The sequence below is a fragment of the Anser cygnoides genome, chromosome 1, assembly GCF_040182565.1.
Source record: "Anser cygnoides isolate HZ-2024a breed goose chromosome 1, Taihu_goose_T2T_genome, whole genome shotgun sequence".
NCBI classification, from domain to species: Eukaryota; Metazoa; Chordata; class Aves; order Anseriformes; family Anatidae; genus Anser; species Anser cygnoides.
Genome location: NC_089873.1, coordinates 166,762,501 through 166,864,022, shown reverse-complemented (window position 1 = coordinate 166,864,022; position 101,522 = coordinate 166,762,501). Strand labels below are relative to the sequence as shown.

Here is a 101,522-nt window from a genome sequence, read left to right as displayed (position 1 = left end):
ACACTCTCAGTATATTCACGTCATCATGAAGTAAAGCGTTTTTCCTCTGTTAACAGCCACTTTTCCCTGAAGACAAATCAAGCTGAAGTCAGGCAAAATGTGAGCTGTGGATTTTAGCAATTTGGAGTGTTATGGTTTTGTATGGGATAGGGTTAATTTTCTTCACAGGGGCTTCGTATGATGCTTTGTTTTGGATTTAGGGTAAGAACTATGCTGATAACACACTGATGGTTTAGTTGTTGCAGAGCAGTGCTTTCACAGAGCCAAGGGCTTTCCAGCTTCTCACACTGCCCAGCTAGCAGGGAGGCTGGGGGTGCACCAGGAGCTGGGAGAGGACACAGCCAGGACAGCTGGCCCAGGCTGGCCAAAGGGATGTCTCATGCCATACAACATCAGGGATGTAGGGTAGAGGAAGAAGGAGGGGACATGATGGCGTTTATCTTCCCAAGAAACCATTACGCATGCTGAGCCCTGCTCTCCTGGAATTGGCCTGCTGATGGAAAGTAGCTAATGAATTCCGTGTTCTGCTTTGCTTGCGTGCACAGCTTTTGCTTTACCCAGTAAACTGTCTTTATCTCAACTGATGAGTTCTCACACTTTCACCTTTCTGACTCTCTCCCTCATCCCATCTGGGGAGAGTGAGACAGTGGCTGTGTGGCGCTCAGCTGCCTGCTGGGGCTAATCTACAAGCTGTGAGCTGTATTTCTGTCATTCTTGGTGAAAACTCATAAGAGAGAAACACGCTATCCTGATTCAGGCTGATGCTTTATGAAGGGAAGGGAAGGGAAGGGAAGGGAAGGGAAGGGAAGGGAAGGGAAGGGAAGGGAAGGGAAGGGAAGGGAAGGGAAGGGAAGGGAAGGGAAGGGGGAAGGGAAGGGAAGGGAAGGGAAGGGGGAAGGGGGAAGGGAAGGGAAGGGAAGGGAAGGGAAGGGAAGGGAAGGGAAGGGAAGGGAAGGGAAGGGAAGGGAAGGGAAGGGAAGGGAAGGGAAGGGAAGGGAAGTTTATTGCACAGGCAATATTTTAGGTATAATAAATACTGGTTTCCTGGAGAAACTGGGGCTCACAGAAAATGATGCAACTTTGAACTTTATTCTATAGAAAATTCATGCTAATAGTGACTGCAATGTACTTTAAATTTAATATTAATTTAATAAGGAAAAGGCCAGAAAGAATTATAGTAGTTTAAAAAAGGAAATTCTATAAAAATAATAAAGTCAATTAGCAGGAGATGGAAAGTAAGAACTAAGAAGGCAAAATGTTCTCAAGAGACATTGAAAAAGAAGGTTCCACACTGTAACTCCAGGAAAATGTTTATCTACTCAAGTACTTTAGAACAAATCTGTAAGTCTAGCTATAACAAATACCTAGGACCAGACAGTACCCATGCAAAAATTCTCCAGCGGCTCAGATGTCCCATTGTTGAACTTCTCACGGGCATTTAACCTATCACTCAAAGCATGCCTGGTGTCAAATGAATTGGAAGCATCAGCTGTGACATCAGACATGAATAAATATGAAAGCTGCTCTGGGGAGCTACATTGCAGTTAATCTGACTTTTCTATCAAGCCAATTTGTACAAGTTTTAATAAATAATGGAATACACAGGCATCTGGATATGTATAGTACATAGGAGGAGATTCTGTGTAGCTTTTTCAAGGCAAGGTATGCTTATGAATACATGAATGTATCTGAAGGCATCAATATGTTTTCGGTTAAGCCAGGTTCTTTAAGTGAATATATTGGGATTTACAAGCAAATTTTCATAGTTGTTCCCTAAGCTGTCATGATATAAGAAAACAAGGAATGTTAATCAAAAAGAAATAATGGGCTGGAAAATTCAGTTTTTTTATTATGGGGGGAGACAGGAAACAATAGAAAGTTCAGCCTAGCTTCTGTGGGGGCAAGGCGATATAAATTAGGGCTTGTCAGCTTGGAAGAGAAGTAACTGAGTTTTATAAGTCATGAATGACAAAAGAGAAGCTGAATAGAGAATGATTAATCATTCCATCTTAGAAAAACAGAACTAAGGGACACCCAATTAAATTAAAAGGCAGCAGATTTAAAGCAGATAATAGGAAGTGGCTTTTCTTACAATGCATAATTAAATTGCAGTGCTAATTGCCACAGGGTGTTGTGGAGTCCTAATGCATAAATTGTTTGAAAATGGGGTTCAACAAATGTAATATTATTACACATTGGTGGCTATAAAAAAATAAACGATCCAGATGTCCCAGTCCACTAACTACTAAAAGCTGGAGAGAATCCCTCACTATTTTTCTTGTTTCTGATACGTTTTTCCCTAAGGAGTTGTTATCAGTCTTTGTTACTGGGTTAGACTTCTGCTGGTACTTTAGTGGCTCTGTTTTTATAAAGCTACTTTCATAATCGTTTTTTCGGACTGGAACTGCACTTTAAAAATCTCACCAGACTTGGAGGTTACCATCCGTGCTCTGACCTTATTGTAACACGTCTTTTGTATAGCCCAGACTGGATTACTGCAATTAATTCTTTACTGGCTTGCCTGAAAGGCAGGTCCAGCCTGCAGCTATTATAGAATAAAGCAACAGGCTTATTATCAGAGAAGAGCAGATGGGATTTGTAGACTTCCTGCTTCTTTGTTCTCTACATTGGGAGTCTATCAGCAACTACACCAATTCAGAAATTTCTGCTATAGCAGGCCATGTAAGTAGTCAAAATCAGCCCCTTCTCTGCCACCCCAGTTTCTCAGGTTCAGGAATGACAGGTTTCATGGGCATGCTCAGATGTTTGGGCGTGGTGTTAAAACACATTTTATCGATAACTTTATAAAAAGGGATGGAACCATAAAGGCTTTATTATGCTTTGTAAAGAGCTTATGGGTTCACTAACTCGTCAGCTAGTGTTGGGACACTGAATGGAGCTCGTTAACATTTTTTTTAGTAATGACAAATACTGTCAATATATATGTATTTTTTTAAACAGTTAGGTAAAAATATTTTAATGATGTTCAAACCATCTTTGCAGAAGACTAGTAAGCCAACATGAAGACCGTGAGACAGTGTGTTTTTGAGCACCCTTGGGTGAAGATGTGCTAGTGAAATTCTACATACGTTTGAAATACAGCAACAAAAGCAGCACAGTGAAATAGATTTTTACTCTTTAGTAAATCCAGCCATCCATGAAATACATGGAAAACAAAACAAAACAAGACAAAACACAGAGTGTCTCATGTAGATTATTAGCACAGCAATTGAAGAGTGCACAAGTTTAAGCTCTTTTGCCAGATGGAGATTAGGTTCAAAGCAGTCCTACTCAAAGAAGAGCCAGCCTCCTGGCCTGTTTTCTGGGGGACGAGATGTAGTGAACCTAATCCCACCTGTGATCAATTTGGCTGAACTCCCTGAAAAAGTTCTTGTACCCATGCTAAGGCGCTATGCTCGGTCCTAAGCTCTTTCTCCTCTGGAAGTCTGCCTGAAGAAGCATCTGCATGCGACATTTGTGTAGGCAGCACAAACAGAAGAAGGTAGCTGAAGATCTGCAACTACTTTTACTCATAACTGAGGACAAGCATTTCCATGGTGACTCTTAAAGTCCTGTGCCGTGGTGCTACATACTGTAGCTCGTCTCCAGATTTGTGTCCTGATTTGCCTCCAAACTGGTGCGTGCATTAGACTTGTTGTCAATGAAGGGCCCTGACCACACCGCCATGTTCCTGCTCTGGCAGTTAAGAGGACAATGTGACTGCTAGTATGCCTGGGACATTGGTTTTATGCTCTTCAGTGCAAACCTAGCTGGCAAAGTGATCAAAATACTGTTTCCAGATCCATAATTAATATTCTCCTTGAGGCTAAGCCTGTGCTAACAACATGAAAAAACACCATATAGGTAAAAGGATACCTGTTTCCTGGGTTTTGTTGGTCTAACTTTGTCCAGCTAAAAGAGAAAAAAAACCTCCTCCATTTTGAATTTCTTTTGAGTATTTCCTCTGCCTGATTGTATCACAGGCACTGACATTACCAGAAACTTGGCTTTTTTCTTGTTGTATATTACCGATGTCCAATAAACTCTATATGGTATACGCTGCTAATTATCACTTTACAATCTTAATGGATTAGCATATGTATTTCCAAGAACTAGCACTAGTACCATTATTAGCGATAACGACCTGAGAGATATGCCTGTTGCCTGGGGCTAAACATGTAGAAGCTCAATTCTTCTTTTCCTTAGGGGAATAAAGATTATGGCTATCTGTAGTAGTGGAAACTGGATTAGGTTACTCACTCTGATGATGCGTGGCAGAATTGGGGCCAGGAGTTTTTTACATTCTCAACATTTTTCTACTTCTCTCTTCCAAATGGACAGACGAGACCAAATGAAAATTTTGGATTAAGCGCTGTCTGATTGCAGTCTGTTTCACTGGGGGCTATATGTATTCTCTTCAGTGTTAAAAGTTGTATTATCTTGAAGTCAGTGCTTTGTTCCCTGCTCTGGCTTCCTTTCCAGCCATTCTCGTAGTACTAGCTGTTATTACTTACATTGTAAGAGTGCTTAAGAGATTACCGAATAATAGTGGCATTTTCCCATCCATGTGTAGAAAAAGGATGCTTTTTCAAAGAGCATAAACAAAAGAGGGGAAACTTGGACAGGCTGGATGATTTCCAAGTTTACTTATGACTTGGACAGAGAATCAAAGCAAAGCCTGTCCCTCCTTATACACCAAACCTGAGATAGGGTAGGGACACTGACAGCAGTGCTGGCTGCTGTTGCTGCTACTCTGTCCAAGGCTGGTGCTGAGCAGTTGGGTGGCAATGAACTGATCCAGACATCTGTCAGTGGTGGCTGGCCTGGCAATCCACGTGTTTCCTGGAGTTTTGGTCTGTATTTCGTGTCGGAGCTGTAAGAAACCCAGGAGGCTGTCCCCTGTAAGTGTAAATCAACCCAACGAGGGCCAGACCTGGGTGTGTAATGGCTGAGCTGCGTGACACTGAATCAGACGGGATGCAAAGGGAGGTTTCTTTCAGCTGAAGTACAATAAAAGATAGCAGATTGAGCTGCTTATGCGGACTATGTTAAAGGGAATCCTTTCAACATGTTTTTTTGTTTGTTTGTTTGTTTTTCATCCCAGGGGTTCTCCTACCCATCACCAATTTCCCCATATAGTTTTTTAGTATGCATTGTCCGGTCTTCTTGTTTCATCAGCAGTGCATCTCCCGAACCCATAACCCGCATTCAGCACGTCTCGAAGCCACCAGCTGGCATTTTTGGCTGCATCGGGGGCCCGACACGACCCCTGGCTGTGACCCCCATTCCCGCCCCGCTTCAGGCCGCACAGTGACAGCCCCGCCACCACCGGATTCACGGGGAGGGGGCAGCACCCTTGGGCCGGACCCGAGCCGGGGAGGAGAGCGGGGTTCCGGGCTCCTCTTTGTTCCATCGCCGGGCGGCTGCCGGGGTGGGAGGGGACCCCACTCGGGGGAGGGGACCCCACCCGTGGGAGGGGAGGGGAAGAAGGGAGGGGAGGAGAAGGAGGGGAGGGGAGAAGGAGGGGAGGAGAAAGAAGGGAGGGGAGGGGACCCCACCCGCATCCCGCTCGCCGCGCACAGCGCAGCGCAGGGCCCCGGGCGCGGTGCTCCCGGTGCTCCCGGAGCCCCCCCGGAGCCCCCCCGGAGCCCCGACCCCAGCCGCGGTGCCGGGCGCTGCCCCCCGGCGGCTTGGCGGAGCAGGTAGGGAGGATGGAGGCCGCCTTGCTGAAGCCGGCGATGATGGCGGAGGTGAAGGGGAGCGGCTCCGGCCCGGCCGTCAGCGCCGAGCTGGAGGTGAAGAAGCTGCAGGAGCTGGTGAGGAAGCTGGAGAAGCAAAACGAGCAGCTCCGCAGCCGAGCCGCCGCCGCCGCCGCCGCCACCCCCGGCCCGCACCTGCTGCTGGCCCCCGGGGGGCTGCGCCCCTCCAGCCCCCCCGTGCCGCCCTGCGTGCCCAGCCCGGCGCCCCCCGCTGCTGTGCAGGAGCCCCTCGCCTATTTCAAGCCCTCTCCCGGCGGCGGGGGGCAAGAAGTAGGCGCCCCGGGGGCTGCCACGGTGCTGGACGAGGTGGCGGTGCTGGAGCTGGAGGATGGATGCTGCGGGCAGGACGAGGATACGTGGTACGTGCGGCTCGCCCCGCGGCACGGCACGGCTCGGCACGGCTCGGCACGGCTCTGTGCCCACCCTCCGGGCACGGCCGGTGGTGCTCCCGGCACGGGTGGGGGGCAGCGGGTGCGGGGCGGCACGGAGGGGTCGCTGCCACCCGGGTCTGCGCATCTTTAACCCCTGCGGATGCGGGGATCGCCTGGTTTTGGGTCTCAGCCCGGTTTCGGGCTCCGGTTTACATAAGGAATGAAAATCGGGAGGTCCGTTATCAGGGCAGCGCTGCCTCCCCGTCCTACAGCCCCGGCCCGATTGTCGCGGATCTTCAGGGAGCCGGGAGGGCTTTTGTCTTTTAGGCATTGATCTAAGGGCTTGTTTGTGCGTCTCGTGTTGCTGCAGGACACATGGCGGTGTGCTAGTGCGTTAGTGCCTAGAACGATGCAGAAACGAACGGCAAATAACAAAGCCGAAAATAAAATTTCATAGATTTCATAAATTCATACAATATCCGGGTTGGAAGGGACTCGCAGGGATCATCGAGTCCAACTCCTGCGTCCCTAAAGGACCACCCAAAAAATCAGACCATGTGTCTGATTGTCCAGACGCTCTCAGACACTCCGACCTAGAGGAATGATTCATTGAAAACAAGCGGAAGGGGTCATTACAGACTAAAGATATCAATGCGTTTAAAAGTCTGGCGCCTCAAAACTCGCCTCAGCAAAGCATGCAGACATCTTAGTAGCTATCCACATCCTGCAGAATTACTATGGAAATCATGCTACGTAACCATGTTAAGCATAATTGATACCCGATTGTGTTAAAGTGTCAGTAATAAAATGTGTATTATCCATATTTAAATACCTGTTTTAAGTGTCTATCAACGCTTCAAGATAGCTTTTAGAATGGTTACAGTATTTAAATAGAGCAGAAGTTTATGTCAGCTTAGAATAAAATACAGTGTAATGCATCTGAGATGCATATAAACATCCTTATTTTGGTAGCAGAGAAAGGATTTAATAATTAGTCCAAACACCATAAATATTTCTTGAATGTTGGTTATGTGTACTTCACAGTATGAAATAATGCTGTGCCTCAGTTTTTGAAAATTACTTTTTCCAATTAAGAGTCATCCAAAAATTGAATAGCAATCTCTCAGTGCTGCTTCATTGTGTGCACTATCGGTTGTGCAGGGCTGTTTGGGATTTTTGGACCTGCCTTGAATCTGAGTATCTGAATGCTCACCTCAGTCCTGTAACCCATCGCTTATGACAAATGAGCAGGAATGATTAAACTTTCCTTCACACTGAGTGCTGTAGAATGTCAAATTTGTGTGACCCAGTCCTGTTAAACAAAATGTTGTTCCCACTTATTTATGTTTCAGGGCTGTACAAAGTCAGCATTATTTTATGTGCCTCAACATAGTGATGATCTTGATCAAGGTCCTATTTGATTTGCACCCTGGAAGCAATCCTAAATGCTTCCTTGAGGTCGAAAGTTATCAACATGTCATGGTTGTATGTGTCTGTGGGAAGAATTAGATAACTTACTTATTCTGCTAAGAGTGAGTTGTTTTAGCTGCTCAGCATTTTTTTGTTCAAGGCTGAATCTCCATCATTGTCCATTAATGGTCAGCTGTGTGATGTCAGCTGTTTGGGGTTTTTTGTAATATGTCTTCAAAGCAAACTGATATCTGGAAAGCCAGAGACCACTGTGTATCCTAGTTGTTGATTTACTAATTTTAGACCTCTGTGTTTTTTTAACTGCAGTTACAAAAACTAGGACTAGCATCATTGCAGACAAGTCAAAACTTCTTTTTGATTTTCAGCTTTTTACATGTCTGATCATTGAGAATTCATCAGTCAGATGTTTAGCTTTTGAAACACTTCCTCAAGTTAGGAGGAGAGCTCAAAGCTTTTTTTTTGGTCTTTTTTTTTTTTTTTTCTTTTTTCAGGATAATTTTTTTAAATGTGTAGCCAAGCACTGCAAGGAAGCAAGGGGAAATGAGTCCTCTCCTCAGAGAAATTCAGCAGTTGAACTCTGCTGAGATTGCCAAGGGAGATACTGATTGCAGAGAGATTTATTCATTGTGAGCTGGACAGGGAGTGCTGATTCACTTCACAGAAAAAAGACACTGAGCAGACGTGGGAGAAGAGTTACGCTCAGGGTTGGATAGCTGTTGAACCAAAACCCTAAAGGTGAAAGCCTGAAAGTGGGCACTGAACGAGCCCAATCCCTTTGTTGTTGTTGTTGTTGTCTTGCCTTTTTCACCCCTATTTGGATGCCAAATTCCTTTGCAGTCTGTGGAGTGTTTTGGTGCCAAAAATCTAAGACTGTCTGCAGTCACATTGATCAGAAGTGGTAAGGCCAAGGAGTTGAAAGCCGTCTTTGGTGGCTAATAATAGTTTACATCCTGGGAGATTTGTGTTCTCCCAGGTGAGCTGACGCACTAATCTATGAAGACAGCAGCAGCAGCACAGATCCCAGCTTCAAGAATTTACCCATGCAATCTGCTTTGATACCTGGCTTCCTAATGTGCTTGACCATCTGATTAGTTGCCTGTTGTAGTCTGAGAATAACACATATGTACTAGTTCTTGCATAGTTTTTTTTGTTGTTGTTTGTTTGTTTGTTTGTTTGTTTTTTCCCTACAGGAATTGAATATCAAAATGAGGTTTTCATTGTTTCTCAATGGATGTTTTCTAATTTTAAAAAAATTGACTGCTGTACAAGTAGGAGAAGATAGTGTGTATAAAAATTACATTATAATCAGCATCCTGACAAGTTGATTAAATTGTAGGTAAAAGTGTGAAGTGGATAACAATGAAATTGTGATTCGAATGTAAAATCAAATGCTGAAATGATCTAATCTCCAGTAAAGATAAATATAGAAGGAAAAAATGGTAGCTTCTTTGGTGTGTAAGAGCACCTAATGCATTTGAACTTTGGGCTGTGCTGAAATTCTGACGGTGGTAATAATGTGTTGCAAGATTTTTAGAAGAAGTCTAATAGAACCTAGATTTGAAGTTCTGGACCTGTATAGTTTTTATTTTGTCACCTAGTTTTCTGAGGATGCAAGAAAACGAGTTTAAAGTTTTATTTTGAAATGTGTTTTGTTATTAGTGCATTACAGATTTGCAGTGTTATAAATTATTAGAGAGCAGGAAACTGAGAATACAAAAGTAAACTTTCAAGTATTGCATATCTTGCTGACATTTGTGTGTATTTTGGTTAAGGTTGTATGTCTTGCCTACCAAGACTCTTACCCTTCAAGAGAAATCACTGAGTCCTCTGCAGTGGTGCAGACGTGTTCTGGATCATCCAAGTCCTGAGATAGAGGCTGCAAAACGTTCCCTATGCTTTAGATTGGAACAAGGTAATCTTATTCTTTGAATTTCTCTGCTAGTAAGTTGACATTTTTGGCCTAGCATTTGACTAGTGTTCAGTGTTCGGCAAGCTCCAGAAGTGGCCGACATGCAGTTTTTCCTGTGTACACAAGTATTCCTCCACTCCATGGATGCTAACAATTGTTAATTTATTATTATTTTTTTTCTGGTGATGTAGGTTTAAAAGTATTCTCTTTCTTATTCTTTTCTTCTGCTGCATAACTCCCACTTTTTATATTTGATATTTTTCATATATTTCTTAAAATGGGAATTGTTGGACCTCTTTGCAAGAAAAATTTGATGCTAACTTTACTATTGGTCTGGCATTGGGATTTGAAAAACAGTGCTTTTGGTTTTATGCAAAACCAAAATTATCAAGATGTAATAAATTTTTAAGTGCATTTTTATCCACATCTAATAAAATTATCAGGACTTTGTTAAATATAGGACAGACAAAGGGAATCTATAACTTGATTGCTTGCACTGCTTTGTTGAGCTCTTGGTAGACTTGAGTATTGGGATAAATCAGATTGCTGTTCAGTGCCAGTGAACTTAGTTGTATCTCAGTGTACTGAATTTTGTTCTAAATAAGTATCAGCCACCATTATTTTTACTCTTTTATCATCTAGAGTTCTCTTAACCTTGTAATAAGTGTTGTTGAAGAAAGTGATTAAGATAGGAATTATCTTAAGGTTTATAAGTCACTAGAAAAGAAAATACAAATGAAAATATAGGAAGATGACAGGAGAAGGAAATAAAGCCAATGGCAATATGAGTACATGGTTGTATAAGTCAGCTACAGCCCGTGTTAAAAGAGGTTGAGCAGGTACCTTTATGCTTTGGAGGATAAAGGAAGTTGTGGTTAGTCTTATCCAAAAACAGGCATTTAACTGAATCAGTCTCTGAAGGTATCTGCCTCTTTGCTTTGACTATGAAAGACCCCACAACGCTTACTGTCCTAGCAATATGCAGTTGAGCTCATTTGCCTATAGTTAGGTAGGTGAAACTGAGGTCCACATGTTGGTAATCATCCCACCTAACTTTAGGGTGGAATTTGGCTCCTGATTCAGACCACTGAGATCATGTGTTTGCAGTGTGAACTGGATGCCCGTGCTTGCAATCAGTGCAAGTCTTGTCCAGAGTCAGAAGAAGCTGGGGAGCTGCTCAAGGGATAAGGTGTAGGTGTTGGCCTGAGGATGAAAGCAGTGGCTCTCATGAGTCCATTGATGATAACGGGTGCTTGGCACCCACTTGAAGATACATTTTTGTTGTGTGGGGTGTCCCAGTCTGGAGCTGAATCCCAGTGTAGAGTCTACTTTCAGATTGCCTCCTGTAGGCATTTAGCACCATTCAAGATGCCCTCAGTTGCCTCTGGATGACTCAGGAAGGATACAGACTTTCCATAGGTTCTGTGCCTTTTCTGCTGCTCCTTTGGCCTCCCAAGGGCATCTTGATACAGGCCTGTGCATCTAAGTACAGACAACTGAATCAAATCCATACTGTGAAGGTAGAAACAATACAGAGGAATGCATAACCTGTTTTTCCCTTTCAAGGTATTTAAATTTAATAGACAATAAAGGCATTAGAAAGGCAATTTTATTGTTTGGAATTTAAATCACTCTATGGTTATCAGTATAATTTCTATGTAGAAGTCACAGTGAGTGACATTTGTCCCATAGACATATTGACCATGGGTCACTTGGATCTGTTATGTTTTAGTCATTGTTGTGGCATCATGAATTTCCTGGACTTTGCAGAAAGTTTCTCAGAAATTATATGCCTTGTGTAAAACCCATTATGGGAGCAGTATGTTCAAGGAGGGAATGGACTCATGTTTCTACTGCAGCAATTCGATGGTAAAATTGTTTTAACTAGTATTGAATTAATATTAAACTGAGAGCAGGAGAGGGACTCTTTGTCAGGTAGTGTAGTGATAGGACAAGGAGTAATGGTTTTAAACTAAAAAAGGACAGATTTAAGTTAGATATTAAGAAGACATTTTTTAGTATGAGAGTGGTGAGGCACTGGAACAGGTTGCCCAGAGAAGCTGTGGATACCGCATCCCTGGAAGTGTTCAAGGCCAGGCTGGATGGGGCTTTGGGCAACCTGGTCTGGTGGAAGGTGACCCTGCCCATGGCAGGGGGTTGTAGCCAGGTGAGCTTTAAGGTCCCTTCTAACCCAAGCCATTTTGTGATTCTATGATTCTAATAGTTCAGTTATTATTGCTTGTACCTTTATAAATAGTGTGGGTTAAGAAAACATCATCTTTCTTACTGTAACATTGTAGAAGTTGGTTTCACATTATTTATTTCTTTTCCGGTTTTGAAACCAAATATGAGATTGTTATAAGAATCTATTAATTCAATTTTAAAGTACAACAAACCTTCTGCAATCTGACCTTCCTGTTCTTTTATTTTGCTGTCCACTCAGTCAGTAAGCATACATGTATAAATATGTACATGTAATTTTATTCTATTTTTAACAAGTGACTCAATAAGAATGGCATTTTTATTTTCTGGTACTAAAGTTTCAAACTTTATACTTGTGAGTTGAACAGTGTTTTCTCCCTTTAGCTATATGCCCTGAAAGGGTATTTTAGAGGGATTTTGAAATCTAGTCATGCTTCTTCTGTTTGGCACAGTCAATAGTAACACTGATGTATGTGAGAAATATCAAACATGTAGTGAAAAAACATTTATAATGTACTAGTCTGTGCTTCCCGAGATGTTTTATAGGTAGAATTCGATTAGTAATTTTGTCCATGATGCATCAGCAAAAAATTAATTCAGTTTAGATTCTCATAGCTCTTTAAGCACTATAGTGCACATAGAAATAAAAAGCAGTGAAAATTGATTTTTGTCTGCAAGGTCAGCATATCTGAATGGCTACACGCAGAGAGCTGTGAACCAAAAAAGTAAAATTTTATGAGGCTGTTTTTCTGGGTTTTAACTAATTCATGTTCTCTACTTGCAACTTGTAAATCTGTGCTCATTTATTCCTGCTCATGTAAGTTTTCCTTATTGCATTACATTCTGATCTTCATATAAATATTAATTTGCTTTGTGAACTATCCCAAATTAGGATATCTCATAACAAGCCTAAAGGTCTTGTGAGAGACTTATGTCAAAGCAATCCTAGGTGATAAAATAATAACTACTTGATTTTTCAGGCTCAAGACTCACTTGAATCATGCTAGTTTACTTTTCACCTTGCTGTGCTTACCAGCCTGTTTCTTTTCTAGTGGAAAAAAAAGTGTTTTATGTGTTTCATGGTGGAAATAAGATTTCATCTTGGAATAAATCTTTAGGGGCATGAGCACAGTGGTAGTATCCTGCAGGTGGTTCTTCTGTGAAGCACTGTGACAAGCTTCTCATCATTCCTCCGGTCTACCAATAAGTAATTAAAGCTTATATCTGGTTTATAATGAACTAGGCTTATTACAAGCCCTACTTCTGTGGACTGAGTGTGCTAGCTCTAAGGAGGATGAAAGTTAAATGTAACCTCATATGTTAAGATCTTTGCTTGGAATTTTTCCTGTTTTCCATGAGCAATTTGTGATGAGGTATTGTTATTTTATTTTATTTTTTTCTTTACGGCCTGACCTGGATCACTTCTTTCTTTTTAGCCTTCTTCATTCATCTTTTCTTTGAAACTTTTCTGGTTTGTTTTGTTTACTGCAGCTCTCTGTGCAAAATCAATTCCCTGTCCCTTAGTTTTTAGTATTGCTTTTTATCTTATTTCCTGAGATTCATTCACATCAACAGGATCACATAATAGTCTTAAAGCTGTGGTGGAGCTTCTGTATTTTCTTTGTAATACTTGGAGATGTTAGGAGATGTCAGTGTTAAGTCCAGTGAGAAGAGAGATGTGGTATGTAAACTTCGTAGATGCTGCAGGTTGGTATAACTCCTCTGAAATCAATGAAATGATGTTGATTTACACCCTGGCTGAAACTACACTATGTAGCTTTGCTTCTATAAACTGCTGTGGAGCAGCCAGACGGATAAACTGAGGAGTTAAGAGGCTTAGCAAGGAGTCAGTCAGTAGGAGCTCAGCTTTTATGCAGAGCTTCAAACCATATCTCATCCAGTTCAGCCTGCCAGACAGAAAACTGTTCTTCCTTGGAGAATATGAAATACTGGTTAGATTCAGAGTTTGTCTTAGATGAATTTTCATTCAGAAATGCTTCTTCAGATGTTTCAAAAGAGTAGGCAACAGAAGTCTGTAGGTTTTGCAATTGGCTGCATTAATTTATAGCCTTAAGGTTAAGCTATTCTTCGTTTAATAAAGTAAATAACATACTTCAAGATGGATGCCATAATGTTGTCCATGGATATGGTATGCTGTAAAACAGATCCACTGTCAGTTCTCCCATTGTTTATGATTTCACAAAACCCAAGAATCTCATCAGTGAAATTTTAGCCTTTATTGTGCTGGATCCCAATGTCACGTCAATTAAGTTTGATGTCCAAACAAATAACAAACATGAAAGAAAAATGGGGTGGAGTGGAGGTGGGGGAATATGTAATTCAGCAGAACTATATTCTCTTTACCTGTAAAAAAAATCTTAGCTGATAGGGCCCCAGAGAGAATGTTTCACCTGGATGAGAAACTTTGTGCTTACACAGAACTGGTCCATGTTCTGTCCTGTTCACCTAATTCTCTTTCCCCTTCCCAAGGGCTCATCTTGAAGTCATTTAATTTGACATCTTTAAGATATAAAATACATTTCATAGCTACTGAAAATTGCAGTCATAAGGAACTTTTACACTGTGGTCTGTTAACAGCAGAAGCAAACAGGAGATACTATAAATGGAAGAAAGCTTATATTGTGTATCCTTGAGCTGAATCCAGTGGTGGTTTTGAACTGCAAGGTTTTATTGTTTATTTGGTGTGCGTTGATGCATCACACATGTATGTTATGGCATTCAGGACTGGATTAAGAAGATCTAATACAGCTTTCTTGTCCTTATTTTTCACATGTAATGGAGATTAAAATTTTACATAAAATGGTTTTGGGGTAGCAAATGATAATGTCCTGAAGCTTGCAAACGATAGGATTGTTGTTTCCATCATAAATAATACAATTTCTAATGCTCTAGAAGGAATGAAAGAACTGGCAAGACTGATTCAGTTTCTCTCTGTATGCGATTCTTATAACAAAAGGTGCTGGGTATCTGTAATTCCTGTCAGCATCTGAGTACTTTTTGGGAGATACGACATTGACCAGGAAAAGATGTATAGCTGTCTTTCCCCACAATAAAAGTTTAGTGCTCAGAGCACACATATACATTTGTAAGAATTATTTGCTGTTAGATTTCATTTATTTGAAATAACCCCTTGTAACACCTGCATAATTCCAAGCAGTTCTTAGAGATTTTGCAAGTGCTGCTGTCACTGGATTTTCTAACACAGCTCCTGAAGATGGTTTGTATATTTCAATTGCAAAAAATTCATTTTTGATATTCTACTTGGAAGCGTGTGCTTGCATTTCAAATAGAATATTTCTCTTTTGCACTGGAACATTTCTACTCTGCACTTGAAGATAGAAGTGTTTGGTTAAAAGTTTTTATGACAACAAATTCATAGAAGACACTTCACTTCATTCACTGCACAGATATCCCTTGTCTTTTTAATATGGCTCTTAGATATGACATCTACTTTTTATTAAATTATAATAAGCATGCTACTTAAGAATTTATTTTCATATTTGGGAATTGACTGTTATGTGACTCATAATTAAATACTTTCTTAGAACTGAGTTCTAGTTGTCATTATAATTATGAGAAAGTGCAGAATTTGCAATCTGAAGTCCATAATTTAAAGGTTTGTAGAGAAGTCATGTTAGGTATTACCTCCGTAGAGAAGATATCTGTCCCATTTTTGAATGCTGTAAGGTAGCATAAATCTAAAAACAATAGTAGTAGCATCATCCCTGACAGTTATCCTAAAAATACAGGCACTATTATTGTTATCTAGTGGATTACTAATCAGTGTTCTTGTTTCCAAGGTAAAAAACTGCTTTCCCAGATAGAATGTAAAAACAAAACAAGGTTTTATTAATGGGCACGGATACACTTAGTGATTCATCCTCTGAGGATAATTTTTCAATGGGAAAGAGAATATTTTCAAAACTAGACTGTTCTGGAAGCTGTCGTATAATTTTTTGCTCCTGATAGCCTATGTGTCTTGCTCACTGTTAGTCCCCAAATGATCCTTATAGCTTTTATCTTTAATTCTCATTATCTTTCACTGCCAATTTTTGATATCTACAGAACAGAACTGGAAATAACATTTCAGGATGTAGATGAGCCTCCCCCATGTGGTATATAGAGGTAGCACTGCTTATTTATTAAGATATTATTTCTTTTTTTTTTTTCGACTTTCAGGGAGCACTTTGTTTCTTGTCTGTAGCATTGCATCTTTTGTTCAGATTCTTCTGTGCCATGACATCTAACTATCTTCTGAGAGCTGTTTTACTTCTAGGATATAGTCCACAGGCTTGTAAATATGACATATAGTCTTTGTTCTCAGCAGCTAAACTCATATTTTAATATATTAGAAAGAAGTTGATTGTCTGCACTTTCTTTTCCAAGTGTTCCACATCCAGTATATCTGTCTCCACATTTTATGGAATTACAACATGTAGACCAGTAATTAGTTTTTAATTGGGCTTTGTGCAAATGTTCTTGTAATACAGTAAAACTTTCTGACACAAACAATGGAATGTAGTCAGTACGCTTTGATCTGAATATTAGTGAGGCATGGGCATTCACAGATCATAGAATCATAGAATATCCTGAGTTGGAAGGGATCCATGGAGTCTTGCATCCAAGTCATTTATGAAAAGATTGAACAGAACTGGCCTAAAATGGAGCCCTGCAGAACCCCACTAGATTTGTTTGATCTTTTTAATTTTTCAAGACGGGTTGTTAGAATGCTGGAGACATAGGATTTTATAAAAATTATATTCCTGAGTGTTTTATATGATTTTCTCTCATTAACTTCCTCTAAAATAACATTTTATTTAATTTACTTCTAGAGTGGGATTTGTTTTTAAAATGAATGATTACAGAATAGGTTTTATTGTGGAATATTCATTTTGAGGCAAGAGGGAGGGGTCACTAAGCCATTCTTAGTCTTTGAAAGTGGCTTGATCAAACACTGTAATTGAATACTTAATTAAAAGCTTCACACTTTTGAGAAGACTGAGGGAGAAAAGTACTGTAAGTCTGTCTGCAAGACAAAAAAATTCTTTTTATCAGAAAAAAAAAATTGAATCCTGGATTATTCTTGTTTTGAAAAGCATTTACAGTAATTTAACAATTACATTTATACTAATTTTAAAGAATCATAAGAAAATATGCCAAAAATGTACTACCACATGTTCTTGAATATTTTATTTTGTTATTGAAGTATTTGACAGATGTTACAGAAATCTGATAAGGATTATTGATTGATTTAAAGGGATGTTCAGCTGAAAGCTTAGACACCATTTATTTATTTGCTTATTTGGTTACCACAATAATAATTAAAGAAAAAAAAAAAACTCGTAAGTGGTACTGGATCACCTTCACTGATGAATTTGAACAATCATTACAACTTCTACAGTGTAAAGTATGTAAAACAAGACTATCTAGCTATCTGAGCCGGTATCATACTCACCTTGAGAAGTCTATATGATAACATTGTTTATGGGTTGTTTTTTTCTGGAATGCAGAAGAATGGAAGTACAGATGATTGCTGAACATTGTCAAGCCTGTGTGGTCTCTCCAATGATGACCCTAGGCCCTCACTCTCTGATAACTGGCCTGTAGTTGTCCCTCCACTATTCAGTCCTCAGACTTCCAGTCCTATGCACTGGCTAGTCTGATTTGATTTTTGCTTGCATCTCAAATTGATCTTTGGATCTTTCTGTTGGCTGGCCTAGACCCAAAATGCCTGCAGGATCAGGCCCATACTTGCTCAGTGGCTGGTTCCCAGACCTCCTGTCCTGCCCACTGGCTAGTGTGATTCGAAGCTTGCTAGAATTTTTTTTTCTCATACACATGCACACACTCACACATGGCACAGAGAAAACCCTTTGCATAGAAAAAGAGAAGAGTTCAATAAGAAGTAGAAAGATGTTGTGGTAATCAGGTGCAGGACTTAGACTGGTGTGCTGAGCAGCAGCTTGTTTGCATATGGCCAGCCCCCCCCCCCCTTTTTTTTTTTTGTTTAACCATTGCCTTCATGCCAAGGAAGCAACTTATGCCTAGTCACATTTCGCACATCGGTCTGTGTTTTGCTACATCTGCACCAATATTTGGTATTTCTAGTACCATTTTCTAGGTCATCATGTAGATTAGAGTTTAGGAGGAAATTCTTCACTGTAAGGGCGGTGAGGCATGGGAACAGGTTGCCCCGAGAAGCTGTGGATGCCCCATCCCTGGAGTTCAAGACCAGGTTGGACAAGGCCTGGGCAACTTGATCTAGTGGGTGGCATGCCTGCCCACAGCAGGGGGTTTAGAACTAGATGATCTTTGAGGTCCCTTCCAACACAAGCCATTCTGTGATTCTATGATCCTATGATATGATTAACTGTCTGTCACTTTTCTTAAAGTCATTTCAAAGCCATGTAAAGATTTGTGTCAGAAACAAAAGTGGTGTTCAGACTGTCAGCTGTTAGGGACAGGGGCTGTAATGTATTATATCCTTCAGGAGTAGCTTGTATAATGTAATACCGGTTTCATTGGACTCTGGGTACTACCATAGTATACGGCCTTAGTAAAAGGGAAGTATTGAGTGCTGTCTTAAGAATTTTAATCTGACTTTATATTTTAAAGGTATTTGACAATTTGGCTCCACACAGAGTTCTAGTTATGTTTATTGCTTCATAATATGTTTTAAGTTTAAGGGAGCAGAAAAAGGTTTTGTGGCCCCTAATGTATGGGTAATATCAGCTTAATTGTCTGTTCTGTTGTTGTCTGAAAATTGAGAGGACTGGGTTCAACATCCTAATGCTTTTAGGTCCTTTCTCCCTAGAATTCATATAATCACTGAATGGTTGAGGTTGGAAAGGACCTCTGGAGCCCATCTGGCCCAACATCCTGCTCAAGCAGGGACACCCAGAGCAGGCTGCCCAGGACCATGTCCAGACAGCTTTTGAAGATCTCCAAGGAGGGAGGCTCCACAACTTCTCTGGGCAACCTGTACTAGTGCTCAGTTATCCTCACAGTCAAAAAGTGTTTCCTGGTGTTCAAACAACATCTCCTGTGTTTCAGTTTGTGCTCATTGCCTCTTGTCCTGTCACTAGGCACCACCACATCTCTCAAGCAAAACACTACCAAACCTTCTTAGTGCTCTTTATTCCTCCATCCTAACACATAGAAAAAGCAGGGGAGAGAGTGATTTATAGGCAAGCACTAAATATGACAGGATAAAGTGATGGAGGGAGTCATTGTTTCTCCATGATGTCATCAAGTTTCTTTTTGTCATTTCTGCTTCATGTATTGTAGTGTATTCAGCATTAAAAGTGTTTCACAATTGTTTCTTAACTTACATTGAAATAGTGGGTTTGAAATACTTCACTGTAATTACAAATTAATCTTTATTTATAAATATTAAAAAAAAAGTCTGTTTGTGAGGAGGCACATATGTGCTTGTGTTGGACTTATTCCAAGAAAACGATATTGTTATTTTTGGTATATGTGGGTGCTGATAAGTTTGAAATTATTACTTTGATGAAATAAATGTTTTTTTTAGTGAATAGCTGGAAAAGCATCTTAAACTTTGCTGTCTAAGCTCATTTCTGTTTATTGTGGACCTGACTAGTTCTGGGGTGGAAATGCTTAAAAAGATACTGTAGAGTGCCTTTTATCCCACAGAGTAAGGCTTGGGAAGAAAGGTGTTGCAGAAGTGTAATAATTGTGTTGATGGTGTTTCTGTAACTCGTGTCCTTTGACTATTGTGTTTTGTGCTATTCTCATGCTTTCTCTGTTGCACTGTACTCTTTGTTGATAGTGTTACACTCCTCTCTCCTTTCTGTCAGCTTATACTTGTGTTGCTTGTTTGCAAGAAGCAAGGATTGCCTCTTTGTTAAACGTCTGTTCAGTTCTCACTGCAGTGTAGGTACCTACAGGAAGTACTGACAAGGCAAAATTTGCTTAGGGTGTCTCTGGAGAGGTGTCTGAAATCTCTCTAGAAGAGCCTAAATTTAGCAACGTGCTCTGAGTTAGTGCCAGGAGTAGACAGTCTTTCTCTTGGGAGTCTGAAGAGAGTAGTCTCTCTAAAAATTGTCATTACAGAAGTCCTGACCCCACAGACAATAATAATGATGACAATGGTATCTATATCAAATATCTGTATGTCATTTTACTCATTTTTCTAGAAGTAGCTATCTTGTTAGTGCTTTTTACTGTGATGCTGGGTTGGTGTTGAACCTTAATTCTATAGTAGGATGTATATTCCTAATACTTTCCTGTTACATTTATCAGTCACTTAAACCTGTATCAGAATTTTCTTAATCCAAGCATTAAGTGTTTTTTGACCTGTTTGGATGAAAGCCATATTTTACAATATATTTTATTTTTTGAAGGATTTTATATCTTTTTTCTGCTTTGAGTAAAAGGGTTAACACTTTCTCATAAGCTTGTCACTGTGACACTTGCTGTATGTATCCAAAAGCCAATTTTGTCTGTATCCAAAGGCCTATTGGAGGGTAGTACTGCTTTTAACCTTGATTTGAGCCTAACTTTTAGCTTTTCTACTCTGATGTGGTATAGGCAGTGGCTATACTTGTGCAAAGAAAGAGAAGTGTGACATCTTAGAAGACAGTGTCAGATTCAGAAATGTAGCTAGAGAGGCTACCTTGCGAAACCCTTCTGCCAGAGTTTTAAAATGTAAATAAAGGCAGCAGGTAGATGCATTTGTAGGGGAAACTGTAATGTTGCATTTAAGGGTGTTTCTTGGATGTAGGCGAGATTTGTGACTAACCCGTAGTGTTAGAAAAAACATAGCTAGGGTTAATGCTTGAATTATTTGATCTTTTTCATGTTGTGGTATGATGAAGAAAGTTGTATCTGGATGGACACATATATTTAGATTCCATCTTGTATGTAATTATTATCTTACACTGTTAAGAGAAGGATGTGAAATTGTCCTTCTATGAGTCTGTTGTTTACAGAACAGGTTCATTACCTGTTATCCTTACCTCCATTGGAGATGGTGGGCTCCATTTGAAAGTAAAGGAAAGAGTCAGTGTACAAAAGAAAAAGAATTACACATGCTACCAACATTTTAAATTCAGGAAATTCAAATTAGCTATATTTTTCATGCAGCAAGCTGTTCTTCTGAGAAAAAAAAATTCCAACTGTTTGACTTGGATTTTAATTGTTGTTAGTGTGTCTGCTTAACAGTATAGTATACGTCTGCTTGGAACTGTCTTATATCCTGTGTGGCAGGTGGAAATGAAATTCTCTCATCAGTAGAGAGGAACCCTAGGCACCTTCTCTGGAGTAGTATGCTAACTGCTCAGTCATAGTCTTTTTTGCTTTTCCTCTAGTCCAATGAATAGACTAAAGGAATAGGAGAGCTTCAACAGAAGAGCATGAAAGCTCTTTGTGTTTGTTTGTTTGTTTATACAGTTCGCCGTAATTCTTACATATTTGTGAAGAGTTTCAATTGATGTGATTTTCTTGTTGTTGTTGGAATGGCTCTTTCATTACTGTCTCCTCCATTCCTTTATTCAGCACCTGAGACTCAAGCTGCAGAAAGGGAGCCTGTCCAGCAAAATTTTGTGTGGCTGCTGTGGTTGCAACGACTTCTGTACTGAATTCACAGGAAGAGAAACATGATTGCACTGACAATTGTAGACCTACCAGTACAAAGACACAAAGACTCAAGAGATCACAAAGCAGCTGTTGTTCTCTTGGGGGTTGAAAACAACATTTCTAAAAGAGTACTATCGTTGCACATTTTAAACTGCTTCTGGCTGAGTAAACTGGACCCGTCTAATGTACAGTTGCTAGAGATTAGAGAGACTTATTTCTGCACAAAAAAGCCCTACCAGGTTTGCTGGTTTTGAAAACAGGCCTCCTTCTCAGACTGGATTTAAGAATATAGATGGCACCTATAATTTTTTGCTATGTAGAAAGCAGATTGCTGACAAGATGAAAGCCTCTGATGTTCTTGGTTGCCTTGAAGGGTAAACATATATATGGAGCACACAGATCTCACTGCTCCTTGTTGTTTTATCAAAACATAAGTATACCATAAGACTTGCTCCTGCTAATATATACAACCTGTCTAGCTTCAGTAAATCCACACATGGCAGTGCAATGTTGCATGGATGATATACATGGATATATATACATGGTCCCTTGGATCCAATTTAAATACATGTCATGATATTCCTAGTATTTCAATTTTCACATCTCTAGCTACCATATATGTCTGTATTTCTCTGTGTTAAACATGCTTTAAAGTGCTTTCAAGATAAGGTTCAAATTTCTTTACTTAAACCTTCTTAAATGTCAGGCTTGAAATCTCTAGTCAGGGACCGAGGTGTCTGCTGAAAAACAGATGTCCCCAGAGTAAGATTCATCTCATGCTGTCTTTCTCAAGCGGCTGGAAGGGACAGAGAGGAGCACAGCTGTTTCGGTAAGACGGGGGTCGAATATGAACTTTGAAAATTAGTTGAGCTGAATACTGACAACAGAATTTATTAAAGATGAAGGGCACACTGCGTTTTTCAAAATGTTGTTCTCCACTTCTCCTCTCCTATGTGGCTAAAATTCAGATTGGCTTCCATACCATTGCTTTTGTAAGAATTTTCAGCTATCAAATAAAATGAATTCACAGTGTTTATGTATGTTGTGGTAAACTGGAATTGATCCATGGAAAGCAGACCTTCCACCACTGTAAAATTAACCTGAGACATTAATAATGTTTCCCTAATCTTAAGGCAGGAAGGGAAGTAAAAAAGTAAATAGTACAAAAAATTGGTGTTATGATAAGCTTTTGTAATTATATCTCATATCCTAGATAGAAGTAGAAGAAAACTTCTAGTAGTAGAAAATCAGACTGTTAATCTAAAAACTACTAAAATCATGAAAAGCCTTTAACTGACTTTGGTGTCATTGCAATATCTTTATGTTAGGTCCTTAAAGTATTTTGGTTGCTAATGAGATGAATATCAAATAACTTTGAAAGGAGTTTGAAAACTTTATTCTTTATGGCCTAAAATTTGATGAACTAAGATTCAGGATTTACTCTTTCTAATGTCACTGAAAATACAGTAAATTAATGCTCTTGAGTTAGCTGGCAGTGATTAATACAAACTGCTTAAAACTCTGGAGTTTGCCTGTAATCAGAGATTTTGCTTGAGGAGGACTTTGCAAAACTTGACTAGACACCGTGGGGTTCTTCTGATACACATTACAGAGCTAGGCATGGTGTTCTTGCAGTTGTGCCAGTCAGGAAGGTCAGGTCTGCACTGGAGACCTGAATGTAACATAGTTTCGTTTGTCAAGAATGTGAAAAGAATGTGAATCCGTGACCTGCCTTGGAAGGAGCCTCTGGTATACTCATATAGTTGTTCTGGAAAAAATTCATTTTATTCTTATAACTTCTTTAGTTCATGGCATGCTTGTAGAGTGTGGACATAAAGAACAAATTTTCTCAATGGTATGAGTCATTTAGAAGTCCCTCAATACTGTATTGCCAAAATACTCTTTCACCAGTGGTCTGCTTGGTCTTTATTAAGTAAAGAATTGAGTGGATATATGGAGTAGACTGGTTCTGGGAAGCAACTGTCTTTGAGCTGCAAGAAAGATGCCCATGGAAAGTGTCATTCTCATAACTTGTAGCTTAAGGAGTAATCTGACAGAGAATTGTCCAAAAATGATTTTACATTTGCCAGCTGTCAGTAGCTTTTACTGTAGCTGAAAAAGATTTTCACTGCATCTCCATGTCTTGTACATGGGTGGATGCGACACCCATGTGAATAGGGGATGTGATACAGCTGCTCCTTCCCCTTGGATACTGAGGCAAACTCCCCCCATCCAGGTAGTCCCAAGGGACACAGCTGTGTGACTGGGGAACATGACAACCTATAACAGAAGTCTCATACCCAATGTATGTACCAGGTGGATTAGCAGCTTGAAAGCCTGCTTTTGAACAATAGGTAACCATGTCCAAAGGAATGACAGGTCAGGTTTCTCCTAAGTTGACTTTATCACCAGATATTTTTTAGGATGATGAAGTGCTTACTTAAGTGCACAGTTTTTTTAATCATGGGCCAATACTGTTAGCAACACCACCACCCCTTCCCCCCCCCCCGCCCTAACGTGCATTATTATGCTTATAGATAATACAAAGTTTTCCTCTTCGTTGATCCAGAATCTTGGCTAGTGAGGGTGTTGAATTCAGCATACTCAAGAGGATGTGCCTTGGAAGGTTTGTAGAGGTATTGCTTCCCACCTCCTTTCTGCAGAGTGAATTGCATAGTCTCTCTAAATAGCAATCCTGGTAACTACTTTCTGTCTCAAAATTGAATGATCTGTCCTTGAGATCTGGTACTGGGATAGTAGGAGTTTCTTATGGGGCACAAGGAATTTCCATCTCCTCTTCTGGTTAAGGCAGCTTAATTAGCTTTTTTTAAAAATTATTATTATTTTAATTTTTTTTAATTTATTTATTTATTTATTTTTAATGACTTTGTTAGATTATGGTCCTGGCTTTAGACTTTAAACTTTTTTGGCTTCTTTACAGTGTACCTGAAACTTGGTTACATAACTTGATACATTTTATGTAGAAATAGGAAATATTAATTGTATTTATTCTGGTGAATACTATATAAGCTTTGCACAGGAACAACATGCAAAAGACAAACCCTACAACAGTCTATTTTCATGTTAGGTTGCTTAGATAGCATCTCCTTCCCCTTCCACAAACCCACATTGTTGATACCTTTACAGTCAAAAGCACCTCTCCAAGGGACAATCACGGTGTGGAAGTTCTGAGTCAGAGAAAACAGATTTAAGTTCTTCATCTATTTTTGATAATGCTGTGCTCCACAGAACTGTGGTGATAGTGCTGCAGTCATCTCAAACTGGTAGTTACTAACCCTACTGCATGAGAGCTACATCCTGGTAAAGTATCTCTGATGAGGATGCTGCAAGTGTTGAATTATCTAGGCTGTGGAGATGACTCCTGCAGCTGCATAATCCTGGATGCTTGTTTATCTGCAGACATTCCCATGATTCCTTCAGACCTCAGAGAGGATGTTGTGCTGCTCTGCAGAGCAAATGTCCACTGCGTGGGAGTGGTATGAGTTATATGGCATACATAGATTTCCAGGGTTGGCAAGCAGCAGGTTAGTGAAGAGATGTGCTGAGACCCAGCCGGGCTATTTCTCAGACCTGGGAGACACTTCAGACCTGAAAGCCAGCATTTAAAGAAAAAAAACTAAAAGACAGTTTTCATTTCAAGACTTAGTTGTTTTTGTTATTTGTGGAGAACTGTGGCAAATGGAACACGTAAACCTGCACTGAGTGATTGCAGATATGTTTCCCATAGTATTCTGTGAGATTTTGCTGTATCACACTGTAACTGAAATATAGACAAAGCTGTTACCAAACCTAATGAATCCAAAGGAAAAAAAAAAAAGCTGAGATCACCTTCACAATGCTTATGCAATAAGCATGAGATTTCTGATTTTGTTGATGGTGATGTTACAGAATATGTCTTTTTCAGAATGGTCATGTTAGAGTAATCAGTGACAGACCTGTGGTTTAGAAAGGAATATGTAAATTATTTCACAAATTGTGCCAACCAAAGCATTTTCCCTTTGGATTATCAGGCAGTGTTAAATGGATAGGGAGAAAAATGTGATTTACACTGATCATTCTGCTCAGAATGTTAAAATGATATGTGTGCCATATCTTCTGACACTGCTCTGCTTAAATCTGATGCTTTTCCATTCTGTAGACTGAATGGGAATGCCCCTGTGAGGACACCTGTTTCAGGCTAGAGGAATGAAGACACCAGTCATAAATTGGTATTGTGTGGAGCTTTCTGCAAGGTTATTTGAACTATGTGAGACCAGATTAGTTATGCTGGCCAGTTTGGATGCTGTTAGTTGCTAGTGAAGCTGTGCTGATTGTGGAACTGGTGTTAGTTTTTTGTCATGGTCTTACCTTTCTCTAGGTAGATAGATGTACCAGTCTCCTCATGTTCTGGGCTCTCTGACGCTCCGCTCTGTGATGTAGACAAACCGGCAAGTCTCTCGTCGATCCACTACATGTGGAATAAGACAATTTATGTTGCTATGGTTGTGTCTTCCTCTAATCTTTTTATATGGAAATATAACCCACTTTCTCTTCAGCAGGCATACACATCCTATTCTAACTTCAGTCTTGCCTGCAGAAACTGCTTCCCTTTCAAATCTGCTAGCTGAGATGATTACATGACATTTTTTGGATGCTAATTGTTAAAATCAAAATATGATGAAATTGCCAATGATGTTACTCTGCTCTGTGCTATATGTGTAAGTAAGTAATTATTGTAAGACATTGAGTTCATCTCACCTTCCTTTTGGCACTTCATAGAGCTGCTCTGACAAGCATTTCTTTTGGAGGCAATGGTAACTTCACCAGCCCCACATTCCTGCTGCTCTTTTCTGCTTCTCCATCTCTCTCTTGAATGCCCTGACAACTTGCCAGCATCTTCCTGGTAAACTGGAACAAAGAACTCTTCTTTATTAAAAAAAAAATATAATTACAAAAATTTCATTTTAGTAAAGATGAATTAATTGGTCTGATTGAGCATGAAGTCTTGCAAGGACAGTTTTAATTGCTGGTACAGTGTACCAGTACAGCTGAGAAGATGGCATGGGGAGGGCTGGGGTAAAGCATCATCCTGTAGGAAGGTAGCAAGGCTTCCCCTTCAAGCTGCCAAGAAAGATGTGCAACAAATTTAATTGAATTGTGAAAACTGTTTAGGTTGGATGATTGCAAGCATTGCTGTGCTTTAGCGCTACAGAGGACTTGTCTTTTTCATTTGCTTTGAAAAAGGGAAAACTGAAGGCAGTCTCTGAAATCTGCTTCTAAGCTCTGTTTATTGTTCCCTGTAATGAATGTTGTCAGAGTTAGTTTCTTTTGAATATATGCAGAGATCTGTATCTGAGCCAGTTACACTGGGCTCCCTTTGTAGTCAGTGGAGACAAACAGGCACAGCTCTTGTCCTCTTAAAGCGGAGAGAAGGTGAATCATGCCCTGCTTTTTCTCTTTTGGGTATATTCTGTCCTGTGGTGACGAGGTCAGCCATAAATGTCTATACATAAGAGCGTCTTTATTGTGTCTCTATGACACAGGTTCCTGTGCCCTAAAGTGCCATAAATAGATAAATAGAAGAGAGTAAGAACAAGGTGAAAGAGCATACATGCTTTCCCTGACACTCACAAATGTATTTCCAGTACAGAGACTGACTGAACCAGATGTGATTTCTTATTTAGATGTAATCATTTAACCTTTGGTGGATTCCTCCTGAGTGAATTTGTGTGGTCTCCCCATATAAATTTTTAGCATTCACAGTGTCCTTTAGTAAGAATTCCTTATTTTGGAAGCTCCTAGTTCCTTGTTTGAAGACTCTTAACATTAAGTGAGGTAAACACCCTTCTTAATGAATGAGATTATTATAGTTTGGCAGAAGAGATTGGGGCTATAGATTTGTTCCAGGTTACCTTATGTAGTAATTCTCATGAGAATTAGTCTTCTGCTTAGGTAATCTTGTTTCAAATTAGTTGAAATGTGAGAGCTTGTATACTTATGATTCTGATTAAGAATCCACTAAACAGAAGGAAAATGCATCAGACTAGCAGTTTATATAAAACGGCACTTGCTGAATATGGGAGCTGGGGAGAGAACAGATATTTGGGCCCTAGGTCATGCCTTAGGTCTAGTATTTCAACACCATATTTGGCCAATTTCTCAAAAAAGGGAAACTTGGAAGCCAAATTTGTCTGTTACCCCTTCCTTGAAAATTTGTTTTTGGACCTGTGCATGCAGGGAGTGTTGTGTGCCCAGAAAGAAAATAAATGCTGAGACAATTACATTTTTCATGAAGCATCTGTACTTGACTGTTTATATAACTGGGTGGTTAAAAGTTCACCTAAGAAGAAGAGGCAAACTAAAAGAAAAACAAACAAACATACAACAACAACAACAGCAAACAACTAACCATCCAAAGCACATAGTTTTCACAAGGGAAGGTATTCTGATTTTTTGTAGGAGGCGTGTAACTCATACCTCTCAATTCCATTTTCTTTCTAGTCTTTTGAATACTTTCAAAAAAATCATTTTTATGAACAAGTTGAGTTGGGGAGCGGTGGTTAGAGACTCTCTGCAATTCAGTGCACTGCAGTTGGAATGTAACGTAGTCATTTTTCCGGTATATAATGTGTCCAAAGACAATTTTCAGATCAGCCTTTCATTAAGTTACTTTGAAATAGAGTAGCTCATCTGTCTTGAAAAATAGAGAAAACTTATCTGCCCATACTGGTAGGTAATAATTGGCACAACTGGAATATGTCTAACAAAGTATAGCATTCCCGAGTCTTAGATTTATATTTTGTTCACCAGTTGCAGCGTGCCAAACACATGCTGTTGATTACATTGCTTTGCTGTACTAGGTGAAAGTTCTAGAAAATACTGCTATTTAGATACGCTTTCTGATTGTACTTTTAAAAGAGGCCTATGCTATCTTTGTGGGGGGCAGATCTTGAGGTATATGAATTGCTGTGGTTTGATATATTTAGACAGTAGTAAACCAATACAAACCAACAGAACTGCTTTCTCATACTACACTACTATTTAATCCTTTTACATTATTTTTCAAAAAAGACTTGCTTTATTTGAATGAATTGGGAAACAAGCTTTTTCAGGTCTCACATACACTTAAAACTAACATTATTTGTCAGTTTTCCTAGGCTTAGAGGAAAGTGGGCAATCTTTATTAATTCTCTGAGCTCCTCCTAATGTATCACTGTGTGGTCTAGCCATAGTGGCAGTTGTCTTCTTCAGACATTTGACACGGCATTTGAAGTTGATTTGGATTGCTCTTTGTGTAAAAAGAGTATTTAATCTCTCTTTTTGATTTATTTATTTATTTTACGTGGCAATCCTATATGTTGACTACCAAAAACACTGTGAAAACGTAAAATTTTGTAGCAGAATTGCATTCTTGCAAAAAGCAATCAAACGAAAACATTTAATTGACATGTAATTTCTCACTAGCTAACCTACATTAAGAGTTCAGGAAGTCATATGATTTAGCATAGAAAAACAAACAAAACTGAAGGAAAATATTGGCATTTATTTATTCAACCATTGCAGTCTGGTTATGGAGGTTTAAGGTTTAAGGATAAATGCATACACAAAGTTTTATTTTGGAGACCCTTGTTTATGGACTTGTGCGATCTACAGTTACAGAGTTTATCTTTGTCATCATAGCATCTGGGGAAAATGAGGTAGCTTGCCTCTCTTGAACAAGATATCAAGGGACAAAAACAGCAAACAAGCCCCAAGAGCATTTTGTGAGCTGGGCATGGCAGTGCAGGGAAATAGTTTTGGACAATGACAGATTCAATGTGAGTGAAAATGTGCATTAAACATATGAAATGTGAATCTGTGCTGATGGCAAAGTTTCTACCAATAACTGAGTGGCTAAGTGATGCAGGCCTAAGGATTGAGCATACTTCTAAGCTCCTTCTGCTGGAGAGCTACTGAGGTAGTTGAGAGACAAGATCTGCTTGGGCTTTGCTTTGAAACTTAGGTACCTGGAGATCCATCCCTGCACAGTGGCAGCATAGCATTGGATGCAGCTGGGTGTATAGCACCTCTTGTCCACCTGGGAGTGTTTAAAACTGTTATATAGGAGCTCTGGGTTTTCCAAGAACCTGAGTAGATCTACACAGTGAGTAGTAGGAGCCCACATTTCCCACTTCTTAAGCAAATGTCCTCAAAATTGCAATATTCAGCAAGTAGTGGGAACTTACATCTCCTTACTCTGTCTGTGTTTTCAAACACATTAGCCACTTACCTGTTCCCAGGCATACGTATACCCTCAGGAGGAGTTCGCAGACTCTGAATCACCATTTTACAGGAATCTAAAACTAAGGTTTAAAAACATATCTTTGGGAGGGAGTTTTTAGATATGTCTCAGTTGGATGATGCCTCTTAGCTGGTTTAGACTACAGTAAGGAGTGGATTTTGAATTCCCTTCTAGCACTCTTGATTTTCCCCAGTGATTAACTAAATACCTGTATTTCCCATGCAGGGTTGTGCATTTTACTCATGAGAAAGACATTTTTCTTTTAAGCGTAGATGCTGTGCAACTGACCATATGCAGAATGTACCATAGAAGTAGTTTGGGTTTCCTTCTCAAAAGAAAGTACGTCAGCAAGAAAGGGCTGTTGACTGGTATGCAGGCAGGACATGGTGACGGTGCAGGGGCACAGGGCACAGCACAAGACCCTAGATTTATCCTGACCTGCAGGTTTGAACTTACTGGATTGACAGTATTGTAAATACTCCTCCAATTTTTTGGCTCTCTCAATGGAGAGATTTTGTTGAAGCCATGTAGTCAGTACCTGTGTTCAAATAAATGTATATATGCAATTCAGTTTATTTTTTAGCTTTGAATTCAAAAGGTATTTTTGTCTCTGGCCGGAAGGCTTATATAAAACTTAAGCTAATTGAGTGGATGAACAGCCTAGATTGCAACTCAAATATAATTTGTTTACTCAGTAATATTATACAGTTGTTTATGACTTTATTGTTTTCTGTTTATATAGCAAAGAAACATTTTTCATGTGTGTTGTTAGAGAGAAGGTAAGTTGCCATGTTACAGAATTCTGTCAAACTGAGTTTCATAGTGGAGTTATGAAAATGGACGGTGTTTAAAATATGCATGTACTTCTTTTGGTTTCTTGGAAGCTGTTATCCTTAGGTAGTACAGTGTTTTACATACAGCACCAGCGCTTGACCTGTCTCTGTTTTGCTTCAGTGTAACTCCACAAAATCAAAACATGATGAGGGTCAATGCCATTTTTACCTTGTGTCCCAGCTTATGAATGATCCCATTAATTTTAATAGTAAGTTTTGGCTTTGCTTTCAAGACCAGATTTTTGTGTGTGTGATTAGAGATAGAGTACCTTATGTAGCTTAAATTAGGAATTGCTTCTAATAAAGGAATTGTTTTAGGTATGGTACAGCATGCTCTGATTTTGCAGTGTGTTCCATTACTTTTGAGCCATGAAATTCCATATATATGTTTTCTCACTGAGATTTTCACATAAATTTTTCCATCAGTTCTTATCAAATGTTGATTATTAACAACAATCAATATGGTGAATATTTCTGTGTATATAGTTGCTCTGAGTTATTACTCTAGTCTACTGTAGCTTTTAATATCTCCAGAAAAGTTATAAAAATGAGATCTTAATTAATTAATTTTTAAAATTTTAGTTGCATAGTAAACATTTTAAAGTTATGAAAAATCCCCCTTGTTGCTGATTTAACTTTTAAAGGAAACGTTTGGTTTGATTATGTAAACATTTTGAGAAGTCTTTTTTAAAAATATTATAGTAGATGTAGTAGATATAGTATATATAACGCATTATGTTATCAGCAATCTAGTTATTAAGAATTGATCAAATCCAAGAAAATCATGGGGCACTTCCATTCTAACTGTTTACTTTAAAGACTAGGATAATTTGTATTTTTATATTAAAGAATATTAATTCCATTTGTTGATGTAAAATGCCAACAGCTTCATGCTTCAAGAAGTCAAATTGTTAATGCATTTAACACTTTGCCATGAGTAAATCAAATGGATTTTTTTGTCTTCTTTTCTCTTGATGGTTCTTTAGATATGCCTGCTTTCCTTTCCATGGCTGACACTTTTTCTTCCTTTAGTGTGTCTTCAGTATAAGGCACTCAGAGAGGGATTATTCAAGTTCCTATTCAAATGCAAAGGTTAGAAACTACCTTGTTTTTGAAGGGTAGGTGAGTTTCTTAATTCATCTCTGGACAACCAGAGTTGGGGCTTTAAGAAAAACTACAAATATTATAAAAACTGGAGTCTAACAGATGGACTTTTAAATTTAAAATAAGGGTCATCACAACATTGTCTCAGTCTCTGGAAAGAGTCTGCTGTGAACAGTTAAGGAAGTGCAAATCTTTGCATGAGTAATGGTGTTTTACTGTGCTAATCAGGGCAGTCTCAGAATCAGTTTGGAGTAAAATAACTGTCCTAAAATGACTATCCATTTCAGTATTCCGTGATTTTACAAATTTTACATTAATTTATATATTTGCCTAGATGTATGTATCATTCCTTTCCTACATACCTTTTTATATTTTTGGCATAGCACAAGACTTATGTAAGTCTGATTTGCTGTCTTTGTTTATACTGTTGAAGTACTCAGTATGTACTTCATTTTGATATTTCCATTTGAAACCTAATGAAAATGTTTTTCTATATTTGATCCTAAATAATGAAACTAATTGTATGTATAAACAATGTCAGTCCTTAGGTGAAGTTTAAACACTCTCAGGCTATATATGATACATGGTGACCGAAAGCCATAGAACTGGGGACATTAGAACGGTATTTCTCTAGAGTTTGTTGGCATCCTTCTCCCTCTTCCCTTGAGAACACATACTATTTGAAAGAGTAATTTGGAATCTGTTTTGCCATAAATACTGATTATATTCTTACTGTGAGTTCTTGCTTTCACAGTCACGATAACTGTTGTTTTGTGCTTCATGGGCCAGCTCACAGTAGTGATTGTACAGAGTAATGAATGATGTTTATTTGTGCTGTATGGTTGACCACATCTGTGGGTGAGAACATGCTGGCAGCTAATTGGCCTGGCAAATGATCAGACTGTGACAAAACCAGATCTTGTGGCAGGCAGAAAAGTAGAATTGTAAGGAACTGTCGTCCTTTGCTCCTCACTGATGACTTCTAGTGGAAGTGACAGATATTAACTGTGGATTTGATATTTAAATCTATTATATCATGCATGTTTCTTCAAGTGAATGCTGCGAATCAGTGTAGTTTCTGACTACTTTTGAGTTAATCTGATCCCTAGCCATTGTATTATGCACTAGTTTGTAGAGTTGTGGTCATCTGTGGTCATTGCATACTTGACTTTTAAACTGATCACTTCAATAAATGTTAAGGACAAATAGCTCTGTGTGGAAGCAGTTGTCGTGTTGCTAGGCACTGGGCAATTTTCTAGAAGTGGTGCTGATGTTGCTCCTAGTTATGAACTGTAGGGTTTTTTTTTTAAGCTTTTTTAAGGAACTAGAATCATGAAAAATGAGGGAATTGTAATAATTCTGTGGTGAGGTGACAGAAAAAATCACAATTTGCATTTTTATATCTTACTTCCATCCTTCAGACACTAAGGATTGCAGATGCCTCCCTTCTACTGCAGGCTAGGGTTGGAAACAAGCAGTTTCCTTCACTATAAGCTTAGTAGCACTGGTGGGAAGAGTACAAAAGGCTGATTTGTCCTTGCAAACCCAAGAGAGGGACAAACTCTTTGAGTGGGACAAAGCAAAAGGAATGGGGGAAACACTATATTTTGGAATGATAGCTAATTGATTACTCCAAAAGGTTGCAGCAATGAGATTGACAGCCCGCCAACATAATGCACTTCCTTTCTGTCCCCATGGCCACTATGTTGACGTTATCAAGAAGGAAGAATAAAGTTTGTATGCCCTGCTAAATCATTTTGGTGACAGAGAGGTTTTAAAACATGGAATGCTTGAACTTTCTTTGAATATCTGTGAGCACATAGAACAACCGTATGAACAAGTCCATATAATAGAGTAGATTTGTGATATAAACTCCAGTGTGTTAGACACAGCTTTTGAGGACTTTTGGTTTTGAAACTGGTTTGCAACACTTGTCACAGCAAAGTACTCCTGCTAAGTGTCAAAGTTATCCCATTGATTTCTAAGCTAGATATAAGTATATCCCTATCTCCCTTCCTTGTGTCACTGTAAACAGCATCTCTCAGGGCAAAACAGAATCTATCACAAATAAATATGTGATCTTTTGGTTTTCTTATGCACAAACTGCTTGCATCTGAATGTGTTCCCTGAAATTACATTTTTAAAAGTATACCTTTTCCTTTTACTTGCAGCAACTTTTATATCTAGTATTTATTTCCCAAAGACTGCATGAATATTCTTTATTTTAAATTTTTTAACACATGCTAAAAATAGGCAAACCAAACTATAGATGTATTCCTATTTTACTAGGTGAACTAAGAAAATATAAATTAAATAAACTTTTAGCATTTTTGCCCACTCTAAGCTCTTTGTGACATTACTGAACAGACCGTGTGCCTTACAACCTTGTTGTAAGCCATCCATAGAAAAAGATGTGCTCTGTTCTATTATTTGGTTGGTCTTCAAAAATAGTGAAAAAATTTCATGCTTTTGTAGCCACAAACTTAATGCTGTAAAAAGAGAAGTGAGAATATGTCATGGTAGCTTAAAAGCCTGCTATGGGATTATGGTTGTTTTTAGCACTTGATGGTTGGGTGTATTTTACTGCTTTGTCTCTGAACTCTCATAGCTGATAATTGTAATTCAATTGTGTGATGATTGATTGCCACGAACGATTCCTTGAAGAGCACTACAAATTTAATTTGTTTCTCTATTAACTGTAATGGGTTTTGCTTCCTCTGTTACTTTGCCTTGACACACAATGATATATGTGATAAATATATGCCAAAATGGTGCATACATAGAAAATAGCAAACAACACATACTTACTAGAAAACTCAGTGGAATAAAGTCTTACGTGTAGAAGGCTCTGCTGGTCTTCTGTTTTGCTGCTAAACTTGAACCATTATTTCCCATTTGCCATGAGTAAACAACGTATAATGAAGAGATTATGGTTAGATGATTTTCTCTCTAATAGCACTATTCTATTTATAACTATAAATCTTTTTTTTTTTCTTTCTTTTTTTTCCCCTCCTCCCTCACATTTGTAACAGCTAGCCGATGGCGGAACCTCTTCTCTACACCTGTCTCCTTGGCTTTTCCTTATAGTCCCGTTGCAAGACTCACCCCATATACCAATGGCTTTAATAGTCCCAGCTTCTCTAAAACCTCCAGTAAAGCAATACTAACACCTGAACGGACAGGTAATGCTTAAATTTTTGTCAATTTATGGGGCTTACAAAATTGCTTAATCAAATCTAATCTTGCTAGCATTTAACAACAATGCACCTTTCAGATGATTGTGTATAGACTCTCATCTCAGAGGGATTCTTTTATTAAAATGACCTAAAATTTTGCATTTAGCTAGCAATGTAGGTTATTTTCTGTGTTCCACAGCATGTTACAGGAAGGCAATGCTAATAAACAGCCTAGCTCTCAATAATGGTTAACCTGAGCATATGTTTAAAACAGCATCAGTTTAAACAGTTCCCTGCTTTGCCCTTTCTTCCCTCCTACTCCACCGTGCCCCTTCTTTATGTCTATAGAAACACTTGTGCAGCTGTATAATGAAGTTCCATGGAGAATTTACCTGTTATAAAAATAGCCAGCAGAAAGATAGCTGTTTTCAATCAGGCACCATTCCAATATTTATTTTACTTTTGCCACAAATTTTAAGGGGACACAGGAATTTTAGGAAAAAAAAACACTTTCAGTGAATCGTGAAGAGTTGTATTTTTCCTTCTTCAGTACAGGTATCGGGAGTCAGTTTATATCTATGGTTTCTCTTAAGCTGAAATGGCAATGGAGAAAATAATCCCCTGGGGAAGAGGCATTAACATTTTATTGCTGGCAGTAGCAGGTACGGTCTGAGGAAGTTAGCATCTGTGCCACGCTGCTCTGTGTGCAATTTTCTTTACCACGTGTGAAATCTGTGCACAAAGCCCTGTTAAGGATTATGGGTGCAGCAGGTGAGATACAGCCCCAGACTCTAAATGCCTCGTGTAGGTGTGTAGATGTCTAAGCTCCCCTATTCAGTGGGATGCCGTTTATTTCCTAAACAAAAGCATCTAGTTCTGTCTCTCATGTCTAGTTTCCAGCTGCTGCTCCAAAAGTGTACAGCTGCTACTACCTCTGCAAAACCTAGAGAACCATTATAACTTGCAAATTTGAAAAGGCAAACAAATATATTTACCCCTTACAATCCTTCCAAAGCAAAGTAACCCCCTGCATGTGCTTTTCTGCTGGAGATCCTGTTAGGGAACAGCTGATTTTATGATGAATTTTAGATGGATGCTGAGCTAGAGGACACAAACATATCTGTGATATAAGCACAGCTTAAGAGCCTTCATCACAGTGGTTATCATCCTGTAGGCAGTGAGTCTCTGGTGGTCTAAAGGATATTAAGAAGTAAACTGCTTTTTTATTTGCAAAATTTCTCTCTAAAGTTGGGCAAAAACTAGCTCATTCAACTAAGTACAATTTAGTTTATACTTTTTACAACTATGTAGGAAGAAATAGAATCCAGAGAGAGCCCTCTCTGAAAGTTAGCTCTGGGAAGAAGGCATTGTTTTCTCTGTTGTTGCATAATGCCTAGTTCAGTCTTAATTTTTATAATAATTTATTTCTCTGATGATAATAAACAATTTAAAGAAAAACAGTACAATTTAGGTAAATTGCTAGAATATGGAATCTGAGTACTGAGCAGAAGTTGGAGGCACATATGCACTCAGTTTTCAGAACAAAACAGGGAGAACCAGAGTCTTGTAAGGATTCGAATGCAGGTAGTTTTAGAGTACACTAACTAGTCTGAGCTATCAGAACTGAACTCAGTAAATTATTCATTGTCTGGGCTCTGTAAGACTATTTTGGGAACAAGCAGAGGAATTCATGATCTGTTACTATACTTATGAATACCAAGTCCCTTTGCAAATTGTTCGTGGGTTGCACTATAGTTCTGAGGGTTTTCATCTGTTATATATATACAATATTTTCAGCTACTGTAATATAAAGGAAAGTTAGTCATGAATGAAAAATGGCCAGACGTATTCAGAAACTAAAGACTATGTGTTCTTTTTACATAGGTTACATTTCTAGAAGTTCCCCTTTGAGCCCACAGTCATCAATAGACAGTGAGCTGAGCACCTCAGAGCTGGAGGATGACTCCATCTCCATGGGATACAAACTGCAGGACCTCACTGATGTTCAGATCATGGCTCGTCTACAGGAAGAGAGTAGGTGGCTTTTTTCGTAATTGTTTTTCAGAATAATCTGAGGAAGATTACCCACGGCACTCAGAACTGCTCCTGCCTAGTCTCAGTCAACTGGACCTTTCTTAAAAGGTGTCACCTCTTCAGTGGCAGGTGGGCTAACTCTTTACCTGCAAGCACAAGGTGTCAACATTGTTGGGTTCAGGCTAAGGGTACTGGATATTTCAAAACATGATTCTTATGTATTGCTGAATCCCAACTGGTAGCTCCATACCCCTTGAGCACATTTTTATTTAGCCGTTTTACAATGTTTTACCGTACCATTCAAGTTATTTTGTATGAGGAGATGCTAAAGCATTTTTTTCATGCATACATGTCATGAGAAAGGAAAAATATAAGCAGTACTCATGTGGGTTTTTTTGTTTGTTTTTTTTCCCCTACTTTCTTTTTATTAATTCTCAAATTAATTTTGATATGTTAAATTCTTAATTTTGAGGTATAGGAATTTGACATCTTGGTGTAAGACTTGTGATTATGCACAAATCTGAGCCCAAGGGCTTTTTTGGCATTATATTCTGGCTTGATAATAATTTATGGAATATAACTTTATTTTATTAAAGACTATTTGACTTAGAATTCATTCAGAGAACAGATAGTATCTTTCTTACTTTCTATTAGTGCCAAGTAAGACATAAAAGAGGAAATTATGTTATTAAAAACAAAGGAAGTTCAGAGATGATGACTGAAGGACAGTGCAAAATAATACCTGACTACATGAAATGGAGATAAAATGTGAGCAAGAAAATAAGAGATCCAATGTGGCCGGACCAACCAGACCTGTCAGCAATTGAACTTGCTGTAAGTCTGGTAGCACTAGTTACATTCAGCAGAGAAATTCAGCAAGTATGAAACTTTCCAAGGGAGCTGAATTCTCAACTAGTGAATATGTATTGTCACAGCTTGGAAAATTTCTGATATTATGTGCAAGTGATAAGAATTTTAAAAATATATATTTTTATGATTATCAAAGATATGAAGGAATGTGGTACTTATATGACATCTGTGCTTTCCTCCTTCAGAGTTAAGTTTAGAAAAGACTTCAGGTACTTAGCTCTCTAAGAAATCAGGTCATTGGTAAACTGGAAAAAAATACTGCTTTTCTTCTAATCTATTTCCAGCGTAGCTGTTGTATCTCATTCTTGTCATAGCAATTTGTACACAATCTTTGAATGACGGTCGTTGTCCACTTAATCCCACAGAAAGTGGTAGTATTATATGTGCATGTAAACATGCATGCACCTTCACATACATGAATAGAAACTCCCACTCAGGAGGGAAAAACAAGCATATTAAGTAATTTCCATTATGGCAACAAAGACATCTGTTAAGGCTGAGAGTTTTTTATAAATTTAAGGAAGTTGTTATTCCCAGCTATTCACAGAATTACTCAGCTGCTGGAAAGGTGATGCCTTCCAGGGCTAGCTGCTGTGCAGTCAAGAAAAAGGGTATGTGGGAGGGCTGTGGATGCTTCCCCCTCACTTGACCTGGAGCAAACTTGCTCTTCTGGGGCAGTGCTAATAATTGGATAGTTTTCAACAACTGACATTTTTAGAAGAATGTGGTAAAATGCATGTGTCTAAAATACGACAGTGCTACCTACCTCCAACCCTTTTACATGAAATTGGGTGGTAGCAGGAATTCACTCTGGTTCAGAGAGGTTGGAGAGCTGGAATATTTTCATGGCTTATATGTTAAGGAAATGTCATTGCTAGCATTTTTATTGCAGGAATATAAAAGCATAATAGTGATTTGGAAAACTAATTGTGTGAATGTTGACTTCTCTGATTTAGGGTGCTTAGAAGTTAAATGCTTAATACACATGTAGTCTTCTCACTGGTAGAGAAATAAATAGGCACCACCTGAGGGCAGTTCATGTTATTTTAAGAGAAGCATCTAAGGTGACTCACGCGTTTTGGAGATGACTGCATTTTTTTTTCTTTTTTAAAAAACATATTAAAAAGAAATCTCAAGGGAAGTAATTCAGGCTCAGATACCTGAAAGGGAAATACTGAAAGTTAGATCTGATGAATCCTACAGCAGATCTTCAGCCTGGTCACATTGCCAATCCAGTTCTTGCTGTAAAATTATGTCTGCTTACTTGCCGAGTCTGCAGGATTGAAGTGTATGTTAAGAGCTGATCCCTTAGCAGAAACCAAGTCATCCTTTTCTTGGAATTTACAGGCCTTAGACAAGATTATGCTTCAACTTCAGCATCAGTGTCAAGACACAGTTCGAGTGTATCACTGCACTCAGGAAAGAAGGGGACATGCAGTGACCAGGAATATGATCGCTATAGCCTTGAGGACGAGGAAGAGTTTGACCACCTCCCGCCTCCACAACCACGCCTCACCCGCTGCTCCCCCTTCCAGAGAGGAATCCCACATTCACAGACTTTCTCCAGTATTCGGGACTGCAGGAGAAGCCCAACTTCCCAGCACTTCCCTTCAAGTACTTATCAGCAGCCCTACTATTCTCCTCAAGCCCAAACACCAGAGCAGCAACCAAATAGGATTAATGGAGGTGGGTTGCATGCTTTTCTGAGAAAGTCTTTTCCTTGTGCCTCTCTGTTCAAACTGCCAGTTTTAAGGATCAAGTTGCGAACACCAAGTGTAAAGTGCTTAGTATATGACCGCTAGATCAGTCCATTAATTGCAACAACCACTTTAAACCTGTGCAAATGATTGTGACTTTTTGTTATTAGAGGAGTGTTATTGTTAGGTAATTTGCTACCAAATCTAATCTGTGACTCAGTCATGAAAGTAATTACTTTAGTAGCGATAATATGTTCTGTGTAAAATTGTACAAGCACAAGTGGAGAAAGAAGAAAAAGGAAAAAGAGCATCTTCCAGGCATCTGCTGGTTGGCTGGAAAAGCTGATCAGGTTTTTGTGCTTGGCCTATGTATGGCTTTCACAGATCCATCAAAATACAAAATATTTACAAGACATTTAATTCCTAACTACATTCTCTTTTTTACTTCCTAACTTTTCCATTAATGTACCTTTGCTGTGAATGCATGATGAGTGCTTGTGACAAGGGTGAATGCTCTGCTCCTGTTCCAAGTCTGGTAGGACAGTTTGTTGAAGCAGTAGTAGATAATGTCACTCCCAAACTACCCTGAGCCCTTACTGCTTTTTGCACTGCATCTGAGATGTGTTTCAGAGTCTCTGATTTTTTTTTTCTCTCAGTACTTATTCAAGAATTGTTTCCTTCCATTGTTGCTGTTACCTTCCTTTTCGTTCCTTATTATGATGATAATTTTCTTCCTTCTGTTGTGTCTTACTTTACTGTTGCTTCAGTCCCCAAGCTAATTTAAGACCGTCAGTTTTCAGTCAAGGTCTTGTTTGTAACATTACAGGTTACAGCTCACCCTTGGGCAAGAAAATAAATGTGTTGTTCGAAACAGTTCCTATTTATAGAGTGCTACAGGTATGCATGTTACTTTCCTGACAAATCAGGCATGACAGGTTGGTGCCAAGAGCACTGGCGTTGAAAGTAAGACACAGCATGAAAGTATAATCGACAAGTGGCAGCATATAAAGAAGGCTAAGGTTAATGCAGAGTACAACGATGTGGGCTTTTGTCGGTACAGCATATATACCACATTCATTCCAATGTTATTTTTCTCAACAGTGGGGTACAAGAATGGAATAGCGGTGAACTGCTCGCAGAAAATCTGTTTGGGAGAGAGAAAGGAAGGCTATGGGACATTTTTGATTCAGGAATGTGGGCAGGATGTTGTGCTGCAATCTTTCTGTATGGTTCCCAAAGCCTTTTTCAATGATTTTTTCATGTTCATGTCAGTAGAACTTAGGCATTGGATTCCTACATGGAAATCCCAGAAAATATTTGCAGCACACTATAAATAACAAAATTCTTACTATTAACTAGAAAATATGTAAATGTAAAAGGCCACCAATTTTATCACCTGGTTGCCTTTTTTCTCAAAAACCTTGGGGTGATGGATCATCTGGTTGGTGTTGCTTAGGAAATCAACACGTATGGCTCCAGTTACTTGTTTGCTGGCATGACAGACAATCCTATAATAGACAGTACCACTATCTTTAGAGGAGAATTATCTCTTTATCTTCTGCACATTCACCCTATGACTCATGCAGCAGTGATCAACAGAAATAGAAAATGCTAATCATGAGAAATGTTTTACTTTGGCTGTGTTTTATTGGCAGACAAGGAGTAATTTTATTTTTTATTTTTTTCTGTATTAAAGATGTCTGAGTAGTGTTATGACAGTATCTTCTCATTCACACTTCTCATCATCTTGGCAACAATGTCTTTCAAGAACTCTTACAGGTTGAAATTGAGATAGACTGCAAAATAAGAATTTGTCTGAACCTCAATATGATGGACAATGTTTCACACTGTTACACTTCACCAAGGCAGATGAGAAAGAGTGTGTGATAGGAGAGGCTAAACTGTTAAGTCCCTTCTTTCAATATATGTGGAAAGTATCATGGATAATTAATCCAAATTGCGCTTTCACCATGCTGTGCTATAATACTGCCATTACAACAGTACTTCTCTCTCTTCCTCCAAAGAGATCAGTTGTGTTCTTGTATATGGAGTCAACAGTCTGGCCACTGGTTCATCTGGTCATTCACAGAATTCTCCATAAATGAAGAGTAATTTGCAAATAAATGTTGATTTTTGGCTCTCAGTCTGGGAAGAAAAAAAAGTGTTTAGTTTTGGCACCGCCTCCCCCAGAATTGTTTGTGTGTTTAGCTGGAGTACAATTTTTTTGCCTTTAAGAACAAACAGTATCGGAGGTACTGTTCTACCTGCCCTTAGTGAAGTTTGTTTGGTATGGTATGCTAGTTGAGATACTTATTCTAACTTTAGACCCGTACTACCTGTATTGTAAAAAATATGCTGAAGATGTGATAAACTTGGAAAATTTCAATACTTTTTTAAGAGTATACTCTTGTGTATATGTTGAGTAGTTTTAATATATTTCTTCATATGAAACTGGATTAAGAAGTGCCTTCAAGAAAACAAATGGAAAAGATAAAATGTTTACCTAGACTGAATGTCCCAGCAAGCACTCAAATGCCATAGCCAGGTTCCCAATGGCTGGGAAGACAGTCCCCTAGCTGTCACCCCCATAACAGAGTTGTTTTGACAAGGCTGAGAGGAGCTTAATGCTGGCCTGAAGGAAAGGGCATGGGGAATGAGCTGTCAGCAAACAGAGGCTGGCAGTCAAGGTGACTGTGCAGATGCAGACATGCGTGCCTTCTGGGGACTGAGGTGGCTGCTTCTCCTTGCCATTTCCCTTAACTGGGCTTGCAAAGGTCTGAGCAGATAAGACTTCTGATTCATTGCTCTAAATGCTTTTGGACTTTTTAAGGGATGAGTAAAGAATGTTTTATTCCTAGGATGCATTTTGTGTGTCCATACACATATATTGGATGGGATCTGCCTTGCTGATGGAGACACCTATGTTAGATGCTGGGATGTAGGTGCCCACATGTGAATGCAGTGCCTAGTTCAGCTGCCCACATATAAGCAATTGCTGCTGTATGAGGTGCTCTGGTGCACCTGCTTGACTTCACCAGAGACATCTGTCAGTGCTGTTCAGATGCCTTAGACAAAACAGGATCTCTCAAAAGGCGTTACGTTTCTGTGTGGAGGTCCACTAGAGCCAATGACCTGCTTATTTTCCATTCACAGGATGGCATTTTAGACAACAGAGAGATTGTCAGTCTCGTGTGTGGCCCCTGGTCATCATGTACTTGGGGTGAAAGTATGCTCACAGATGTTTTCCAGCTGTCATTGTTCTTGCCAGTGTATTTTAGCAAAGTGCTGCCCATTGCTGTAATTTTAACACTCTGCCATGCTTTAAATTGTCATACATCTATTTAAAAATGCCATACCATCTAGCCCTTTCTCTCAGGCCCAAGTTCTTCTTCTCCACTTATCCCACTAGCGAAGTGTCTGAATGAATGGGACCTGTCCTGTACGCTGCCTGGTAAATAGTATCATAAAGTGGCAGGTGTGTGCAAATGTAAATATGTTAATATGTGTTTAAAGTATTTAGGACCATCTGTAGCACAGGCTGGAGACATACCCAATGTTACCTCTAAAACAACATTTTGTAGCCGTTGCCTACAGTGTGTATAGGCTATGTTTGTTTTCTAGTAGGTTTTATTTCCAGTTCAGCCAAGAATTCACTAATAGAAAAGCTTTTGTTTGTTTGTTTGTTTGTTTGTTAAATTATACCCTCTCCTTAAATCAGTTTTGTCTTTTTTTTTTTTTGTAACTGTGGCACACGAGTAATCGCTTTCATTTTAACTTTATTTAAATTATTATTTTTTATTTCTGTTTCATCTCTTTATTCTTTTTAATAGATGTTAATATTTATGCCTTTTATTATTTCTGATTTTCTGAGACCAGAAGTAATGGAGCGATAGTACTGTGAAAACGTCCTGAGCAGTGAAAATCCAGGGTAGACAAGATACTGAAAAAGAAACTGGTCTTCTAGTGTTCAAGCCCATTTTCCAGATCTTTAGATAAACTTACTGATAAAATTTTGTCCTGGTACTCTGTTTTTCATGTTCATTTTAAAGTGCCCATTGGTATAATATCTGAAAATTGGAAACTCTGTACTTTAGACAAAATTATTCCAGCTAAAGAAGACATTTATTGTAATGCACTAAGAAGGACCAGATGAAAAATACATCCTTCACTGAGTAGCAGCAGTGTGTGCTTCTTGGTTAATTTTAATTTGCATTTTCCATTAATGTCTCATGTTGTTTTTTAACATTGTAGCCTGGCTGATACCTTCATAAACAGGTCACCAATACCATTCATTTTAAAAATATTGCTTTCTCTTTTCAGAAGTTGTTAGTTATGAGTTATTTTATTGCTTACACTTCTGGGGAATACATTTTTTCTCAAACAAAACTTTATGAACATCAAGTGTTGCAAAACCCTTGCCTCATCTTGAAAGTGCACGCCTTCCTGCCTTCCTTCCTCTCTCTTCCTTCCTTCCTTCCTTCCTCTCTTTTCCTTCCTTCCTGCCTGCCTTTCTCTCTCCCTTCCTTCCTTCCTTCCTTCCTTCCTTCCTTCCTTCCTTCCTTCCTTCCTTCCTTCCTTCCTTCCTTCCTTCCTTCCTTCCTTCCTCTCTCTTCCTTCCTTCCTTCCTTCCTTCCTCTCTCTTCCTTCCTTCCTTCCTTTCTTCCTCTCTCTCTTCCTTCCTTCCTTCCTCTCTCTCTTCCTTCCTTCCTTCCTTCCTTCCTTCCTTCCTTCCTTCCTTCCTTCCTTCCTTCCTTCCTTCCTTCCTTCCTTCCTTCATCTCTCTTCCTTCCTTCCTTCATCTCTCTTCCTTCCTTCCTTCATCTCTCTTCCTTCCTTCCTTCATCTCTCTTCCTTCCTTCCTTCATCTCTCTTCCTTCCTTCCTTCATCTCTCTTCCTTCCTTCCTTCCTCTCTCTTCCTCCTTCCTTCCTCTCTCTCCTCCCTCCTTCCTTCCTTCCTCTCCTCCTCCCTTCCTTCCTCTCCCTCCTCCCTTCCTTCCTTCCTTCCTTCCTCTCTCTCTCTCTTTCTTTCTGTACAATAGCAGCATTTTAGGGTCAGTAAGTAGGTCTGTGTTTAGATACCAGTTCAGTATAGACTGGCCTTGATTTGTGTGTTTGAAGGGGTGAGAAAAGGCCTGTTCTTACTGATTTACTGGATGTTTTTCTGCTCTTAGCCTCTCTCTAAGTTCCATAAGGAAGAGCGAAATCAGTAAGAAATTTTAGCAGACTATTAAAGAAAAGGAGAAAAAAAAAAAACTTTCTCAGTCATCCGTGAAGTTTTACTGAGAATAATGAACAGTGGAAAGAAGTCATGGAAGGATAATGGAAAAATCTTTAATATGCTTTAGGGATCTATGGAGGGAGACACATGCCAGCATGAAGTGAAGTAATAAATCTGAATAAAATCGAAGTGTTCAACGTAGCAAAATGTAAATATTGTCAATAATGAAGAATGGTGTCTCTTGCTTAACTGAAAAACTTATTTTTAATTTTCAATCTGTATTTGTGTTTTTACACCACTGATGTTTCCACAGATCTTCAACTAGACCCTGGTGTATTTAGGATGTTACAAGCATCATTTATAAATGTTATAAGCATAACAAATGTAATGCATATACTAACTCAGGTCTTTGAAGATGAGGAAGAGAAATTAACAGTATATATCCCTTAAGGTGAAGTTGTAATTGAGTACTTTTTTTTTTTTTTAAGGATTTCAGAACAAACTCTGAATATCTAAATAATATAGGGCATTATATTTAATAATAGATAACCACATATTTTTTATTTTTTTTTTTTTTCTCCTTAACTTCTTTGTGCATTTGGTACAGATAAAGTGGGGTTGAATTTGCAGGGTTTATGTGAAGGATTTAAATATGTGAAAGAAACTGCTAATGTAGCTTAAACAATGATATTGATTTCTCTGAGACAAAATAATTATGATTCATTGTATCACATTCCTTAACTATAGTGCACTTTTGGTCAGGCATGTAAATCTGTTCAAATAAAATGTCGACAACACCTAAATAAAAAAAACAATGAATGAATAAATATATTTTAAGACACTTCACTATAGATCCAACATAACCTCTCCTTGCGCTTAGTCTTGTTCCTGTCATTAGTCATTAAATGTCCAAATTAACCTCAGTTTGGTGTTTTTAAATCTGGGCTAGTTAGTCCTATTAAATATATGACAAATGATCCTTCTTTCATAACACTTATGCTGATAACCTGCCAGTTTTACAGAGTGGATACAGACTAATCAATCTGCAAGCTGCTGGCCGTCCATTTGTAGTCCTCCAATAGGTATTCCCATAGTTCATTTTAGGTTTTGTTTTCTTGCTGTCTGCTAACACCTTTCTCCAATTCTAGAAATCACTGACAGGTTTATATATACCATTTGGATATTTCAGTCTGACATGGCATAAGGACCTGTTGCATAGACAACATTTTTATCTTTCCTAGTATTCTAGGAAATATCTGTTCTCAAAACTGTTCCCTCAGACTCTGGGCCACTTCTGTGAGATCTGAGGGGATCATAATTTAGAGACATTTATTCATAATCATGGGCTTCTAGAAGTGCTTTAGTGGATGAAGCACAGAGGATGAAGCTGTTTTGGCAGAGAGAAGATAATATTTTTCAAGGAAAAATAGGAAACCCAAAGATCAGAACTCCCAGTCTGGCAGCCCACGAAGATCTTACCTCTTGTGGTGCAGCTTTGCTCCAAGTACAAAGCCTGACTGCATGCAGCATGGATGTTAATCTTCAGCTGGTGATAGTATTTGGACAGAGGAAGGAGAGAAATGGTGAAACGTGGGAGGCCACCAACAGAGCTGGAACCAGAAGACAACAGGCAGGTGCTGCCTGTTGTGGAGTCCTGCCAGAAAGATGTTGGATTGCAGATCCCTGGCTGATTTCAGAGAAGAAATGGCATTTGGGGAGGAAGTTCTTGGAAAAATCAGAACTGAAGCAATTGGGTAAGAGGCAAACTGCTGTCTTTACTGTAATTTCATAGACTATTTTACAAGGGACATTTTTGCCTGCTTTTTGACCAGTTTCTTTGCTGTAGTAACTATGATCTATGCTATGGGGTGGTCTTTTCATGGACACTTTCAGGTGAGGGCAGAGGACCTCTGTTTCATAATTCCTAGTTTTTCCTGTGCTGTAGGCAACGTGCAGTTCAGCATGGATGCGACATGGAGGAGGATGTGTAAACATGCAATAGGAGATTTTTTGTGGATCATTCTGCTGCAGATATGAGAAACGTGGGCAATGCATGCAACCTAAAGAATACTCATGAAGTGACAAGCACGTGTGTATACGCATGAACTACTCTGAGAAGGTGGTAATAACCAGAAACTGATGATTACTTCTGTTGCATGACCTATCGTTGCATTTTGTACTTCACGTTTCAAAAATTTCAGTAACGCAGTGTCTGTAGGTCATGCTAATACATCTCAAAGAAGGCGGGGAAAGGCAAAGGTACATCTGTGTTGCCTTATATGGCTACATCCTACTTAAATATCATATTTATCTCAGCCCAAATTTTAGATGAGACTCAGTAGTGGATCACAATAGCTGTTGATACTGTGGAAGGCGCAGGTGCTGTGGAATTCCTCACTGGTGTTAGAAGCCACATGTCCCTAACAGAATGAACTGATCGCAGCTCTACTGCTTCTCTCCTTCTCTCTGTCAATTTTCTCTTCAGTCTTAGAAGAGCAAAGGGCTCTAAAAAGGGAATGTGGCTTAGCGAAATATTTTTGTTTTCTTCTCATAGATTTCCAGCAAGTTCATATCTAGTCATGTATCTTTGGCCTGAAATAATATTAAAATCACATAACTTCCATTGTCTACTTCTGTATACCACGCTCACAGAAGACAGTTTTTCACTGAAAACATCTGTAAGACTCTCCACTGTTCTTAGGAGGGGAACAGGTGGCAGAACAAACTTCAAGAAAGAGATGAAAGAGAATGCATCATCCAAGGAAATGAAAGCTGCAGAATACTATTGAGATGAGCATTTCTGGGTTTTCCTTAAACATAACACTGACCTGCTATTTTCATTGCTTTTCAGGGCCATTTATCTCAGCAGACAAAAGGAACCATCAAAGAAGTAATGCAGATGTTTGATGGATGAAAATTTGCAGGTGCAGCAGGAATTTGCTGCCCGAGGACTGAATCATCAGCAGAGCAGACTGGTGGAACAACAAAGGACTCATGAACAGAAGGCAAAAGAAATGGCCACCCTTGACACAGAGGAAATCCAAGCTACTTCTATACATTTTTTTTTCCTGCTACTGTAGCTGCATCCACTGGACAGTTCTAGGCACAGATTATTCCTATTGTGGCTGATGCAGTCCCAGAGTGGAAAAGCATGTAGATTCCAAGGAATTTGGCTTATACTGTGTGATACGTGGATAGTATTAGACAAAAATCTATTTTATGCAGTGCAATCTACCCTACCACCATCCTACTGCTCAAATGATTTTTTGCCAAGTGCTGTAATTTTAGCCTAGGATTTCATGGCCTAGGAGCTTAAAGGGTTGGCCTGGTCTTCAAAATAAACAGTAGTTACAGACATCTTATGTTCATGAAATTTCTGCAGCTCTGGGAAGTTCCCTTTCCAGTTTGCAAAATCATGAATATTTCAGAAATAGGAGCACACAGTAGCTATGTGGATGCCATTGTTCACATCCCCAGGACAGTTTTGGAAGCCTGATAACAGTTGTGTTTTTACTATACCAGTTATATGAATACTTACCTGAATCACAATAGTAATCCCTTTGCTAATGTTTGTTGCTATACCACTGAGAGTTTCAGTTTGCCAGTGTCAGTGATGAGCCACAGAAGCATAACACCTCTAACTCTTTGATGAAGAGTTACCCTTTAGAGAGGTTCTTCCAATTCTATTTCATATTGGGAAAGATTTATTAGGATTTAGCTATGCTCTAGTTTCTGGGAACTCAAAACTTCCCTTTTCTTGCACTGAACACCTCCCAGACTTACCTCCCGCACTTACTGTTTGACTTCAATAATATGAATAGGGCTATGTAAACTATTTCCTAGATAGCAATGGTTTTCTATGTTAGACCACCTATGCAAGTCAACCTTAGTTGGTATGGAAGGGAAGACCAACAAGGGCAGGTAGGCACTACTAAATGGGAGTTGGGATATGAGGATATTAGAAATGCTGGACCTTTGAAATGCAAAGATGTTTTGAATATTTGTAGAATCCTGTACCAGTTCTTATCATGAGGACCAGTCATAAGAACAGCTACAGTTGTAGCCTTGTGATGTGACAGTTCACTGGAGGTACATAGGCATCATATGTACTTAAGTTACTGTTAGTGACTGCTAATACATTGTATAGATAGAACTATACTGTCACTTCTTATTACGCGTCAATTGTTATCAGCTTTAAGGATTAGAGGAGCTCATGATAGTGCTAAATAGGTTATATATTTATGTGAACTGATTAACAGAGACTCCTAAGTCAATCTGTTGTTTCTGTGAGTTGAACTTGCCCTGTGTGGGTTAAGAGGTCAACCCAAAACAGCAGTTCCAAGCCATGTGTGATGTGTTATTCCTGTGCATAAATCCAGAACTGTAATCTCAAAATGCCCTGTTTGCAATTGAAGAGAGAAGTCACAGATGCATTTTACAGGAAAAGCGCACCCTTGCTTTCTGTTGCGGTGTAAGAACTGGAGACAGATCTGTACCATGCTTTGGAACCTACTGCAGGGACATGAGCTGGTGGACTGCACTGAGAACAGTACCACAGGAAACGTAGCCATGTCAGCAGCATCACAAAATTTGAGGCCAATATTAGTCTTATTGCCAAACAGGACTTAATGAATGATCTGTTATTTCCACGCACTGGTGCTTTACTGAAGTCTGTCACATCACAGGAGGCAATTCAGAATTCCAGTCTCTTAGCCACTTAAGTTAGCTGTTGAGCCTGGCCCCAGATATCTCATTTCCAGCTTTCTTTTTATGCAGGACCTTATCCTACAGGCCTGCTCTGAAAATGCCCACCAAATCAGACACCACAAGTGGGATAGGAGGGAGACCCACCAGATTTGAAAATCCTGATGTCAACCCAGGTCTCCAAGCAACTGACAGCATCACGACTTAGCAGGTTTTGTGCATGGCCTCCTGCAGAAACCTAACATGCTAATAAGGTTAGGTACTGAATAGATTTTTTTTAGCATCTCATTGGCACCTGAAAACAAGACTTAGTCACTTATGATGGATTCATCTCACCTGTCTTTAGACATCCACAATGTAGATATTCTGACTGTCACTGAAGCCTTTGTATTCACTGCAAAGAAATAGGCACATTTAGGGCATGATTCATCTGACCTATTTTACACGTTTACATGAAAATCATCCTTATTATTACACTGTAGTGTTTAGATCTTTGTTATCCTTAAAATGCATTGCTTATCGATGTTTTATAAATGACTTGTGAATAATTGTGGTATTACAATAATCAGAAGGGTTCAATCGGTAGGCTGTCAATTATGTATTCCTATTCTTCCTATGGAGCAAAACCTTTCTTTGTCTTGAAGGAATTCAGTTTTAATTTTGAATTTTTACAGATTTTTTTTCAGAGGCTCCTTGTATTTGTTGCAAATTCTGACATGACTATGGATGTTGTGCTTTTTTGCTTCAGATAAACTCCGAAGAAGCATGCCGAACCTAGCTCGGATGCCAAGTACTCCCACCATTAACAATGCTGCTGGCTTTGCTAGTTCTCCAGTCACTGTGAGGAACAGTCAGAGCTTTGATTCCAATCTACATGGAGCGAGTAATGGGATTTCAAGGATGCAGTCGTGTAGTAAGTACCTGTGTTCTTTGGCAGTGTGCAAGGGATCAATAGAGTGGTAAAGTATATGTCCCTACTTTATGAAAAATTAAAAGCAGGCTGTGTTCCTTTTACACTGGATTTAATATAGCTCAGGATTTTAAAGCTGCTAGTTTGGAAGGCAACTTCTAGCCAATCTTGCAGTATTGAATGTCATCACCACCTTTATTTTCTTTGCCCACTCATTTTTTTGTCAACCTTTCAACTAAAATTACAATAATAATAATTAGTAGTAGTAGTAATATAGAAGAACCAATAATGCAATTAATTCATATAAGCTTAGTTTTTCAGCTTTGATACTAGAATTTAAAACATTGCTTTTCTTGGTAATTTACACAGTGCTGTATTTTACAGTACACAGTATAAATACCATCTCAAAACACATGACCTCTCTCCTGTTGAATTTGAGCCACTGTTCCGTGCAGATGTGGTAACTGCAGGATTATATCCTCAAGTATATCATACTTGTTGAGTGGGTGAATTAAAATGTCTCTAATAAGTTTAATTTAGTTGACTTCCAGATGGCAGGGGTGCAGTATTGATGTATTGGATGTGGAATTATGAATGTAGAATGTCAGCAAGACATTCTTTTCTAGCATGATTGTTGAGATACTCTGATGGGGAATGGAAAAAGTGGATTTCATTTGACACAGGGAGGAGAAGGAACTGAACTTTTGCCTCCCATTTCCTATGAGGTTTTGAAGGGATACGTTGGCAAAACCTGTTCTTCTGTGTATTTTCCTTCAAATCTGAGCAGAATTTTCAAATGTCTTCAAAAAGATTAAATTGAATCTTTTCTTGATAGTACACCTTAGTGCTGGATTTAGTTTGTCTTATTTTTGTCCTTTTCTAATAGGAGATTGGAAATAGTTGTTCAGGGTCCTACATGGAACTTGCATGGTAGTGTGCTGAGAGTTTAATTTTACTTACTACTTTAAAAATACATGTTTATCTGTGTGTTTATGTATGTAAATGTGTGTGTAAAATGTAACTCTTCTGAAATAACTTTTTTGAAAAATATAAAAAAAAAAAGTGCCAGCATTGGGTTTTTTAAGGAGCTGTGTTATGATGAGGGTTCCATAGCAATATATTGCCATTCTTGTTTAATTGATTCATATATCTGTTTCTTCAACCGTATCTTTAAATGTAGTTAGGATGTCCTTTTTCAAAGAGTTGAAAAAGGATTGGCCTGTGTGCGGTAGTCGGTTTATGTCCTTTAGGCTTTTTACAGTTTGCTTTTGATATGTGGACTCTGAAATAGATGCATGTCTGATGTACACCAGAGGGCAGAATTGTGTAGAGAATCTATATATAAAGCTTGTGGAATGGGTAGCATTGATTTAAAATGATAGTTTACATAGCATCAGCTTTGGAATATGCTGTTATGTTTGGGACCTTTTTATAGCCTTTTGATTGTTTTTATAAATAAAGCTTAGACTTTTGTGATGTTTTGTAATGCTTTAATGCAACATGCATTAAACAAGATACGGTTACAAGCAATCTTAAAAAAATCTAAATGATCTAAAAGTAATTAACTCAGAGCTTCAGCAGTTTTAAAGCTCTAATTGCATAGGTGGAATTAGTGTGCTTTTAATGAAAAATGAAACCTCTTTGAGGGAAGAAAGAATGATAAATAGGGGGTGGGATTTTTGTTTGGTGTGGGGATGGAACAGGGTATTTTAGTTCGGTGCAGGATACAGTGTTGGATCCAGGGGGTTCTTCAGTAGTTTATAATTAGCAAGATAATTGCATAATGATGTGTTTATTTGTAGTTAGATTTGTATAGAGATGAGCATTATTACCTGGCCTCATTTGTTGGGTACTGACCTTGTTAATTCCTTTCTACCTCTCCTAACAGTTCCATCGCCAGGACAGCTTCAGCACAGAGTTCACAGTGTGGGACATTTTCCAGTGTCTGTCAGGCAGCCTCTCAAAGCTACTGCCTATGTAAGCCCAACTGTACAAGGCAGTAGTATTCCAGTGTCCAACAATTTACAGCTATATTCTAACACTGGGATCCCAATGCCAAACAAGACTGCTAGTCAAGGGACTGTGGGGCGCAGTGCTCTTCCAAGACCCTCATTGGCCATCAATGGGAGTGGCATACCCAGAAGTAAAATTGCACAGCCAGTTCGAAGGTAAGAGTTAAACAGGCCATTGTTCCTGTGTAGCTGGCCTTAGCATGGATTGTGTTTTGTTTATTTGTTTGTTTTCCTCTGGAGTATGAATCTGGGCTATAAAGGAGAAGTATTTCTAGCTCCTAGTGCTGAGTCAGTGAATGAGTGAAGATTTAACTTCACAAATAGCGATGGACAATGCCTGCTGGTAATTTCTAATAAACTGCATTACAGATAGAGTGTAATTACATGAAAATAAGAATGTAATGCCACCCACCAGTAAGAAATCAAAACAAATGGATATCTCGTAGCATTAGTATATCTGACTCACCATCTTCCAGACTTGTGCCAACTGCTATTTCAAGCTCTGAGGATGAGCATGAGAAAGATTTGCATGCCTGTTGCTGTAAAAAGCAACAGACTGTAAAAATACAACTTGTGATGTTACAGAATTATGATGAAGGAGATATTTTGGATGTCTTCCTCTTGGGATGAACCAGCATCTTGTCAATTCCAGCTGGGAAACAGTAGGCAAGCTATACTGCTAAACAAATGAATTTTTGCGTTTTGCAAGAGAATTGTCTCCAAATATTTTTTTTTAGGGTAAGCACTAAAATAAGCCTGAAGAAAGAACTATGTTTTAATCACCTTATAACATCCGGGAGTTAAACTCTTAGTTCTATGTGTCATACATTCTATGATTAATAGGTGTTGAAGTTTCTCAAAAAGAAACTCTTATCAACTTCTGTCGACTCTTCCCACTATTTCTTCCCATCACATGCATCCCTCCTGTTGTGAACGCCCGCTGCTTGACCACCTGGTTTTCTGTTGGATGAACCGTCAGTGTTTAGCTTTCACCATTTTTATGCTTTTCACTAGGTACTTGCTAGATCCGGAATAAGTTCAATTGCTCACATTCTCTCTTTGGTTGAGTTACGAAGGGATTACACTGATGTGACTGACAACAGATTTTGACCAACTGCAGTGAAACTTTGATAAAAAGCTGTCAGGTTTCTTCTTTGATGGAGACTGTACCATGAAATTTCTATTATAACCTTCTTCGCTCTCTGCTGGATCTCTCTCTGTTAGAGTTCTTCATAGTAGAGGTCTTTCTTTCTTTCTTTCTTTCTTCTCTCTCTCTCTCTCTCTCTCTCTCTCTCTCTCTCTCTTTCCCTCAACTTCATGTTCTTCTGCAGAGCTCTTAAATCTTTCATAGCAACATGTGAGAAACAAAGACTTTCTGGGCCACAAAGACCAGTCTCTTGCTATTTTTTTATTCTTCCTACAAGACACAACCTTAAAAAAAAATAAAAAAATTAAGAGGTTTCAGTGGGAGGGTGAAACACTGTAGTCTCAACACACTTTTTTTTTTTCTATTAGAAGCTCATTCAAATTTATCTAATTCAAAAGCTATTTATAGTCCAGAAAGTCTGGGGTCCCATCTTCTCACCTTTAAATGTACCTTAGCAGCATCATATGTTGCTGTAGAACCAGACCAATGATCCTGGAAGATAGATTGTGTTTACACTGTGTGAATGACAAGTTTATAGGACTCTAAAAGCACAGACAGATTGGAGGTCAGCCAACAGTTCTTTAAGACCCTAGTTTCATTTTATTTATTCATTTGGAAAATAAAAGTGGCTTCAGTGCATACAAAATTTTCTTGGAAGGAAGTCAACCACGAGAGGCAGATTTTCTCAGTGTTGATTTTGTCACTGTGGTCATTTCTAAGGAATGGTATTTCTGATTACCAGTTCAAGAGTCTAGCTTCTATTAGTATACGGAAACTTTAAATGGTTTTAGTTGTAACTTCATTGAAAGTAGAATATATATATATAGTAATAAATCAGGTGTTCAGGACGAAGTGCACATTCAGAGCAAAACTGTCTTTATTACCCATGGCCAGACCATTATGTAACCAAGTTACTGGTATTGTACATACTTAAAATAGATTGTTAGACACTTTACATAAGCCCTAAAGTTTGTGAACTTCAGTATTTACTGCACAGAACCAAACACATGAGGGAGTGCTTTTGACAATTTGTAAAATAAAATTATTGTAGACAAAATAACCAACTTGGCTAAATACTACCTGCTTTTCTCCTTATCATCAGCGATTCATGCATCCCAAAGCAGTGTAAAGAAATTGTAATGAGTACATTCCACCTATGTTTAGCTTTATAAGTGAGGCAACATTTTTTTTTTTTCTGTTAAATGGATCCCCCTAACCACCAGCCCTCTCCAACTCCGTGCTCTGGACTTCTTGCAGACCCACCTTCCTAAACTGCTTCCCCTACCTGCCAGTCCTCCACTTTCCATCTTCACCCAGGAGCACAGTGGCAGGGGCAAGGTGAGCCGGGAGCCATGTGGAACAGCCAAGCTGCCCCACAGTACCCAAAAAAGAAGAGCAGAGCCACGGCAGTGACGAGGGTCAGCCAACAGTCCCCGTCACCAGATGAGTCCCCAGTGATGAGGCAGGTCTCAGCTAAACCAGGATGTCAAGTCAGCAGGTGTGGATTTAGGTCATCCCATGCAGCCTGCAAAGGCATGGCAGCAACCTAAATGCAGCCATGGAGTGAAGGTGGGAGGCTTGGTTGTTCCTGCTGCCTTGTGCTGGAGCAGGCTGACTGCAGTCCAGCTGATGATAGGTAAGTTGAAAGAGTCTCCATACCCTCCAAAACTTTGTTATCTCAAAAGATGTAGCATCATACTGACAGCTTGTGCTTATTTTGAAGCAGTTTTCAATGTTGGTGTGTTTTCCTGTTAAGCAGGAGTTCAGCTCTGGATAAGCAGCAGTATTCTTATGCTTATTTTCGTCTTAGCTAATTCTTCATTACTTTTGTCCTCTCTGTTTTCTCTTGAACCTTCTCTTTACCTTGTTAAATATGTTTGTTTGTTTTTTTTTTCTTCCTAAAAAAAAAAAAAAGAAATGAAAGCAGCAGTTGTAGAACAAGGCAGAGGCTGGTCATATTTTATGCCTAGATTTATAATAAACTGGATTTATAGCAAAGATAAGGAATACTGCAACAAAGTGGAGACGCACAAAAACATCTTGGCTGAGCCTAAGTTTACCCATCTTTTTTACTTAAGTGTAATTTTTTGTCCACTAAGAAAATCAGTTGTAGCAGAGATGTGAGGCGCTGCTCTGATGACTGCTCTTGGCTTACTGACTCTCTTACAACATACATCTGCTTTTTTCCATGCAAGGGTGTTTGGAAGGGAGAGGAGGCATCAGTAAGTTACAGCAGTTACCATTAAAGGAAAAGTAGAGAAGTGAGAGAACAAGGCCTAAGACCTGGTTTTATAAGAAACAATTTCACAGAATTGGGACAGTTTATTTTCAGCAAACTGTGGTGTAACTAAAATATGTTTGTCTTGTCACCGGTGGTTTGACATTTAGGCCAAATCAAATAGTTGTTTGTTTTTTTGTTTTGTTTGTTTGCTTATTTAATATTATTTAAAACAGTTACTTCATTAGTAAAAACCTGGCAGTTTTGGAAGATGGTCAGCAAAGATTTTTTTAATAAATCCCTGTTCATTAATGAGAGATACAGCCCAGGTGTGAGGGTGTGGGGCTGGAGGACCGCGAGCTCTCTGCATGGGTAGTGGTGTAGGAACTGGCAGCTCTCTGACTTTGGCTGTATGATGGAAACGTGTAATCATGTGTCTTGGATAAGAGGAGCTGGAGCAGGACTTGATACAGTTCTTCAACTGATAAGATGCCTAAATTCCTTAGTGCCTGCATAGTGTTTCTATAAATGCTGTTTTTGTTTGTTTGTTTGTTTTTGAGAGCATGCTGAGCACGACAGCTTTTTGGATAGTATTTCCCATTACATCTTTGCTGTCTGTCTCTGTTGGAATGTGCGTTGTCCATAGTGACAAAATAGGTTTATATTTATATTTTTCAGAGCCTTTAACCTGAAGAACTAAATCTTCCCATTTTGAGGGGTCTCATGTATCACTAGGATTATTCACTAAATTCCTTTTTGCAATCCGTTATCCAGTGACACTAATGGGATCTCATTCGATGTCTTAATTTCACCATAGGTCTTTATATTTGCATTAACATGTAGCCAGGAATATGCTAGAGTGAAGTCTCCAAGCAAGCTACAAAGCCAATATCACTACAGATGTGAATGGCATTTGCTACCTTGATCTTTCACATGAAATACGACTTCCTTTGTCTTTTTCTGTGATTTGTTTCATACAGTTTTCTTCAGCCTCCTAAGCCACTTTCATCGCTGAGCACGATGCGGGAAGGAAACTGGAGAGATGGCTGCTATTGATGAAAGATGCCCATGAACAGTGGAAAATAAGTAACGTGGATTTCATTACCCAGCTGGCTGGGTAACAATGACTTGGGAAAGGAGGGTCATGCAGTATTATTTCCCCTGGGATTTTAATATGTAAACATCCATAATGCAATGCCATTTTTAAAAAAATGAACATCTTATCAAATATTGCACTTATATCAGTTACCTGAACAGCTGCATTGTTATCAGACTAACAGTAGCAGTATTATCACACAGAAGTGAAGAAAGTATATATGTGCAAAGTACCAGAATATTTCCTCTGAAAGAACTTGGAGCTAATGCTTTTGCAGCAGCTTTGCCATACTGAAATTCTAAAATAATTTATTCCTTGTAAAGGCATCATGCATTTATTTTGAATTTGGAGGGGACTTAATGTGTGTTTAATTTTTTTTAGTGTTTCCAGTACATTTTTTTTATATACTTGACTTCATTTAAACTTGCCTGAATCTTGAACAACAGAGAGATAATCTACCTTTTCTGTGCCATAAATAATATTTTTGGGGTAATGTACTTTTTTAGCGCTAGGAACATATCTTACAAAATTGTACCATTGGCAATACAAAGCAGTATATTTATGTTGCAGAAGCACAAAAAAAGTAGCATTCACTCAAAACTGCCATCCAGCAGGGTCAGCATGGTTTTGTTGGTCTTTCACTGTTTGTTCAATTGTTAATTTATTGTCATAGTGTTTTGTATTTAAAATGGCAGCATAAGTCACGTTGCACTTACCAAGATACAATGATCTCTACAACTATGTTTGGTTTTCAATACTTTATTACAAAGAATAAAATTGTAATGTTTTATTAACAGTTGCTTATGAAAAATGAGTTTTAATGCGAATAAATCTTTTTGATAGATCTTTTACAAATTCCAATTGCACTAATCAATGCTTTCTTATAATGGCATATGACCTAATATTTGATTACAACTGTGTATACTGCTGTTTTGGAATGTTTCAGAAATAAAGAATCTATTTCAGCAATAATGCTGTTCTTGAGTGTGCAATGTAAACATTGTCAGAATTTAGTAAATTGACATCTACTTAACTGCTGGGGTTCCTGTTACTTAACGTTTATATTATGCTGCATTTTTGCAATTAGTAAGTTCATCTTAATTCTTAATCAAGTTATGAAGCCATAATTTGCATGGAAGACAGGTAAACATTGTTTTTAAATCAATCAATTATGTGTTTTTTTTGTTGTTGTTGTTGTTTTGTTTTGCAATTTAATATTCAGATTCTGCAAGTGCAAATGTGACTTGCAATGTACCAAGCCTTTCTTTTGCCATGGATTTATCTCTGAATTTGCTTGGGGACCTGTTTTTATTAAAAGCGCAAACTAAAATGAAAAACAAAAGGTAAGAATTTAGTGGTAAGTAAAACCTATATTACGGTGATATGTGATTGTATATAAGTGCAGTAGTACCTCTGTACAGCTTAGTACTATTTAAAAGAGATTAAAAATTAATTTTTCACACTTTAGTCCTTTTAATCCAGTTTAAAAAAAAAAAGCAAACAAAAAATGTAGAATCATTGAGGACGTTATCAAAAAATATTCTTGAAATTGTCTCTGCACAAGTAAGTATTTCAGTACATACACATGGAACTCATCTTGTTCATAAGAAACTTTTATTGGAAGAAATTACTGTTGCTTACATAAATCAATCATTTCTTGAACAATCTTAGTTATCTTGAACAGTTTATTTTGCTTCCAGACTGATTGTGGCAGGGATGTAGAGTCAGCTCTGGTGTTGCTTTACTATTTGCCTGGGACAAGGAGAACTACAGAACCTGCATTTAGCCCTGGGGCCCCCAGCACAAGAAGGAAATTGGGGCAGGTCCAGAGGAGGGCCACAAAAATGCTCAGAGGGCTGGAGCATCTCTCCTATGAAGACAGGGTGAGAGAGCTGGGGATTTTCAGCCTGGAGAAGTGAAGGCTCCAGGGAGACCTCATAGTGGCCTTCTAGTACCTACTCTTTGTCAGGGATTGTACTGTCAGGACAAAGGGTAAAGGTTTTAATTTAAAAGAGGGAAGATTTAGACTAGATATATGGAAGACATTCTTTACTCAGAGAGTGGCGAGGCACTGGAACAGGTTGCCCAGAGAAGTTGTGGATGCCCCATCCCTGGAAGTGTTCATGGCCAGGCTGGATGGGGCTTTGAGCAACCTGGTCTGGTGGGAGGTGTCCCTGCCCATAGCAGGGGGTTGGAACTAGGTGACCTTTAAGGTCCCTTCCAACCCAAACCATTCTGTGATTCTATGGTTTTAACCTACAGTAAATGCAGACAAATTCTTTCAGTTCACAATTTTTGTCTGGCACAAGCAGTGCTTAAGCAGAGCTAGCCCATCTAAACTGACCCTATCACCACGCTGTGCCTCTCAGCTTATCAGAGTGCATATTATTTTAAAACACAGTTTGTTCTGTGCATTTGCACCTGTGCAGTTCTGAAATGAATAAACTCTTGTGACTTCTGGTGATAGGGAACCGGCATGGTCTTTTTCATAAAAGATGATGCTTTGAAACTGATGAAACTGTCCAGAGACCAGTTACAATGATCTGGTCTGGCCCTGGTCTGAGTTGTCTCTTCACTATGTTCCCTTGTGCTGGGATTTTATCCATACTTCTCCATTAAATACGTTATCACAGCCCCACATTACTCCGAAGTTTTGAGGTAAGGTCTTGCTTTTTTGGCGGCAATACTTGAATTGTACACAGGAGGGCAGTATATACTTTGAAAATGTTTTCTTTTTAGTAGCTAAAGCTGTTCTGTTTTCCAGGCTCTTGCTTTGAATTCTGCATATGTTTCTTTCCAGTGTTGTTTATGTAAGAAGACAGCATGTTAAAGAAAGGTGCCAAACTGCGATTTGCATTCTTTAATTTCACAACACAAAATGTGTCGTGAATTGGAGAAACAGTCATTTTTGATACATTGAACTCTTATAAACTGTTATAAGCGAGAAACAATGCAGTTATCTTTCCCTTTTCAATTGTTCTGGTCCCCTGCAATATGTTCTTTCATCAGGTCAGGATTTGGTAACTGGATAGCTTTGCTGTTTTAAGTATTTTTGTTAAGTATCTGTCACATTAGATGGTTACTACCAGACTTTAGAAGGAAACCAGAGGTGTGAGCAGCTTGATCTCTTTTCTGTGCTGAAAGAATCATTGGAATCACTCTCATTTCAACCACAAACTGTGGTATTGCTGCTGTTTCCGTCTAGCTGAGGGAGCTTGCTGTCTCCCCTGAGATTATCATCAACTAACCAAATACTACTGAACAGTGCCCAAAGTGTTGCATACTTCACCACAGTCTCCCTGGGAACAAACTATATGGAATATGCATCAAAACAAAACCACTTCTGTCAGTCTCAATTTCATGTGAGGCAAATCTCCAGGGCAATGTGAAACACAGCAAGGTCATGCAGATTTCTTTAAAACAGAGAATTAAACTGCTATTTTTCACGAGTAACCAAAGTTATTTTCATTTCTGAATTTAAGGGAACACTTGAGGACTATCCCTGTGGCCCCCTTTGGTTCTTCTCCTCTCTTTTGGTCCATGGAAGCATATTACACTTCTGTCTCTTTGTTGCCGAGTCCGAGAAATGACTCAGAAATAACCCAAACCTACCTCCTACTGTCCTAACTAGTCTTGGCCTCAGCTCTCGAGCTGATGGCTGAAACATAACTCAACCTTATTCTATAAGCTTTTTTTCCCCCTCCACTTTCAGTCCCAGGATAAAACCTCAAACTTTCCAGTGATTCAGCCCCATAACCTGGGCAGTCTGACTTTCTTACAACCTAACATTCTAGTTAATTCTAAGTCTTGCATGCCTTGCATGACAAATTGAAGATGCAAATTTCCTTTTCCATTCTTAGATGCATTCATCCATGATCTCCTCACCTGAAGTCATCTTTTTATTTGACCTTAACTAGTAAATTCTTCAGCATGTGAGATCTATCTAAACTAAAACTGTATCATTTTCCTATCTTCTTTCTTTGATCATGTGACTACCACTTTTTGTGTATTGCTACTGATTTCTGTCTTCCTGTGGAAAACAGTTCAGTTATAAGCAAGTTGTACTCATTTTCAAAGCAACTGACACTATCCCATCCCACTAACAGTTTTTCATTCAGTATTGAAGTGGATTCCCATCTCTACATCCATGATGCCAGACTATATTGTATCTGTTGCAAAGCACCTCATAGCTCCCGTAACATAAGGGATCCTGGTTTTTGTTCACCTTCAAGACCTTCCTTAAAGGCTTTTCTTTGGTACAATACCACTAAAAACAGGACAACAGTTAAAATGTGTCTTCTGACTGCTCTTGAGCCCATTTACTAATGCTGCCTCATTATTTTTATTTTTTTTTTGATTCATGTTTTTGCTATACCCAAACTGTATTTTCCTTTTGTGTTTGTATAGCATGAAGCCCAGTATGATCTCATGGCCCTCTATTACATTGCCTTTATGCTAGCACAAATACTAACAATTAGCATTTTCATATGGAAAATACTAGTTAGACATTCATTATTGTCATGGGTTCAGCTGCGATAGTGTTAATTTTCTTCCTAGTAGCTGGTGTGGTGCTGTGTTTTGGATTTAGGATGAGAACAATGCTGATAACATGCTGATGTTTTAGTTGTTGCAGAGCAGTGCTTGCACAGAGCCAAGGACTTTCCAGCTTCTCACACTGCCCTGCCAGCGGGCAGGCTGGGGGTGCACCAGGAGATGGGAGGGGATAGAACCAGGACAGCTGGCCCAGGCTGGCCAAAGAGATGTCCCATACCACATGGTGGCATGCTTATCAATAAAACTGGGAGGGGGGTTAGCAGGGGGAGGAGGGGGGCATTGCTTGGGGTCTAGCTGAACATCAGTCGGTGGGTGGTAAGAAATTGCATTTTGCATCATTTGTTTGGTATAAATAATTTTTTATCATAATTATTATCATTGTTTTCCCTGCCTTTTCTATCCTATTAAACTGTCTTTATCTCAACTCATGAGCTTTACTTTTTTTTAATTTTTTTTTTCCTGATTCTCTCCCCTATTTGGGAGAGGGGCAGGAGGCGCAGGTGAGGAGTGAGCAAACGGTTATGTGGTGCTTCGCTGCATGCCAGGTTAAATCACAACTGTGAATGATGGGTAAAGTTTCATTAATAAAAAGAGCTAGGGAATAAGACACACTATCACTTAAAAACACATTTGTTGTGTTTAATCCTCAAGCATGACTTATCAATTAGGAAATTCTGGAAATTCTGGATAAAAAAAGGAAATGAGTAAGATCGGATGACTTCCCCTGTCACCGTTCTGGTGAAAAACATGTTCTGGCTGATCTGGTTTAATTTTCTTGTTCCCAGCCAGAGTCGCATTTTATTTGCAATAACCCCTGCAGCCCATCTGCTCAGACATCTTTTCCCCTTCATCTACCCTTCTAACTCTTCCTCTCCCCAGATTCCCGCCTTGTAGCTTCTGATAGTGGTTGTGTGTGCTCTTTTGAATGGCGCGGTTCCTGACCGTCCATCCACCTGCAGATCCAACTGCTGCTTCCTCCCCAGCCCTGGGAACAGGCCCTTAGTGCATCTTCCATCTCTTTGTTGAGACTTGCAGCTGTTACCTTGTAAGGTAAGCAGTTATACTTGATCTGAATTAATGACAGTGGATATTTAAAGCATGAAGAGATGTTAGCACGCTAATAGGTCCAAAAAAGTGGTAATGCAAGAGCTGGAGGTCCCCCAGACGGATCACACCTCTACTGTCTGATCTGACTGCCCATTAGTTCCAAATGCAATTCAACAGGTTGGCTTTGACCTAAAGAGTCATGAGATGATCTTTCAACATGTGCACCACAACAACAATTTTTACAAAGAGTCTCATGGAAGGAATGAAAGGAGAGATTAGATAGGTTTATTCTTGAAACTGGAACCTAATTCCTTTTCTATGCAAACCAAACATTAGGTGATTTTTGGCATTTACAAAACTCTTGCCCACAAACCCAAAAAAAAAAAGTATTTTTGGGAGTCCTTTGGTACCTGAATGCTGACTTTGGCATAATCTTCATGGCAGCTGGGCTGCTGTCGGTGGGTGTATTCATGACTGCACTGCTGAAGGCTTGGCAATACCAAGCAGTTCACACACCTGTGCCACACTCATTGCAGCAGTGTGTTTTAGGCATCTTGAGCTCACAAGAGGAACAGAGAGAGGAGGAAGGTCAGAAGTCTAGACGTCTTGTATGAAACCTGTTGTAGCTGCCATTTTGTGAACAGTAGCTCTGTACCTGTTTCAAATGTCTTTATGATACATTTTTGCAGATCCCAGCCATCTTTTGAATATGACTAGCTCATGGGACACCCTAATCCACTTGAGACTATAAATGCAAGTTTCTTAGCACATGCTCTGTGTTACATGGCAGGTTTTAATAATCTGAGCATGTTGAGAGGTGGGACAGGGTACTCTGAGCATAGCATTATCTGAAAACTACTATATGGTTTCTGGGTCATATTCAAGTCTTGCTGGCATTACTGGGGAAAGTCTGTCCTCAGCCATTCATGTACATGTACATGCTAGTGGCCATCTCATCTTGCAATGTGACCATTATAGTGCTCGGTTTTGCCTTTTTGAATGTGACCCTGACTTTAGCAGCTTTTATTCCTTAGTGAACAAAACTGCACTAGTATGATGATGTTTATGAAAATAAATAGAGCAGATAGTTGAGAAGACACTTTAAATTTTTTTTTTTTTTTTTGAGATTATAGGTTCAGTGACAAAGAACATATGAACCTATATTTGGAGGGGAGAATAATGCATTCTTACTTATATTTTTTTTTATAGTGCTGAACACATTTCTTACTTCATTCATTCCCTTGAGCAGAGTATAAAGTGATGGCAGGCATAAATACGTACATATAAAAACAACTGTTTTTCTTGTCTTTCGCTGGTTCATATGGAAAATTGATAGAAGTATAGACTTGGCTCTCAGAACCATGTCAAGAAGTTTGGACAACGAATGATTTTTGAACTTCATACTTGCTATAGAGATATAAGGCATTTCTTGTGAGAACCCACCTGTGTTCAGCTCTGGGACCCCCAGCACAAGAAGGACATGGACCTATTGGAGCAGGCCCAGAGGAGGGCCACGAAGATGCTCAGAGGGCTGGAGAACCTCACCTATGAAGACAGGCTGAGAGAGTTGAAGCTGTTCAGCCTGGAGAAGAGAAGGCTCTGGGAGACCTTATAGCGGCCTTCCAGTACCTAAAGGGGGCCTACAAAAAAGCAGGAAAGGGACTTTTTACGAGGGTATGTAGTGATAGGACAAGGGATAATGACTTTAAAATAAAAGAGGGTAGGTTTAGTTTATATGTAAGGAAGAACTTTCTTACTATGAGGGTGGTGAGGCACAGGTTGCCCAGAGAAGCTGTGGATGCCCCATCCCTGGAAGTGCTGAAGGCCAGGTTGGATGGGGCCTTGAGCAACCTGGTCTGGTGGGAGTTGTCTCTGCCCAGGACAGGGGACTTGGAAGAAGATGATCTTCCAATCCAAACCATTCTATGGTTCTACGATTCATTTTTTGACCTACCGAACATTCAAAATGTCAATCTCTTGTATTGACAATTCATCTTGATTTTTAGAGTTACAGATATCTAAGAGTCATAAGAAATCTGCACAACTCCCAGATGTAGCTGTCAGAATTGAAACTACAGGTAGACAGATAGTAGATAATATTCACAGACCATAAACTTTTTCTTACGTGAAGAGAAATGTGGCAAATCACAGAAACAAAATGGAGGCAACTCTGTCCCTGCCATCACTCCCTTTAGCTATTTGGAGATGCACAACTCTGTGCATCCTTCTTAACAGAGACAGATTGGACAGTTGAGACTGATTGAGACACATAGGTTGCTCTTGTGACTGGGCAGAAAAAAACCTTATGGCTCCTATGCACGGAGTGGATTTGTCCAAGACAGCAGTCCCATTTCTTCCCAGGAGCACAGTGCCTGCTGCACGTGTTACCCAGATGCAGAGCTATTGTAGTCCACTAAGCCCTGTGTAGGTACCAGAGAGCTGCTTGTTAGGGTGGAGTGCTTAAAAGAGACCAAGTACTGGAGCAGAGTCTAACCAGATGATGATACTCAAACATGTTGGTTTTGTTCTGTGAGCATAGCCAAAGAATAGTATTTTGCCATGTCAGACACAATCTATCTGCTATGTAGAGCTCTTTCCCTGTGCTTGTGCATTTAGTATTATATTTTTCTGTTGTGATTGTTTTTTGAGTTAAAAGAGTAAAAACAATATTTCTTTGTTTCTGTTCACTTCACTCACTACTTGTCCCCCAGATTTGTTTCATTCCCCTAGAAAAATAAAATATTATTCCTTTGTCCTTTTGGCCAGACCTACAGCAGGAGTAAGCCTGCAGCAATATTCACGAACTGAACTCTGGAAGTCCATCCAGCCTTCATACTCTGCAGACTGCAAGCAGATGTTTCTAAGCAAGGTATATTATCTGTATCCAATACTGAACTTTCCAATAGCAGAAGCAGCAGCAAACTTAATCTGCGTGTCAGCTACAATGCACCTAAACTGAAATATCTGGAAACATTTTTTGCAACAGAAAATATACTAGTATGTTTCTACCAATTTACTTTTCAACCCTCCCTATGGGAGGATATAATAGCTTCCTTTCTGGATACCCTTGATAAGTGCTTAAAGAGCACTTTCTGATTATGAATTTCACTGAGCCAATAAAAATGTTCTGAATTAAATTTTAGCAAATTTAGATTAGTGATTCTAAGCAGTTACCTGTTTAGAAGGCTTATACTACTTCTAAAACTGAGGTATTCTAATTCTAGCATCAGAGTATAATATATTATTATTATTTTTTTCATAATGCTGCCAATGTTCCATTCAGTTCCTGCAAATGTAAAGCAATAATTGAAGTTAATGTTCAAGAATTCAGAAGGAAAATTAATTTAGAAAAAATGGGTTTTTAAGCCAAAGAAATCATAAAAATGTGTTCTGATTTAATCCATGTTTTTCTAGGCAGTCACTGACTGGAATGTATTATGCAAGTCTGATTATGTATACATATAGAACAAGAAGGATTTTTGTATATATGACAGAACGAGAAAACATCAGACAAAATGATGTTGCTGTATTGATAGCTGGATCAGAATTCACAATATATAACCTGCTTCCATCTGTAAAAGAAGGAACACTTTCAGCACCTCCTCTTTTCAATCGATGTGAAATAACAATGATGTTTCAAATGGGCCCCATCCCACTTAATTTACAGATGCAGCTACTTGGGGTGGGTGCAGATGTGCTCGAATCCTTTGAGGTATGCTCTGATCTCGTTGCTGTAAGTGAAGCCTGATCCAGAAGCTACGCCGAGTGTTAGTGGAGCTTATCTTGCTTCTCAGGATATCTTATTACTTTGGATACAGTCTCATGCAGATGGAGATCTGAGGTTGGGTAGGAGACCGTGCATCTGCCTTACCTAGCTCAGTGCTGTCAGCCTGGTAGCTGATAGCTGATAGCAAATCAGCTAGCCTGATTTGTTATCAGGCCTACAGTTTGTAAGCAAACTACCAAATGATGCTCTTTGATGAAGAGTCAAATGTAATTGTCTGACAAGATGGGCATGTTTTTCTGAAGTACCGAGTACTTGCAGCTTCTTCCTCAAATTGTAAAACTGTTAACACTTCTGAAATTAGACACTGGACAAATTGTATCTCCCTGATATTCTTTTACTAAGTCCCATTTAAACTGAGGTTTCGTTATTCTGTTTTTACAGTGCACATCTTACAGTCTCTTTCAGAAAGCAGTTTATCCAATGGCACTGAGTAGAAATAATTTGGAATAAAATTCGTTCTCTGAACAGGGATATTGTGTATTTTTGTGGAATCCAAACTCAGTGCACGGGGCATTCTGTTAAAAATAATGATTTATATTCTCTTGCATTGTAGATGATATATTTTCCAAAGTAAACAGGGAGAAAAATGCCATTTATTTGACAAGGTATGCTAGACAATTGGAATTATAGGTTTCCCTAGAACCCAATCGCTTTATACAGAATTGAGTGTAAACACCAGTATTAATAAAAAGACCTCGCTATTCATAAAAGTCCCAGTTAACTCTATAATACAGCACAAAATGACACCCAAGAAACGTTTACGAAAAGGAAGATTCCATCACAACAAGTCTCAGCAGTATCCCAAAGAGTAGGCTTACAGCCTCCTTATAGACTAAACCAATGGTTTGCTCAATAAATTCATGTATTGCTTCAAAATATAAATCACAGGTGCTTGTCGGGTTTATATAAGCAAAAGTGTACTTCCAAGAAAGAAATAGAGATGTGGAAAACTCGAAACATTTCAACACTGTTTAAGAACATAAACTGCTGTAAAGAGCTGTGTTTCCTTCTGCATCATTTGTAGCCTCACTCAATATCCTGTCTACTTTATATCCTCACTGTGAACAATATATGATAAGATGAAAGGCAGTTTACGTAAAAGCAGACCATCTCCTTAAGGAGAACTTATAAAGCACATCTCCTGTATATTCCTTTAATCCTTTGTGAAGCAGTAAACTGCTGCTTTGCCCTCCTTTTTGAAACTTTTCCTTAGTTCCACAAAACAGATAAGTTTCTTGTGAAATACTTTTTTTTTTTTTTTTCCTCTGGGAGAAAAAAGATACAGGAAAAACTGTTTCATGGCATGTGGTAGCCTGCTGCAAAATCACAAAGCAGTGGAAGTGAATGCCTTTTGTAAGAAACCTCAGTACCACTGGAAAACCCACTGTACATGCCCACAGTTGTGTAACAGGATTAAGAGTCTGTATTATGGTAGTGTCTGTGGGCTGGAAGCAAGCTGGACTTTATGCAATAAAAACAAAAATCCTTGTTTGAAGCAGCTGGCAGTCTCAGCGAGTGTGTTGCCTGAGCTCTGTTTGTGCACCTTGTCATATGAATAAAGTTGTTCCAGCTGGAGGAACATAGCAGAACTGATTCTGAGAAAAGAGTAAATAGTCAGGATAGTAAAGTGGAGATCAGAAAACTTGGGTTCTTTTCCCTGCTTAACCAAACATCTTTGCTTAACCAAACAGTCTTTGCTTTAACAAACTTACCATGTACTCATAGAGCCAAGCATAATGGAGTTGTTGTTTAGGTCTTACAGGAACTACAGTGAAGCAGATAATAATTTCTGATGCTAATGAACACAGATAACCATTTAGCAATGAAGAGAAGCAGTGGAATAATAGAACTTTCTAATTCAGATTGGAAAGCAGTTTCCTGTATGAATAGATACTGTGGAGATGGGATTATTTGATGTTAACCGTGCAATTAGGTAATGACCAAAGGGTCTCTAGCAAGTTTAGGTAACTATAAGGAAATGACTATGTGCAGCTTGTGAAGTGTTGTTCTTTATTCTGTAAACTGATGAAGGTTTTGTGTCTTCATGTCATGCAACAAGATAGGCTAATCGAAAGTGGAAGGAAGGGGGAGAAGGAGAATCAGAAATAAAGTCAACTTATGGGAAGAACACTCGTTTCAAGGCAAGGAGGCTTCCTTAGCAGGTACTGATCTGTCATTTGCACCCAATAGTCTGCGTTTTCCTCACTGACTTCAAGTCCCAGCACAAGAAAGGGTGCTTAAAGTAACTCTTTTCTTTGTTCTCTCCCCCTTCCAGGCCCTTCGTGTTTGTATGTTGTTGGGTTAAGTGCATGTTTCTGAGAAGAAATGGATTTTTGATGTTCTGTAGCAACCTCGTAGCTGCCAAAATAGTTTTGTATAAGGAGAAGAGACAAAATTTTCCCTTAACAGTGAAAATCAATGTGGATGGGATAGGAATTTGTTATTTTTTTTTACAAAATACTGGCTTAACTTTTTCATTTTGTTATTTTAAATATAATAGAAAAGTGACAACTGTAAGCTAGTTTATTGGCCCTGTACTCTTTCCTTTGAGCTGTAAACAGAGAGCTACCCTGAAATATCTCCAGAGACATTAAAAGCACTGTAAACCATATTATATATACCATCCTTATCTCATACACACTGATTCTTATCCCAAAGGTCAGTGGACTTTCCTGGGATGTTCCAAGATGAGATGATATAGGTATGACTAGAACTCAGACAGTGAAAAAATTTTGTCTAGAATAAGAAAAAAATTAGTGTCCTTTAGTGTCCACTAACATGTGCCAGCTGCTAATCCAGCTGTCAAAATTTAGTGGAGGAGAGAGGATGCGAGAAAACTGACAGTATTGGAGTTATTTTATTTATCATTAGATTGTATTGTATTCGTTTGTATTGTATTATATTACATTGTATTATATCGTGTTGTGTTATGTTATGTTATATTATATGTTATAGTGGTTCAGAAGTGTAATAATGAGCCAGAGGATCTGGGCTAGGACAGAAAATATTCTGAAGGCATATATTTGTAATGCATGCATTTTCCATCAAAAAACAAAGATCTGAGTATTTTTGTGTATTGTCCTCCAATGACTGTAAACAAAACTGTTTTCTGATATTCTGTACTGTTACTGCAGAATCACTTCTGTTGCTCAGCTGCTATGCACATGGCATTAAAAAGGAGGTAAAATTAGATCAAATCAAGAATAAGTCCCTGCCTTGAACAGTTTAGAGTCTGAAAAGTAAGGCAAAAATAACATAAACTGTGTGTACTTTAATAGAGCAGTTCAGGTTTTAGATTGTATGTACTTGGAAGGGAAATATCTCTGGCAATTTTTTGGCATCCTCATTTTTAGGATTTACAGTAGAGACTGATCTTGAAGCATTAGTTCTGAAAAAAAGGACTGTGAAAGTCAGCGACCACACAATTGTGGTCAGCCCTCAGCTGGCATAGCCCCCTTAAAAAGGAAAAGAAAGAGCAGAATTGATGGCAACTACCATGATTTGAAAAACAGAAGAGGAATAGGAATACAGTGCTGTTATTTTATGTTTTAAAATCTCATGACGTGATTTTTCTGTCTATGTAAGCTCCTGTCCTTCCTGGGCTGTTAACCACTTCTAAGCAGTTTCAACCAGAAAGCTTCCGTGTTTGGTCTAAATTTGCATCATCAGAGACTGCATGAGCAGAGATTGTAATTCTAAGCTTGGTGAAAACCTAGAAAAGAAAAACTGTCCATGAAGGAGTGTAGAGGTGGATCCAATAGTGGAGATGGGTGCCTCCCTGGTCAGAAAAGTGATGCCTAACTTTGATGTTCCCATCCCCATGGGAGGTACTCCAAAATCCTGAGTAAAATAAGAAAGTGTCCTAATTGCTAAGGGAGAGAGAAACAACCCAGAGGAGTGCTCTCATTAGGGGTAGCTGATAAAAATGCTAATTAAATTCTTCCCTTTTCTAGACTGTAGGTGACTGCGTTAAGGCTATGACAGAGATGACCCTGATCACTTGGGATTCAGAAAAACAAATCTCCTAATGAGGATTGACACCCACATATGTTATTTGAAGCTATGTTTATGCTGCTAGTTAAAAAGGGGCCATGAGCCAATTCATGACCTCAAAGCCAGATGGCACAAACTGGCTCTTGGCTACACAGCTGAGGGATTCCCCCTGGAAAAAAAATTCAGGAGTTACCTGAAGCAGTCCAAGAGGGAGCCAGGGTGTGAATTAACACTGAAATACTGTGGATGACTTGGGGGCCTACTGCTTTTTTGAACTTCCCACCTCTCTTTTCTAGCAAAAAAAAATATGCCCTGTAAGAACTGAGCACAACTCTCAGCCTTTAGAGATAGCCTCCAAGATAGCAGCCCTTTATATTGTTGATGGTTGATGGTTGTAATGCTTCCTGAAGAAGCAGTACACCTGGCTTTTACCCAAAGGAGTGCCACTGCCAATAGTTTCCCTCAAATTCTCCTCCCAAATTGAGCAGAAGAGATTACCAGAAATTGTGGGCCTGAGGGAAAGCACAAGTTTCAGTATAACTTTGAATACTAGTGGTTAAGGGAAAGGAAACACTGTGTTGGCGGGTTTGTTTTGTGGTTTGTTTTTTTTTTTTTTTGGTTTGGTTTGGTTTTCACCTGGGACTACTTTGGTATTTTGCCTCAAGTAACTATTGAATATAAGGATTGCCATGCAGTTAAAATGCTTACAGTTCCTTTTAATGGTTCTAAGTCTAAAAAATAAGCTTGGAAAAATTGCTTTACCAAATAAAGCAGTCATGACAAATGCAGGTACGAGATGTGTACAAGATGTAGATGCAAGCTGTCTATATTATCACAGAGAGGATCATGTTCTGCAGGAGGATCTGAAAATCTGCTGTTGTAATAGTCTTTTTACTGCTACTTTCCTGGAAGCAACTGCAGCTGTTAGATGTACTCAGCATAGTGTTTATGCAGACGTTAATAACTAACATCAGCAGACAGAACCTATGGTTTCCGTCCAGTTTTGCTCTGGACATAGCTTACAGGAGTCATCATTAGTCTTTCGAAATGTGACCAGAAGAGGGATAATCATGGAAGTGAAAATTAGCAGTCTTAAATCTTAACATTAATTGTTTCGGTGTTTGTTTGTTTGTTTTTTTTGCTGTACTTAAGGCCATATGACAGATGAACATGTTGCTTTCTATTGCTTTTCAGATGAAAACTGGAATGTAATAGCCGAGGGCAAATATATTCATCTATACATATTTTGGAAATACTTTCACAGAGTAAGACTTTAAAAAGGATGTGCTCAGTTTTCAGAGGCATTCAGTTTGTATTGGTTTTGAAGAGTTTCCAGGAAAAAAAAAAAAGGGAAAGAAAGAAAGAAAAAAAAAAGTCTGTGGTTTCTTTGTCCTGGAAGAAATCAGGGAGCATTTTACTACCTGGTGAAATGGTGTCACCTCTGGATCCAAATCAGCCTAAAGTAATAGAGCTCTTGCTGACCACTGGCTTGTCATCTAGCACAATCCCAGTTCTCTCCTTTGAACAGAGCTGAGTGTCAGCCAAAATGGCAATTAAATATTTCAGCAGATAAAATAATAATGAAACTAGAAAAATTTTATTTTTGTTGTCAATGGTTCTGACCTCACCAGCACCAGGCATTGTTAGGACATCAGGAAACTCAGTTTCTGTAAAGTAGACCTTTCACAAGTAGAAGAATATGGAATGAATGTTACCTTAAAATGGTATGCTGAGCAATATTCCTCAGTTTCTTGGAAATTCCTATTAGAACTCAATAGATGGAAACAGTTATCTACATTGTTCACCATCTTAAAGCCTCCAGCATCTGAGGTATCTTTCATAACCAGCTTGGTCTCTTTCCTACTTACCGAGAAAGCTAGGAGTCAAAAGTATGGAAATTAGCTGCAGATACCAGGCACCAGAAAGACGAATAAAATGGATGTCCAGTTCGGTAAGTTTGACAAGATTTTCTCAGTGGCAAGAAATTATAAATGAGGAGCACAAGGAATTGCCCTGAGTTTGTCATATGCCGTGTCTTAAGCATCATCAAACACTCTTTGCAATATTAAACTTTCATAGTTCAAACAATTTTATCAGATGCACGCAAAGTAGGTTTGCCAGTAACACAGGAAACTACCCTAAGGATATGGTTTTGAACATTTATTCAAGATGTATTTTGAATGCTCTTTCAGCTTTCATTCTTAGATATTGGCAGAAACAGTATTGCTTTTGCTCTAGATGAGCAAGGCTATTTAATGGCTCCAAATGCCAGGGAAAAGAAAGCTGTGAAAATACAGTTGCAAAAATAGTTTGGAGAGCGTGTACTCTGTGAAATGAACATTAGATAGATGTTGGTTCACTGCACACAGGGGACATGAATTTCTGTTTTGAAGCCTCAGAAACAGCCCTACCTATCTGATTCTTTTAATAATAAGGTGGTGGAATCTGACAGAGAGAGTGGTGGAATCTGACAGAGAGAGCTCTTAAACAACAGTGATATCGCTCCTATTCAGGAAAGCATGAAAATATGTTCCTAAGATTAAGTACGATGTATATTTAATTAAAAAGCACTTAATTGCATTCCCTGCACAGGCTGTTCTGAATCTGGGCCAAAGCAAAGAGCTAATAAATTAATTTTCAGTTCTCAAATGTTTTTAAAATGCTACTTAAAAACTGAGGGCCATAACTTTCACTGAGATGCATCCACTTGGTTCGCCAGACTTCTCTGGAACTCTGCTGTTCTGAGTTCCTTAGTAATCCCGAGTTTCTTACTAATATGAAATTCTATTTTCTAAGATGGAGTCAGGGCTTCAGATTTCCTGTTTTCTGTGTTTTTCTGTCCCAGAGAACCAAATACCTATGCTGTGAGAGAGCCTCAGAGAGCTTTATTAACAGTGATTACTTAAACTTTGTAGCAGACATTTAAGAGCAAACAGTGGTGGTTCTTGCCATTTTACAAAAGAGGTCAGAGGTATAGATGGCAGTGTCCAAGTCTCATGCAAGCCTCATGACTTTCAGGCATGTGCCAAGTGCTCTGCCTTCTGGAAAAGCTGCATTCACACCAGAGGTTTCTATCACATGGTGTCTACCTGTGGGCCCCTTCATAAATCAAAAAACAATTCTCAAGAAATGTTCATCTCTCTCTAGTATGTGTGCTGTACTAGCTCAGAGCTTTTTCAGCACTGAAAATAATTGTAGAACACGTTTCTTACAGGTTGTTTTTCTTACAGATTGAAATTTTCTTTTGCAAATACCAGTTTGCATAATCACCTGCTGGCTGAATTTTGATATGGAAATGAATTTTGGAGTGGAAATGCAACAACAGTGTGTAATTTCAATACAATAATGAGAAAAAAGATGCCATGGGCAGCTCCTGTCACTTCTTTGTACATGAATGCACATGGCTTTAAATTTTCTTTCTACTTCTGGGTGGCAAGATTGCAGATTTATGCAATCCAAGTCCTTATAATCAAGCAAAGATGAGAAGGACTACAGCAACTCCATATTTATTTATTTATTTATTTTTCCTCACACTAGAATCACTTTGTGCAGTATATATTGCTAGTTATATGACGGGGAGAAAAGGCATTGCCGTGTGCGTGTACTGTACAGCACAGCTGGGGCTATTTTGTTCCTACTTACTCTTACTTAACATGAAAAAGCTAAATGGGGACATTTGCATAGCTATCTAAAATACTGGAATATCTTCCCCCTATATTTTACCCTTTGAAAAAAAAGTATTTTTTTGAAAAAAAAGTATTTTTCAAAGGTAATTTCTAAAACCACTGTAAGACTCAGAACTAGAAACAAAATTCTTTTTACTTGAATGCCAAGAGGTTTGAACTTTGAAAATCTTTTTATGCTATTGTGAACTATAGAATCTAGCTTTTGAAATCATTATAGAAAATACACCACAAAATAAAATTTGTGCACTCTGAATGCATGCACATATCACTTACAATCTTGCTGTTCATTTTACAGAACCTGTTTCTAAGGAAAAAAAAAAGGATCAAAAGCAGATTAATTAAAAAAAAAAAAAGAGAACAATATTTTATCAGCATAATTAATTTCATTTAAGTACCAGAACTTGGGAATTTAGTAAATCACCATCCCTGATTTTAAGTGCATTTTGAAAGAAAGAACAAGAGTTTGCAAGTTATCTTTTCGCAGCTCAAGGGGAAAGCTCCCTCCCTTCCTTTCACACCAGCTATTCTTGACCACTAAATTGTCTTCCTGCTTCCTCCCTCTTAGATTTCATGTTTAAAGCTGCAGAAAGTTAAGATAAACAGGAGTTGTCACACTAATGTATGACTCAGTAATAATGTGAAGCTTTATGTCTTCTTTTTGTACTAGTAAGACTGCTAGTGCTGCAAAGGATAATTGTTATGTTTTTAAAAATACAAACAGCTGTCTGTGGAAGCTTTAATTAGAATTGATTTGCTCATAAGAGGTCTTTACAGTCTTACTCTTTAAATAGACGGCTGTCATCATTTACAGTCAGAAAAGCTATGCATGAATTTCAAACTTCATTATTTTCACTGTAACTTAATGTGGTGTCTTTCAAATATCTCAAAGCTGGTATATATACATGTATACTACCATAGAAGAGTAAGCAGTCTGCTGTTGGCAAAGTATAAAGGCAAAAAAGACCTAGTTTTATGATCTTGTATCCCATGATCTCAGAAGTCCACTCAGAATAAACAGGAACTTTTAAAGCTTTGTGTATGACACACACTCCCCAGGACATTGGTAAACTGCACTGCATTTTGTTTGCTCAGAGGATGGGAGGGAGAGTAAACACTCACAAGTTTGGAAGTTTCATTCTGAAATAATAGGATATTTTACCACCTAATGCTTAAAATGCCTATCTCCTTCCTCTTTGGGTAGCTAAACACCTAGTACAGGGAAAATAAAAGCTATAGGGTTTGTAGGACTGTGGTATTCCACTGGCCCCCATGGTTATGCACATTGTGAAATTTGACTTAATGTATGTCTGCAGATCTTTCATACTTAGTGAAATAAATCACATTTCCTTTAGGAAAGGGAGTAGCTCCTCAAACATCTGATTGGAATGAACTATATTGTTCCCAAAATAATATATACCCAAATGACATCCAATTCGCTGTAATGAAGCAGATTCAGTCCTGAGCAGTAGTAGTCAAAGTAAATGCATCTTTTATTGAATGTAACTATACTTGTCAATAATGAATACCACACTGTAGTGTATGATTCTGTGATTCCTTATTTTCACATTAAGGAGCTCTTGATCACAACTGCAGGAAAAATGACTTGTTTAGTTTTGGTTTTAATCTTTAAAAAAAGCTTGTCTGCCCTCCTGTCCATTCACTGTTTTGGAGAGTGTTTTCTTCACTGTGTTTAAGGAAACTCATTTTTTAATTTCATCTGTATCTTTCTCATTTATAGGCTATCTCAAACGATTTTTTTTCAGTGACTGTAGGATTGTTTGGGTTGCAAGTTCTCTTGCATTCTTACATTTTTGTTTTACTACAAAACACTTTGCTAGTGCATTCCATGCACTTTCTTCCCTTTCAGTGAGAAAGGGATTTGCTCAGAAAGGGGGAGAGCCTTATGTACTCCACTTTTTTTCTTAATCCTACTTCTCTTTCCTACTGTGTTGTGCAGGTGACTTAGATTTGGGGCATCTGAGTAGTACCACATCTCTCCAGCTCTTCCAAAGCTGGAGAGGAGCTGTATCATGGTGCAGCAAGGAGTACAGGCGCCTGTGTCATATCTGTGCTCCCCTTTCCCAATCTCTTACTCCATTTCTGTTCCGTTCCACTGTCTGACGAGCTCACCTCTTTCCACAGCTTCCCACCTGAACATTTAAATAACTTAATGCAAAACCTGTTTCAAACTGTTTCAAACTACCCTAAAACTCATTTATTGTCCCTGTGTTCATGGTGCTGCTAATTATATCTCTTCTTCATGAGCATTTATTTGTACTGACTACTGAATTAGTAAATTTTTCAGGTTTAGAAAACCTGTAGTAGTTTGAGATATTTAATTCAGGTATGAATGTGTTGATTATTGGACAACCCTATCAGTCAGTGAAAGTTCTATAAATTAAATGGTCATTTATTATTCACATTGGCTTAATCAGGGTTTTGTTGGGTCTCAGGAGATACTCTGTATTCATGGGGATTCACAGTTTGCTTAAGTTTGGAATAATGATCGTTACAGAAATGCCTTTTTATTTTTTATTTTTTTTTTAAATGTTGTGCTGTGGACTTAAAATGCTCTGTGAAATGCAGTTAAAGCAAAATGCAGCCATCTGATTTGCTGAATAGGGATCCTGTAAGGGAGGACAAAATTCTTGACTGAAGCGCAGTGCAGATGGCATTACTTAGCTTCAATTCTTTCAAGTTTGGATGCAGGTGAAGCAGTTAACAAGACTGCCCTTGGGTGTCTTTTGTATGGCCTACTGTCTACTCCAAATGGACACTGGTCAAAATGCTTGAACTGCAGTACCTATCCTGGACACAGGAATTTGGGCTAAGAGAACTCACTGATTGATCTGGGTCCTGCACTTGCAATAGAAGCAGGAAAGACTATGAGGCCTGTAGTACCATAAATGACTGGTTTTGGTTTAACACAGGCAATGTGTTTTGCAGTGTATATATATTGCAAAGCTGTATTCGATGTGGGTAGCCTAGAGTTTACAAGACAGATGCAAGAAGATAGGGAATTCATTGGTGAAGATAACTCAGCACTTACTGTAATTGTGTCCACATCTTCTGAGGTTTCTTTAGTAATATTTGTTTTTATTGAAATATCGTATAGCAAACAGTAGATAAATTATACAAAGCAAATTTGCAAATTTTTTTCGCCTCAGTCTTTAGCGGCAATACCGGTTGTTCTCTGGATACCCAGTGCCTTGAGCTGGTGGAAGGGGATGGGGAGCAGGACATGGCCTTCGCTATCCATGAGGAAATGGTTGGCGACCTGCTACGGAGCTTGGATGTGTGCAAGTCGATGGGGCCGGATGGGATGCACCCGAGGGTACTGAAAGAACTGGCGGAGGAGCTGGCCGAGCCGCTTTCCATCATTTATCGGCAGTCCTGGCTATCGGGGGAGGTCCCAGTTGACTGGCGGCTAGCCAATGTGACACCCATCTATAAGAAGGGCCGCAGGGCAGACCCGGGGAACTATAGGCCTGTCAGTTTGACCTCAGTGCCAGGAAAGCTCATGGAGCAGATTATCTTGAGGGTCATCACGCGGCACTTGCAGGGCAAGCAGGCGATCAGGCCCAGTCAGCATGGGTTTATGAAAGGCAGGTCCTGCTTGACGAACCTGATCTCCTTCTATGACCAAGTGACGCGCTTGGTGGATGAGGGAAAGGCTGTGGATGTGGTTTACCTTGACCTCAGTAAGGCTTTTGACACAGTTCCCCACAACATTCTCCTCAAGAAACTGGCTGCTTGGGGCTTGGACTGGCGTACGCTTCGCTGGGTTAGAAACTGGCTGGATAGCCGGACCCAGAGAGTTGTGATGAATGGAGTCAAATCTGGTTGGAAGCCGGTCACTAGTGGTGTCCCCCAGGGCTCGGTACTGGGGCCGGTCCTCTTTAATATCTTTATCGATGATCTGGATGAGGGCGTCCAGTGCACCCTCAGTAAGTTTGCAGATGACACCAAGCTAAGTGCGTGTGTCGATCTGCTCGAGGGCAGGAAGGCTCTGCAGGAGGATCTGGATAGGCTGGACCGATGGGCTGCGGTCAACTGTATGAAGTTCAACAAGGCCAAGTGCCGGGTCCTGCACCTGGGGCGCAACAACCCCAAGCAGAGCTACAGGCTGGGAGATGAGTGGCTGGAAAGCTGCCTGGCCGAGAGGGACCTGGGAGTATTGGTTGATAGTCTGCTGAATATGAGCCAGCAGTGTGCCCAGGTGGCCAAGAAGGCCAACAGCATCCTGGCCTGCATAAGAAGCAGTGTGGCCAGCAGGTCTAGGGAAGTGATTGTCCCCTTGTACTCGGCTCTGGTGAGGCCGCACCTCGAGTACTGTGTTCAGTTTTGGGCCCCTCGCTACAGGAAGGACATGGACGTGCTCGAGCGAGTCCAGAGAAGGGCGACCAAGCTGGTGAGGGGTCTGGAGAACAAGTCTTACGAGGAGCGGCTGAGGGAGCTGGGGTTGTTCAGCCTGGAGAAGAGGAGGCTCAGGGGCGACCTTATCGCTCTCTACAGTTACCTTAAAGGAGGCTGTAAAGAGGTGGGGGTTGGTCTGTTCTCCTACGTGCCTGGTGACAGGACGAGGGGGAATGGGCGAAAGTTGCGACAGGGGAGTTTTAGGTTGGATGTTAGGAAGTACTTCTTTACCGAAAGGGTTATTAAGCATTGGAACGGGCTGCCCAGGGAGGTGGTGGAGTCACCATCCCTGGAGGTCTTTAAAAGACGTTTAGATGTAGAGCTTAGCGATATGGTTTAGTGGAGTACTTAGTGTTAGGTCGGAGGTTGGACTCGATGATCTTGAGGTCTCTTCCAACCTAGAAATCTGTGATACTGTGATACTGTGAAATTTAAAAGGCAGCAAAGTTAGTTGGCCAAATTTAGATTTAAATTTAGATTTAAAACATAAAGGGGAAACCATTCCATCTTTGAGAAAGTTTTTTTTTTTTTTTTTTTTTTTTTTTTGTGGGTAACCAGTAAAACAGTCTTCAGAATGAGCAAACTGCACCAGCACTGCCAGAATTAGGCTCTCAGTTTAAATATGGTGCAGGTTTTTATTTGCACATTTGCACTTCTTAGCCCATTCAGTTGTCTAGAGCACATATGAATCACTGCCTCAATGGTTTAACCTTCGAAGACAGTCAGCTTGCCATTAGACATGCCAAGTAGTTTTAGCAGTTGCCAGCAGTAACGTCTGAACCATGCTATGACACAAACTGTCTAGTCAGTATAAGAACGTGTCTCCAGCAGCATACCTTGCTGCACTAAAATGAAATTTGCTTACGGGATATAGTTCAATTACAAAGGGGGGCTATTCTCCTTGATTTGTAATGTTTGCCCTACTGTATATATCTGCTGTTACACTGCTTTAATGTATTCACATTTCAGCCCTACTAAAAGCCTAAAACATTACAAACAGCTAACAAAACAAGAAAGACAGTTTGGGTATTTGATTACTTAATCTAAACGGAGAGAAACCTGACAAGTGGAGCAACTGATAGGAAATAACCATATCGTACGCACAGGGTACTCCTGCTAGGGTACATTGCCTTCCCACATCCTTCAGTATCATTACAAGTGGGCCAATATTTCTCTGTCATCTGTTCTTCCATATTTCCGAAACATAAATATTATTTCTTCCCAAAATATAATCTCTAAAGGTAGGATTTATTTAATGTAATGTTAGTTATCCATAAATTAGGTATCTTTGCTAAGCTAGTCATACGGGTTTTCTCTATAGTCAATGAGGAAAGACAAGTTTCTCTTTGGGGCAATTTGTCTCTTACTGAGATCTTTACTCAGATCAGCTTCTCTGTGGAGGTGTCTGTGTTTTTCTCTCCACTAAAGCAGAGAAGACCCAAGAAACTAGATTAAACTTTGGGGAGAGAGGAATAGCACCCCCTGTCTTACAACATGTACCTGTAATTTCCTAGGTTCTCTGTGACTGTTGCAAAGGCTGTTATCCATTCTCTCAATATTCCTGCCAGTATAACAATGGCTTTTATGCTAATTGAATTAAAAGATTGGGTTTTTTTTGTTAAAATGTTCATTTCATCTAAATGCTGCTTGTGTTCCTGGTGACAACCATGGAAAGCAGTTTTATAAATTTAAAATAAGTGATCTGATGTCACTTGAAATGTGCCCATGGGCAACTTTGGAAAGGCTTAACTGACACTGGACGATAAGCTTTCTCTGTATTCTTTATACATGTACTTACATTATGATATTTTTACTGCTCGTATAGTAAACATTTTATTTCTGAAACACCATAATTGTTAAGTTATTCTAGACAGATGAAAGCAAACGCAATGGACTGTAGCTAATCAAGAAACCACTGGAATATGTGCAGAAATAAGGCACTGATAGACAAAAGGGGAGGCACCCATCATTCTAATTAAGTAGCAGCAAGACATTTGTCCTCAGATCTTTAATTTAATCATGTTCTCAATTTCTCTGCCAAATTATGATTCCTATTTTTAACCATCAATTTGTCATCACTTATTGCTGATCCTCTCCACTACATGAGTACATTCTCCCATAGCTTCTGCTAGCAAAATTGTTTACTTCTGAGTCCTGGAAATATGTGTACTGCTTGTACTCACACTCACTCTTCCTACGTTCCCAAACACATATACATGGGACACATATAATGTACAAGTTTAGTGGTTTTACATAGTAACAGCTATGTACAAGAAGCAGACATCTATTAATAGATAACAGAGAAGGAAATCAGATTTTCTGTCTTTTGGCTTTATTACAAAAAGTTTACTGGAAGTTGAGTTTTCATTTTTACCAGAATTTGGTACACAAAAAATATGAATGATCTATTTTGGAATTTGTAAGAGGGAGAGCCAGACAATAAAAAAGGTCAAAAATATACATTGAAGTTATTGATATTCCTAGGAAATTACACGTGATTTATTTATTTATTTACCTATGGCATTTTACAAATATATTAAGATCTTACCTCGAAATTCCAAGGTTTGACATTAATCATGCTAGCTATCCCAGCCTGACTACGGTGCAATTGCTTTGTTTATACTATAAAATATGCTAAGTAAGTAATCCATACTGTTGCTAGAGGTAAAAGTGTCATTGATTAAAAGACCAAGAAAACAGTCATGATTAGGAAGCAGAGGAGCAAAATCAAGACAAAGTCTTCATCACAAAATAACTACAGGATAGAGGTATGACTCTTAGATTGACTTGAGGTAATGAAAAACAATAGATTTTCCAGTATGGTAAGAGAGAATGAGGGCTGAATGACTTTTAGAGAAAAAATAGTGCTGGAATTTTAACTCTTCTTGAGAAGACTGACCGTAGAAAATGAAAACCCTTGGCACTTATGTTAAAGCAAATTTAAAATCATTTATCTGAAAAAGGTGTCAAGATATGAAAGTCCGACATCATCCTTTCTGGCAATTAACATGAGATGCTAATTATCAGATGAAAAAGTGATTTTTGCTATGATTTTTTTTTCAAACTATGATTTTTGCTGTGAAAACTACATTTTTCCAACCCTCTTACCTTGGTTTTTGTGGTGCTTTTCTATGAAAGCGAGGAAGCTTTCAGCTGCTTTCAGTAGGTAAAACATATATGATTTTCCCCTTCTCATTACCTCTCGTTTCTAAAATTATGCACCTCAAAACCCATCTTGTTAACAACAAGATCCTTACATAGCTGCATGGGTTTCTTGCTACATTTCTATTTTGAAATTGCCTGTGACTGATGTTGTTTCTTGCTTTTCTAAGGTTTTGGAGTTTTTATTTTAAGTGTGTTTTAGTGTTCATTGCCCAAAGCTCTTCTGAGATACATGTTCTTCATTGTTATACTTCAGGTTTGGAAACTGCACTTGTCATTTGGAAACACACTTGTCATGGCCAAGAAAGAGTTCCTTAGGGTTGAGTTGTATCTGAAGAGGAGCAGCAAAGGTGATCTTGTAAGGACAAGGAAAACATGAAGGGCAAAGAGCAATATCGGGGCTTTTGTATGAGCATATAATCCATGGCCAATGACACATGGAAACACTGAAATGTAGCTGGAAACTGTAAATTCAGTGTTATGAACAGTTCTCTCTCTCCAGGACAGTAGTCATAGATAGGAAATGACATTGGTGCTTTCTTTGATTTCCCTTCAAGGAGATACACTCAATGTACCTTCAAGACAAGATATCTGTCACACAAAGATCCACACAAAGATTGGGGTGAAAGATTGGGGTTGCCCTTTATGTGAGGGAGCAATTAGAGTGTACCCAGCTCCACCTGGGAGAGGGTGAAGGACAAGTGGAGAGCTTGTGGGTGAGAATTAAGGGGCGGGCTGGTATGGGAGACACTGTTGTGGGGGTGTACTACAGGTCACCAGATCAGGAGGACGTGGTTGACGAGGCCTTCTACAAACAGCTGGTAGTAGCCTCACGATCACGGGCGCTGGTTCTCATGGGGGACTTCAATTACCCAGACATCTGTTGGGTAAGCAACTCGGCCAGGCACGAGCAGTCCAAACGGTTCCTACAATGCATTGAAGACAATTTTCTGACGCAGGTGGTGGAGGAGCCGACGAGGCTGGGGGTGTTTCTGGACCTTGTCCTTACCAACAGGGATGGGTTTGTTAGGGATGTGAGGGTTGGGGGCAGCTTGGGATGCAGCGACCACAAGATGGTGGAGTTCAAGATGGAACTTGGTGGAAGAAGTAAGGCTAAAAGTAGGATTGCTACCCTGGACTTTCGAAGAGCCAACTTTGACCTCTTCCGGGACCTTCTTGGAAGTATCCTGGGCTAGGTTGCTAGAAGGCAAGAGTGCTTGTGAGAGCTGGGCTACATTTAAACAGCACTTCTTCCAAGCTCAGGATCAGTGCATCCCTAAGAGTAGGAAATCAGGGAAGGGGGGCAGGAAACCTGCGTGGATGAGCAAGGAGTTCATCGATAAGATCAAAAGGAAGAGGAAGGTCTATGAAATGTGGAAAAAGGGCCTGTCCTCTTGGGAGGAGTACAGAAGTGTTGTCAGGGCCTGCAGGGACGCGACGAAGAAGGCTAAAGCCCACCTAGAGATGAGGCTTGCAAAAGAGATAAAAAAACCCTTCTTAAAATCTTTTAAGTATGTAAACAGTAAAAGGAAGACTAGGGATAATGTAGGTCCCTTGCTGAACGAGGGGGGTGTCCTGGTAACAGGAGATGCCGAGAAGGCGGAGATACTGAATGCTTTCTTTGCTTCAAGGACTCCCCCCGGGGACTCCTCGACCCTGGTGGGGGGAGAAAGGGGCTGGGAAATGGAGGGCTCCCCCGTGGTTGACCCAAGGGTAGTTGGGGAGTGCCTGAGTGGGCTCAACGCACACAAATCCATGGGTCCTGATGGGATGCATCCACGTGTGCTAAGGGAGTTGGCAGAGGTGATCGCCAAACCGCTCTCTATTGTCTTTGAAAGGTCCTGGAGAACAGGAGAGGTGCCTGAAGATTGGAGGATAGCCAATGTCACTCCGGTCTTCAAGAAGGGCAAGAAGGAGGATCCAGGAAACTACAGGCCAGTCAGTCTCAACTCTGTCCCTGGAAAGGTGTTGGAACAGCTCGTTCTGGATGTCATCTCCAAGCAATTGGAAGAGAAGAATGTTATGAAGAGTAGCCAGCATGGATTTACCAAGGGGAAGTCGTGCTCGACCAACCACGTTGCCTTCTATGATGACATCACCAGCTGAGTAGATGGGGGCAGATCAGTGGATGTCATCTACCTTGACTTTAGCAAGGCTTTTGATACTGTCTCCCATGATATCCTGATAGCAAAGCTGAGAAAGTGTGGGATAGAGGAATGGACAGTTAGGTGGGTTGAGAACTGGATGACTGGCCGAGCTCAGAGGGTGGTGATCGGTGGCACAGAGTCCGGCTGGAGACCTGTGACTAGCGGCGTTCCCCAGGGGTTGGTGCTGGGTCCGGTCTTGTTCAACATCTTCATCGACAGCCTTGATGAGGGAATAGTGTCTGCCCTCAGCAAGTACGCCGATGACACAAAGCTGGGAGGAGTGGCTGACACACCAGAAGGCTGTGCCGCCATTCAGCGAGACCTGGACCGGCTGAAGAGATGGGCAGGAATAAACCAAATGAGGTTTAATAAAAGCAAGTGTAGAGTCCTGCACCTGGGAAGGAACAACCGGATGTATCAGTACAGGCTGGGGGACGACCTGCTGGAGAGGAGCTCTGAGGAGAAGGACCTGGGGGTCCTGGTGGACGACAGGTTGACCGTGAGCCAGCAGTGTGCCCTCGTGGGCAAGAGGGCCAATGGGATCCTGGTGTGCATTAAAAGGAGTGTGGCCAGCAGGTCAAGGGAGGTGATCCTCCCCCTCTACTCTGCCCTGGTCAGGCCTCACCTGGAGTATTGTGTCCAGTTCTGGGCTCCCCAGTACAAAAAAGACAGGGAACTCCTGGAAAGAGTCCAGCAGAGGGCCACAAAGATGATACGGGGCCTGGAGCATCTTCCCTATGAGAAAAGGCTGTGAGACCTGGGTCTGTTCAGCCTGGAGAAGAGAATACTGAGAGGGGATCTTATCAATGTGTATAAATACCTGAGGTGTGGGAGACAGAGGGATTTGGCCAACCTCTTTTCAGTGGTTTGTGGGGATAGGACAAGGGGCAATGGCCACAAGATAGAGCAAAGGAAGTTCTGCACTAGCATGCGAAAGAACTTTATCACAGTGAGGGTGACAGAGCACTGGAACAGGCTGCCCAGGGAGGTTGTGGAGTCTCCCTCTCTGGAGATATTCAAGGCACGTCTGGATGCCTACCTGGGCAGCCTGCTCTAAGGAGCCTGCTTTGGCAGGGGGCTTGGACCCGATGATCTTTCGAGGTCCCTTCCAACCCCTTCGATTCTGTGATTCTGTGATTCTGTGAACTACCTACCTCCATTTTAGGATTTTTCAAATGGGAAAAGTTCATCCTTGAGTTGCTGTTCAGTCACCACTACCCTTATGCAGACCACCTACCCATTACAAGACTTTTCTGCTCAATTTTGATGCCTGAACTAGCCAGATATACTTTAAACACAGTAGACAGAAGCAGGCACTTCCATGATATGGTTCATCTCATCTTAAGGTCGACGTGTAGGAACCAGTTCAGTTGTCTGAACATAGTTGCCTGTTGCCATAGGGTGTCTTGAATTGTCCACGTGAAATCAGTAAATAAAGTTCAGGATTTTTGGTAGGCCTGTGCTCTTCTCTAACAGAGATCAGGTGGACAAATATGATACTCTGCAGCATCTAAGTGGCACCAAGACCTGTATTTAAGCAACTGAATAGAGTCCCAAATGCTTAAGTTTTCATTACTCGTTTGTGAGTAGATCTAGTACCAGACTGTAGATGCCTAAATGTAATGCCTGCAAATGAACTGCATTTCTAAGCTTTCATTATAATCAAACCACATTTAATTATTATTGTCAGTAGCATCAGGAAAGTAGGATATGATTTGACAGAACTTTTTCAGAAAACAAGACTGATAATAGTTTCATAATTGATTTGTGGAAGCCAGATTCTTCTATTAGCAGGCATAGGGAGGAGAGTTTTAGTAATTAGTCTTATTTGAGAGCAGTGGAATTATTTAATAAGAAATCTTTTCCAAACTGTGTACAGATGCCAGACCTGGGGCTTGCATTAAAGTAACAGATGTAGCGCCATTTAAATGAAATTGAATATGTTAATCCTAAACAACAGTGACTTTGGTTCATCCTCACTTTGTTCCCATTTGTTTGAATTTTAAGTGGTAGGTTTTAATCAGAACATGTTTATATATTTTAGGATGTTTATATTAAACCATGTAGTGCTTCAAGCAACTCTGCAGGACAAAGGTACTCTGTACATCAGTTTATTTTTACTGCTGGTCAGATGGTATTCTGTGACATGACAGTACACCTCATACTTGCCAAAACATTGTAGAAAGGTAATGCCTGAAGGCGGGATAAAAATGTTATTTAAAAGAATCCTCAGATCATATTTGTAAGAGACTTGCATGAGGAAAAATATTTTTCTGTCACAGAGGGTAATTAATAACATCTGTAAGAAGTATGACCAACAAAGTAGAGTTGTTTTTTTTTAAAAAAAAAAAAAAATTGGACTTGTTCCTGTGTCCATAAGAAAATACCACAGGAAAGAAACTTACAGTTGGCTATTCATGTAATGTAATACCTCTTGCAGCTTTTGGTCCAGATACGTGCTCTGTCAGAAGCAGGAAGTCTCCTGGATGATCTGTAGTGCCTGGAGCATTTTTGAAATCTGCATTCAAGTGAAAGAATGTAAGTATAGCATAGTTATTGAGGTGACAACTCAAGCACTTCCTTGCTTTGACAGAAGAGTTACTCTCAAAGAGTATGGATAAACAAACCAAAAAGGCTACCTGGAAGGATGAATGCAATGGGCTCATTTCAAGCCAGCTCTGGGCAGGATGACTGGCAATTTTGAAATCTGCAATCATAAGACCCCTCTGAAGACCTGTTACATCATCTTTGCTGGTCTCAGGAACTTTTGTATTGGTGTCAGCTTCTGCAGAACTACTTGCAGAACACTCCTTGTAACTTTGCTGTATGTCCTGTGCAAGGTGCAGCACACTGCACACAGAGGAGTAAACTATGGTGTAAGGCTGTAGTCTGACAGCCTTACTTAAAAGCTATATACCAGGACCTCTACACAGTTAATAGCCTGAAATAAGCAAAACTTTCTGAGCAGCAATCCAAACTAGCCAGCAGAGCTATCTCCTCTATTCTGTCCCAGTTTAGGTGACTTCTTCTGGTTTCTCTGGGTAATTTATCACTCTGGTGATGGACATTACTGCAATTCTTTGCAGCTGTCATTGATGCCTGCAAGTGGTATGAGCTCAGAATCCTCCTTTGTGTATTGATTCAACAACTTGTGTTTTTCTTGCATTTTATACACTCCAGACTTCTCCAGACTCCAGACTGGATTAGGAGGCCTTTTACTAGGGTTGCAGTTACATAGCTATTTCTATTTGTATGATTTTTATAAATAAATATGCAACATGAAATGTAAGTAAAATACGTTTAGGCACATCCACTGCTTCACTCCCCCAGCTTCCCCTCTTTTCTCTCTGTGCTATCAAGGTGGCATATGCATGAGGGCTTCCATTTTGGGCAGGTTGATCTCCTTTGCTCAGCCTCCTTAAACAACATGTATGGAACTTACTTCAAAATATTTGTAATCAACATATTGTGTAAATTGATGTGCAATCATGTGTTGAGCTTAATAATTTTTCAGCTTGTCTCTGAGGTGCATTTCACTGGTAGGTCTCTTGAAATAATAAAACAGGTGTGAATAGGAAATTGTAACTGCCTGTGTTTTATACTATTACAGATCTTGGATTTGGCTGTCTAAACTGTAACCATTGCCTAATCGAGACTGTCACCTGAAAAAAAAAAAAAAAAGGCAAGCTGAGGGACTCTTCTCTCCTCTCCTGAAATTGGAGATATCATTTGTACACTGATGTCAGTTTCACAGAAATGTGGGACAAACATATCTGAGTCCTTTTCAGGTTTACAGAGTTGGGTCTAGCTACCTTATGAATAGAAAAAGCATGAAGTTTGGGAAATTTGGTCAATTATCATATGATTAGAATGCATGACATGAGACACTTTATATGGGACTTGTTTTTCCATCTCTGTTTTCTGATCATTGATCTATATCATGTGCAGACATAGCGCTTCAAGTCAAGGAATTGTTGAGAAGTCCATGATCATCAGATCATACTGCATATAGCTGTATTCATACTTTCACAAAACTCTGGCATCAGCTTCTATCATCATTAAAGGCATTGTAGTTCTCCCTGTTTTCTGAAACAAATATCTGCAAGTGATGACACATATTTAGTTTTTATTTTAATTGTGGTAAATTTTTTTCAGTCACTATTGAGTTATAGATAAGGGACACTAGCAGTAACTTATTTATATCCAAACAACTCAAAATACTGCTGTTTAATAAACTGTGGCCCACTTGCAAAATTATTAACAAGAATAGTTATTTACTAGTAACATATTCTAGTAATGCCATTAGAGGAAAGAGCAACTAAGAGTCCAGAGAAGAGTATGTTTTTTCTTGGCCAATCTAAACAAATCTAAGCCTGTTTTGCTCCAAGGGAACAATTTCTTCCTGTGCCACCAATAGGAGGTCTTTTGCTTGACTTGGCTTGTTCTGTTGGCGTATACAGCAAACCCTGACAGTTTCCTCAATATCTCTGTTCAGCTGAGCCAATATAAAGCATTTCTGGTTCTCTTCTTAGGTTCTTCAATCCTTACATGACCTGTATGGTGTTTTTTTGTTTGTTTGTTTGTTTTGTGTGTGTGTGTGAAAGGTACTGCAAGAGTGTAGGAATGATGTTTCTTCTGTCCTTAAGCCAAAATTCTATGGAGGTTTGAAAGACGCTCTTGAACTGGCTGGAGGGACAACCCCCTACAAACTGTTTCTGTTATTTTATACATTTTTTTACCCTTAACGAATACTAATCATTTTTGTTCATCCTCTGCATAGGCAATTGATGCTTGAGTATCCTTGCAAAGATGTATAACTTTCAAAGATGAAAAGTATGGACTAGGAATCACTAACACTATGTCTAGATCACAAGGGCTAGAAGGACATACTGGACTGAGGTGACAAAGGGACACAGCATTCCCAGTTTATATTAAAATGAGGGCTGAGCAGAAGTCACTGTGTTTTGAACACATTGTGATATGTCTGATACCTTAAAGTACATCACTGCCCATCCAGATGGTAATTTGGACAGTAATTAAATGCCTTTCTTCATCTACGCCCATCTACAAGAAGGGTCGGAGGGTAGACCCGGGGAACTATAGGCCTGTTAGTTTGACCTCAGTGCCAGGGAAGCTCATGGAGCAGATTATCTTGAGTGTCATCATGCGGCACTTACAGGGCAAGCAGGCGATCAGGCCCAGTCAGCATAGGTTTATGAAAGGCAGGTCCTGCTTGACGAACCTGATCTCCTTCTATGACCAAGTGACGCGCTTGGGGATGAGGGAAAGGCTGTGGATGTGGTTTACCTTGACCTCAGTAAGGCTTTTGACACAGTTCCCCACAACATTCTCCTCAAAAAACTGGCTGCTTGGGGCTTGGACTGGCATACGCTTCGCTGGGTTAAAAACTGGCTGGATAGCCGGACCCAGAGAGTTGTGGTGAATGGAGTCAAATCTGGTTGGAGGCCGGTCACTAGTGGTGTCCCCCAGGGCTCGGTACTGGGGCCGGTCCTCTTCAATATCTTTATCGATGATCTGGATGAGGGGATTGAGTGCATCCTCAGTAAGTTTGCAGATGACACCAAGTTAGGTGCGTGTGTCGATCTGCTCGAGGGAAGGAAGGCTCTGCAGGAGGATCTGGATAGGCTGGACCGATGGGCTGAGGTCAACTGTATGAAGTTCAACAAGGCCAAGTGCCGGGTCCTGCACCTGGGGCGTGACAACCCCAAGCAGAACTACAGGCTGGGAGATGAGTGGTTGGAAAGCTGCCTGGCAGAGAAGGACCTGGGAGTACTGGTTGATAGTTGGCTGAATATGAGCCAGCAGTGTGCTCAGGTGGCCAAGAAGGCCAACAGCATCCTGGCTTGTATAAGAAGCAGTGTGGCCAGCAGGTCTAGGGAAGTGATTGTCCCCTTGTACTCAGCTCTGGTGAGGCCGCACCTCGAGTACTGTGTTCGGTTTTGGGCCCCTTGCTACAAGAAGGACGTCGAGGTGCTCGAGAGAGTCCAGAGAAGGGTGACGAGGCTGGTGACGGGTCTGGAGAACAAGTCTTACGAGGAGCAGCTGAGGGAGCTGGGGTTGTTCAGCCTGGAGAAGAGGAGGCTCAGGGGCGACCTTATCGCTCTCTATAGGTACCTTAAAGGAGGCTGTAGCGATGTGGGGGTTCGTCTATTCTCCCACGTGCCTGGTGACAGGATAAGGGGGAATGGGCTAAAGTTGTGCCAGGGGAGGTTTAGGTTGGATATTAGGAGGAACTTCTTTACTGAAAGGGTTGTTAGGCATTGGAATGGACTGCCCAGGGAAGTGGTTGAGTCACTATCCCTGGAGGTCTTTAAGAGACGTTTGGATGTTGAGCTTAGTGATATGGTTTAGTGGAGGACTTGTTAGTGTTAGGGCAGAGGTTGGACTAGCTGATCTTGGAGGTCTCTTCCAATCTAGACGATTCTGTGATTCTGTGATCTATCATGAAAGTTTTAAAACTTACAAAAGAAGCAGCAGACCTGAGCAAGTACAGTTGGCAGAGCTTCTGCAGAAATGGTGGAAGATGAAAACATAAAAACAGTGATGATTTTAATAGCTTATTTCATCTGTATTGACTCTATAGTCAGTCATGTCTACTGATTTGCCATTTACTCTCACAGATTTATTCCCACCATTTTTTTTCCCACCTACCTTTTTCCTCTCAGAACTTCATAGAAAAGATTTAAGCAAAAAATAAAGCCAATAATAACAAAGCTAATTTTGCTACATTGTTTGCTGTGTTTGTATGTTCTTCCTTTCCTCTACACTTTGTCTTTCTTATGTATATATTTTATGATTTCTTTGGTCCTGAGCCTTTCGCTGGTTGCATGTTTATTCTGTCAATGCCTAGCACAATGAATGCTCATTGTGTTGTCCTGTACCTGATGCATAAAAAAATAGCAATAACTGAAGTAAATTTTTATTTCTTAATGGTTCTTATAGCATACTGTGAGCTTCTCACTGGTCTGCATAGTATATGCATATCAAATATATGCATATCAACATTGGAGTTTGAGGGAGAAAGAACAAAGTCAGAGACTGTAATGCCACCGGGGAAGCAGTACTTTGCCATGGATTGGACACTGGTAATTTGTTTCTTCGATATGGGTTCTTGTGTTTTGATACACAAAGTAACACTGAAGACTATCATTAACTCATCTCTTACTTGAATACATATACTCTGGCCTTGAAAATCATACTACAGAACAGGAGTTCATGTTTAAGTCTACAAATAGTCACATCTTTGAAAATTTGTCCATGACGTAGACGGTCATTAAAAGGTTGTAGTTGCATGCTATGTATATTATTCATCACAGTGTGTCTTGTTGCATAGTGAATAATTTACCACAAGGAAGAGCACTGCACGTAAAAAGTAATCTGAAAGTTAGTCCATGCTGTCTGCTTTATATATACGATTGATCATATACATAGTAAAGACAGAGAAAAGAAACATATGTTCAGTCTTTGAAGAACTTTCAAGGTTTGCATTTCACCATCACAGTTTCCTTCAGTGATTCATTTGGACTGCACATTGGTCTTTTAAGTCAGGTGATCTTTTTCCCCTACAGTTGTGTGATGATATGCTAACATAAATATAAGCTAGAATCCCAGTACAATAGAGTAATTTAAATTCCAAGAAACTTCAGTACAACTGTCTGCTCAAAGCAGGCTCAATGGACATCATGTTGCTCAGAATCTTGTCCAGTTGAGTTTTAAGTATCTCCAGTTCTCTGTATGACAGAGACAGGCACTTAAGCTCTTCCTCGGACTTGCTGCATAATTTATCCATTGTTGTTGCTGCTGATGTTGTTAGTGACAGTGGTATGGCTTTGACTGGGAAGAATACTTCAGGTTCGTTCATACCCCATGTGCTGGAGCAAAGATGTCTAGCATAGGAAGATAGACCCAGGCAAGATGGACCTTTCTCTTCTCGGATGCTGGTATCAAATAAGGCTGTTTTGACTGGGACATTACCTTTTATCTTGCTTTGTCAGGGAGACAGCCACAGTCCTTGTTGACTGGAAAATTTGGATTAGTTGAGTTGCTAAGACACTAGCCATCATATCTGAGGAGTCATAGCAGTTTGGTGAGGTTCCCACTGACTGGAAGCTGGGAAACATAAATGCCATTTTTAGAAGTGGAAAAAAGGAAGACCTGGGGAACTACAGGCCAGTCAGTCTCACCTATGTGCCTGGCAAGATCACAGAGCAGATCTTCCTGGAAACTATGCTAAGGCACATGGAAAATAAGGTGATCAGCAACAGCCAATATGACTTCAGTAAAGGCAAATCATGGTATACAGATCTGGTGGCCTTCCATGATGGCGTGCAACTTTTGTGCATAGGGGAAGAGCAACTGATGTCATCTACCTGGACTTGTGCAAAGCTTTTGACACTGTCCCGCATGACATCCTTGTCTCTAATTGGAGAGACATGGCTTTGACAAATGGACCACTCAGTGGGTACAGAATTGGCTGGGTGGTCACACTTAAAGAGTTGTGGTCAATGGTTCGATGTCCAAGTGGTGACCAGTGATGACTGATGTTCCTCAGGGGAAGTATTGTGACTGGTATTGTTTAACGTCTTAGTCAGTGATATGGACACTGAAATTGAGTGCTCCCTCAGCAAGTCTGCCAATGACACCAAGCTGTGTGGTGTGGTTGACATGCTAGAGGGAAGGGAAGGAGTGCAAGGTCCTGCATCTGGGCTGGGGCAATCCTAAACACAAATACAGGTTGGGTGGAGAACAGATTGAGGGCAGCTCTGAGGAGAAAGGCCTAGGGGTGTTGCATGATGAGAAGCTCAACATGAGCTGGCAATGTGTGCTTGCAGCACAGAAAGCCAACCATATCCTGGGCTGCATCAAAAGCAGCGTGGCCAGCAGGTCGAGGGAGATGATTCTCCCGCTCTGCTCTGCTCTCATGTGACCCCAGCTGAAGTACTGCATTCAGCTCTGGAGCTTGATTTGACAGGGGTGCAGAGCCAGTTCTAGTGGTGTTTCACTATTTACCAGTGACAAGGAGACCTACAGCACCTGCATTCAGCTCTAGGGCCCCAGCACAGGAAGGATGTGGACCTATTAGAACAAGTCCAGAGGAGGGCTATGAGAATGATCAAGGGTTGGAGCACCTCTCCTATGAGGACAGGCTAAGGGAGTTGGGGTTGTTCAGCCTGGAGAAGATAAGGCTCTGAGAGATTTTACAGCGGCCTTCCAGTACCTAAAAGGGGCCTACAGAAAAGCAGGAGAGGGTATATAGTGATAAGACAAGTGATAATGACTTTAAAAGAGAGTAGGTTTAGATTAAATGTAAGGAAGAACTTCTTTCACTCAGAGGGTGCTGAGGCACTGAAACAGACTGCCCAGAGAAGCTGTGGATGCCCCATCCCTGGAAGTGTTCAAGACCAGGTTGGATGGGGCTTTGAGCAACCTGGTCTGGTGGGAGGTGTCCCTGCCCATGGTAGGGGGTTGAAACTAGATGAGCTTTAAGGTCCCTTCCAACCCAAACCATTCTATGATTCTATTTTGTGATTCCGCTGCATTACTGTGGTTTTGACCCCTCTGAACCAGTAAGTGTATCTTCCCACTGTGCATGTAAGATACTAAAGGGACACAGTCCACCAGATTTCCCAGTGTCAGGACCTACAATGTGTGAATTGGTGGAGGCATCACTACTTGATCCTGCAGAGCCTTGCTGCTCATTGTGGAGATTCATGAATGCCATGATCATGTGCCTGTTCAGTTCTTCCTGGGGTCCTCACCACTGTTGCTATCATCACTGAAGGCTAATCCTGTGAGATGTTGCACAGCTAGATCTTGGGGTGTCTGGAGACTCTGAGACACAGACCTATCTCTTGGACTCTGGCACTTCTGTGTAGGGTTGGCCTGAGCATTGAGGAGCATACCGTAAGGTTACTTCTCCATCCAACTTATTGTGCATATTTTGGAAATAGTGAAACTTCCCTCAAATTCCAGATTCTTCCTAATTTCCCTCAAAGTCCAGAGTCTTTCTTTGGCCTCAGATGCTATTTTTCTGATTTTGAACTGGTGAAACCATAAATGTTGATCTCCTCTTAACCCAAATTGACACTTCTTTAAATGCTGCTTAGCATCATACTCATTCAGCTGCGGGCACAAATGAGATAACTGCCTCACAATCTAGCACAGGAATGTTTTATAGCATGTTGCCAAGGCTAAGACATATCATTTTTGTCTGTAGCATGAGAATCAGGAAGGGCACACAAGGCCATGATGCCTGCGGGCTGAAGAAGTCAGATCTGCCAGCATTTATTTTTGTATTAGGAATGAAACCTTGGCATGCAATGTTTTCCAGTTCATGATTGCATTTTTATTTTTATTTTTGTCAAGGCTGCTATTTAGGCTCCCCCCAACCTCCAACACCACTCACTACCCCACAATGGGACCTTGGGTGATAAATAACATGTGTGTAGCCAAGAAAATCAAAGAACTGAGTTCTGAGCATGACATGTGGACATAGGAACATAACAATATAGATAAGACACTGTTTGGAATTCTGCAATGGCCAGGACTCCTTTATACAGAGTGCTTCTCAAGCAAATACAGGAAACAGATCCCATTCCCAAATGGTCTATGACAAGAGCTGACAGAAGGATCTAAAAAGATGTGGAAATGGGAGAGAGCTATGACAGTATTATCCAGCATAAAAACCATGGTTGCTATCTATTTCCCTCACTGTGCAAAAGACCGAGGAAATTTTCATAGTAATTCATTCACAGACGAATGCTCAGAGCGCATCCTGTGTAAGACTGTCATGCAGAGATATTTTTGGAAGAAGACCACAAGTGAACATTTCAAGCTGCTGTCAGTGCAGAAGCACTGGACGATAAATGAAAAATGTTGAGAACTTGTCTGCAGGGGCATCATCTGTCCTGGCAGACAGACGAAAATGTAGTAGTAACAGCACACAGCAGTGATAAATACAAGACAGAGGGAATAGAGGACAGAGTTGTGAAGAGCCAGAAAATGAAAAGTTTATGTTTATGCCATGAAAAAAAAAAAAGAAAAAAAAAAAAGAAAACAAAGATTTGTTTAAAGGGTCTTGAAGAAAACAGAAAACCTATTTCCTGATTACAAATTACTAACTTCAAACTTGCCTGAATATTAGTCCAGGACATTCCACCTCCCTTCATGAATGTGAATTATTGTCAAAATTCAGCATCAAATACCAAATGGGTTAACTTATCTGCTTAAACCAACAAATAAATCATCCTACAAGAAGCTCTTTCAACTACTGTTTTTTTGGAGTGACTCCCAATAATATTAATGACATGAGTTCTTTCAACTTGAGTCTTTTGGAATGGCTCCCAATAAAGTTAATGACATGAAGCTCTTTCAACTAGTGTCCATTCATTTTGGAATGTATCCCTGTAATATTAATGCCATTCCCTCAACTCATTCATCATTGTAATGTTGTAGTATTTGCACATTCATTTTCCTATATATTGAACTACTTTTCCTTGTAATAAAGTAACATTTTAGGTAATTAAACAGCATTTTGATCTAAATATATATCCAATATTAATATATGCAGTGTTTATAGCCAGACACAGAGAACTAAATTAGTGAAACAAAAAATCCACTAAACTGGAAATACTGCAATTTGCAAATGCAGTATATGCTTTAATTAACAACTTTATTATAGGATAACTTCAGGCATGCAAAAAGTAATGCAATGAAGATGTGTTTTATTATTTACTCAGTTGAGTTGTCAAGCTAATTGACATAAAAAAAGGTCTGACTTATTTGTGTGTCTATATGGAAATGAGTCATAAAAAGACAGTGTATCTTTTAACCTTTTAAAGTGTCTGTTTCTGGAATGTCAACATTGTTATGAAGTGTATTTATTCTCTGATGTACTTTTTCATGTTTCAGACAATGAAACTGAGTCTTTTGGAATAGCTAGCTTTTTGGAATAGACTGAGTTGGATCTGAGGGTTTCTGTGCACAACAGTAACATAACTTCTTACACTGTCTGTCTAAATTACATCCACTGAGAAAAGACTGTTTGTCTGGATGACAATTAGGATTTTAATGAAGTATCACCAACTGACTCAGGCCAAGTTTCTCCTACACCTCTCCTTTTTTTTTTTTCCCCTTTTTTCTTCTTTCTCTTTCTCTCTCTCTCTCCCTCTTTCTTTCAGGGTGGAAATGCTGGATGTACAGAAATTCAAAACAAGTGCAAAAGAATCTGCTTGGATGCCTAACTCAGGCTGTGTGCCATATATTTTTTTTGTGTTCTTGTCTGTTTCATCATTCTTTCTCACACAAGTGCTGACTTCTAGAAAAAATAAAGGGGGTGGGGGGGATAAGTATTTGGTGTGTATTCTGCTCAGGAATAATTATAATAGCCTCAGGTGGTTCATAAGTGGAAATGAAGAACATCTTTTCCTGTCAAACTTCTGAACTGTCAGAGAGTTCTTATATGCAGAGACAGGAATGCCAGCTTTGCAACAAGAAGTTGTCTGAATATAGACCTTCCTAGAAACGAGTGCTGTTGACAACACATTTTCCTTGTCATGCCACAATGTCAGGTCTCTCTGTACAGCTTTTCCACCATCTTCTTTCCAGAAAGAGTGAAACTAAGTATGTTTCCTATATAAGTGGAGAGCTGAAGGAAGAAGGCAAAAAGACATTGTTCAGATAAGATAAGTTTTCACTCCTCTGCTGGCCTACAGAAAAAAAACCAACGTGGTTATCATGAATAGGATCAGAAGCTGAACCTTTTTCTTCCTAATACTAAGGGCATAAAGGGCATGTGGAGGCGCTGTCACCTACTCTGTTCCCTTCCAGAACCTTCCAGAACCAGAACCAAAGACATCTCCTATTCTTTCACAGGCAACACAACCTTGACTCTTAGGATTTTACTTAATTTAATTTATTGTCAATGAACATAAACTTTTAATTAGCAGTTTGGGAACTGAGAAACAAAGAAAACAAACAATTAAACAAACACTTAAGAAAACACCTTTCCACCCCTTTTCCTAGGCTCAGCATCAGTTCAGGTCCCTTATGTGAGGCAATGGGTAGCACAGAAGGTTAGGATCAGAGTGGGTGTGGGTTCCTCCACAGGCCTCTGCAGAGGCTGGGTTGGTTGCCAAGCTGACCAAAACTGGCTGTGACTATCACAGGGTTGTTCATGGCCTCCTCCTATCCAAGTCACCCTGCATACTCCTGCTATACCTTCCCAGGCTGTTTTTTGTCCAAGCTCTGCTATTACACCCAGACACACTCTTGGCAGAGCAATTCCTTGCTCTCAGAGATGTCAGAAATACCTGTAGGTACTGGTGTCACCCAGAGTAGAATGAACATACACACAGAGATGAAATTTACTTGCAAGTGGAGACCTTATGCTGTGCATATGTACATTTTATTACTGTCTTTTTTTGTCTTCTTTCTTGGAGTCCTTCATACTCTGTGATCCCGTGGTTGCAAAGAAATTGGAGAGCAGAAAATGCTCACCTCTCTACACCATCTGTGTGGGACACAAAAGAGGACACAGAAATAGGGCTGGGACTGCTGGAGGGAAAAACAGAACTCAAGCATTTGATGGGTTTGTGCCTGCAGTGAGAAGAAACATATGAACAACACATCTTGGTGTATTCCACTTACAGGTAAGTAACTTAATCACCTCCATGCTTCATATGTCAGACAAAAGTCAGTGGTAAAAGTATACAAAAACAGAAAGCGTATTACTCCCCCCAAATAAGACAGCACTGTAGGAAATACATCTATGAAATAGATTTTCTTCGGCACTGATGAAACTTTCAATGTTTCTATGGTGAAGACAAGTTTTATTGCCATCTCCCAGTGTAAAATCTGAAATACCGGAAAGTTGAATGACATGGCAATCTAAGAGGTTCATAGCTCATTCAGGAATAGATACTATGGAACAACTCTCATATGTATACCTAATAAGTAATTCATCCTTAAAACATGTAAACCCTTAAGCACCAAATACCAGACCCATATCTGTTCTTCACAGGCATCATTTCACTACCTTGGAGGAAGCACTTTATAGCAGCTGAGCATCAGCTTTTTTTTCTTCATATTCTCTGAGGGCATACAACTGTCGTTTGGTTATCTAGAAAGTTGTTTTTAGAAGCAATATGTAATCCAGTGGTATGGAATCCTGAATAAGATATTTTATTGGTAGGATTGCTGGATTGTTTAAGAACATGGAAAAGACATGTAAGGCTTTTAACCTTGAGGTCACTGTTTTGTGTTTGGTCCAGCCTGATAAGAAACCAAAAACATTGTCTGTATGTTCTCATGCAACTCTTCCAAACAAGCATTTCCTAAAGTATTAGAGGGAGGTCATTGCTGTTGTTTTTCCTTCTTTTTCCTGATTTCTCTTCTGAGTTCAGACTTGAACATTCTGCCTGGTATGTTGATCTGCTTCTGCTTTAGAAATACAGCAGGGTTTTTTAATGAGATTTTTGGTCTGTAAAAAGAATGTTTCTGCTTCCCACATACATATTGTATATGAATAGTACTTTACTTCATGATTACCCCATTGAATTCACTCAGACTTTAAATGGAGTCTCAGCTAGACATTGTTCAATATGAGAAGCCTTTTGTTCAGGCTATATGTTCTAGTTTTATTTCACACAAATTAAGGCACCAAGAAAGAAAAGCCTGAGTTTGTCACACATACAATCTTATCTGCAATAACAATGCATTTGCAAAGTTTTGCTTAATGTATTTTGGGAAAGGATATAATTTGGGATTAAGCTCAGCTGCAGAAAGTCACTCTCAGTGTCAAATTAAAATATTTACACAGGGACTTGGGATGCATTTAGGTTAAGTTTCAAGGTTAAAGAGAGAAATTAAGAATATCTACAATCTGTAGACTCCTCGAGGACCTGGGTCCTGGTCCTCTGTTCCTGACATATGTGTCATTACTGCTATCTTATGCTTCAGAAGGCTTCCTCTCTGTTCTCTGTGTTACCCTGGGTTAGTCACCAGTACAGGAATGAACCAATGCTGAGCCTTTCTTATTAGCTACACATTCATCGCTCAGGGTCTCAGACTCTCTAAAATAGGCCAGTTCCCTACAAGCCCATTTGTCTTCAATGTTTTTATTAACAATCTGGATGCAGGTCTTGAATGCATACTAAGTACATTTGCAGATTATACTAAATAATCAAGGGTAGAGTGGTCTTGCTGAAAGATCTTGACAAATTAGAGGGCTGGACAATCACCAATAATATGAAGTTTAACAGGAGCAAGTGCAAGATTCTGCACCTGGGATGGAGCAACCCTGGCTATACATACAGACTGGGGGATGAGAGGCTGGAGAGCAGCCCCACAGAAAGGGATCTGGGGGTTCTGGTTGACAGCAAGTTGAATATGAGCCAGCAGTGTGCCCTGGCAGCCAGGAGGGCCAGCTGTACCCTGGGGTGCATGAAGCACAGCATTGCTAGCTGGTCAAGGGAAGTCATTGTCCTGCCCTGCTCTGTGCTGTGTGGCCTCACCTCAAGTACTGTGTGTGGTTTTGGGCACCACAATATAAAAAAGACCTAAAACTATTAAAGAGTGTGCAAAGGAGGGCTACAAAGACTAGAGGGCAAGACATATGAGGAACAGCTGAGGTCCCTTGGTTTGCTCAGCCCAGAGCAGAGCAGGCTGAGGGGAGGCCTCATGGCGGCCTGCAGCTCCCTCACGAGGGGAGCGGAGGGGCAGGCGCTGAGCTCTGCTCTCTGGGGACAGCAACAGGACCCGAGGGAACGGCATGGAGCTGGGACAGGGGAGGGTCAGGCTGGGTGTTAGGAAACAGGCTCCCAGGGTCATGGCACCAAGCCTGACAGAGCAGTTGGACAATGCTCTCAGACATATGGTCTAATTTTAGGTGGTCTTGTGTGGAGCCAGGAGTTGGACTTGGTGATCCTTGTCAGTCTTCCAGCTTGGGATATTCTATGATTCTGTGGTTCTATAGTGAATGATGCCTCAGGGATAATTGTACTTATCTCTTCTACTCTTCTTCTGTATGAGATGCTTTATTTTTGACATCTGTTGTACTATGAATGTTGCTTTTGGTTGGCAATAGGCTTTTTTTTTTTTTTTTAACATATACCTAGGTTATTTCTTATTTACTGCCACAATGATTGTATTGTGTACACTCCTTGTTTCTGAAATACTTTTTACAAGTCCCATTTTAGAAAACCTTTTCTCCTAGCTGCTGAATGACTGTTGGATCATTTTCCACCAGAACTCATCACTTATATTTTTGAACAGGATCCAGCTTAAATTTGAACCTGCTTTTCTTAGATGACACCCCAAATATCAGTAATTGGAGAGACTGACTACTCCAACTGCTTGTGAGCCCTAATCCAGGAAAAGTATTTGAGGAAGAGGTTGTCAGAAGTATCTAGGTCTTCAGTTCAATTTGATTTAATGTCTTGGAAGCAGTGTGGAAACAGTGCTGATGTGCATTAGCTGATGCTAATCTCTCAGTCCAATTTATATCTTCACGCTGCTCAATTGCTCTGAAGCAGCTGGGTATATCTGAACTACTGTTTTCCTAAGACCATATGAAGGCATTAGATTTATACTAAATAAAAATGCCAATAGTATTCAGCTGGCCTCCTTTTGTCATTTTGGCAGCTGAGCAGAGGGAAAGCAGAATGCGAAAGAGAATACAACCCTTAGTGTTCAAGCAGTCAAGTGAATGGGATGTGTGTTACTTGTAACTGTTACCAACAATAGGGTACTGTTGATGTTACCAGAATCTCTGATATTTTCAAAGAGATCTGAAAATGACATTTATTTTCAGCAGCAGAAATACATCATTTGAATTACTTGTACTTTCCCACATAGTAAATATTGCTGATACAAAATGGAAATAATAAGCTTCTCATGGAATTTGTAACCACTAACAGTTGAATATTCAAATAAATGTGTTTGTGAGCTTTCTAGCATTGGTGGTGTACTGCTGGGATTGTATGCCATGGCAGAAAAGCTATAGGAGGCTTAAACTGGGCATGGGGGAATGATACCAATAGACCTGTCCATGTAACAGCTTTAAGCCATTTTATAACCCAGTCAGAATACATTAGATGATTATAAGCCATGTCTGTCCTTGTCATGGTTTGGCCAGACATTGGGATATATGAGCCATATTTTAACCCTGATCACAGTACTGAGCAGTTATTGTGTTATATAACATTACTTCTATATGCATAAGCATTTGACTGTATATCTGTATAGGTGGGATAGAAAGTTGTTCATACTGATCACTCTTCATACTTGATGAACATGTGGAGAACATACTCACATGTATAGAGTTTCAGATCTTTTTGTAATCAGGTCTTCCATCCCTCTATCCTCACATGGAAGTGCAGAGTTGAGTATACAACAGGTAAACCTTTGCCAAAGTACATTTTTTCAGCTGGAATTCGCTGCCAACACTCACTTCTCAGAACAGTCAGCAGTAGTTCTCAGACATAAAATAATCTCCACATACATGTAAGGCATAAAACGGTTCAAGCAAAAAGTATGTCTAGCACAGTATGTTGCCCTAGCGGTGTCCATATGTAGACATGGATGGAAGGGAAAAAAGAGGGCAAGTCATTGACAGTTCCTAATAGCCTCTGATGAAGTAATCGGAGCTGTACATAGTATTCAAGGTACGGGCAAGCCTGGATTTTCCTGCATTACTGCACAGTTATTTACTCTGAATTACACCTGCTGTTTCACGGCTCAATCGCTTAAGGTTCTTTTGTGGTTCTTTACACTTTGCTTTTTTTTTATGCTACTGGAATGACTTCATATCATCCATAGTCTTCACTGTCACACTGTTGGCTGTCTTTTCCAGGTTGTTTATGAATGTCTTGAACTGCACACACATGACCCAACTCAAATTGGCTCTAAAAGTGTTACACTACTTGAACTGAGGATGTCTCCCCAGTTGATCAGATATGTGCATGAACTTTATCTGTAAGGAGAGAGCAGCCCCTCTGCCTGATAACTAATTAACTAATTGTTCCCAGTGAACTAGATCAGTAGAACTGCACAACACTGCTCTTGGTATAGAAGATCTAAATCTAAATACTCCCTTCCACCCTGCCCCTCCCCCCCT

At 39.7% G+C, this 101,522-nt stretch overlaps 1 protein-coding gene across 2 annotated transcripts; it reads left to right on the top strand.

Annotated features, from left to right (window-relative positions):
* The first annotated feature begins 5,709 nt into the window (after positions 1–5,709).
* SLAIN1 (SLAIN motif family member 1) lies at positions 5,710–57,720 on the top strand. Of its 2 annotated transcripts, XM_048047483.2 has the most exons (8): positions 5,710–6,118; positions 9,334–9,473; positions 34,544–34,693; positions 36,572–36,721; positions 38,939–39,277; positions 49,960–50,124; positions 52,010–52,289; positions 56,479–57,720. In XM_048047483.2, the coding sequence occupies exons 1-8, from the start codon at positions 5,712–5,714 to the stop codon at positions 56,552–56,554; spliced, it is 1,707 nt and encodes a 568-aa protein (XP_047903440.1). In that variant the 5' UTR covers positions 5,710–5,711; the 3' UTR covers positions 56,555–57,720. The 2 variants fall into 2 exon arrangements, with proteins under 2 accessions (XP_047903440.1, XP_066843357.1); XM_066987256.1 differs by lacking the exon at positions 34,544–34,693 and having other exon boundaries at positions 56,479–57,717.
* Positions 57,721–101,522: the final 43,802 nt, after the last annotated feature.

Bases quoted from the DNA above. Each gene is read 5' to 3' on its own strand.
- SLAIN1 (XM_048047483.2), top strand. From the start codon at position 5,712: ATGGAGGCCGCCTTGCTGAAGCCGGCGATGATGGCGGAGGTGAAGGGG. The intron at 6,119-9,333 runs GTACGTGCGGCT...ATTTTGGTTAAG, and splicing joins GGGCAGGACGAGGATACGTG to GTTGTATGTCTTGCCTACCA. The intron at 52,290-56,478 runs GTAAGAGTTAAA...TGTTTCATACAG, and splicing joins ATTGCACAGCCAGTTCGAAG to TTTTCTTCAGCCTCCTAAGC.